The sequence below is a fragment of the Columba livia genome, chromosome 2 (assembly GCF_036013475.1).
Source record: "Columba livia isolate bColLiv1 breed racing homer chromosome 2, bColLiv1.pat.W.v2, whole genome shotgun sequence".
NCBI classification, from domain to species: Eukaryota; Metazoa; Chordata; class Aves; order Columbiformes; family Columbidae; genus Columba; species Columba livia.
This window is the reverse complement of record NC_088603.1, coordinates 41,045,952-41,189,456: the sequence shown is the minus strand read 5'-3', so window position 1 is coordinate 41,189,456 and position 143,505 is coordinate 41,045,952. Positions and strand designations below refer to the sequence as shown.

General features: G+C 43.8%; 4 protein-coding genes and 1 long non-coding RNA gene across 19 annotated transcripts; 2 read left to right on the top strand and 3 right to left on the bottom strand.

The window, feature by feature from the left end:
* Positions 1 to 15,552: 15,552 nt before the first annotated feature.
* NR1D2 (nuclear receptor subfamily 1 group D member 2) lies at positions 15,553 to 39,561 on the bottom strand. Of its 3 annotated transcripts, none has more exons than XM_065051565.1 (8): positions 39,265 to 39,561; positions 35,698 to 35,958; positions 33,667 to 33,755; positions 32,598 to 32,742; positions 30,392 to 31,008; positions 26,597 to 26,782; positions 22,542 to 22,752; positions 15,553 to 18,593 (listed from the first exon to the last, which is right to left on the bottom strand). In XM_065051565.1, exons 1-8 carry the CDS (start codon positions 39,278 to 39,280, stop codon positions 18,397 to 18,399), a joined length of 1,722 nt encoding a protein of 573 aa, XP_064907637.1. In that variant the 5' UTR covers positions 39,281 to 39,561; the 3' UTR covers positions 15,553 to 18,396. The 3 variants fall into 3 exon arrangements, with proteins under 3 accessions (XP_064907637.1, XP_064907638.1, XP_005499225.2); XM_065051566.1 differs by lacking the exon at positions 39,265 to 39,561 and adding an exon at positions 38,315 to 38,738; XM_005499168.4 differs by lacking the exon at positions 39,265 to 39,561 and adding an exon at positions 36,573 to 38,285.
* Positions 39,562 to 55,899: 16,338 nt separating this feature from the next.
* RPL15 (ribosomal protein L15) lies at positions 55,900 to 60,869 on the bottom strand. Of its 3 annotated transcripts, none has more exons than XM_065051557.1 (4): positions 60,725 to 60,869; positions 59,564 to 59,748; positions 58,409 to 58,545; positions 55,900 to 56,255 (listed from the first exon to the last, which is right to left on the bottom strand). In XM_065051557.1, exons 2-4 carry the CDS (start codon positions 59,733 to 59,735, stop codon positions 55,950 to 55,952), a joined length of 615 nt encoding a protein of 204 aa, XP_064907629.1. In that variant the 5' UTR covers positions 59,736 to 59,748; positions 60,725 to 60,869; the 3' UTR covers positions 55,900 to 55,949. The 3 variants fall into 3 exon arrangements, with proteins under 3 accessions (XP_064907629.1, XP_064907630.1, XP_064907631.1); XM_065051558.1 differs by having other exon boundaries at positions 59,564 to 59,745; positions 60,725 to 60,853; XM_065051559.1 differs by lacking the exon at positions 60,725 to 60,869 and adding an exon at positions 60,408 to 60,469.
* NKIRAS1 (NFKB inhibitor interacting Ras like 1) lies at positions 60,844 to 78,755 on the top strand. 5 transcript variants are annotated; one of them, XM_065051560.1, is made up of 5 exons: positions 60,858 to 60,973; positions 61,719 to 61,813; positions 62,459 to 62,585; positions 70,434 to 70,675; positions 73,436 to 73,793. In XM_065051560.1, exons 3-5 carry the CDS (start codon positions 62,492 to 62,494, stop codon positions 73,673 to 73,675), a joined length of 576 nt encoding a protein of 191 aa, XP_064907632.1. In that variant the 5' UTR covers positions 60,858 to 60,973; positions 61,719 to 61,813; positions 62,459 to 62,491; the 3' UTR covers positions 73,676 to 73,793. The 5 variants fall into 5 exon arrangements, with proteins under 5 accessions (XP_064907635.1, XP_064907632.1, XP_064907636.1 ...); XM_065051564.1 differs by having other exon boundaries at positions 61,719 to 62,331; XM_065051562.1 differs by having other exon boundaries at positions 60,949 to 60,973; positions 61,733 to 61,813.
* Positions 77,645 to 123,748, bottom strand: LOC102094573 (ubiquitin-conjugating enzyme E2 E1). Of its 7 annotated transcripts, XM_065051556.1 has the most exons (8): positions 123,506 to 123,704; positions 123,363 to 123,389; positions 122,719 to 122,783; positions 121,174 to 121,352; positions 118,979 to 119,029; positions 85,551 to 85,683; positions 79,926 to 80,073; positions 77,645 to 78,538 (listed from the first exon to the last, which is right to left on the bottom strand). In XM_065051556.1, exons 1-8 carry the CDS (start codon positions 123,687 to 123,689, stop codon positions 78,441 to 78,443), a joined length of 885 nt encoding a protein of 294 aa, XP_064907628.1. In that variant the 5' UTR covers positions 123,690 to 123,704; the 3' UTR covers positions 77,645 to 78,440. The 7 variants fall into 7 exon arrangements, with proteins under 7 accessions (XP_064907628.1, XP_064907626.1, XP_064907621.1 ...); XM_065051554.1 differs by lacking the exons at positions 123,363 to 123,389; positions 123,506 to 123,704 and adding an exon at positions 121,432 to 121,545 and having other exon boundaries at positions 121,174 to 121,262; positions 122,719 to 122,838; XM_065051549.1 differs by lacking the exons at positions 122,719 to 122,783; positions 123,363 to 123,389 and having other exon boundaries at positions 123,510 to 123,748.
* Positions 123,749 to 127,500: 3,752 nt separating this feature from the next.
* On the top strand, positions 127,501 to 131,755 carry LOC110364623 (uncharacterized). The gene is made up of 2 exons (XR_002423529.2): positions 127,501 to 128,707; positions 131,199 to 131,755. It is a non-coding gene; the product is annotated as an uncharacterized LOC110364623 (long non-coding RNA).
* Positions 131,756 to 143,505: the final 11,750 nt, after the last annotated feature.

The following is a 143,505-nucleotide window of genomic DNA, read 5'->3' as shown; positions in this document are numbered from 1 at the left end:
AGTAGCTTTTGTCACAGGCATACCAATGTATGATGCAGGGAACCGTTTATCATCTAGAATCTCCGTGCTGAGCAGTACAGCCTGGCTGCAAATCCTGATGCACCTGGGTTCCTGTCAGAGCTTCTGTAAGGTCCAGGATGATTTTAGTCTGATTCTTTCCAGACTTCCTCATATAATTCTGTGGTTCTTGCAGCACACAGCTGGTGTGGACATCAGGGGCTGCCTGAAAATCATGTAGTATTTTTTAAGGCTGCAGGCAGATGACTATGCCCTGACCTGCCTTTGAGCTAACTGAACGGGACAAAAGAAACGGCTGGGCATGACATGAGCAGTTGCCAAACATGACAGCTACCAATGTGAGAAGCCAACAAAAGTTAAATATAGTGCTGTGGGGAATGGATGGATTTCACAAACAGTTAAAAGTGAATTGTGTGAGGAATAACCAGACTTCACAGATAACTCTAAGAGAGGGTTTGGGACCTTCTGGGTGGTGGAACCTTGCAAGGCCTACAGTGTCTGTGAAGAGTACCAGCAATGTCATATAAGGTCAAAATTATCTATGTATCATTATCAGAAATACAGAATTTGGGTATGGATGTAGCCAAATTTGAATTGAGGGGGAAAAGGTAACTAGGGGTAGCTTGTTTATCTAGGGTGGAAAAAGGAGGATTGAAACATGGGAAAAAAGCTAATAGATGTGAATTACTTAGTCACAGCTGTCCATGGATACCTGCCCTTTATCACTACAGCCTGGAGTAGGACAATTAGCCAAACCTGTTGTTCTGATCATATGACGCACGTCTAACTTGTTGCCAGAGTCAGGAGGCCCAGGGTTATGTGCAGTTGCCAGCAAGAGAACACCCAGGATGGACAAATCGGGGATCCCAGCATCATCATGTCGGTATCTGTTCCAGACCTGATGGTATCAACAACTCCCTGTCAGCCTAACATCAGTATTCATGATACAAATGTTGATTACATACTTCATTACAGGTTGATTGCTCTGATTAAAAATGCTTTGTGTGTATTACTGACTCATCTTGGAAAGTTTCTTGTTACTGAGCCAAGATATAATGGGGAGAGCAATGACAGTCTCCTGACAGGTGGTGTAAAATGCAACCTACAGTTGTCTCTTTGAGGACTCCAGACACAAAAATGCACTGAGAAGCTTGAATGGTTTTTACATCATTTCCTTTGGATCCTCATTTGTGACTCCAGCTAATCTAAACTGTACCAAACCCCCGGACAATGAGAGTGACAGACTATATGATGAACAAGGATTCCGAAATTACCTGCTCACATTTACCCTTCTGATGGGAATGCAGGAGTGTAGTCCAGCGAGAGATTCCTTGAATAAGTTTCTTCACATGTTTTTCATTCAACTCCTGAGCCTCCACCAGCCCAAAATAATCCTGTTCCCAGAGTTCCAGCTTCTCTGCCTGCAGTTCTTCAGGTTCACCAGGAGGTGAAGTCTGTACCAGCTCTTACCCACTTGTCCTTTGTCTTCCTTTGAGTTCTGGCCTGGGCTGTGTGGTGCACTATGGTTCCTGTTTGGGTATAGATCCCGTTCAGCATTAATTGAGACTGAGATAAAAAAGGGGTTGCTGATGACGAGAACTGGAGTTCAGGAGGTCCAAAGCACATTCCCACCTTAGCCAGGGTTTTCTTCTGCAATCTTGGGCATGGACTTTACGCTAAACTGCAAACCTGAGGTAACATATGCCTGCCTTCCTGGAACACTGATGATATAGAAATAGCACAATAATGAGAGTCATATTTACACCTTTAAGAGCAATGTTGGATAGTCTGGACTCTTCCTTATGTGTCACATTAAATGTCACCCTTTTAATACAAAATTGCTAGCAAAACTCCCTGCAATCATCTGAGTCAGCTTTGCTTGTTTGAATGAATTCCTCTGGATGGTGGATTAAATACAGCTCATTTTATCAGGCTTTCATAGGCTTTCTGACAGGGTAGTTAATAGCAGCATACACAAAGCATTAGTAGGTTTTTCATGACTCTCTTTGTGCACAATTGTAATGATGAAACATTTTCATTTGAAGACCTGAGGACTGAGTCTGTTAGATGCTAATAAAATTAATTGAACAGGGTAAATAAAATCTCAGGGAGGGCAAGACCTTTCCTTCTGGCAAGTACAGGTATTCTGCAAGTGAGATGTGCTGTTCTGACAGAGAAACGGGAGCAATGGAGTGAAAAAGGCTGTTATTTTCCAGGCAGAGAACGGTCCGGTCCTTGTTCTCCAGCCACTTTGTCATATCTGCAGCAGACAGAAGTGTCTTGAAGAGTCTCCCGTCTCAGTATGCTCCAGTCTTACTGGCATGTCTTACTGCCAGGAACGAGCCATGTGGAACAGAAAGTTCACTCCTGCCTCTGCTACACTTGGTGTTTTTCTTTCACAGGTCAAGTAACATAAATTCCACAGATATTTTTGCTGTGATTTCTTGGGCTGTTGCATTAATGAGCATGTATTAATGCTGAGGAAGAAATGCTTATAGTATGAGCTTTAGGTTCAGGATGTACTTCTCGTTACAGTAATTGATGGCTGACAATGCCGGCAGGGTAAGTTCTACAGTCCAGTCTCACAATGAGTTCATTATTCTGCCATTCAGGATATTGGATAAATTGTTGTCACCATTTTTAGCTCAGGAAAAGATTAGCCTCCTCAAGAGTCTGGCACCTTCATACCTGATGTGAGACATGGAGTTGGAGGAATGCAAAAATATGACAGGTCAGTGTTGATGGGAATTGAATGTGTGGCAGGATGGAGCAGATCTCTGATCTCTACTAATGTCCTGCAAAGGACAGCAAAATTATTTCTGCCACGCAAGTACCAGGAAGATGGCAGAAGCACAGGCATCATGAATAAATGAACAAAGGAAATGTAACACACAGGAATGAAAAAAAAAAAATTTATTACTTTAAATCCTAGTTTCTTAAGAAGCCTGCAGTCATGCACTCTCACTCGTTCTATCTCTGATTTTGTGTACCTCTGTTGATTTTACCCTTCCATCCCATCAATAGCTTTTAACTCTTGGTCTTTTCTAGAGGAGATGAGATCTCAAGAGTGCCTGTCAAGAGTCCTCAAGGTAAAGGAGAGGCCCTGTTCCCCTTATTACAGTAAAAGACGACCTCAGTGCTTATTCAACAGAAAGGTTTCCACGTGGGAGGGAGATAAAAAAGGACAGAGTGGATGAATGCCCAGATTGTGGAAGTGCTTCAGTTAACGATTGCATGAAGTCACAGCTAATTATTATCAACATGCTTAACACTTTTTGCAGCCCATGCTATCTTCTTATTAGCAAGCATGGAATATATTCTTTAGCAGCAATTAATAAGATCAGATAATACATACATAATTTAATTCTAAGGCTGTTGGATTAACAAGATGAAGGTATAAGCTTCTGGAGGGGGAAAGGATGAGAAGAGGAAAAGGAGTGTAGGCCTCATATTAAATTTGTTATTTACATTCTTGCTTGATAAGAATGATAAGAGTTGTTTACATTACTTAGGGGTGCCACACCCCAGCGTTACAAGGGCTGCCAGGAAGATTTAGAAGGAGAGTGCTTCATGGATGAACTGCACCTCCAAAGGTTCAAACTGTTAGCTGGAGGGTATGCTAAGGGGTATGTGATCTATGGGTCCGTGCAGCTGTGTAGTGGTTTTGAGGGATGTGTGGCATCCAAGTGGTTGACTTTGTAGTCTGAAGAGGGATTTGGATGCTTTTGAACTGCATCTAAATATTATTTCTGCACGGATGTGTGGTTTCAGAAAGTTCAGAGAAGCAGTTTACCTTTGAAGAGCTTTAAAACCAAACTGTCAGGTGTACTTTTTCCATAACTTACCCATGTCCTCAAAGTGTTCTAGATATTCTGCAGATAGGTAAGAGGACCAGGGGGATGATTCAGCAATCTTCATTCACATTAGCAGCCTCAACAGTAAGGCTTACTCTTCTCTGAGGGTTTTATGATCTTCTTAGAGAAGGGACAGCTAAAGAAAGGAATACAACAAAGTGGTGCTGCAGGAAAGCTTAGTAGCATCTCCCTCAGTCAACATCTTCTGGTTTGATCTCACTTTGCTGTTAATTTTTATATTTATATTTGGCATCTTTCTGAAGTGCTTCTTGTCACAATGGAAGCACAAATCATGTTAATTAATGAGAGGAGCTCTTGAAAAACTTGTCCTTGATGTTGTTTTGGCTGAACAAAAATTATGTGCATAATCACTATTAGACTTGATGATTGACTTGATCTTTCTATCACACCAATGAAAACTACATGGCAGAAAATCTTAGCCTTGTACAACTGTATTGCCACATACACATACTGCTAAGCAGCCGAGCATCATCTCCTTGACTTGGCCGTCTGTCATTGAGCGCATTGAAATATCTTAGGTAGCCCACAATAGATTCAGCATGATGGACAAAAAAACCCTTCCTGTTGATGTAGAATCTCTGTCAGGCACAGAATTAGGGTATGAAGCTGTGAATCACCACAGCACAGCTGGAGAACCCGTGTGTTCAAAACCTCTGGTGACTTCTCATACTCATCTGCAACCATCCAATAAGCACAAATTTAAATAGCCCTCTTTCTAACCTCAGATAACAACTCATGCTGCTCATGGTGGGATGCTGTGCCCCTGGCCACACACCAGCTCCCAGGTTCCAAGAGACCGTGAGTCTTCTTCAGTCACGAGTAGACACCAGTGTGGCATGTAGATGCTCAGCAGAGACCTGAGCAACTAGCAAAGCTCTCAATGAAGGCTGCCCTGTGTTTCATTAAATTCATAACCTACCAGTCATTCACTGGTTGCTTCCCAACCCCCCCATATCAGCCAAACAATTTATTGTAGGTCCAGATCTGACAGTGAAAGAGAAATAGAAAATTTACCACCAAAGTTTATTCAGTTTGTTCTCCATCTTCAGCTGAAATTATGGAAATGTTGCATCTGGCTCACTCACCAACAGAAGCAAAGCAATACAACTGGCTTACCAGGGACACATAGTTATCCTAAGAATAAGATTATTCCTATAGCTTCTGAATAAACCACCTCTTGCATGGGTGTGGGGTGATTATGACAATTTAGACTAAACTAGGTAAGTATTAACTTTTCAAATCTTTGCAAATGCTCTTGAAGCTTTCGAATCATCTTCATATGCAGTCAGAAATTGCCCTCTGAATGCCCAAGGGTGGGAAGGTTGGGGATCTTCTTGATCTTCTGATATACATGCCAAAAAACTTTGAGTTGCCAAGAGCCACAAGAGATGTACCAGAGAGTGCCAGAAGTAGGGGGAGATGGCAAGCACATGTCTGTATGAGTGGAGGTGGGCAGAAAGTATGGCAGTCTCAGAGAGACTCTTGGCTTACTTTCTTTTCCAGCTAAAGAAAAGGCTGTGGTTATCCAGCAGCATCAGCACAGTCCTGTGATGGACACATGGTATATTGCCCTGGAAGCCATTTCTGAACTGCTAATCAGGGGCCTATCCACTACTGCTATTCATCTCAAAGCTAAATTGGGATTATATGTAAACAAGGAAGAAAGTGAACTGGGGTTTCCCAGCAGCAAAAGATCAATGTAGCCTGAAGATTTTAAATGCAAGATTGGTCCTGAAGAAACACTTACAAACTTTCTTTAAAAGTTTGCCATCGTTCAGAGCTGCTGTTTTGGCATGAGTTACATGAGCAAAACTGGGTTCTTGCCCTCCCGCCTGAACAGATGATCTCAGAGATCTCTAGTACAGTAAGTCTGGTGTTGGGTCAATAGGTAGAGAAACCAAGATACTTAAATGGTTAACTTGGTTTAAACAGCCTAAAAGCTGTACCTGAAACAGCTGAACCCATGGCATTCCAGAGCTGTGAGTCATACGTACTGTGCAGTTCTTCATACACCATTTTTCTTGATCTTGTCATAAGTCAGCCCTTGATTCTTTTCCCCTCCTTGATCTCTTTGTCTTTAATAAAATACTGTCAGTTGCTATTGGGCTTCCCAGACACAAGATGGACTCTCAGCATAAACACAAGACTTGCCTGTGTTGCTGACTCTTGCTGGGGTGGTGGGATGGGAGAGGCTGCAGGGCAATGCATTCATTAAGGAAGGTGAAGCGAAGCTGATTGGCAACAAGCAGGCAACTGCGAGCAGGAGGAAGAAAGCTCCAACAGTTCCAAATCAGGCAACGTGAACTGAAGAAGGTGGGCAGACAAGCAGGACACAATGGGATGGAGGGGCTGAAGCTGGCTGCACACCTGCCAGCTGGATGCTAGATGTTTTTTGGCAGGTAGGGGAAGAGGGAACTGTGTGGAGATGCTTGGGGATAGAGTGGGTAGATGATCAGAGGCACTGGAAGATCAGAGCAGAGGTTGACCAGCAAGAGGGTAGAGCAGGAACCAAGTAAGCTGTAGAAGACACAATGCAAACGTAGTTACCAGATTCAGCAAGGATGAGAGGTATTGCTGGATGTGGGACTGCATAGCAGGGACTTCAGGGCAGGCACAGTGCAGCTGAATTCCTCCTTTCTCTCAGCTAAAGCCCAACCACAGAAGACTCCAGAAGCACCCTCTGGAGATGGAGCCTGGCATAAGAACCTTAACAGCTGCCGTTCATGGGAGCAGCAAAAATAAAACAGGGGGTTGGTTCCACAGCTCCAATCAGTCACACACAAAACTCAGTTTATATCTTCCTACACAACCAAATGAGCTGTGTATAAAAAACACAGGTCATTTCTAGCATTGCAGACTAGACTTGCTGTTAATTAAAACAGGGGGATGGAGAGGAAATAAAATGTTATCCAGCTCCCCCCAGTGCCTCTTCTCTGTCTTTGCTTTATTCTCTCTTGCTGACAGTCTTCATGCCCTGTCTCCCAGCAGTGATGGAAAGGCTATATGATTCTATTAGGACTGGTTCGTCTTACAGGACAAAAATAATTTCCTGGGAAACTTAGGAGTTGCTATCACTGCAAGTTCATGCCTTCATTCCCATAGCTGATGGTCTCCATCAAGGCCCAGGTGCTAGAACCATGACAGAGAATGTTTGTGTGTGTGTCTAAGCGTGCACGTACGTGTGCATGTGCAGGTGTGTGTGCATGCTCACACAGTATCTGGGTAGGAGATAAGGAATCTCTGTGTTTAAACATGAAAAATTCAATTGTGAGCCCTCCTGGTTTGGGAAGAAGTAAAAAAAAAAAAAAAAAAAGAAACTCAGGAAAAGATTGATCCTAATACACAGCTAAAAAAAAAGGAAAAAAAGGAGGAGGAAAATTAAGTGTGTCTGCTATTATTATTATCAGGCCCCAGACTGAGAGGAAGCATAGAGGTTGCTCTTGAGCCCCATTCTGTAAAGAACTGCTTGCTCTTAAGGCTCATGCCCTCATCGTGCTCTCGCTGGAAGATACTGTGGCTGTGAGGTGAGATGTGGGGCAGGAGCAGCGGGTGGCAGCAGGACTGCACAGGGAAATCGCTGGGATACGCAGGCTCTAAAGCTGCAGCATCCCCTCACTGTCAAGTGTCCAGCCCCAAGAGGGGTTCACCAGACTATGCTGTAGTCCTGATTATCCTCAGCAGTGATTTAGGCTTCTCTTTTAATTCCCTCCTGCTCCCTTGCCGGGCCTGTGCTGTGAGCATGGTGCCTGTTTGCAGGGCTGATGCCCTCCCCAGCTCCGAGGCAGAGGCTGCGGTGAGAAATGGCTGTGCATCGCTGAGCAGCTGGAAGCAGTTATTAACTGAATTTGGCATCCGAGCTGAACTCTGAATGCATCTGGGTGGCTTGAATTGTTCTTAATTATATTTTTGTTTTATTGTTTTCATTTCAAGCTGCACTCTACCGCTACTCTCTGTATATCTCTGTGCTGTACATTTTCTTTGCTTCCAGCTTGGGGTAATTGCTCCTTGTCGTGCTGTGTTTGCCGTTTTAATTTTTTATCATCTCGGTTACTTCCTTTTCTTTTCCCCTTTTGATTATTTGGTTATGTCATTCCCATTTGCCCTGACATTTCAATAAATTCACTGCTACATTATCTCCGTCCCTAGAGCTACAGTTTATCCTTCTCTTCTAATGCCTCTGTCTCAAAGCTGGATATAAACTGTTTATTTTTTCCTAACAGCTTCCCTTTTGGGCTGAGGAGCAAACAGCGGCAGCTGTGCTGCAATCCTGGTGCCAGAGTGCCCCCTTCCAGAAATACTCAGCAATAACACGGCTCCTTCTTCCATAGAGGAGGAGGAAAAACCAAGCAGGTCTCAGCTCACTGGCTGTATTTTAACATCCAGCTACTTAGAGGAAACTAGCTGAAAGGCTGCTGGTGCAAATGGTGCGTAAGGAAATTGGGGTTTTTTTTGACTCTACTTTTCCAGGTTAAGGGAATGCCCTTTATCTGCTGGATTTTGCACTTTGCTCTTTCGCCAAGGTGCTTGCACTTCCTTCCCTCTGTCACACTCACTTTTTGACCAGGACATCTAATAGCTCACAGGGAAAGGATACCCTGGGCATCGAGCCTGCTGGTGGGCTGGGGAAATGGGTTCTCCTCCTGCTGCGCATGGGGAGATGGTCCTCCTGAGGGAAAACACTTTTTCCCTTTACAATGTCTTATTCCACCCTAAGCAGCTAGTTTCTGTTTGGTCAAGACTTTGGGCTTTGGCAGGCACCAAACAATCTTGCTCTGTGGGTAAAGACTGCTCTGAGCTGGCCAGGCTCATGGAGGGAAAGGCCTCTCAGGCAGTGCCAGCAGGGTGGCAGGAGTGGAAGGGCCCATGGGCCTCAGCTTCAGCTGGTGCAGAGCAGTGCCCAGCAGTTTAGTTTAAAGGAGGTGGATGATGATGGGTTTGGCTGAGTTGCTGGCTGTTGTGCAGAGGAAGGGGAGGCAGCGCCAGGTGCTGGAGCCCAGTCTCTCTGCTACAGGGGGAGCAACATCTGGGGGAGATGCAGGATGGAGAGATGCTGGGTGGGGAGGGGAGCAGGACAGAGGAGTATGATGCTCTGTCTTTTTGGGGGCCAAGTAGTGCTTACCTTGCCAGCACTCTCTGAAGCAAGGTCCTCACAAATGGTTTGGTTTCTGTACCAAAAAAAAAAAGACTAAAAACTTGAGCTATGGTTTCATGTGTGAATTCACTCTGGCAGCACTGTGTGTACAGCCCTATCTAAAGAGCTCGCATTGGAGACATTGCCCATTCAAACCCAGAACATGGACACTGAGTCAGACCTTTGTCTTGAAACTATTCTCAGCACAGGGGAGGCTGTGGTTGTACCAAGAGAAAGCATGAAGGAAACACACTGTCCATGGTTCATTCAAGGGAGGTATGAACCCATACCGTTCATTTGCAGCTGTAACACTAGGTTTAAGGTGAGGTTAACAACATTACACAATCCTTTTAAAATGTTGTTCTTACTGTTATTAGACTTTATCCATACATGAGAAACACCATTTTCCTTCAAGGCACTGCTTTTAGACGTTATTGAAGTTCTAGTGTATTAACAACTTGAGCCACTAGAACCTTGGTCTCTCTTAAGTCTTTTAAGACCCTCCACAGGAGAGAAAACTCACCCTGGTAGACACTTGTTTATAAGTCCCAGTGCAGGAAGGTCCCTTGCTAATACGTGGCTGCTCTTCGGCACTTGGGGCAACACAAAGCTCTTGCCAACGCTCTCCCAGCAGCCAGCTGACATTGTTGAACGAAAGCCCATGGTGTTGACACACGGTAAACGCTGTGTTATGCAGCAAGGGAAACTCAGACAGAGCAAGGGTATGTGATATGTCCAAAAGCACACAGCAAGTGAAGGACAAGACTAGAAACCAAAACCCAGCCGATCCTCTCTAGGATCGGCTTTACTAGAGCAGTTTATCATTTGAAGCCACAGCTGCAACAGCATTGGGAATGTGACCCATGGCCATGTGGTTGGCCACCCCTGTTCAGGTCTTTCCATGGCAAGCCTGGCCAGCCAGGGCAGCACGGCAGGTCCTGTGACACTGGTGCTGCTGCCTCAGGTGGCGATGGACATTCCAAAGTCACTGTCCCATCCCCAAGCCACCTGTGGGACTGCCCAGCCTAAGTATACCCAAATGCACACGTGAGATCAGCCCATGGAAACATGGCTGCACCCCAGCAGGATGGGGCTAAAGCTCACCTCTCCTCTGCGGAAAGTTCAGCACTTGGTAGACATCAGGTGGTTTGTAAGGTGAAAAGCATTGTGGTTAGGTGACTGGGCTGGCTGAGCTAGGAACTGAGCCTAAGTTACACCAGTCACCAAGCCAAGAGGCAGTTGCTACTTAAATACAGGCTGTTGAGGGTACATATGGATGGCTGCAGACACATTTGAACAGATAGGCAAAGCTGTGCCCTGGGTCTGAGGGTCCTCTAGTTTTATTTATTTATTTTATTTCCAGTGAATGCCAGGACTGAAAAAAGAAAGTGTTGTGGCACTGAAGTGAACTTAGTTCTGTCCTAACTCCTACAGCACTGTTTCTGGCCATCTGGGGGATAAGCTGGGTAAAGAGTCAAAGCACATACCATAGCAGCCATCTGGGGTTTGTGCCAAGCATGTTTGAAGGCCAAGCCATGGCTGGAGAGCCACACCACGAACCAGTACAGCAAGGACATCAGAGCATGGGAGCACTTAGCTTTTCAGCTCCAGAACTATTTTTAAAGATCCTAACCTGTTTGTTGACCTGCAGAAACCTGACAGGTGGAAAGGTGCAAACACAGGGACCTTCTCCATGATTTGGACATAATTACTAGCTGTGGATGTAGTTACCTAGCCTTATTATCCCCACCCATCACGTGTTTGTCTTCTCCTCCAACCCTCCGAACCTGACGTTCTCTTGTCTCAGCCCCAGTACATCAGGAGGCTTTTCAGGGCCAGACATATGATGTGAGGGTGGCTCGGGAGCTGCAGTGCTATGGGGCAGCCGGGGGAGGCTGATGCAGCAGGACCCTGCGGCCTGCTTCTTTATGCCAAAGAATTTTTAGCTGCAGATGCCAGGTAATTCCTGGTATCGCTGGCAGGCGATCCTCCGGGCCATTCACAGCAGTGCTTTAATTCAGCCCACCCATGTTCATGCAAGGCTCCTATGCAAGAACAACCCCGTGCTGGGCTAACATGAAGCTAGCTACCCAGAAAGTGTTGCTTTCAGTGAAGTTTAAAAGTGACACCCCACCTTGTCTTAGAAAGCAATGGAAGAACCTCTCCTATGGTGAAGCACCTATAAGAAAAATGGCACTTTTATGCCCAGGTTTATCACAGTATTCACTGTGTGCAGACAAATGAAAACAGCCATTCAGTGACAGAACTGGGTTTCCCAATACATCGTTATTTTAGCATAGCTCCTCTGCTAGGTACATGGCAAACGGCTGTAAATAATTATGACTGAATTCCCCTTGTGAAGTATAAGAACCAGCATTTGTGTACTGATGCATTAACCTGGCAGTTTTGCTTATACTCTTTTAAAGGGACCAACAGGACAGATGCTCCCCTGCAGATGTCAGGGGGGTCAGTTTGGCCCCGTGCCAAACTGGCAACAAGGGAAGCCTGTGCATGGGCATGCAGACAGCAAATGCACACTGCACAGTAGCAAATAGGGCTGCCAAACCACACACACCATTAAGCAGCACGAGAGGAGGCCAGAGGGGTTGCTATTGGGCAAGGATCATAGAACCATAGAATGTCCTAAGTTGGAAGGGACCCACAAGGATCATCGATCCAATTCCTGTCCCTGTATAAGACAACCCCAAAATTCATACCATGTGTCTGAGGGTGTTCAAATGCTTCTTGAACAGTGTCAGGCTTGGGGCTGTGACTGCCTCTCTGGAGAGCCTGTTCCAGTGCTCCAGCACCCACTGGGTGAAGAACCTTTTCCTAATGTCCAACCTAAACCTCCCTTGGCACATCTTCCTGCCATTCCCTCAGGTTCTGTCACTGGTCACCAGAGAGAAGAGATCAGCTCCTGCCCCTCCTCCTCCCCTTGTGAGGAAGCTGTAGCCGCCATGAGTTAGTTCTCCCCTCAGTCTCCTCCAGGCTGAACAAACCAAGTGACTTCAGCTGCTTCTCATACAGCTTCCCCTCCAAACCCTTCACCAAGTTTGTGGCCTCCTCTGGACACTCTCCAGTAGCTTTATATCCTTTTTATCCTGTGTTGCCCAGAACTGCACACAGTGCTCCAGGTGAGGCCGCACCAGCGCAGAGCAGAGCGGGACAATCACCTCCCTCGCTCGGCTGGCAATGCTGGGCTTGATGCACCCATGACACGGTTGCCCCTCTTGGCTACCAGGACACACTGTTGGCTCATGTTCAACTTGCCATTGACCAGAATCCCCAGATCCCTCCCCATGGAGCTGCTCTCCAGCACCTTGTCCCCCAGTCTGTATGTATAGCCAGGGTTGCCGTGTCCCAGGTGCAGAATCCAGCACTTGCTCTTGTTGAACTTCATGTGGTTGGTGACTGCCCAGTTCTCCAATTGGTCCAGATTCCTCTGCATGGCCTCTCTGTCCTCGACAGTGTCAACAGCTCTCCCCAATTTTATGTCATTAGTGAACTTACTTAGCATTCCACCAAGTTCTGCATTCAAGTCGTTTATAAGGACCAGTTTGAAGAGTGCTGGCCCCAAGACAGATCCCTATGGAACCCCACTAGTTACTGGTTGCCAGCCTGACATAACCCTGTTTACTAGAACCCTTTGAGCCCGGCCCATCAGCCAATTGCTCACCCACTGCTTCATGTCTTTACCCAGCTGTGTGCTGGACGTTTTGTCCAGGAGGATACTGTGAGAGATAGTACCAAACGTTTTACTGACATCCAAAAAGATCACATCAACTGGCTTCCCTTGGTCAACTATGTGGACAACCTTGTTATAGAAAGAAATTAAGTTTGATAAGCAGGACTTTCCCCTCATGAACCTGTGCTGGCTGGCAGCAACGACGGTGTTGTTTTTCAGGTGTTTTTCAATAACTAAAGGATAAAAAGGTGAAAAGAAAGAAATCCTCCCTGCAGCAGGGACCGATCTTTGCACTGTAAGCCAGCCTAAGAGGTACTAGTTTAGACACGGAAATGCAGCATTGTTAAATAATTTGTGTCATCTGCCACTGGGGACTTGGGCACATGTTAGGTGTCCATTTGTCCATGTGTTTTCTCTATCCCGGAGTGTTGTGCAGAAGAGAAGTCAGGGTTCAGGATGTCACACCTGTGCACAGACCTGGGTTGCTTCCCAGGGTTTCTGTACCTCCATTTGGGCCAAAGGTGAAGAGGGAAAGAGACCAAGGGGCACCTGAAGTTCTCCTTGAGATCCTCCTGTATTCTGGAACTATGCAGAAACCAAGTCAGTCTCCAGCCTAGATCAGAGGCAATCTTCAGCTGTGTGCTGGTGACCGAACCTGCCGAAGTGGCATAAAAAGGGGCATTAGTGTCAGCCTTGTTTTTTCAGCATCACCACTGCTTATTCATCACACAGCGGTATCTGAATTAAGCAAATGAAAACAAAGGCAGCAATTATCTAGCCTTGCAGCTAATGGAGGGCTGCCTGCATGAGCTCTGTGGAGCATCACACTTGACGGAGAAGAGCTGCTGTACAGTAGTAACCCAGCACGCCTCTCTAGGTGTGCTTCATTTCAAGCTGCAACTTCTGGGCTAGATGGGCTTTTAATACCTCTTATTTGCCTCTTTGTACTACCTTATAAGTAGCACTTGCTGTTGCGTGAAATAATTTGAGCAACAATCTTCTTAAGCTGCAGTATTGGGAGGTAGGCAGAGAGAAGGACCCTTTGAGAAAATACTACCCCCAGTTTTAAGCATGTAACTTTACAAGTAAGCCCTTGAGCGTCCTCCTCCAGCCAGAGGCAAAGGCTCTCCTGGAGAGCAAGGCACAGGAGAAACCATCCTGGACAACCTGCCTGCCTTGGGGACTCAGGCCACGCAGGAGCTATTTGTTTCTATAGCTATAGGAGACAACAGAGTTTGGCCCCCATCACTGCAAGCTCTGCCTTACAACAGAAGTGCTAGGGTGTTACATCTGCACCAAGTATAAACTGCCCCATGAAGGGGCCTGACACAGCAGAGCAGTGTCTGCATGGATGGAAGCTTTGTTGGTGTGGATGGACCTGTTTGTTCCTGACACCCAAGAACATGCAGCCTCCACGCACACCTGCCCAGCTCCTCTCTCTCACTGGCAATGCGTCTGTGTCCTTGACCAACTTTCCTGCCTCTGACGAACAGCCTCCACAGTGTTTTTTCCAAGCTGTCCATTGCAGCTTAGGCGGCTGTCACGGGTGGGTGTCTCCAGGCTCTCCTCATACTTGGATGTTCTTCCCTTCCCTGCTATAATCTTCAACCTTAAAAAAGAAAAAAAAAAGCTTTTGCTGATGAAGGCTCTGACAGCTCCTCACTGTACTCATCTAAGAAAAGGAAGTGCCATTTATTTCCTTGTATGCACTGTTTCTGTAATCAAAGTGCTCTGCGGTTTAGTTCAAATGCTGATTCCCTCCCACCCAACACGCAGCCATGGGTCACGAGCCAGGGCAGGAGGGAGCTGGCTGCCCACACCCTCATCAGTTCATACTTTCACACAGCAACACTCGTACACCTTTGTTTTCCTTGTGACATTCACCGTTTCCCCATGAAGCGAGCACAGAGATGGCTCGGGCTGCTGCAGGCACGTTCACTGAAGCACACGTGGTTCATGTCCCCATCCCCCGAACACCTTGCCAAAATGGGAGTGGAACCGTGCTTTTACTGGGAAGCATCCCTCTCATCCTCCCCATTTGTTGTGGTAAGGCTCTTGCAGCCAAACAGGGAAAAATCACTCATTGCTCATCCAGAGCATCCTGCTGAAAGCTCGAAAGAACTTCTCCCAAGGTTCTCCTGGCCCTGGGACCTCTGTGGCTCATGGCCCTGCTCACAGGGGCTCAGGTTTGGTGGCAACAAGGGAAGCGTTATGCAAACATGCCACCAGAGAACACACGCCAAGAAAAAAGCAAGCACTTTTGTGTTATTTTTTCCAGTGCTGGCAGTCGTAGTTTTGTTTCTGTTTTAATTTTGGGTTTTGGGGTGGTTTTTTTTTTTAAACACCGATAGAGACAACATTTCCTGGAGCAGCTTTTCTTATCTTCTGGAACAGTAAACACTTCAAACTAGGAAAGCAAGCTGGAAAAATCAAACAGATCTTTGCCCTTCATATGCCATTTTCCATCTACCTCTCTTACAACCTAGCTTTAAGCCTGTCTTTACCAAAAAACTAAACCATACCCTTTTTTCAGTTAGAAAGTTATATTCCTGAAAGCAATGAAGGTGTTTAAAATAACTACCTGTTTCAATGACACTACCCAAAAACATCCATTAACTGTAGGAAACGAAGCCCATCAGAAAAGCCCATCCAACCACCTGGCAAGACAGACCAGTATCACAGGCTGGCCCAGATGCAGCTCCCAGCCACCCTGCACCAGAGCAGCCCCCGGGACCTTCCAGCAGCTCATGTTCTCATCCACCACTTCTGCTTTGCTCATCTCCATGTGCTGTCCTCCCTTCTACATTTCATCCAGGAAAACAAAGAACACAGACACACAGTTTAGCTTGCTGACATAATGCCCATATTTAATCTTTTAAAACAAGAACAAAATCAAGAATAAAATCAAGAATAAAAATTTCATTTTAAGTCATACAGTACATTAATCTCTCAGCAATGACCCAATCTACAGTACTCAAATGCCTGGCATGAAGTCTATTATCTCAGCGTTTAACAAGTGTATAACCAGTGACACAGTAAAAGAAGAGCTCACAATACACAGCTAACACGATGAGTTTAGATTTTCTTCTAAGAATCCAGCTAAGGTTTGTAATATGTGGGTCACTTTCGAACCATAATCAACTTTTTTCTTCTGTCAATCTGTTTGGGACTATTTTTTCTGTTAGATGAGTTTTTCCATTATGTACAGGAAGATTATTTCAAGTGAAATTGCACAAGTTAGAATACTCTATCTATAGGCATACATGGTCCATCTAACTAAAAATTTAATAAGCGGTAATTACTCAGTCCTGGTTATACATTCCTAAAGGCTTAATAATACAGTTTTAAGAAAAAAAAAAAAAAAACTAAACAGAACACAACAAAAGACAGCTGTAGGGTGGCAATCTCTGTAAGAAACCTCCTTCCCTCCCAAAAGAACCAAGGATTAACTGTATTTTCCACATTTGAAATGGGGTCTACAAAAGTCATTTCAGCTCCTAAATAATACAAAACATCTGATTGTGTCCTTTCTAAAGGCCGGATGGTTCAATGCATAATTCAGTGAAGCTCTCAAACAAATAATACTGGTAGGATGCAGACTATTAACAGAAATTAGGACAACATGCCCCAATAGCACATTTGGATAGAAAAACCTGTATGTATTAAGGGGCCATTATCCAGTGGTTAAAGTAGCGTGAAGCATGAGGACAGCTCTCCCTGCGGCAGCTACAGAGCAGGGAAAGGGTGGGTGCTCCTGCTCCTCTGCTGGGGCTAAAACCAAATTTTCCCCAGATCTTACTCAAGCACCTGCCCCCTCCTGCTCTCGGCCCCAGGACAGCACTCCTCACCACCTACCCAGGGGAAAACCCCAGCCCACAGGTGACCCGGGGCCGTGGTGGGGTGCAACCTTCTCCTCCTCTGCTCCAGCTCCGCAGCAGGGATCAGGGCTCCCATCAATGCACTGCTGGGTGAGAGCTGCTCCTGCGCAGGGAGAAGCTCTGCAGCCTGGTGGTTTTCTGGCTCCTGGCCTCACCCACCATGTACATCTAGACAGTGTCTCTTCCTCTGCAGAGTAGTGTTACCAAACACCAGAGACCCAGAGTGCTAAGGTAAGTTAAATCAACACAAGGGCAATGGAGAAACTTCTTCCCACATTAGCAAAACATAAACATAACTAATTAACACAACTGCTTTGACTTTTTTTAATCTCTCTTTTCTGGTGCCAGGACCTGCTACAAATGGAGAAAACCCACAGAGAGCTGCTTTCCTAGATGGAAAAGCAGCAGAAGCTTAAGCCTTGAGGATCTGCTTTGTTATTTGCTACTGGCATAAACAAATAAAGTCCCATTTGTTTGTTTTTTGTGGTTTTTTTTTAAGAAAAAAATCCAGACCATCCAGTGCACCTTCTCTGCACGCATACACACACACACACACACACATATCAATGGAGAGCTCCAGAAGAACAGGCATGGGAACCACAAAGCCCACATCGTGAAAAGACATGGGGAATCTCATTTAGCAATGAAGCAGCAAAATGATGTATTGCAAGAAATAAATGGTCACAGAACACACATACACCCAAACGCAACCATGGATATATTTTTTCCCATTTTTTTTTCTTACAGATGCTGTTACTCATCCGATAGTTTCTTTCTGGCTGTGCTTAAGTTTCTGAAGAGCATCTGGTGCTTCTTTAACCTTTATCAGAATGCAAGAACCTCAGTGGCAATGGACAATCAATCTCATTACTGCCATAACTAACCGTCTCCACTTGAGATACTCTACAAACCTATTCTGGAAGTTGAAGCTGACTCTGTCCCCTTGGTGCCACTCAGTTGTGATTATTTTTGTTGGTTTTTGTTTTTTAAATTAACAAACACAGCATATTAATGCAAATTTGATGTTTTCTAAAAATTAGAAATGCTCAGATAATTAGTTCAGCAATATGCAAAGTGCATCTATTTGGTTCTTTCCATAGATCACCTTCTGTTGTAAGTTTAAATTCCTTCACAGTTTAAAATATTGTGAAGAAATTATATGTATACTTTATGTATAGAACTATTTATATACATACACATATATACACACAACTCTGTACTTTATATAGCCATAAACACTCATTACTTAACTATTTATATTATATATACACATGGCATGAACACACGCTCAGTGAAGAGTTGGTGCAGGCTGAAATCATTCCATCGGGTTTAATGGAATAACAACAGTGAAACCATGAGTGACTTATCAAGAGACACAGACATACATCTACTAGATACGTGAAAGACCAATTAAATCAGCTCTTCCATTTTCCTATCAGCGCAGGATTGTTCCCATCCCATTCCATGCTCCGTATGCGCATATACAGCTACTCTGCATTCAGTTTACGTAAGAGGGCAGTCGTGGGTCTTTTCTTTAAGCAACAGAACCGTCCATATTTACTCAGGTTGATCGCAACCTCTTCTGCAGAAGTGAAGCACAGCTGGGGCTGATGTCTTGGAGGACTCTGGATGCTGTGCTGCCGTTAGCTGAAAGCACCTGCTGAAGCGTTATTGCATGGGTATGGGACAGCTATCAACTGCTCAGTCTGTGAACCCTCCAATAAGTGGTACAACTGTATAAATATGTATTTTAGCACAAAACAGTTTAACACGAGGCAAGTCCAAGTACAAATGAGACCTAAAGGCCTATGGGTGAACTTTAAAGGCCAACAGTTCTTCAGAGTGCATGTTGTTTAAGGAACGCAAATCAGGTAATTTCAAAAGAAGTTTCGTGAAAATAGAGGCTTCATTTGGGTGATTTTTCATTATTAAGGTCCTTAATGCACGGATTAGAGTTTCCTGAAGTGCCTCCACAGAATTGACATTTTCTATTCCGGAGCGATCTAAAGAGAAGGGGGATGGGGAGGGGACAGAAGGGGGGCAGAGGGGAGAGAGAGAGAAAGAGGAGAAAAAAAAAAACAGGAAAAAAAGAAAAGAGAGATTGAGCAGACGTAGTTTGCAACATAAAGCCACTGCAAGAATCACTCACTACATTAACCAGCACAACAAAAATTAAATACTTATGCCATAACTTTCAAACCCATATACTAAAAGTCTCTCAAATGTTATTTATCATCAGTGTTGCAAAGTATTAATCTCACACTGAAGTGACAGCACTTAAACACGGATTGAAGCACGTGCTTGAAGATTTTGCTGAATCACAACTTTCAACACAAGGAAAGCAAGGGCACGCTGTAGTAAAAATCTCAAACATTTCTCAAAGCTGGATAGGAGGGTCACATTTGAGAAGAAAACCCCACTGAGGACAAGTCACACTCGTATCTGCACAATGGGATCCCCAGGGACAAAGAGAATAGAAGCCTTGACACAACTGGGCACTATTTCTGAGTGCGTTCAGAAAAACTTACAAAACGAAACATGACGCACCCAAAAATTCCCAGCTGAGGAAGAAAAGCATCAATGTCAAGAAAATTATTATGCTTTCACACACTGCACTCACCCCACACCCAAGTATCTCTTTCAAGAGAGCTGTATTTGAGAACATGCCTGCTGTCCTTAGGTGGAACTTAAGTAAGCAGCTAAAAAGGATGAATTTTTAAGCAAAACATCTCACCTAGTAGCTGTTTTTTCCAAGCTGCAGCCTCTCTTCTTAAACACTACGTAAATTCAGCAAGGTGCATACATACACAAGTGACAGACATGAGCAGAAATGTGCTTTGATGTGTACATGCATTTCAGCACTTTGCAGAACTAGGACACAGAATGACAACAGCTTTCTTGAGTAGCACTGAGTCAGACCATACAGTCAGAGTGGGAATCCCTTCCTTATGCTGTCAGTGCCAATTCAGTTGGATTTCTCAGGTGAACAGAATCTAGGAAGTCCTGGACTAGTCACTGCAGTTCCCCACTGCTACAGAAAAAAATGTTATATAAACCACTTAAGGGTCCATCTTGAAGCACTTAATGTTTTCTTGTTCCTTTAGAAAGATAGTTCCAGAACATTTGACTCTTAACAATTATGAACTTCAATATCAAACTGCACATTAGCACACATTCCAGTCTTCTGTGAATACTGTCCATTAGGTTTGACAGCTGCTCCCCAAGACAGCACTAGTGAAGAGAAGCCTCTCCACCTTCCTTTGCTACGCTAACTATCCCACTCACCCCACACTTTGCAAAAACCTTTAGGTGTGCTCTGTCCTGAGCAGGGAGGATGGCATTTGCACAGTGTGTGCCAGACGAGGTTTCTCAACAGCTCTGTATAGTGGCAGGGGTACCGCCTTGCCCCCAAAGGCAGAAGACTGCAGTACAGGCTTTGCAGGTGCCTTGGGTGAGTTACTGTAGCCTCTCCTCTTCAATCAGTCCAAGTCTTTCTTCTACATGTCAGTCTACTCACAGTGGCCAGCAGAAGTTTTTTTGGTCCAGTTACACACATTCTTTGGCTGCTGCTTCTGCATGTTCTAAATATCCATCCTAAGAGTGGTTATTCACACAGTGGTATGCAGAGATACTTCTGACAAGAGTTTTTCCCCTTAGCACTGTTTAGAGATTTATGAACATTTCTTTTTTTCCATGTGCACTTTTACAAAAAAAACTGAACAACTGAAAGTCTTCTAAAAACGTTTTAAAATAGTGCAGCATGGTATTTTATATTTTGGATCACTTCACCAGGATATAAGTCACACACTCTGCTTCTGCAACTGATGTGAATCTTGACTATTCTACTATCTTCCTTTCAATCTTCTGAGTAATTTTCATTCTAAAATGAAGAAGTCCTAATGGCATTATTCTTCCACCTTCAGTTCTTCTTCCAGTTACAGCATCTTTTGCCTCTGCCTACACCTCCACATCATCCTCCCTCTTCCTCCTTCTTTAATTGACTTCCACCTCCACCTTATGGGAAGTGACTCTCTAGGTCATACTCCTCATTGTCTTTCAATATTTGTTTAATCAACAGATGCCCACAACCCTTCAGTTCTACAGGCACCTTCTCCTCCTGGAAGGCCCTTGCAGTGAGAGCATCTTCCCTAGGAGCTCTGTCAGAGGCACTTCTGGTCTTCTTAGGTACCTGCTCAAGCATGAAGCTTGCTCACTCACTTGTGCAAATAACAACTGCGGCATTTCAATTCAGTTGCAAGGTACAGAGTGAAGGTGATTCAACAACTGCTGAACTCACAGTGACCATCATGGTTACTACTGTGTCTGGAATATGGTACAAATGCAGGTTTGGGCCCAAATGCTAGAAGACTAATGAAGTTAAGCCTTATAAAACTCCTGAGTATTTTGTGAGGATGTCCAGGAAGGTTGCAATCAGACTGCACATCGGATCACAAGACAGAAATAATGTCCAAAGCCATGATCTGAAAAATCCTCTACAGCTGCGAGAAGCCTCAACACCTCTTCTTGTCCTGTTGAATGGCTCTGACACCATGTGCTATACACATTATGTACCACCCCTAAGCTAAGCTCTATAAGGAGCTATCAACAACTGACTCTGTGCTAGAAGCACATTTTACAGAACAGATACAGCCACTTAGATTCAAAACAGGTGGCACAGAGACTCAAATTCTAGGGGCCAGCAGCTGAGCAAGCAAGAAGAGCAGCTGTAGCCTAGTTATGACACTGCACAGGTAGAGAAGAGGCCTGTCTCTCAGTCCTTAGAGGTTGTCTTCAGTTCTCATCAATTTATTTTTTGAAAGATAAAACTTGTAAAGCAGAGTCTGGAAAAGCAACTAAACCCTCATATTTCTCTCTACTACCTGAACATTTTCACTAATAGACTACAGAGCCATAGTTCCTTCATGCTGCCAATCCTTCTGGCTTTTGAAGCCTGCAAACTCTGTACCACCCTCTGCTCGTTACCATTACTTACAAACTGAAGAGGCTAGAGCTGCTCCTTCCTGTGCTATCACATTTCAGTTAGGCCATGCACAAAGCTATTAGACTGAACTGTGCTACCTTGTAAGAAGCTTCATGTGCATGCAGCACCACGCCTGGGGTGCCCCTCCCTGATGGCAAAGATGTGGGTCTACACCACTCCTGGAAGAGATGCACTTATTAAGGAAATGAGTGGCCCCCAAATGCCGCCTTGTTGTATAAGAAGTGGGCACTACCAGCATTCCTGCTAGCTACCTCTAAATTGCTCCTTCCCCAGCAAGCAGGGATTCTGCATCTTGTATTCCAGGCATTATATGCAGAGCTAATGTGCCTAATTTGAGGCTTTAGATAATACTACAGAAGTAGGTGCTTAATCCTTCTTTGAATCTGAGCCAGGGTGTTCTGTATATCCAGGGACTGAAACAAGATACGAGGCTGGTGAAGATGTTAGTGGATTGGCAGACCTTCAGTGGTAAGAAGTCACGATGCAGATGAATAGGGTTTTCTTGCTGACATAAGCAGAGATCAAACTGTTGGATTTAGGCTTAAGTAAGATACACAATAGACTTCAATGACGATACTTGGAAGTAAAAATACCACCTTATCCCGGGACTTAGGCTGTGCAAGTCAGGAGTAATTTCACTGATGCTGTCTTGTGAAACTCAGATGAGTCAGGCAAATAGTTTCTGAACAGCCAGCAGGTAGCTAGGAGATGTATGTTTGCATTCTATAGAAAGTAGCAGGAAAATATAAACCCATTGCAACATGTTTTCAAAAGGCAAATATTAGAAAGAGCAGGTATGTAAAAAAGTACATTACAGGTTGCTAGTAGCTTAAAACCCACTAAATTGCACTTAGATATGAAATAACAAGATACACATTTTATAGAAATCTTTTGATAGAGAACCATATTCAAAATTTCACAAAGGTGTAAGTTAACTTGCTCTCCTTACCAGCAGATACCAGGACAACCGCAGTAAACAAACTCATTTCCTCATCACTAAGTTGCAGGGCATTTAGTTTCTCGCTGAATTCAAACATTGAGTTGAGCAGATCACCAGCTCCCATTGAATGCAAGTCATCCACACTATATTTCTTTCCACTAAGGAAGGTGACGGTACGTTCCTTTGCATCAAACAAAGATGCAAACCGTACCATTAAAACCTGGTGAAAGAAAAAAAAAAAAAAGAATGAAACCAGATAAATACAGGTGGATTTCTAGAAAAGCCAGAGAAAAAAATTAAACCTTTTAACATCATTGCAAACTGTCTCATTAACCACTGTACAAGCATTCTATACAGAAACTGTCAGCATGCTACTGAGCTACAGAAAACAGTGCAAGCTCTGGCCCAGTAGTCAGAGAGAAACAAACAAGTGAAAAAATTAGCAATTGGATGCTGGGAAGGGGCTATAGCACATGAAAAGGAAGAAAATTAAAATTTAAGCCTCAGACAGCCTGAGCCACAAAGACAATGCCATTCATAAATATGCCAGTAGGACAACTTGCTTAAGCCGCTGAACAGCCAAAGGCATACAGAGCAGTAAAAGAAATGTTTTCTTGGCCACACTTATGAAGAGCAAAGTGAAGGTATTGAACCAGATTCTTGCTTGGCATAAACTAAAGTAGCTCCATTGAAACAATGCTGATTTACAGCACCTGATGATCTGGCCCACTAGGCATTCTTTGGGAAAGTACCATGCCGCATTGATGCTCCCACAGGAATGCTAATGAGCTCTGGCAGAAAAGGAGCCACATGTACAGTCTTCAAAAGGCTGGGGAAGCAGGGCTTGACAGGGCACCTGGTCTGTAGCTGCAGCTGGGAATACCCCTTTGGTACAAGCACCTGGGCTGGAGCAGTTGACATACACTGAACTTACCCCTCTGGGCTGAAATTTCTCTTGTGGTTTTCTCAGTCGTATTGTGAAATATTTTCCTCTGGAATGGCTTGTAAAGTTTCATTTGCTCATGTTCAACAACCTTATTTACATTTTCAAGGTTTAAGTTGCACACAACCTTCTTATTTGGAGAGAATGAACCAACTGGCACTGGTTATAACTTCAGACTTCCTGTAATCTCTTGATGTGACAGTCGTGTCTTCTCACTTACCCTACATAACTGCATTAATTTAATGTTTACTACAGATGAGAGTAGCACCAGGTTTTCAGCAAAGACTAGTGCCTTTGACAAGCTTAAAAAAATGAGGGTTCAAAAAAACTGAAAATGTTTGAGAATTCATGCACATTACATGACCTGCTCCTAAATTTCAACAGCCAAATGACATGCAGCAATTCTGATGGACACATGACCACTATATATTATTCAGCTTTATCACATAAGCTATATGTCCTTTGATGACATCAACTACAGAATGCAGAAACCTAGGCAGAAACATAAGTGCAGAAGTCCTCAGAATACAAAAGAAGACAAAAAGCAGATGGCCAAAGATGAATTTGTGCATTAGCAGGGACCCACCAGGTACTCAACAACTCTCCAGTTCAAAATGGCAGTCCCATTACAGAATTGGGCTTTAGAAACAAGAACTTTAAATAATGAGCAACCACTATGAATGCTGGTATTCAAAACTGAAGCCCATGAAGCTGTGTTGATTTATATTAAGGCAACAACCTCGCCCATAGGTTTCAATGTCATCATCCTAACCCAAAGAGGAACAGTTTAGACCATGGTATAGCACATGACCGATTCATCCTGTTTCACTTCAAGCCAGACTCCTATTTGTGCATGCTGAAGATATAGCTCACCAATCCTATCACCTGACCATAGCAATATAAGCACTCAAAAAACACCACCCATGTAAGTGCCAGAATTCCCCATCACCTGCACACAAATCAGCAAGTTTGTGAGTCTGTGGAGAGATTGAGTCACTACCTCAATGGATACAAGGGGCTTTTTGCTCCACCATCAACTACATTTGGAGTGGGGGCTTATGGAGATAGGGGAGGACCTATCCAAATCCAGTTGAGTTCCTTATTTTAGGCTCACTGCTGTTTCTGAGGTGGTTCCCATACAAAGCCATGTAAATGCCACCACAATACACTGAGCCTTCCAGTACTCCCAATTCAAAGAGGGCTTTTTAGCTTATATATGTATGAATATAAATAGCCATGTTGCTTCTGCACCAACATTGTCTCCATGCATCTTCTTACCCCAAACAAACAAGCACTTCTTGTGTACAAGCTGCTGGTAAACACAGTGCCAAGACAGGCGCACACTGGTGCCCAAGGCAGCCAAAACAGGCTTGGAGGCAGCACTTTTACTCAGGTCATCTATTAAACATGCAGATGTTGGAATATCCTAGTTCAGTTACTCAGAAGACAAAAATGACCTTGTATGCACCAGGCTTTCAAGATGCTTTTGCCTTTATTGCAATGGTTTAATTTCACTAATCCCACAGTGGTTTCTGTTGTTGTTGGTTAGTTGGTGGTTCCCCCTCACCCCAGCCGTTGCTAAGATGCTTCATAGCCCCTTAACTACAGGTACCAGCTCACTAACAGAAACCATTAATGTTTCTTATAAACAAGTGAATAGGGATAAGCATGCAGTCACACATTATTACTATTTCCTCTGGACATAGATACTTTATCAGCAGTGCTTTTAAATGGCAAAAAGGCATACGAATGAGGCTTGAGAAAAGCCTGAGGTGAAGAAAGGCCAAGACAAAATGTTTTACTTGCAAAGCATGAAGGTTTGGCTTTATGTCAGAGGAACAGTTCAAGTCTGAGTTTCCACCCTCCTTGAGGGCTCTGGTCAGTATACTACTTTGCAGAGGAAGGAACCAACATTTTTGTGTAATGTGAACAGCAAGACTAGGAGGCTGTAGCTGAAGAAGTGAAAACACAGCCCTTAACTATAGGAGTTGTAGATTAATATTAAATGGTCAAGAGTAAGTGTAACAGCAAAAAACATATGACAGCAAGATGGAAGAAACAAATAAACTAACATGCTCCAGGCACCAAGTCTTCCAGTATAACTTGTACCTTCCAACACAACAATTATCCATTTTAGAACTGGGCTGTATGAATGCAGATAAAAGACCCAACATATTAAACCAGAAACACCTCCAGTTCAGATAAGTACAAAATCTAGCTTCCCTCTTTGAAAGAGTAAACCAAGTAAACAAGAACAAAAGTGCCACCAAACCTGACCCCCCCACCCCCCGCCCCCAGCAAAACATGGTAACACTGCATACTTGGGATTTCAGGTCCTCTGCCCCTCTATGTTTAAACTTTACATTAGAATACTTACGAAATGTGCATAGTCTCCAGCAGACACAAGAGTCTGCAAGAGCAACTAAAACCTTAAGTAAAGGTCCCATGGTGAAGGTCACTAATTAATAAAACAGCACCAAGCTCTCTGATGTAATTCCCAACTTAACACCACTAAGTGGGTGAAATTAAGCACAAGGACCTGGTGGGATTAGTCAGGCTGAAGCTGGTACGTGGTATCTACAGAGCTGCAGCAGAATAACCAGTTATCAGTGTTACTGCTTTGGAGATGGAGGCTTCAGCAACCACCAGTTGCCAGCAGGATGGATGCTCTGGCTTTTGCAGGGAGCACAGAGGCAGAACAAAAGACATAAAGAGTGATCAACACATTCCTCTACAAAACTGCTAAGTCAATAGCTGGCTTTCCAGACTAACCACCCTTTCAGATGCAGCCTACTTCTCTCCAGGCTAAGTAAAGGTAGCTATCAAAGTAACTACTGCTATACAAAACCAAGAAACTCCTCATGAGTCATTTATTAACGCTCGGGTAAGAGGAAAGGGTAAGAGGGCTGAGCACTTCTGAGCTACTTGGAAGAGGGCCAGCTTACTACGATATGACTGAACAGAAGCACTCAACACCATCAGTGTAAGGAAAGCTCAGAGCCAGCATCCACAAACAAGCTGGTTTTGCCCAATATAACCCAGTTCTATTTATTTTTGTTCTTAAGGGGGTCAGACTGATGCACAGTTTGTCAGGTCTGCACTATACACACAGTGGTCTCACCTCAAAGGTCCCCGCCTTCAGAAGATTAACTTGGTCATGCTGGGAGAGGTCTCGGAAACCTGGGATGCGCTTGGCAAACTCCACCACTTCCTTCACCGCAGGGGTAAAACTCAGGGAAAACTCTTCCCAGACTTCATGGCCAGACTTGTTTGGGTCCACGTGGGGAGTCTTACTCATTGGGCAGACCTGATGTTTACAAGACACACACACACACAGAAAACAACTCTTAAAGATAAAATTCCAAATACTGGCAAATACTTGACAGAGGCAGGTTTACTCTTCAAGAAAACTTTGCAGTAGAGAAAAATACCAGTTTTCCTCAGTCAGCTCTCAAAGCTACCAGATTTCTGCCCCTCCCTTTAAAAGAAGCGAACAATAAAAACCCCATAGCTACCCATTAGCAGCCTGTTTCTAAATTTGCTGACCTTGGAAATGCCAACATCACTTACAGCAAAAGACTTGAGAAAACCCAGGTTATGCTATTCTTCCCTGGTGTCACTCATGCCTGGCATCTGTATTTCTTTCTTCTATTATCCCTGTAATCTCACAATTAATCATGATTTCACAATCAATCGATTGTAATCTCACAGCCACTATTACATTCATTCTCATATATCTTTCTTGTTTTGCAGGCAACTAAAGTGACTGAGTCAAGGTGACAAAGATGTCAACACCAGAGCAAAGAAATGAGCCTTGGTTTCCTGAGTCACAAGGTTTACACCCTCATTACCAGGACAACCTTCCTCTCATACGTGTTTGCGCTTATCTGTATCACTGAAGGAGGACCAAGAAACTTGTGTTCCGATTTTGCTCAGAGCATTTTGTCATCTTGCGACTTTCTTTTATACAAACATTCAGATTTTTTTGTAGCAAAGTCTGAATCCATTACAATGAGATCAGACGTATCAGTCAAGGCTGACTGCCAATAAATTCCCTCTATAAAAACCCAACCAGACCCTCTGAGATATTTCCAGTTCTGCTTTCTAAAATTAACATATTTTAATGAAGTTTACACCTTTTAATATTCATTCCACCTGTCATCAATCAAGGATGAGAATTCCTTTAAGTATTCCTCACAAGTATACTAAACAGTGTGCAACCCTACATAATGTCAGCAAAACAAATAGGAAACAGTAAAACAGATTAGTAATTCCTCAGACCAATGATGCTTTTGCAGGGCATCTCGAATCTGGTAATTGTCTAGCAGTTCTTTACATAGACGGTGTCAAGATTCATTACTAAGATCCATTACAAGAATATATTCAACAAGTACATAAGTTAATGTGTGTATTTGGCAACAGCTAGGGAAAACAAGATGGATATAGACAGATATACATTTTTGGTTTGGGTCTTTTTCCCAAATATCAGTTACTAATCAGGCAGTTAACATGCAGAAAGCTCTCACCAAAAGACAAGAATTACAGATTTCTTGGTTCAGCTCTGAATCACAACATCGTTTGTGTGTCTGAGGTCAACACCCAAAACCAAATGATTACTTGTGGGGTAGAGGAGGACCTTTTCCACAAACTAAAAATCATAAAATATTTTCGCAAAAGTAAAGGTCTAGGCACACACGCTGAAATATGGCAGAAACTAACCACTGCTCTGTCCATGATACTGCAATGGTTCACACAGCTATTGTTCAAAATACAGCACTCTCTTAAAATAAGGAATGTCTGCTTCAGCATTCAGCTCTGCACTGGACACAAAAAGCACTTCTGTTTCTCATCTCACCATAGTCTACCCTAGCTCCCAGGCACTCAGTCCTGAGGGGAAACTGCACTTTCCACACCTGTGCACTATGTCTAAGCTCTCTTGAGAGACCTCTACCCAGGAGTCCTTCCTATGGGAGAAGTTGTCAGCTTGTGTAGTCACCACTTCTCTTCAAAGAAACCTCTTCAGGAACGACCTGTTTTGCTTTTCTGGTTGTGAGGGTATTGAAAAACAAAAACAACCCAAAAAAACCTGAACATGTGTCTCTATACTGGTTCAGAGCCTAATGACACTCCCTTACAGCTACTGACTCATTTGGTCAGATCCTGCTCTCATTGAGTTCTCTGGCAAAACCCTCATTTGTTTCAGGGACATGGCAGGGCAAGGCAGGGGGGAAAGGAGGGGGCTGCAGTTCTCTGTTGGATTTGGGTTTGTTTTCTTATTGTTGGCTGTGTTAGACCTCCCTGCAGCTGCCCTGCACAAGTCAAACTGACTGGTTGGGCCTCTGCAGGCAGCACCACTCCCTGCCTGCCCATATGGACAGGTTTAACCTCTGCTTCTTGGGAGTGCCAATAATGCTGCTGCAGTGACTCCACATACTTTCCCTGCAAGGAAGAAAGGCTGGGAATGACTACTATTTGCCATGGTGTAGTGCCCAGAGTCTGCAATTAAGCTCAGAGCCTGCTATGGATAGCATGGTCCACATATGCAGTAGCCAAACCGCACCCCCCTAAAGAAACAACAAAAACCACCCCCCCCCCCTCCCCCCGCCCAAAAACCCCAAACACACATACAAAACCCCCACCAAACACAAAACCAAAAAATCCCACAAACAAACAAGAAAATAAAAAAAAAAAAATAAAAAAAAAAAAAACAAACAAAAACAGCCAAGAAAGGAAAAAAAAACAATAAAAAAGGAAATTCAGCATCAAAACCAACAGCCTTCACTGTGTGGACACTTTCAGGGACCTTCGAGAACCTATGAAGAATCTTTACAAACTAGGAGGACGAAAAACACCAGCAGCTTGAGTTACTTCAGAAAGGTCAGGGGCTTGTGTTTCTCAACAGAAGTGCAGGATGAGAATGAGGATGTTGTGTTCCCTCATCCCAGTCATTTCCAGCAAGAAAGAGAAGGACAATCTATTTTAAGGGGCTTACAGAACCAGTTGCTTGAATGGCAGAGAAACAGCAGGTGCAAAGCAAATGGGAAGGACCTATTAGGGGAAAAAAAAAAGCAAACCAAAACAAAAAAACAAACCAAAAAAACCCGAACACAACAGTAACAAAAAAATCCCACAAAAAAGATACAGAAAAAAATGGGAAGCATCCTTGTTAAGGATTCAGTGAGAAAACACTCTAGCAAAGTCAGCTAAGGTACCCAGAAGTGTGTTCAGAAACTCTTCTAAAGCAATTTAGCTGCACATCTTCCTCCTGCCTCGGTTCAGATTGGAAGATGTTCTGGGGAAAAAGGATGCATAGCCTCCAAGTCCCACTGACACTCTATTTTACAATGCCTGTAATGGAATAAACCTATCCCCATAAAAACAAAACAAAACCAAACAAACAAAAAGCCAAGCTTACCCAGCAAGAGAGATTTCAGAACACAACAGCAAGGCTTAAAATCCTAGCCCTGAGGTTTCACCCCAGAAATCTACTCTGAACACCTTTAAGGAAAATACAGCGTATCTGAGTGTGCACATTATTTAAAAGTGAAGTCTGCAAGAGGATTGAATGAAGAAGGGAATTTATAAACTCCTAACATCCATCTTCACTTTTAAGTCAAGCCAGTTAAAAAAACCCGTTAGCCTTCTTCAACCAATGCTCTTTGACATTAAGTCTACTTTCAGTCAGCTAAGAGCTGAGCCAAGAAACTCCCATCACTTGTATGGATTTCAAATCCTCCACACAACTTGAGCCACTATTCTCCATCACAATTTGCACTAGCAAACTTTTGTCACTATTTCTATGTTTCAGCAGCTGTGCCAATTGTGTGCAGCTTCACTGACTAAAGAGGCACAGCTGGATCACACCCATCACTAAGCCTTTTCTCTATGTCAAATTGAACATTTGATATCAATATACCAGATGCATTCTTCCTCCAGTGCTGCAAGAGTAAGTGGTATTCTTGTTTGAAGAAAAGCCATCTTCCGGGATCCTATCACACACTCGCTGAGTATAACCACTGGTGAAGTTCATACAGTGGCCATTTGTAAAACACATGGCGTGTCCGCTTGGATAATGCATTGTGCTTCTCCCTTTGTACTGTCCACCAAGGTGCTGCTCGCCTTCAGGGTACTGAGGGCCACCAAACCCACTAACACAGTGCTCGCCACTCAAGATGTACTGCTCAGTGTTATTTGCCATTCTCTCCCCGCTCTGGGACTGCATCATTTCTGATGGGTTTTGAGACTGTTCTTGGTTGTACATGAAAGTGTCTTTGTGGGCCCTAGTGACCATACCAATCACTTCTTCCTTAGCCATGTCAGTGCCAGGAAGGGGAGAAGGGCTTTTGATGGTTTCCTGCTCTTGTTTGGGCTTGGAGGAAAGGTCTTCTTGAGGTGCTTGCTCTTGATGTTCTGTTAATGCTTCATTGGGTAAGTGACCGCTGAACTGACTGTTCATCATGGTTTTCATGGCACTCTGCATTTCAATCAGCATCCTCTGTTTTTCACGTTTGGGAATACGGCCAAATCGAACAGCTTCCAAGGTGGAGAAACCAAAGTGGTGGGAGGGAAAAGAAAAGAAAAAAGAAAAGTCAATCCTGAAAGTGTTAGAACGCATGCACACAAAATACACACCCCAACCAAAAATCTTGCCCTTTAAGGGAAGACTTTAGCTGCTCTCACCAATACTACAGCAGGACTATTAACACTGAAGTAAAGGAGGTTCCTGGGCACAGGACAGGTGTGAGATATGACATGTATGCTGCTGTTTACATACAAAGAGAAAGCAGCTCTAAAGCACACAATCTCTAAAGCCTTTTCCCCTTTTGCTACAAAACCTGGTTACGGCATATACACACAGTTACATTAGTTAAATAAGTGTCAGGCTTTAAGATCAGATCAATTAAATCAGTAGAAGTCTGTGAGCCGACAATTAGCTAACCATAAACACAATTCAAACCATATTTGAATATAAGTCCTACAAGACAGCTCCTCATGGACCAATTATACAACTTGCTAAAAGTTAAGAGAATCAATGCTGAATGAAGCTTACCTTGGCAGATTTTCCTGATACTTTTGCCTTGACAAGGGACATTTTCTGCTGGCAAGGGGATGGGCATCATTGTGGCTGCAGAATTTTTGACCCTGTCCTAGGGAATCTAGAACTGCCTCTAGCATTCTGTCCAACCACAGCCTTACAAGGGCTTATAAGTAGTTTCGACTGATGTAATTATGTTCATGCAGTAGTCCATCATTAATGTAACTAGATCTCTCTCATTAAAGCAGGTGCAACCTTATGCGCAAACAAGCGCCTAGGGGATGAAATAACTCCTATGTACGACAAGAACTCGGAACAATTATTTTAAATAAGTTTTAACACTCCACCCACTAAATTATTAACAGCCCAAGATTCCTAGTTGTTGTGAAATAAACATCCAGAGAAAATTAAAAAGTGAAACAGAAGGAAGACTTCTGGTTTGTGACAGTAAGTTGTAGCTGACTAATGAACTACACTTTCAGTATTATATTTTTTAAAAAGTCACAGTGAGGAGACAGCCAGCAAGGTGGTCAGAGGCACAGCTCAACATTATCCTTTCTTGCCTTCCCCCTCCCTCCAAGAAAAGAAAAGGAAAGAAAAAAAAAACAGAAGGAGCAGATATATGCTCATCCCATACACCCAAACCTAACTCTTTAGGCTCTGTAATGATTACTCTAAGGCTATCAGCTTGGGCAGAATTCCCTTTCATTGAAAAAGCAACAGTAACACAACAAAATTAACCAAAAAAAAAAAAAAAAAAAAAAAAAGAGAGAGAGAAGAGTATTGTTCACATGTTCAGATTCAGGCAGGATACACCTCTAAATATTAACTCATTAAAACAAATTGAGAAATTGAGACTCTTCTTGCAACAGACCACTGCAGCTCATCCCACTGCATTAGCCTCCGGAGACAGGACAGCAGGTCTGCAGCCAGCATTATATTACCAGTTCAGGAGACTCATGGAAGAAGCTGACGTAAACACTTTTGGACAGGGAAACTGTCCCAGACAACAGGGCTGGCTGTGCTTTCTGCCATTAAGACCCTTAGATTGCCTCTCAGAGGATCACTCCTCAGTAGAGGAACGTACCATCTCTTGACATCCCAACAGACAGGCATTTTTTGAAACGACACTGCTGGCACCGGTTCCTATTCATTCTCATTATAGAGCAGTTGTTATTCTTCAAGCACTTCTTATACTGGATGTTTTGCTGAATGCTTCTTCTGAAAAAACCCTGTAAACAGAGAAACAAAAAAACCCCACAACTATTATTATAGCACACATCGAATACTCCTGCCAAGAGTCACCTCTCTGCAGGCACAAAAAAACCTCACTGCATCTCATGAGCTGCTTCAGAGCCAGCAGCCCCAAGTGATTTTACAGAACTTGCTACTCCTCATGACTTACTTCCCCTTCATGCGTATCTGTGTATAATGCAAACTAGTACTGATTTCTAATTACAGAAGATTTAAGTTGTTCCTGCATAGTCAGCGGCTCAGAGCAAAGTATCTCCAGCACTATATCACTGTATTGACAGTTTAGAAAACGTGCCCTCAATCTCCTATGACACCAAGTACAAAGACGAAATTCAAAATCAGATCTTTTGACTTCAGTCAAAACCATCCTGTTGCACCAAATGACCTTCAAAGATGGTTCTTTCACATAACCCTTAAGCTGATAAACTTCTCCACAGAACATTTGCAGTGTTACAGTATCAGAAAATACAAATCTACTGATCTGTGAACATGGAAGCACCCAGGGGCTTTCCCCATGGTAAGGAACTACTTTTCCAAAGCTGTTTTGTTCTGTGTCCCAGCCCAGGTAACACCACACACCCACTATCTCTTAATGCAATTAACATTCACATGTCTTGCGTGACATGGTCCTTACCACCTCTCTCTCCTGTTCTTCCTCCCTGCCGTGCACTCCAGGTCAGGCAGGACTGGACAAGCAGCAAGAACAGCAAGTACTGCAGAGTTTGGAAAATGCTGTGTATTGCCAAGTGTTTGCCTTTTCCTACAACTTAATGCACTGTTTGAAATTTCTCAGACTTAACAGAGAAGAATACCAATACTTTTTCAGCAGTATCACCCCTTTTCCCCTATGGGGAGAACTTGAGCATTTCACCAGAATAAAGGTGAGCAGAAACATAGCTCACCTTGCAGCCCTCACAGGCATGAACACCATAATGAAATCCTGAAGCGACATCTCCACAGACTTTGCAAAGAAGAACCATGCCATTAAACTCTAGAATCAGAACAGAACAGTCAAGGATATAGAAAACTAATGCCAAATGCAGGAGTATCTTTCCAGCTTTTAAAACCTGGACTAAAAGCAACATACGTCAGATCAGTTCAACATAAAACAAAAAAACTACAGCAGAGGATCAGACAACAAGAATGTACAAAAACCCTAACAGTTCAGAAGGTACCAGCATAAGGGAGGGGGAAAAAAGACAAACAGGAAGCACTCAACAGAACAGGGAGAAAGCACGTATTCACTGGACTTTCAGTAACAGTAGCATTGTACTCAACTGTAGAAAAATAAAGTCTGCTTACATTTATGTACTTTTAAAAGGACCATTTAGTTAACTAGGCCACCACAGTTTGGGCTCAATCTGTTTTTCCATTGGGACAAGTAAGCCCATATAAAGGCTACAGTTCCCTCAACAGAGAACAAACATCATTTCTTAAAAATAGAAGTATTAAAGGACACTTCATTTTATTATATATTGTAAACAGGCCATACACTCTACCTATTTGATAAAAATTTAGAACTGGCAACTCTTCCACATCTACAAATATAAAGACTACTCATTAGACTGCACATACAGAATGGCATGCTTGCACACTTGAACTTGAAAATGCCTTTTCAGCCCTGTAAATATGCTCATGGTTTGGGTTTTCTAAGTTTTTCCCCATCTATTTTATTTCAGCTTGTCAATGAAGATTCTCTTTTCAAGTCGTAAGTGCTGGTCTAACAGCGGTTTCACTGAAGCCAATGGGAATTTTACCAGCAACTTCAGTAACCATGAAGTTACCTTAACAGTGAGCAACAGAGACAGCTGGAAACACTCCCACAGAACAATATTCTACCAGAAAAGTAATTTGACATTGGGGTTTCATTTGTAAAAAGGAACTTTTTTTTAAGATTTTGAAATAGAACCAAACTACATTTTTTTAAAAGCATAGCTAGTACTGAGCTAAAATTGTTATCTATTTATCTACACATCTCAACAATTTACAACAGGCTTCATTTTCAGAAACCTCTGCCCTGACATCAAAAACCTAGTTGCTAGCTTTAAGAGGAAGCAAAGGTTCTTAGTAAGAACTTACGAGTAGGAACACTTAAAAAAAATACTTTTAAGGTAGAACTGTTAGCTACTTATTTTAGCTTCATAACAATTCAAAATCATAAAACAATTCTGCCAATAATTCAGGCTTCAAAAGACTAGTCTAAATTCCACCTGGGCATTTGTTGAAACACTCATTCCAGTACTCAGTTTGATTCCTGCCCTTCCAAAACGGTTCAAATATAATTCTTCGTCCTTGATCTTCCCTGATTACCAAAAAATTGTGAAGCAAATAGCTGGAGCTAGGTTGTCACATGCATTTTAAAAGGCTATCCTTTAGTTCCAGCTTTGAGCACTTCGTTTCTTTCACATCCACAAATTAAGACTTGGAATAAAAAAGATAAAGGTCTCAGATGTAGCTATGCAAATATAATATAATGTTTGGTAATTTATTTATTTTGCTCCCCAAAGAAACTTGGGAGGAGGGAAGGTGAAGAAGCAGGAGTATGAAAAAACAGATTAACCAGATTTGCAAAACAGCTCCGTAAATACTCCTGCAACCAATTTCTGATTAGTTTTAACTTTTCTTCATTGAATCTTTTTAACCAAGTGTTTGATTTTTATTAAGATCAGTTTTCGCTAGAGAAAATCTGAAGCTGGACTGTACTTATGGACTGTACTTTTGGATTGTTTCAAGTCAGCAGCAATGGGATCTCCATCTGTTAGCATTTGTATGGTAATACCATATGTATTACCATACATATAACGCAAAAAGATAAAACTGAAGGCTTTGTTATGTGCCTTCACAGTAAGCCACACAGAGGATCTAGTTGTAACGTAACAGGTTGTAATATATAAGGCGAAAAACATGGTTTCAGGTCCCGGCACCAAACATACTTGTGACTCCATTATGGCCTTTTGTCAAACCAGCAACACTCGATTGGTTTGTTTTAATTGTCTCCTCCAGCCGATCACTCTTTGGTGCCCCATCAGAGCCCTCGTTGCTCCGTCCATTGCAGCTGCTTTCCGAGGAGGAGCTGTTCGGAGAAGATGGTACAGGCGAAGAGGATGACTGGAAACCGCTGTCTGAGCTCTCGCTGTGACATGAGGCTGGGCTAGATGCCGAGCTTGAAGAGCTGATGTAAGCTATCACACCCCCTAAGGCAAGAAAAAAAAAAAGGCAGCACGTAGTGACATAACAAGCAGACATGCACCGCTGCCATGTGAGCCATGCCGTGACCCAGCACCACCAGACCCAGCCATCACGTGTCCCTGGGCGCACTCCTTTCTCTCCCTCCCGCTTGCTTTTCTCCATTTGTTTTCAACAGCTGACCTCCCAATCTGCGCTATCCCCTTCTCCTGTCTTATCAACCTCCTCCGATCTAAACCAAGATGAAATGTCAGAACCAGAAGATGGAGCAACAAGCCATGCTACTGGCAGGATGGGACAGCAGGGAGAGGACACAGGGCAGCCCAGGGAGGGTTTCCCTGGCCGCTCTCTAAGCAGAGTTTGTCTGGAGCCAGAGCTAAGACAGGATCTTACAGTGCTGTGAAGATGGAATGCAAACAAGCGAGGTTAGGGACCGAAATAGGGCAGAGAGAAAGACTTCATGCAGGCTACGTGCCAGAGACACAGAAAGGAAGGGCTGGGAGGTGCCCATGATGCAGAAGGGAAGAGGGCAAGGGAAAGAAATAGCGCTGCAGCCTGGTTAGCCTACTGAATGCCATTTGTCTCACTGCAAGCCTTTGTAGCGTTTCTAGCAGAAGCTAACCTCCATCCACCAGGCTGTGGCGTGCAAACAGTCTCTGTCCTGCCATGTCTCACAATCTGACACACTTGAGAATCCTTCAGATGAAACAGCTTTTTGTCCTTCAGCAGACCTGGGAACAGTCCTGGCTTTTCACAGGCTGCTTTTTCTTGCTTGTAGGCAAGAGAAATTGTTTTCACTTTATTTGAGTTTGTCTCCAAGACTCAGCACTTCAAAAGTCAATATAAAAACATCTGATATTTCACACAAAAATTTCAATAGCGAAAGCCATGCAACTGTTTAAAAAAATTACACTCAGCATCTTCTCTGTTTTAGGCTGTATTGCTCTGTAGAGTCTCTTCACAGACAACTCAGGCCATTGCAGCAAGGAACTCCACACAACAGCAAGAATTAGGAACTTTAAAATGGCCATGCACTGGCTTCCTTTGGAGAAAAAAAGCATTGGTGTCTGCAGAGTCCTTGACCAACTGATTTGGAATGACAGGTTGAGGCTGCAGCCCCTTACATCAGCCATCATCTCCTCACAGATAAAGGATGCTACACCTATTGGGCAGTGGTGATATACAACTCCGGAAATATCACTTCTTGCAGGTACAAATTCTTACTTATACGTTTTCATTACATTTGTAAGTTGTAATGGTCCTCTTGGCACTTTTGCAGCAGCTTTACTAGCCCGTTTCCTCTTTAACATTTAATTTTTTCTACTGAGGAAACCACCACCAACACCCTGAAGAGAGTGTAGCTGAGGAGACCCCAGCAGAGCCAAAGCCAGACCAGTCACGCAATGCATGTTCTACACAGACTGCTTCTCATATTACGGGGCACTGGTGCCCCTATAACCCATCAGAGCAGTCATTCCTGCACAGATCTTTTTTTCCTGGTAAATCCTCCACGCAGTGTAGCACACATCCAGGATCAGGTTTTTGGAGAAAGGAGGGTTGCAATGGACACATAGTCCTGCAACGACATGAGAAAAAGATGCTGCTGAACACCCGTGCCCGTGTAGGACACCACCTATCTGACCAAGGTCCCGCTGTTCCCTGGCACTCCACGTGCCTCTGCCAGGTGCCAGGTCAAAGCTCGCAGTCCACCTGCTCCAAGGGAAGCACTGGGTTTCTCAGCAGGCGCCATCCTTATCTGCAAGGGGCAGGGCAGGGCATGTAAACAGCCACTGCAGAGAACTCCATGGTCCTCCATACCACCACCTCACCTGCTATCTTCAGACCCTGCCTCATAAAAAGACATGTTCTTTTCCCTCAAGGGTAACACCAATGTCATAGGGGAGCACCGCAGGAGTATGGGGCTTTTTTAACCCATATAGGGTTTTTCTACACCCTGTGTTTTGAAAACCTGAGAAAACCCAGATTGTTGGGCTGCGCCCACACCCTAGAGAGCTTGGTAGCCTTGTCCATGTTGCAGTCATCTTTCCAAATATTTTTGTTATTTTAGAAATTACATTTTCCTTATAAACAGTGGTTTTGTTTGATCAGCAGCTAGAAGTTGAATCCAACACACTGCACAGGGCAACAACTCGAAACAGAGAGCACGGACACAGCGATCCCTGCATGCACACTGGTACCCCGATCGAGAGGGCAGCCCTGCACCTAACAACTAAAGGGGTTTTGCTCCAGGAACCCGGTATGGGGTAGCAGAATGAGTCCTTCTGGCTACACCGAGCTGCTGCAGAGACACGTCAGGCAGCCAGAGGCGCGACGTTCCCGAGGTCCTATCTGATGGGGATTTACCTAAGCGGGGGCCACCGGGGCTGCCCTGCCACCTGCGGCTGTTTCATTTGCACGGGGACGCGTAAAGTTGTAACGATGCAGATGCGCGGAGGAGGCGACCTGGGGGAGCCGTTAACCGTTTCGCCTGGTACGGACGGTGCAGCAGGGGCTCCCCGCGGCCGGCACCCCCGCCGCCATTTATCCTCTTCGTTAACAAAGCAGGAAAGCCGGTCGCCCGGCGGGGCCGGGGCCGCGGCCGCTTCGCCTTTCCCCGCCGTCACGCGGCGCGGGGCCCTGCCCGGCCCTGCCCCCGCCGCCGCCTCCGTTACACAACGCCGCCCCCGCGCACCGGGCCGGTCCACGTGCGGGGCGCGCGGGCAGCAACCGCCGCAGCCGCACACGGCCGTGCGCGTGCGGGCCCCGCGCCCCCGCCGCAGCGCCACCCCCCCCAAGCACCGCTCCAACGACCGCCCGCTCCCCCCGCGCTCCACCGCGGACTCGCACGGCAGGGGCGGGGCCGGGCCGGGCGCCGCGGGGGCGGAGCCGCCGGCGCCGCAGCGGCGCCCGGCCCCACGTATCCCCGGCGCGCCCCTCCGCCGCCGCCCCGAATGTAGGTCACCAAAACAGCGGCCGCCCGCCCGCCTCACGTGTCCGCGCCGCCAGCCGCCCCGCGCCGCCGCCCCAGCACTATTATGCAATCCGCGCGTCACCGCCCCGCGCGGCCAATGAGCGGGCACGCCGCGCGGAACGTAAACACAGGGCGCACATGGCTCGCCCGGCGGGTCCATGTGAGGCAGCGCGCGGCCGTCCCGGCCACCAGCGGGGTCGGAGCCGCGCGGCGCCACCGCCCGCCGCGCTCCCCCGCCCCACCGCGCCCCGGCTGGTCCCCGCCTGTGACCCCCCGGCCCGCCCGCCCCGCCGGGACGACCCCGCAGAGCCCCCCGACCCGCAACTGCTGCCCCTTTACTTACCCGCGCTGACTTCCATGGCGGCCTCCGCCCGTAGGGGCAGGGGCGGCGGCGCCGCGCTGGGCTCCGCCGGGCCCGGCACGGCTGGGCTCGGTACGGCTCCGGTCGGTCAGTCGGTGTCTCCCCAGCTCCGTCCCCCGCCGCAGCCTTACATGCAGCCGGCGGGCGGGAGGCGACCGCGCTGTCGCCTGTCAGAGGAGCGGCTGCCCGTCCCCGCCGCGGCGCCCTCCCCTTTACAACAAAAGCGATCGGTGAGCCGCGCAGAGTGCGGCACCGCCGGCCGCCCGCCCCGCCCCGCCCCGCCGGGCCGCCCCGCCCCCGCCCGCCCCCCTCACCCAGTGACACACTTTCCGCGCCGCCCGGGCCGCGGGCGGCAGCGCTCACGTGCGGCGGGCGCGTGCGGGCGGGCGGCGGGGGCACTGCGGCGGCGGGGATGGCCGCGGCCGGGGCACTGCGGCGGGGACGAGGCTTGCACCGGGCGGGCAGGGGCGGCGGGACCTGCATGCGATGGGAGGGGTGCGCGGAGACCCCCCCCCCCTCACCACCACCCCCCCGCCGCGGCGTCGCCCCCGTTGCGGAGCGGGGAGCCCCGCTGAAGTCTTCTGCACCAGCCGGGCTGCGCCGCTGCTGCAGTCGGCGCGGCCCTCGCCCACCGCGCTGCAGTGCAAGTACGCGGCCGCGGGGCACGGTGACGGCCGGCGGTGTCAGCATCCGCCGGCGGGCTGCTCCGCAGCCCAGCACCGGCAGGAAATGCCACTGCTCTGATTGCGGCAGCTAATGAGCTCTCTCCTATCCCGACCGCAGCGTCTGACAGTTCCCAGCACAAGTGTTGCTTCCCCTGCCAGCCGCCCGTTTTCTCACTGCAAGGGAAAAGGAAAAGCCGGGAGAGAACCCTTCGCTAGCGTGCACACACCACTGCAGCCTAGATAAATGCAGTTGAAGACTCCGGGCACAGCCTGTACCGCCACCCCCCTTCTCTCCCCTTCACCATGAGGAATGCGTCCCCAAATGACCTCCTGCACTCGGGTGGTGACGCAGGGATGTCCCCACCGCGGGAGGGGGGGGGGTCGCACCCTCCCCCATCTCCAGCCCCTAGGGGTGAACCCACAAAGAAAACCCACCACAGCAATAAAGAGCGTGGGTAAAGGTTCTCCATGAAGTGAACGCAGAACCCCAAGTCAAGCTCTGTCCTTCCTCGGCCCCCGGGAAGCAGAGCGAGATGCGTCACTTCATGGTGTATTTTGACCTCCAGACTGAGAGGGAGGCAGCGGGGTTAAATGAGGTTAACAAGCAGAGGTTAAACGCAGCTAAATGTAGTTTACCACCTCCTAATTTGGGTGAGTTTCCTCTCTTCTTGAATGAGGTAAACAGGTCAGTTTGAGCAAGCTTCCTGACTTCTCAAATAAGGTAAATGAGTGAATTTTCCTGTTTTTCTGCCTGCGGCCAAGCAGCCAGGAGGCATCCAGCTTTCTTCTGGGTGCACACACAGCACCCACCACTGTCTCCAGGCCCTCTGCCCCCCAGCCCTGATTTCCTTCAGCAAAAGCTTCTTGTTCTCATATTCAAAGTTCTTCTCCTCATAGCAGCTCCAAACTATGTTTCCTAAGCCCTGCCACGCTGCCCTCTGGCAGCCCCTGCCTGCTCGGCTGGCCCCCATGCCGTGCTGCCTGCCATGGGCACAGCCGGGTATGGGGCACCACGTCGCAACCACCCTTCCCATGCTGAGGGCACCTGGCTGGGACTCTGTCTCACTCCACTGCCTGGCTGCTGCTCTTCATGGGCCAAGCACAAATTTGTTGTGTTTGAGATTAACCCATCCTGCCATGTCAAACCTCTCAGCAGTTGAAACTGGCCAACAATCTCAAAGGACAAGATAGTGTATAAAACAAATTATCTTAGGAAACCAAGCTGAACATCAGAAACAACAGCAGAGCAAATACTCTCTGCCCACGCATTCTGTGTCTCTGGGATTTTTTTGTTATTTTTTGATTTTAGCAAAGCAGGTGTTTCTTTAATGTTTACTAATCAATGAGTTACCAACCCTAGATGTTCACTGAGACTGCAAAATACTTACAGCACTCGAGCTCTTGCTGTTGGATGAGGCAGGAGGCTTCAATTTGCAGGTAGTGTTGGAAGCACTCAGAGATGAGTACGCAGGCATTGGCACTCTGACCAAAGGTCCACCTGACCTGCAGGCAGTCTGTGGTGCTCAAGGGAAGCTCCAGGTTTTTCAGGTCTCCATTCCTGAGAGCAGCCAACAAAGGGAAGGACTGCTCCCCCACTTCCTTTGTGGGCAAGGACAAATGCTGCTGCTCCTGCCTGGCGGGACAAATGGGAAAGGCAACGTACACAGCTTTGTGGGATGCCTTAGGGAGAGGACGTCACACTATTCCCAATCTCAGTCTCTCTTATTTACTGCCAGGACACAACTATGTCCCTCCCAGTGGGATTCCAGCCTCTTGTATCTTCTACCATCTGCTTTTGAGACTTTCGGTGATCATTATAGCAGTTTCAGCCTGCTCTTGCCTCTGGTGCTGCCCTTTGCAGCCCTGGAGCCACCCCCCACCCATCTTCAGGAATGCCTTTATTTTGCTTCTCATATCTCAGATCAGCTCCTTCCTCAATGACCTTGTGTTGCTCCCTATGCTCCCATACTTCATTTTCTCTGATTCCTTCCCTGAGGTGACTCTCCACACACACAAGAGCCAAGCACTTGCCTTAGGGCTGGAATATGGCAAAAGCAAGTAATGGGCCTAACACCTAGCCTTCCACTCAGGATCCTTGTCCACAACATCAGAGGAAGCCAAAAGGGATGTTTCCTGAGGTCCAGCAGGTCCAGAAGGTCCAGCAGGTAAAGCTGGCTGTAGGTAGCCACGAGATGATGCAACCAGTGTAACTCCCATCCTGGGGTTACTAATGGAGTTCTCAGAAATGGGCCTGTCCACTCTTATGCTATAGGTCTGCTGGTCAGCACAAAGATATGAATGGACTGCCACAGTAGTCCATGGGGGGTACTTCTGTGTTTGGAGGAGAAAACTGTCTTAGAATCAAGGTTTTTATTCTGCCTGTAACCTGGGGGAATACAACACAAGGGGTTGTAATACGGGAGCAGGATTTTTCTTGGAGCCTCTTTCAACCTACTTCTTCCAAACCTCAGACAAAAAGCACCTGGAATGATAACCTGTGGCTCTGGGTGCTGATGGAATCATGGTGCCTGTGCTTCTCGAGAGGCTTTTCTTTGCATGGCTGCTAAAGCTCTGCTGTTACTTGCTGAGCTGCAAGTGACATTGCCTTCAAGATGTGGCACTCTGTAGGTATTCCCTGATTCCAGTGAAGACATGTCATTCCCTCCATGTGGTTCACCCCTCCGTGAAGAACAAAACAAATCCTGGCATTATGGAGATGCCATGTACTGCTGGCATTCACAGTGGCGTGGCACTTCTCCAACCTGAAAGCCTGGTGGGCACTAGGACAACCACCTGAAAAGCAATTGGGAATCCATGTGTTTGGTCCATCCTCTGAATCCTTCAGCCTCTGTTTGCTGAGGGTGCTGCTCTCTGCAGAAGACCTGTGGTTCTAGCAAGAGACTGAAGTGAGACATTGACACGTGAAGGGGTGGAATAGGGGGCAAAAGCACAGAAAGTGAAACAGAAAGCTTCTACAAACCCCCTCCCTGCCCCTGCGAAGGAACACAAACATTTCTCCTGCTTTCCTCCCACCCCACACATGTGCATCAGCTAAAACTGCATGTTTAACTGCATTATCCAGAGGTTGCAGAGTGACTCCCACCTGTGCTACAGACTCTCCCACCTCTGGATGAGACACTGCACAACAGTGTCACACCAGCTAATGCTGACTTAACTGTCAAGTCTAGTTGATAGCTGTATGGTGGGACAGGATGCACTTTGGCCAGCTCACCAGAGGTATGTGGAGGCTGATGACTCCTTTTCCTCAGGCCTGAAATGCTGGTGGTTGCTCAGGTCAAGAAGGAATGCCTACATCTTTCTGTCCCTGTGGAGAGGCCCTCCTAATCCTGGTAAACATCCACACACCAGCCAGGAACGTAGGAGTTTCCATCAGCAGGCATTTGTCTGCTTTTGGATGAGTTGGATTTCTTCAATGCCTGGCACATTTTCAATAATATTAATTTGATCCCCAAATGTACACTTTGCAAAGAGAAAGAACTTGTTTACATGAAGAGTGCCAAGGAGCAGCGTATTTTCGTGCCCCAACAGCTCCTGATGTTTTCTGTTTCTTTGTTCCTCAGGAAAAAATTCCTAACCTCTTATTTGTCTTTTTGACTGATGCTCAGAACAACGCTGACATTTGCACAGATCTACAGTGAGTCCAAGTTCTCTTCCCTGGTCATTTACAGCTTATGATGGTTCACATATAAGGAAGGCTATTTTCTGCTATATAAAATAGTTTGCCACTGTGTTTCTATCTAGTCAGTCTGTTTGACATGATCCTTCTGAAATCCTTCGTAATCTGTCTGTCCTGAATAATTTGTGCTCCACAGCTGGAACTACAGGTTGTTTCAAAAAGATGGACCCAGTTTGAAATCACTACTGCTTTGAAACTGGGTCCATCTTTTTAAAACACCGTGTCGTTCAAACAACTACATTTCTCTTAGGTGAGGTAACATAGCAAACCTATCCTTCCATTTTCAGCCTCTTTAAAGCAAAGACTTACTAGCTACCTTCAGTTACTAGCTTAAATATTGCCCTCTAAAAGTCATTATAATGACAGCTATAACTCTGACTTCTTTCCTACATTAAATGATATAAATAGCAATAACTCATCTAACTAATCTCAGCCTCTGGAAGCCAGTGGAAATTTTTCTATTGATTAGAGTCAGCTTGGGTCAAGCCCTACACAGTGTTTTCTGACCCCTTGCCCTACTTATTCTCCATTTCTATTTCGCATATGTATCTAACTCTTCAGATTGTTGCACTTTTAAAATTTATTCTCTGTTGAAGAGAAATCCTGATAAGAAGGTCCCAGAGGTCTTTAGCTTGTCATTGCATCCCTTCATAGCCTGAAATGTGTGCAGAATGCTTTAGGAAGAAGCAAAAGCTAAATATAGAACGATTTAAAGCCTACCCATTAAGGGCATGCCTACATGACATGAATGCAACTAGCTTAGGTAGCAGGAGCAGTGTAGTCACAGAGCTAAGTATAACCAAAACAGAGGAACTGGCTCACAAACTGTTCCCCTGTGCTCTCATCGTGTCTCTCAGTGCCAAGTCTCAGAGCCTTGGAGGAAGACATAAAAGCTCATAATAGACAGCTATATACTAACTTGCCCACAGGGTAACTTTCTTCCTGATTCAGCTCTTTAGCAGTCAGTTTATGGCCCGAAGCATGTAACACTTCTGCTTTTCTCTTTTACCTAGTGTTATTGCAGGTGTGCTTTTTATTCACATAAATTGGTAATACAAGTGGCCTTCTAGGCTGGTCAAAATGATGGGAAATAACCTCATGTGATAGTGACATATTACAACCAGCCTCAGCTGTGCCTGCAGATTTTAATGGAAGGTGTGGACTTGGACCTTTAGTCCAGAAAGACAAAGCATTAATTTTGCATTAATTAAGCCTACATTATATGGCAGTAACATCACTTCCCACCTTTTCCTTTTGTGCTGTAAGTTACTTAATCTGCTGGTGCATCTTCTATTTATCCAGAAATAAAGTTGTCAGCTAATGAAACAAAGGTGAGAATATTTATTACTTGATTGGGCCAATCATGATTTTTGGGAGAGAAGCAGAATGGATTGTGCAAAAGACCCAGAAAAAGCTACCTTTTACTTTCACTGAAACACCAAGACTTGCATGACTTGACTACAGGTGATTTCTAAGGACACATTGTACTGTCTCGAAGAAGACACCAGCAGTGTTGTATTGAAGACAGTCAGCAGACAACTGCTGCCTTTCACCCTGACAGCTGCCAGTCCCTTCTGCCCCACCACCCAATCCTCTCCAGGGACAAAAGCATTTCTCCCTCTGGTGTCTTTTGTAATAAACATCCTTATAAGACTAGATTTCCTTCTGCCTTTTTCAAACTCACTTATATCACAGTGGCCTAAGCTGCAAGCTGCCAGCCATCATGCTGGCATTGTGTGACACTGGCAGGGTGCTGGCCAGGACATCCCCGGTGTGGAAGCAGTGCTGTCACTGGATCAAAACCATTGCTTCTGAAGTCATGTAGCTCAGCTCCACCGTTCTCCTTCTGAACCCTCTAGGCCACCAAACCATAAATCCAGTTCACTTTTTCTCTTTGTAAACTGTGTTGGTCCTTGGAGGGATGTAGTGTAACACAAACACTTCTCCTCATCTTGGAAAAACTCTGCAGGTTCTACAGAGGGGATGCAAAGTTGGGAATGCCACCCACAGCTCATGCAAGCTTTTGCTTACCACTCTTGCTTCTTTCCCCTGGAGCAGCGCAAGTTTATTGTGTTTACTGGCATATTTTACAAGGAAAATCCCAGAGAAAGCTCAGCTCAGTCACAAAGAGAGGCAAATGCCACCCACATCTGAGCCCTAAATAGCTCAAGGTTGAGCAGCCTTTGATTGCAGGTGCTATTGGTCCCGGTGCATCGGCCCAGGGAAAGAAGACTGCTTTTTTATAGCCAGACAAAATAAGGCAGCTATATTCATATCAGTAAAATTTCTCTGGGCAGTAAACCAAAACATGTTTTGGCCCAAAGAGTTATTACCTGCAACTACCAGGATAGCTGGCAGTTTAAGGGCCAGGACAGCTTCAGAGTTTCAGCAGCTGTATATAGCACAGTGGTTTTTCTCCAGTCATTGTCTCACACTGGCTAATTTGGAGGTCAAATGATGATTTAAGGCCTAATGCTTCAAGGTGCTGAGTTGTATCAGAAGATGACACACAGAACATGGTATCAGAACTTATGTTCTCCTCGATTAGGCCCAACTGGTCCAATTCTAGTTCCGAAATGCTGGCTTCTCTATTCTGCTAGGAGCCTGAAGAGTTAAAGTTATTAACTGGCTTCAGAATAAAATGCATTAGGAATAAATATGCTTTAGGATAAACCTATTAAATGGATAAAAATGCCATTACCAGTGGTGAAATATGATTGTGTGACCTTTTAAATAAATAAGCCTGCTATGCACCAAATTATGTCAGATAATAAGCTTTATACATGATAAAGTCATGCAGTAGGTCTCAATCTTCAGGCATTCAATGAAATATTGCTAGCCATAAAGGGTTTCTGAAATGTTACACTAAAGAAAATTGCTTCCAGCTATAAAAACGTAACTGTTAAAACAAATGTAATTTCTCTCATAAAATCCTATGCAAGACATTGGTAGCAAGAGGGAAAGTCTACTAGAAACAAACCTGAGGTATTCAAACTATTTTGCAAATACACAATGCTTCTTAAAATAACTCAGATTCCAGGTAAATCTGGAATAACTTTGTTGAAAGCAAAAGGGTTATAATCCTGCAACATCAGTGTAAGATTCAAATTATGTTCACAGGGTCTCAGAAATATGTTTGTGGGCTATCTCTGGATGCAAACATTGCTTTGGATGCAAATTAATTTACACTTGTAATTTTGGCCCTTGTACAAGCAGTAGAAATACTGACCTCTGGCTGTCCTGAATCTTGGGTCTGTCTGTGTTATACCTCAGCAACTTCCCCAGATTACTCCTGACACAAGGATATTCATGTTAAGGGACCATTCATATTTGATGTGATGGAAACAGAGCTGGATATTATCAGCACTATGAATAAAGACAGACTTGCATTTCTTCAAATGCAGCTACCAGCTTTGTGTGCGGCAAAACTGTTTCTCTGCAGTAAGTCAGAGTTTTCTGCTCCAAACTGTTATGAATAAGAGTGAATGAAGCAAATGCTCTCATTCCTTCTAGGGATCATGGGTGAACCAACAACACCTCTTGGTGAGGCACTTACAGTTTTATTAAAATCATCATGGTCACTTCATCTATTGTTACGTGAACATCAGCAAATACACACGATTCCCAACTAGGGTCTCAAACACAGCTCCAAGTACTGAAAATACTCTCAGAATTCCCTGCCACAATCAATTATCTTCTCCAAAAGGTGATATCGAACATCAGACATGAACAAAAAGCAGCATTCCTGGGGTTTTTGTTTTTGTTTTGTTTTGATTTTTCTCAACCAGGAGAATGCACGCACTTTTTTCAAGGATAGAAAGGATCTTATTGACCTCCAGCTACAGACACTGGCAATTTTCATCAATGCTCAATCCAGTACAAACTTTTCCAGGAGGGGCAGTGGAAGAGACGTAGCAAACTTGAAGCACACAGAAGAAGCCAGCTCTTGCTATGGCTCCCAGCAAGCAAAGAGTTCACTCTCTGAACCTTAGCCATTTTAGCTGCCAAGAAACAGGGACATTCTCCACAACCAGCTTTAGTGCTTTTACTAAATAGACCAAGTTACGCCATGCTAAACACAAATTAAATGGGACCACTGCAAAGGAATGGGTGGCATCATGAGACTAGTAGTGAAAATTTATCTTCTCTTTCTGAATAACTGTAGCATAACATCCAGAAACAAATAACAGGTCTGTTCCAGGCAGGAGCTCAGCTGCATCCTGAAAATGTCTCCAGGTACTTGCCATTTGGTTTTATTGCAGTTCCTCAGAACTGGTCAATTGTAAACATAAATCTTGCAGAGAAGGCACATTACCAGTGGTGAAGGACGACTGCTTGTTACATCATCCTGCCAAATTCCTGATACAGCAGTTCTTGGCGAACAACCATCTTGCTCTGAGTCACCTGGAAAGCCTCTGGTTCAGTGAGCTTCCAGGAGCAGACCACCGAAACAGGTTATATTTCCACTTCCCATTTCAAATTACAGGAGGCACCTATGAGTCAAGGCAATTTTCTCTTTATCTGCCTTCAGATGCCATCCAGCATATGGATCCAGCCTGCTCTCCTGCTGAGCCAGAAGCTCCATGGGAGTTCCCAGCGAGCTCCAGATGTCCCAGCTTGCAGCTGCCCTGGGTGGCTGGTGGCACGCAGGTCCCACTGCAGCCCCTGAGCTGGACAGTCCAAGGGCAACCATGGTGCGAGGAAATCATCACCCTGCTCTTCAGAGAACCCGAGATGCTACAGGTGGGGCTGGACTTGCTCCATGCTCACCAACCTTTCTCCAAGTACCCACTGCAAGCCCCCATCAAAAGCTGTGCCCATTAGACCTCTAGGCTGGACCTCCACAGCCATTCAGGAGGCAGGAAGCCAGGTGCTGCCGAACGCCATATCCCAGCTCCTGTTACCAAAGCCAGGGGTTTGATTAGCTCCCACTTTTATTTTTCTCCTTGGAGGCAATGCCAAGACTTAATCTGGTCCTGGGTCATGGATCTCAGCGGGACACATTACACTGGGTCAGTCTTTGAGTTAGGAAGTCTCCCACCTCAGAGCTGGCTAGCTTGGACCTACTGCTCTCCCCCTTCTTCTCCCCATCGTTCCTGATAGAGAGCTGGAGTCAGTTCTTCTGACAACACTGTTGGCACACAAAGCTGAGAAGCTCATTTCTTACAAATGCAAACAGCGAAGGGCCTGGAGCACGTCTGATGAGGAGCGGTTGAGGGAACTGGAGCTCTTTAGCCTGGAGAAAAAGAGGCTGAGGGGAGACCTTATTGGTCTCTGCAACTACCTGAAAGGAAGTTGTAGCATGGAGGGTGTTGGTCTCTTCTGCCAAGTAGCAAGTGATAGGATGAGAGAAGATGGCCCCAAGTTGCACCAGGAGAGGTTTAGATTGCATACAAGTAAAAATTTCTTCACAGAAAGGGTTATCAAGCACTGGAACAGGATGCCAAGGAAACAGTTGAGTCACCATCCCTAGAGGTGTTTAAAAGTTGCATAGATGAGGTTCTTAACGACGTGGTTTAGTGCCTGAGTTAGGTTAATGGTGGGACTATGATCTTGAGGGTCTCTTCCAACAAAAATGATGCTATGATACTATGACTGCAACTTTGGCAATCTCACTGATATCGAACAACAACAACAACTAAAACAACCGAGTCAGCACTGCCCTGTTGCACAGGGCTGTAATAAACCCAGAAGAAATGAGATAGGTCAGGTTGGGTTGGCTCATGGGTGCTGAAAGAGCTGGTCCAGGGTTGCCACCTCAGGGGCCGAAGTGGGGAAAGATGGAAGGTAATTGCTTCCCTAGTTCTCCATCTCACACCTCTGCATATAACAAAATTACTTCAACCTTTACTGCTATTACAGAGCTCCTATGAAAGGACCATACAATTCAATATTCAAACTGTAGTGGAATTAATGTGATTTTAGGACAATTTACAAAATCTGCAAAAAACATCAGTTTCAGCGTTCATTATGATCTAGACAAAATTCCAGTTCTGCAGTTCATTTCCATACCCTCATAATTTGGTTTAAATAATTATTGAGGTTCTTACCTCCTTATTTTAAAATTATTTTTCTTAAAGTAAATTAAAACTTCAGAGTGTTGCCAGAATGGCAAGATCATCTATTAGAGTGGTATTTTAAGGTTTGCAGTCCTAAATGGATGGGACTATCACTGGAGAAAATAGAACTCATGTATGCTGTGTTTTTTCCATAGTTTTACGAATCTTGTATTTTTATTAAACTAGCCAATGAAAATAATAATTATAGCAGAGTTTTTCATTTAGCCCCAGGAGTCAGAACAGTGATTCAATTGTTTTCAGTGGGTTATTTTATCTTCTTTTTCTTCTCAGCAACATAAATCATAGATCTAAGAATTAGGTTTCCAGTGTAACTCATCATATTTTAGTAATTAATTTATTCTGTGTTTGCCATGAATATAGTATAACCGTTGCTTTAAAATTGCTGTTTGGGTAAAACAGGGTCCAAAACCCAAGCAGGAAGTATAATCCAAAATGTGTATCACACATAAAGGGCAGATGTTTTCTTCCCAGTACAAATCACTGGCCCTAACATGAAAAAATTAGTGTCTCACTATCAGTTCATATGGGTTTTTAACCTCTGCCTATTAAGAACGGACAACCAGGTATCCATCAGGAATAAAAATACCTACATTAAGATTGGGAACTAGATTCTCCAGATTCAATAGAAGCAATTGAATAATGTATTTTGTGTAAACAATGTATACATAAATGTATTAGAAACAACAACAATAACAAGAAAGTTCGTTTTATTTCCACCTCTTTTCCTAAATTCATAAATATTAACTGGTTTATATCTGTCCATGATTTTTATTATATAGCTGAATCTTACCTTGTGTCTTCTTCTGTAAAATAGATGATAACCAGATGTTCTCCATCAACACCTGTAACAATAACTCATAAACAAAGTGAAAATACAAAATTTTCTATTTTACTTAAAAGCTTTAATGTAACTTTTTTAAACTGTGCATTGACAAAACTGTTATCTAAGTACTTGCAAACAACATAGCGACTTATAAGACATCATTTTTATATATAGCTCTGAACAAATTGAAAACACAAACCTCAAAACATATTCTTTATAAAGGTTGCATAACTTGCTATCTGAACTCATCTGACTAATCACGAAACCTGTGAGAGAGGCAGGTGCATCATGACAGCAGATGAGTTGAAGGGCCGCGATTCTCAAATAGTTGAGTTCAAATAATTGCTTGTTAGTCACAGAAAAACAACGCTGGAAGAAAAGCGTATGAATAAATAAACGAGGGAACACCGGACTAATGAGCTACTTCCTCCACTTGGCGTATGATCTCTCTGGGGATGTCGACTCATTTTTGTTACATGTGTGAACACAACACAGAGTGTCACAGGGTCTCGGTTTCTGTCTGCTCTTCTGGCTATTGGCACACAGCCTGGCGACAAGGCCTGGACAATGGAGGGCTTGAGCGTTGGACATAGAGATGTCGTGCCTTTCACAGCTTATGGTTCTCATCACCAGCCAAGGACCATCCTTCTGCACTGGGTTCTGTGAAGTGCAGCTGCTGGCTGGTCTGTCAGAGTTGCAAATTAACACCAGAGACACAGGGACCCTGAGCTATTTCTGTGCTGAGACTTGGGTCCAGCCGGGTTTATACCCTGGGGACGGCACCACACAAATGCAGCTGGTGAGCCTTGCTAGATCCTGGCTCCTCTGCAACATGTTCCTCTCACCGGGCAGCACCAGGGCACCGATGAGCCCAGCTGGAAGACAGCTAACTTAAGAGCCTATAGTGACAGGACAAGGGGTAACGGCTTTAAACTGAAACAGAGTAGATTTAGATTAGATGTAAGGAAGAAATTATTCACCATGAGGGTGGTGAGGCACTGGAACACGCTGCCCAGAGAAGCTGTGGATGCCCCATCCCTGGAAGTGTTCAAGGCCAGGCTGGATGGGGCTTGGAGCAACCTGGTCTGGGGAGAGGTGTCCCTGCCCATGGCAGAGGCTTTGGACTAGATGATCTTCAAGGCACCTTCCAGTCCAAACCATTCTATGATTCTTTTTTATTCTGCTTTTCTTTTTTTCCTCCAACGTGCCTCTTGATTCTTGTGTTTCCAAGGGAACTTATCAGCTTGTATGTGGACAGTCAGCTTGGATCCAGAGGCCTCTACCACCATTTTGCAACAAGATCCAGGCTGTGTAACCCCTAAAGAGCCACCTCTGGTCCAGCATATGAACTACCAAGGGCTTTTCTAAAGCCTGGTATCAGGAAGGCAACACAAGGAGAGCCCAGCAGGCTCGTGAGGAGGATTCATTGCATCTGACATAGTGTTCTCCGCCAGCATTGATCTTAACAGAGACAGGCTTAATTTAATCACTCATCTGCTCCCACTGAGCTCCCTGATCTCCAGGATACCCCAGCTCTCCATTTCCCTGAATGATGGAGAGCTGACAGTAGTTAATGAGATTAAATGTCATCTCCATTACATAAGAGCCTTTAATTATAGGTTATCATCGAACATCATTTGATACCGAAGAAAAGCATGCTCTCTTAAATTTCAGGTAGTGACAAGGTGCCCAGAAGAACTGGGTTCCAGCCTTGGTTTTGCCAGAAGCCTCTTCTGGCACATTAGGTAAGAGCAGGATAGCCACGAATTAAAGGTTGAGTAAGCAGTGTAGCTCAGGTGCTTCCTAACTTCAGGGAGTTAGACTTTGCACCCTAAACACTCTGAATATAACTATTAAATTGAGGCTGATACAGAACCTTGACACATGAAGAGAAGAACAACCCACAGGCTCTCCATCCTTTCGTACAGCTTTACATTTCAAGCAATGTCTTGCTCAAAGTCCCAGAAAACTGTCAAATTTCAAATCCAAATTGCCTTTTTTTTGCTTTTTGTGGCTGAAGCAGTGTTTCCATCACTCTGGTTATTTTGGCTTGATGCTCTCAGAACTCGACCTGTGTGTGCTGCAAAAGAAAAGAAACATAGAAGGGCAAAAAAGATGTTTTTTTCCAATTTTGCAGAGTGAATAGATACAAGAGTAGCAATCAGGCTACTCTATTTTTAGAGTCTAGCTTTTTAATTCATTAGCTGGATGGGACTGTTCACAGGCAGTCACTTTTCTCACTGGGTCAAGGCTGGTGAACAATTGCCGCATTACAAGGACAGAGATAAGTGAGCAAGAGCAGCTATTGCTTTCCTCCATTGCTAATTACTTCATTCTAAGATCCCCACAAAGTCACCCAGTGACATTTAATGACCTTCTGCTGCAAGGAAGGAGCCAAGCATACCTTCCATCAGCATCTGTGCCCTCCACAGGCGTCCCTCACCTGACAGAACACAGCTGCCTTGCAGAGACTCCCAATGCTTTGGAGACAATGTAAGGAAACAATTAACACTCGCTGTTGATTAGCGAGTCTGGACTTTTCAGCTTAGCTAGTGCTGCCAAGAAATGAGGCCTTCTATTAGCTACATGGAAGGGAGTTTACTACTTGCTTATTTAAAGAACATGCCAAATCACACAATCTGTTTTTACCTGTTCCACCCTTCAAGAGGACAGAATTTGTTTCTAACAGAGCCTGAGTTACTTGCCAGGCCCTCACTTTCTACCAAAGTCTACACAAAAGTGAAATCCAACCTCATAAAAGCTTACAGCCAACTATTTTCAAATGCACCTGATATCAAGCTGAAATAGGCTGGTACTATACAGCTGCATTTCTCTGCAGTTTAATTGTGATGCTCATTTTGTCTTGCCTACAAACCAGACAGCTCTTTTAATTACACCTGTTCAGACTGAGAAATAAGCAGTCCCACAAACAGAGCCGTGTAGATGGCTTAGAAACCGATTACTGGATTCCTCCATGTCTTAATAAATCTCACCAGTGAAACTCCTGATGCCTCCTCTTCCCTCCCCTTGACCCCTTCAGCTACAGCTCAGTATCAGTGTTTTTTAGGCAGACTCAGGGTCCTCCCCAGATGCCAGCCATAGTCAAAGAAGGACCGAGATCCTCGTGATCTACCACCTTTATATGACGTATGATGTGGATGGGATGGAATACTTTGTTGGTCAGTTTTTGTCACCTGTTCAGTTGGCTCCTCCTTGCAAATGGGTGACATGCATTCTTATTGGCGATGCTGCATTCCATTGCTATGGCTACCAAGACATGTATCTAACTTCAGAAAAGCGCAGTTACTAAGAACTTAGCTGAAAGAAAAATTCAGTAAAAGAGAAAATGGTCTTGTTTTTAACAAAATCAGGACACCTCGTTTCCCAAGATAACAACCCCAACCAAAGTTTTTTTTCTCAATGTTTTGCCTTTTAAAAATACAGATTTCAATAAGGAAAATGAGAACTTGTCTTTCCTCTTTACACAAATAACTGCACTGCAATTTCTCCTCCTTCCAACCCAAACCACTGTTTAACAGAGCACCAGACACCTCCAGTGCTGAGGAGACTCTAAGGTGATCCGATTTCCTGAAGACTTGGGATGAGCCACACATACCCAGAGCTCCCGCTGAAGACAATACCATCTGTTTCCAATTCCTTAGCTCTTCCGATGAATACCATACATTTATCAATAACTTTCGATAAACTTCGGAGAGGTTAGTTTTCCACCTCCTCCCTATTTTAAGATCCAAAAGCTACAAGACCGCAAGGGGAAACCTCAGGCCAATGACCTGCTGTCACCTTCCCCCATCCATGAGAAGCGTTCTTAACAGCTTATCAAGCCCTAGTGCAGTAGCATGAGACTCAAAGTTGTTACCTTAAAAAAAGAAACAACAAAAACCAAACACATTGGGTATACAGGCACTACCTTAAACCCTTTAATCTCCAAAAGGGAAGATCAGCCACATCTTCCTCTATGAGTGGCAAACTGATAACAAACAATCCCAGAGAAGGCTGAGGTATTCAACGTTTTTGCCTTGGTCTTCAGCGGCAATCTCTCCTCCCACACTTCCCAGAGGGTAGTGGTCAGAGGCTCCATGTCCAGATGGAGACCGGTCACAAGTGGTGTCCCTCAGGGGTCCATATTGGGACCAATACTGTTTAGCATCTCCAACAACGACACAGAAAATGGGATCAAGGGCACCCTCAGCAGCTTTGCAGATGACACCGAGCTGAGTGAAAGTTGACACAGCTGAGGGATGGGATGCCATCCAGGAGCTAATTTACCAGAAATTGCAGTTATTCTCCTCTCAGTGCTTATGTGCAAGTTGATTTCATGCTGAAAGGTCACACTGTAATTTCATAAAATGTAGCCCAAAATACATCAATCTATGATTATAACTGTCACCCAAATGTAATTATTCCTACCACCTAACCATGCAGAGTTCATCAGATGCAGCTCCAACACCAGAGAATTGTTATCTGTTCTGGTATCAAAAGACAGATCTAAGAAACACTGTCTCCACTGTAAAATGAACTGCCCAGAATCTTGCATAAATGAAGTTATTCCTACTCAGCATTGATTGGAAGGAGTCCTTGCTCTGCCCAGGTTTTGTCCTGCGTTACTTTGGCTGTACCACAGCTGCATGTGCTTGAATAAGCAAGATAACGTAGTTTGTACTGTCATTAGAAAACAGTTACTGGTCAGTGAAAGAAACTTGGCAAAAGTGGCCATCCATCTGTAGCTTGAGCAAATCACTGAAACTGGCCCATTGTATTACTTCCGTCAGCATTGTTTTACTCAACCTAAACCATTGTATAGTTCTTTGTGAAGTGTCCATATTTAAAATACTGCGCACTTTAGTGATCACAGCAAAGCTTATCTTTCTGTTCTGCACTTAGTTGATTTAGCCAATGTTTGCAGACAATGAAGGCTCAAGAGCTGCTTTCACACTGAAGACATACAAAAAAACAGAACTTGAAAAATAAAATTGCCATTAGCATTTAATCACCTATAAAAATAATAAACTAGCACTTTCAGTTTACATGTCATTGCACAAGATGAAAGCTGGCCTTCAGTCTGAGCACAGGACAGACCTACAGACAGTGAAGAAGTCTACTCAGGCCAACAGAAAAAAGAACATGGACTGGCTGACAGGCTTTCAGTTCACGCTGCACATGTCTTTTCAGTCTTATCAAAAGCGAAACCCATCACAGAACTGTATGCTCGGGGCCTACAATCTTCACAAATATCAAATTACATTTTCAAAAACCTTTCAAAACACAAACAACTGAACTCACGGAGAATTCTACACTTCTCCACGTATACCAAAAAGCAGCAGAAGCACTTGATAAATTCAACAACCCACATCAGCTTTATTAGATCATTACGTTTACAAAAATTAGCGGTAACGGTGCAGCTGCAGGGTATTGCGTCTTCTCCAGGCAGCACGACGTGAGCCACCAATGGTGTGGTGGAATTTGTGGCCCTTGCCAAGACCACGACTCTTCCGCCCAGCCGATGTCAGCCCACGCATCTCCCTGTGCTTGTGGACGGGCTTGGTGATCCATTGGGTGTCAGGGTTGCGCCTGATGGTCTTATGGAAGGGATCAATCAGGATCACTTCGAAAAACTTGTAAGTGGAATCTTCACCCACCCAATACGAGTTCAAGACTCTCAGAGCCCCACAGTGACGGCCAGCACGTTCCTAGAGGAAAAAAACAAAAGCAAAAGGCTGTAAAATCACGGATGCAGGGCACTCTTCATGCAGAAAGGTACGAATAACTCAAACCTAAAATTTTCTAGGTGCTAGAAATTTCACTTTGCTCTGAGACACTCTCTCTTCCTAAAAGAACTGTCCCCCTTCCAGTTGCTAAGATGCAAGAAAAAGTGATAGCTGAAAGGAATGCTGTATTAAAAAAAAACAAAAACAAAAACAGGCCGCTTGAATTCCTACAGGAAACAGGTTTTAAAGAATGTAAGGAGGAAGGTGCTTGGTTAACAAAAGAAAGAACTACTTTGTGCACAGAAGTACCCAATAAGTATATATACAGAGTTAAAAACAACTTCTAACGTGTAGATGAAGAACACAAACTGCACTTGGGGCCACAGAATAATCTTTTGTGGGAAGTTATGAAATACTGATCAGTTTGCGCATCCAAAGCTACGGGGGAGAAAGACATTTCTGCAGAGAATAAGCTTATACTGATAGAAGAAAAGGAAGAGCTGATGTAACAAGTCTTTGTTCCACTGCTGGTGTGTTAGTGCTTACTATTCCTATCTTCAGTCGTGGTTGGAAATAAACAGTCTTAGTTTAGAAAACAAAACAAAGCAGAAAATATCAATTATGCAACTCTATCTGCCTCTTCTGTGAAGAATGCTCCTTATTTAAAACACTAAAAGTGTGTTTAATCCTGGGAGTTCATATCACTGTGGGCAAGTATGCACCAACTGAGCCCACCCATCTTCTATGCCAATCTATTACTACAGTCTTCCACTACACAGCACTTGACTATTTTCTGCATATGTAATAAAATTCCTTCAAGTCCATGTTTTACTCTAGCATGTGAGAGTAACACACATATTAAACATTAAAACATCAACTGCCCTCAAACAGCTTCTATGTGGCAATGATAGCTAAAATGGAGGTTTTATATTTCTGTAATATTTATATCTGAAAAATGTTAAGCCTTCCAGGAAGGAGCGTGCCAGAAAATTCTGAACTAAAACTGAGGGCAAATAACCTCTTCCATGAGCTGTCACCATGAGTGAGCATGTGATTTGCCATCAGTTGTCTGGTAAGAGCATGTATGAAGAGCATGCCATGAGCACCAAAACCACAAGACTCCATTTTAATTTAAAGTCATAATCTGTGTTTCCCTTAAATTAGCATGCCCCATTTAGGAGTGGTGTGGGGTGGTTTTTTTTGTTGGTTTGGTTTTTGTTTGTTTTTCCCCTTTTACAAAAACCCGCCATATTCAACTTACTTAAGTCACTTACAAACATTTTAAGAGTCCTGGGAACAGAACAGTCTTGCACTTCAAGATGGGAAGGCAATGAGCAGTTTATGTTCTTTCACAATGTCTCTTTTTTGAGAGTGCAGACTAGCACTAATTCCAACTGAAAAGAGTTTTTTCTAAAGGTGAGAACTACGTCTCTTCAACACTGCTACTGTGCCATGAAACCTGAAGATGTCATTGAATGGAAGTTTTCGAGTATTTCAGCAGGTAACATCATCTCACCTAAAAACAAGTTAACCACCAATCTTGTGCTGGTGAGGTACCAAAGCTCTTTATAAAGAACCAGAAGGTCTCTGGCATGCTGCTTTCAGACCCTATGATACAGCTAAGCACACTGTGTGGCACTCCTGCTACAAAAACAGGTGCAACAGACTTTAAGACAGGAACTCATCTGTACTTTGTGGAAGGAACATTACCTAAAGCTGGTTACACATACAACATGGCAGTGAACACAGATGTGGGATTTAGTGATGAGTGAAGTCTGACACCTTAGTGTATCTGAATTTTTATTTCTCATGCCTAATCCTTATTTTACTAGTTGTAGGTCTATTTTTTGTAACAAATATTGTGGCATACTTTACAAGTATATGCTGTGAACTTCAATAAACCACCTAAGTAATGCTTCCCCCAGACCACATTTGTAAAGCCTGCATAATTTTTTCATTTGTCTCAATGCAGCTTTTCAAGACACTCTGGTGCTTTCCTGCCTTCCATGTCCATGGTCTTTTACCCAACACATTAGCAAAACAGTCATTTGGGGTTTTGTTTGTCTCTGAGTATTTTCAGCTTTTACAAAGACGTTCCTACCACCACGTTTCTAAGCAATAACCAAAATAGTCACCTCTGCAACAGACTGAAGGCTCCGGGCAAACTTCAGCTGGTTAACACCATGATGCACAGGTTTACCATAGGTTGCACCTTTCGGGACTGGGCGTTTACGACCACCACGGCGAACACGGACACGGTAGATAACATAACCTAAAAGAAACAATGATTTAGAAGAATTCTGTAGTGTAGAAAATGCAGATCACAGCAAAACAGTTCTGATGCCCATACTGCATCTCCAATCCCAAAAACTCCATATGAAATGCTGCAAAATTAGGTCACTACACCAGTCTCCACCAAAACCTAAAACCGGAGATGGCTGGCACAGGATAGTTTTGTTATTTACATTACAACCGAGTAAGAGAAATGATGGCCCGTTGTGACTATTTTTCAGTTCCAAACCAGACCTTATGGCACATTTCCACTGTGTGGTTCCAAATATACTAAGAACACCTACAGCTACCTTGTAACACAAAAAAACACCCAAACCCAAACCTAGAATCTCACATTCTGATAGTATCTTTCATAAAGCACTGAAGCACAAGCCATCCACAAACCCTGCTAAAATCTGATCACTGAAAAATGAGGCAACTAGACAAACTTCACAAACAGCAACAGAAGCTCTTAAACTTTACATTTTCATAATGAACAAGCACAGTTTCAGTGATTTGCTCAAGCTACAGATGGATGGCCACTTTTGCCAAGTTTCTTTCACTGACCAGTAACTGTTTCCTAATGACAGTACAAAACTACGTTATCTTGCTTATTCAAGCACATGCAGCTGTGGTACAGCCAAAGTAATGCAGGACAAAACCCGGGCAGAGCAAGGACGCCTCCCAAACCCAGGATACTAAAAGCACTGCTCAACGCTGCAGCAGTAATGCAGCAAAAGAATCAAAGCCAAAGCGCACTTCATCTCCATCTGCCAAAATGGCCACCAAAGGCATAAACTCAAAGTTACATGAAATAAGGTTTTGGGCTATGTGTGTCGCTACCAATTTAACACATTTATAACATTAAGTTCATTTCACGCAGGACACTTCAGGGTCCTGGGGAATATTTAGCCTTCAGATTTTGTTATTCTACTATCAGTTAATAACAGAAGGAAGCTGATGTAAAACTTGGTCACTCCATCACAACGCACGCAGACTTCACCTCTACATGTCGTTACCTTGCTTGGCCTTGTATCCCAGCCTGCGAGCTTTGTCCGGTCGGGTCGGCCGGGGAGCCCGGTGCAAGGCGGAGAGCTGGCGATACTGCCAACAGCGGACACGGAGGAGGAATCGCATCACATCCGACTGCTTTTTCCGCCATAGCTCCTGGATGTACTTGTAGGCACCCATGCCTGTCTACCTGCTGAATCGAGAGGTCAATGAAAAAACAGTGCACCCAAACGGATTCCAGATTTGAACAGCTTCCAACAGAGACACTGCATCAAACCACACACGTAACACCACTAACACAAGGGATGCTCTCAAGCTTCTTTACACCACTGGCACACCTGGTAACACGGCTCACGCATGGCGGACTCCAGCAAGACACATGGCAGTTACCATTATCAGCAATTTCCTCCCTTTTTATATGTTCCTAAGTGTTCAACTCCTCAGCTGTGAATTTTTCAGATGTGTACGTTAGATGCTACCAAAATTGACAGTTACCATCTGAATCAAGTTGTAAATATTAATCTATAAAAGAAGTATGTGACTGTGAGTTGTGTTGTCTTTAGTCTTCATGTGTTTTAATTACCTCTGAGCTCCCACACGCTTGCAGCAATTAGCAGATATAGGTGAACTCCATCAAGCCACCACCCAAACCACCATCAGAAAAACACAGCATTTTACTTGCACGGAATAAAACCCGTTGGTGTGCGATTTTCCACACCCCTCTCTGCCCAGCCATGGCACAGCTCTTGCCACCCCAAGCTCCCCCCTTCTTTACGACTGCATTATGGCATTAAACACCACAAGCTAACTACAAACCCAGCATCGAAACAAGCCGCGCGGCCTGTAACCAACCTGCACCCGCTACGCTGCGATGTGCGGCCTGCAACCCGGGGCCCGGCTGAGTGTCCCCACCCCATCCACTCCCTGCCGCACACCCCAGGCAGCCGGGCTGCCCTGACGAGCCGCAGCCCACGGGCTCTCCAATGGCCTCCCTCAGGGCCCGCCCGCCCCCGCTCCCGCTCCCCGCAGATCCCCGCGCCGCAGGAGCAGCCCCGTCCCACCCCGCCAGGGTGGCGGCGGGCGGGAGCGGCAGCGGGGCGGGCAGATGGCCGCCCGGGCCCGGGATGGCACCGGATTACGGGAAAGGCCAAACGCTGACGGCCCCTCACCTGATGGCGCCCAGCACCGGAAAGGAAGAGGCCTGCTTCCCACAACCCCTTGCGGCAGCACCGCGCTTCCGGCGGCGGCAGCAGCGCCTCATGGGTACTGCAGTCCTTAGGGAGACAGGCGCCGCTCTCCTCGCCCCGCCCCTCCGCGGCCCGGCCCCCGCGCCCGCCAATGGGCGGCAGGGGGCGGGGCTTGACCCGCCGCCGCGGCGCTGAGCGGCTCGATGGGGCGCAGCGCGAAGCTCGGGACAGGTGCGCGCTCGCGCTTTGGCGGGGGGTGCCGAGGGGGCGGTCCCGGGGGCGCGCGGGGCTGCAGGCGGGGGCGCGCCCCGGGGCACGGCGGGGCCGGGGCTGCGGGTTGGGGGGCGGCCGTGGGGCATCCTCTGAAACACCCCCCCGCCCATGAGAGCCCTGAACTGGCTAGGGGTTGGGGCGGGGCTTAAAAAAAGTACTTTAAAAGAACCCTGTAAAAAAATCCTAAAAGAAAAATAATTAATAACGTCATAAAATAAAATCATAAATTCTAAGGGGGAAAAAAGCCCTAAGAACTGTTCGGTACGGGGGTGGGGAGAGCAGTGCAGTGCCCGTGGCTGATGCCGGTGCCCCCCGGTGCTGCGGGCCTGGGGGGGCTCCCCGGAGGGGGCTCCCTGCCGAGGTGCTGGGGCCGAGGCCCGGGCTTTGCCCCTTGCTGTTGTCGGTGCCGGCGGGTCCCCAGTGTGGCGTGCTCACGTTCCTCCATGCATAAGCACTGCAGGGGCGCAGTGTTCCTGTGCCCCCCCTGCACACCTCCTCCCTGCCCTGCGCCCAAAGAGGAGAACTGGCAGGAGCAAGCTCACCCCCTGGTGCTCAGGGGGCTTTTATCACCCCCCAGCCCCAGCAGCATCCCCAGTGTGCTGCTGTCAGGTGTTGGGCCCTGCTGGGGAACCAAAATGGGAATTAGGCTTTCCCTGCCTGAAAGTCCCCCCTCCCGCTGTGGGGTGACCTTTCCTTTTTTCAGCATATGCTTTGCAGAGCACCCTGGCTGGTGAAGCGTTACCCAGTTAAACTGCAATCAAAGTGGGACAAGGCCAGCCCCCTCCTGGTGCGAAAAAGGTACATTTCTGCTTTCTCTGCGATGAACTGCTCCAAACAGCGACCTGAGGGTGAGGGCCTGCCCTGCCATGGCTTCTGGAAGCCTCCTGCTAAAACCAACCTCTGCCCCATCCAAAGCAATTTAAAAACGGCTTTTGCAGTTGCTTTCCTGTGCTTCTGCCTTTAACACTCCTATTTTCTAGCTCCTAATGTGTAAGAGGTAGAAACTTTCCCTGCATGAAGTAGAAGGGGAGGAACCCTTGATCCTGTTTCTGGAAGCCATCCTGATACCAACAGATGCCATCAGTCCCGCAGCAAAAACATGAAGCCCGATAACCCAAATCTTGCAGCCTTGCCCACACGCCAACAAGCACAAGCAGTCCCTGCCCCAGAGGGCTGGCACAAGTCAGCAAACAGCCCCCCCAGCCCGATGGCACAAGCGTCAAGCCTGCGAGCAAGCACCAGCACCCGCAGCAGCCGCCAAAAACCTTGAAAAATGGTGTAGGAGGAAACCTTGGTCCTAAAAATATCAGTCACTGGTGAGCGCCTGGGAGGGAGCTGCGCCTCTGATTCACCGCTGCTTCGCGTTTTGGCTCTCGCCTCTCGGTGGACTTTGCTTGGGTCTGGGGGCAGCACGCCGGGCTAAAGACTCTTGTGTCCGCACAGGGCTCACCTGCTGACCCTGCCCTCGGGAGGAGCATGGGGAAGGGCTACAAGGTGGTGGTTTGTGGAATGGCCTCGGTGGGAAAGACTGCGATTTTGGAACAACTTCTCTATGGAAAGCATACTGTTGGTGAGATATTTTTACTTTTTTTGGGGGTGGGGGCCTTATTTGCTTTTCCAGAATCTGGTCTGTGTGGGCTGTCAAAGAGCAGTAACTGAGGACTGTGAACTGCTCTGAGGTGAGGGAGGAAATCAATGTGGTTTTGTTGCATCTCTGGGCAGTTCTTGAAATTCATAGTCCTTTGCCTACCAGTTATTAAAATAGGCTTGGAGGAGAACCCTTTCCATGATGTTCCCAGTTATAACATACATAAATGTTTAAAAAGAAACAAACACAGAAAGTAGGCCATGTGCTTGCTGCCTGTTTATATAAGAAATATCTTGTTCCATGAAAGATGCTGTACATACTTGAAAAAAGAAATACATATAGTGTGATGGGTGGAGAAAATGTTAGATTTTCATTCCATCTTCTTAATGCTTTATTTTGCTTGGTTTTGGCTAATATTTAATCAAAGAGCTGGAAAGTAAAATGGCTCTGCTTTTGGTCCCATATTCTGTGCTGAACTTCAAGGGCCAAGTTTCTCGGCTCTCAAGTAAACCCTCCTGTGGAAAACAGACTTGAGACAGGAGTGTGGGACGTCGTATATTTGCTGTCCACAAAAGAAAGGGCACGAAGGCAAAGCCGGCTTGTTTCCCTCTGTTTCCACATGACTTTGGCTTTGATAGGAAGGGCAAATGATGAGGCTGATAAATCACTCCTGCCTCACCCAGAAATAGGGGGTGGCACAAGGGGTGAGTCTCAGGGCTCAGGCAGTGGATATCTAGTCCATTTGTATCTTTTCCTCCAGCCAATAAATTAAACATTGGGGTAAATTATTGGATAAACACCAGGATTTCTAGCATGGTGCTTTGCAGGCACTGCGACTTTAAAATGTGTGGATGGGAGGAATCTGCTGGCAAAGCGTGATGCAGAACTGCCTGCTAATACCCTTATTTAAAAGGAGGATTTCCTTCAATGTTGCAGCAACATCTGTTTCCAGCATCCTACTGAGACCTGCGCACGTAGCCTCATGTAGCTTTCAGTGTGAAGGCTGCAAAACCTGCAAGCTGAAGGTTTTTGCCTTTGCTACAGACCTTCCTCTCCTCAGGAAGGTCTCTGGGCAATCGTCAGAGACACCCGAGCAGCATGAGCTGGGCTGCTTTGCTTAAATCGTATTGCCTTACACTGCTTCCTGCCCCCAGCTCCTATTAGCAACCCAGGCAGGAAGGATATTCGGGTGTTGCTGATCGGAGGAGCTATTTATGGAGCCAGCCATGTACACGATTATACAATGTCATGGATACTGGCTGACATAATCGGAGTGAGGCCTCGTGCCCATGGTCTAGCTGCTGGTGTCCTTCTGTCTCTCCTGAATGCCCCGCTCCAGCTCAGGCATTGAGCAATGCAGACTTTTCCCCTGCTCCTTAGAAAGATCCGTTTTCCTTTCCCACAGCTCTGCTCTGCGGAGCGGGAGTGCAAGGGCAGAAAGAAGATTTTTTTTTATTTTTTTTAAGGATTTTGGTCAAAATTTCTATCCAAAACATTGGGAGAAAGAGGCCGAATTGCAGAATCTAGGTCAGAGTATGGAGAGGGCTCATACGGAACCACTGCAGCCCCAGGAGATGAGTGGCCATGGCCCAGAGTTATCGATACCACCTGTGAGTGCCATCAGGCACATTTTGGGGGGTGCACTGAATATGTTGGTGTTCCTGGCAGTCCCACCGGGTCATCACCATCCTCCCTACATCCCCCACGGGCAGTTCTGGCAGAGGGTGCCTGGAGTATGGGCTGGTGAAAATGATTCCCAGAAGATCTTTAGCTACTGCTCAAATCTGCGTTGATTTAACCCTCAAACTGCAGAGGCAGGACACCACTGTGCGGGTCACACAGGGCAAGGACAGAGTTTGAGGACTGGACAGTGTTTGCTTGCTCCTCACCTGAGCAGCTTTAAACTGCACAAACCTGCTGCTGGTGCCACCATTGCAGGGGTGGCCCCTCCACGCTCAAAACAGGATTACTAAAGCTCAGCCCTCATTTCCTAAAGCTTGTGAGCTCCAGAAAGCTGACACGTACATTTTGGCTGCTGGCCTTTTTGGCAGGAGGCGAAAAGGACTAGTGTGTTTGTTGAAAGCCTGTCTGTTCAGAGCCAATGAGTGAGGCAGCTCTCCCTGTACGGCAACATGGACACAAGCTGTTTGGAAACCTGTGCTTCCTGACTGACGGCAGGAGCAGCTCTGTGGCCGGTCCCGGGGCCGGGGATCCATGAGGAGGACCACTGAGCCCATGCATGGGGTGTTTCCGTTTCTGACAGCATCCCCATCCTCCTCCCAGTAACAAGGATTATGCTTGAACTTGCTTTTAGGCTCAGAGCACAAGGTTCAGTGCCATCCTCTGAGGTGTCCCAGCCACTGACATGGGGGTCTCCTCCTGGCTGTAGATCAGCCAAGAGTCTATGCCAGTGCTCACGTGCCTCCTGTTGACTTTCCTGTAAAAAGGAGTAGTGGCACAGCTGCTGTCAGGGAAGTGATTAGTGTCCTTGGAGGTTTCATGCTTCTATGTAGAGCACTCGGCTTTAAGCCCATGCTCCTGGCTGTGTGCTTGGTGATAGTGCTGTGAACTCAGTTGCACTGTGTTTCTTTTCTCAGAAAACACGTGCACCTTCAGCTCTCCTGGGCTCGTCATGGATGAAGTTCCTAAGTGCTGCCATTGCTTACATGGTCAGCAGCAAAGGCAGGAAGGTTGCTTGAGGTCAAAGAGAAAAAAGTACTCAGGAGAGAGGAATACTCCCCAAATAGGAATATCTGTAGACCTGGAGCCTGTGAGCAACAACGTGTGGTACTGGGCTTTGTGCTGGGCTTTAAAACTTGCCTGGGGCCCTAGGATGATAGAGGAGAGGGCAAAAGGATGAGAGACACTGTCAGAGCCACGTAAAGTAATGTATGTATTGCATGGCAGCCTCTCTGGCTAAACTGTTTCAAGGAATCAGACAAAACCTGAAAGATGTTTGAAATGGGGACAGATTTAGCTTTGAGTCATGTAGGCAATATATTGCCATAGGTCAGGCCAAATAGTTGTTAAGGCTTGAACATATGTATATGGTCGCCTGATACCTGGGATCATCTCCCTTTTCATGGCTTCAGAGTTGTGTTTGTCCCGATCCTCCACCTTCTTTTGCACTCCTGAAGATAGAGGGGCCAGTCTTTTCTTCTTGGTCATGACCTGGGTCCTTGACTGGCCATAGAAGATTGTCCCACTAAATAGTTGTGGTAGCTGACACTGCTTGGCCTGAGCTCTCTTGAGAGGGCTAACAGGAGAGTTGCTGGCTTAACTTTGGCATGAGACATGTCTGTAAAGAGGATAGGTTTTTTCCTTAAACAGTGTCCCTGTTCAGTGATGTTGCAGAATGGAGTCTTCCTTCTGCTTTTAAAATATCTCTGGCCCCTTGACCTATGGTCAAGCTTATTAGATCAACCGGAAAAGATGAGAACTCTTCATGTAAAAACCACGATGTTCCTTGTCTCTGCCTCCTGGCTGTATAAATAGCTGGTATGGTCAGGTTATTCATAAGCAACTACTTTAAATCATCTTACTGGGTGGGAATAAAAGCACCATCTATTACTGTGGTAGAACCCATAACAAGAAAATTTGCCTCACTTGCTCTCAGCTGGAGGTATTTGAGGTTTTGGCTTTCACAGCTCTGAAGATGTGGAGGCTAATTAACCAAATTATGCATTCTCACATCTTTGTTTCTTAAATCAAAACTACCTAAAATGCAGCTTTGCATTTTAGAAATAGATAAAAATGGAGCTGCATGTATGCCAGTGAGGGTCACAACTGTGGTTACTGGTTGGTGGGACCAGTACTTAACTAGCAGCTAAATCTAAAGAGACCAGCTCCTGTTAAGGCCTGTCCAGCTCTTCTCTGAGTCAGGGATCCTCTGCTGTGCTGTCATTTGAGATCCAAGCGAGCAAAACCTGTTTGTTATCCAGCAGTTTACAAACATGAGGAATAGCAGGCTTTAGGAGCTCTTTGTTAAATTCTTGCTGGACAGAGGGAAGGAGAGATTACATAGGCGATCTTCGAAAGTACTCAAGAAGATGTAAAGTTCCCACTGCATTTATGTTTGAGAGTCATTTGGGAACTTCTGCAGTTCCACCTGTCTTGAAATTTTACTTCATTTTGGTATTCACAGTATCTCTGCCTTGTCTAGCCTGAGTGTGCAGTATTAGTCAGTATATTGAGCCTTTTCTTTTCCTCAGTGGGAAACCACCCGAGGTTGAAATACCACCCAATTTATGACTGAGGCTTCCCCTTGCAGTTCCTCTGTGGCAGCAGTCAGTAACATAAACTAAGACCTTTCTGCTTCTCCCAAGACTTAGAGCAGTTAAGTAGGGGCTTGAGCACTGCATCAGTCATAGAATCATAGAATCATTCTGGTTGGAAGACATCCTCAAGATCATTGAGTCCAACCATTAACCTAATTCTAGCACTAAACCATGTCCCTAAGTACCTTGTCAACACACCATGTAAGGACCTCCAGGGATGGTGACTCCACCACTTCCCTGGGCAGCCTGTTCCGATGCCTGACAACCCCTTCTTTGAAGAATTTTTTCCTAATATCTAATCTGAACCTCTCCTGGCACAACTTGGGGCCATTTCCTCTTGTCCTATCACTTGTTACTTTGGAAAAGAGACCAACACCCTCCATGCTACAACCTCCTCTCAGGTAGTTGTAGACAGTGATAAGGTCTCCCCTCAGCCTCCTTTTCTCCAGGCTAAACAGCCCCAGTTCCCTCAGCCGCTCCTCATCAGACTTGTGCTCCAGGCCCCTCACCAGCTTTGTTACCCTTCTCTGAACTCCGTGCAGCACCTCAATGACTTTCCTGTAGTGAGGGGCCCAAAACTGAACACAGGATTCAAGATGGGGTCTCACCAGCACAGAGTACAGTGGAAATCTCCTGGTTATTCCTCCTTTCCCTCCCTATTTTTTTTTTTTTTAATCTTTAGTTTCCAAAGAAACCACAAGATGGTTCACTGTCTTGTTGGTTCCTCTTTCCCCCATAGCTTCTGAACCTGAGAGCTGGTTCCATCTGCCTGTTCATCTGTGTCGCAGCAGTAGGTATCTCAAAATATGTTTCTGTAAATTTAGAAAAAGGAGAGAAAAGGCCCATGATAATGTTCTCCTCTGAGAAAAGCCGACTGGAGCTGGCAGTGGTCTGCAGGGCAGTAACTCCGCGGTACAAGCTCCCCTTGCCCACCAATTAGTGAGGGTGGGAGGACACCTGGGGATTGCCAGGGAAGGGAAGGAGAACCATGGTCCTTGTGATGGGGAGGACGGGATGGTGACAGACACCTTCCAAGAACACTGGGCTTTCCTGACTAGTTCTGCCACTCGAACAGCAACTCACATGGCCCGTGTTTGGATGGAGACTGGGAAAGTGCGTGGATGGGATGGTACTAGCAAAAAAGTACAAACATCATTGCCAGCAATATGTGGCTGGCACATGATCTGGGCTTTGGAAGCAGGGCCTAGAATAAGGTGACACAGATATTTCTAAAAATTATCTGTGTTTGCTTAGCAATCTACCTTCCAACACTCCCTCCCCCGATGCATATAAGGTGAAATTTCACCTCTAGAACCTGATACTGGTGCATAAATTCCAGTTCCCTTTGAAGTGCCCCCTCCATTTCACGTCAAAATTTGTGGCTCTATTCTGCTGACTTAACTCCCAGATCTTAATTTTTCTTCCTGATTTTCAAGTAGAATGTTAAAGGACATAATTTTCTCTGCTCCTTTTAATGCCATTAGGAAGAAACTGTCATAGGAGAATGTAGATATATTAAAGACTGTTGAATTACAGTGCAGCATTTAGATGATAAAACCCTCCACAACATTATTCATTGCTTCCTAAAAAGAAAACTGAGGTACTTATGGTTCATTCCTTCTTGCCAAGGTAGTATTTATTGATGCTAGATATTTCCTTGACCTGTCTGTACAATGCAGTGAGGCAGAGCAAGAAAAAATACAGTGCTATATCCAGAAAGGGCTGTTACTTACTTCACTCTTTAAAAATAACCTTCTAACACGTTCCCCAACCACGCAGAATGTGTTCGTGTTTCTTCTTTTTATTAACCTTTGTTTTGTTTTTCTGCTCTTAGTTTTGCTCCTGCACCTTAGCATGGCTATATTTGGAAGCGAGATAAATTAATTTGTTGCAAACCTGATAAGAGTTTGGTCTATGAAGAGTGCAGGGAGAGGGGTGAAAAGAACAGCTTGTGCCACTTTCCCGCACAGGAATGCTGCATACATCGTGGGAAGCCATCGGCGTGGGTGGAAAGCTTTAGCTTGTTTGTCAAAGTGAAGTATTTTGAATAGTGTCATTCAAAGCACTGAGCAAAATCCTTATTTTCACAGGCTAGATAATCCCTCGTGTTTTCTTAAACAATGCACTAATATGGTCCCTTTTTGGCAGACAAAGAGAATTATGCAGGACTCGTTATGCTATGCCTGCAACAGCAAACAATTCATGTACATAGGAATGCAGTGGAGGCAAAAACGTGGGTTGCAGAGAGTTTATATGAATACTTAAACCGACTCTGAAAGTGGCCCAGCTACGCTATACATAGTTTGTTGGGACCTGTAACCTTATGCACTTGCATCCAGGGGGAACACAAAGCTAAGGTGATCTATGTGTTTTCAGGTTTGGCTTGGAAAAAAAGTCTTTTTAATTGTTTCGAAGTAAAGTTGCCTTGAATTACCTCACATTTACCATGGGGAGAGGAAGGAAGGAGAGCCAGTATGCAGATAGTTACCATGGAGCAGGTGATAGATACACATATGAAAGCTTGTTACCTTGTGCATGCCATTACCTTGCAGTAAATGAGCTTGCTCCTATTAGCAAATCTGAGTCATTTTAAATCCCTAAGGGGTAGAAAAAGCTCACTGTGTATTTGAGTAAATATAGAATTCAGCTTTGCTTGCATGCAAACATCCCTTTCCCTTTCTGGCTTGATTTCACTTGTTGGTTAACTGTACCACCAATACACATTCATTTCCACAATTATAGAATCATAGAATCATTTTGGTTGGAAGAGACCGTCAGGATCATCGAGTCCAACCATAACCTAACTCTAGCACTAAACCATGTCCCTGTGAACCTCGTCCATAGGCCTTTTAAACACCACCTGGGATGTTGACTCCACAGCTTCCCTGGGCAGCCTGTTCCAATGCCTGACAATGCTTTCCGTGAAGAAATTTTTTCCTAATATCCAATCTAAACCTCCCCTGGTGCAACTTGAGGCCATTTCCTCTCATCCTATCACTTGCTTCTGGGGAGAAGAGACCAACCCCCTCCATGCTACAGCCACCTTTCAGGTAGTTGTAGATAGCAGCTTTGGCTCCTGCTACTACTGTATGATCCAGCTCAGTGTGAAGCAAAGAAGTCTGCTCAAGATGTTAGTACTTGACTATTTGGTGTTCTTGGCTGTTCTTCTGAAAGGGTTTCTTTGGGCAGGCCCATTTGCAGCGTCGTTTGGCACAGAACTGGTGCACTGGGTGGCTGTAGTTTTGGAAACCTGAGGGAAGAGCCATACACCCTATCCTATCCTGAACATGCGTGCTGTATAGATTAATTTTACAGGCATGATCATGTATTGGATGTTGCATTTACATAGTGTCGCTGTTGTAAATAGCTGGTGCGGTGATCTGTGAATACAGCTCCTTATGGGGATGTCAGGCAAGGTCAAGTCCAGGACAAGTCACTCTGGAAAACACACGCTGAAAGCTATTGTGGAGTAAAATTCTGTCGTATTGCAAATAATTCTTATAGCGGTGCCATACATAACACCAGTTGAATTTTTCTGCTTGTTCTAAAACAGGCTTAGAAGAGGGTGCCACGATGGAAGATGTGTATTTGGCGTCAGTGGAGACAGACCGAGGTGTGAAGGAACAATTACGGCTTTATGACACCAGGGGTCTGCAGGAGGGCGTGGAATTGCCAAAGCACTATTTCTCTGTTGCTGATGGCTTCATTCTCGTCTATGCCGTGACCAGCCTCGAAGCTTTCCAAAGAGTCGAACTGCTCAAAAAGGAGATTGATGTCTTTAGAGACAAAAAGGAGGTAAATGCACGGTGCCTTAACTGCTTGGCTTATCGCCATATCAGTGATAGGAAGTTAAGTTGCAGAGCACACATTTTGTTTCTGTAAAACTTGCATAGAAAGGAAAACGAATGTACCCACAGCCTTGGGCAATCCAGCAAAAGGAAGATTTCACATGCTGGGGAAGCCTAATTCACATGCCATGCAGGTCATGCAAAAGAATGTGTTGTTTTTTTGCCTCACTTCCTCTACTACAGCTAAAATTCAGTTAGCTGAATGCACCAGCCAGGACACTTATGACTAATAAAACATATGGTCTACAGCAGTGCAGTTCATATGTGTTTTTAGATATTGTGCACCGGAGCTCAAGTGCGCAGAATAATATAACGAAGGGCATTATCTTTGTTTGTTTTGTATTCATGTACTTGATGACTTACAAACTAGTGCCGTTGACAATGGGTCTCCCAGACATTAGTCAATTGGCAAAGCAGCTTTAATGTATTTTAACAACCATATTGAATCAATTCAATTGTGTGAAATGACTGCTCTATTTTCCCTTAGAAAGCAGCTAGTGTTTTCAGCTGACAGTGTTCCAGCTTAGCTAAACAAATATAACTTGCATGTAGCATTAGCATTATGGCTTTTCCTACAGTATCTTTATATTCTCGTGTAGTTTTCCTTGTTAAATGTCTTTAGCCTACAGCTTTTCGAACGTCTGCTTTGTGCTGTTAAAAAAAAATAAAAATGCATGAAGAATTAATTGGATAATGGTAGGGAGAGACTTTCAAAAATGTAACTTGTTTGGTGCTGACAGCACACAGGGTGGGGGAAGGCAGGCCTCAAGTTTGACAGCAGCCGAAGGTGTCCTAACAGGAGAGGTATGTTGGCTGGTAGGGCTGGTGTGAGCTGCAGATTGTCACGTAGATGAGGGATACAGGATTCAATCATCACTCTCCTGCAGGGCAAAGACAGGCGGACGAACAGGAAATTTTTCCCAGGCGCTGTGTTTTGTGAAGGCCCCAGTTTGTTACTTTACAGCATGTTGTAATGCGGCCCAAACAGGATCTGTGTCCCTCTCTTCTGTGTGACTTCTCAGAGCTCTTCTCTCTCATTGCATGCAGGTATTTTAGAAAACAGCCAGTTTGCTTATCTCCTCTGGGAGAGCTTAAACTTATGGTCTTGACTGAGGATAACATAGTTGAAAGAGTGGTGCCCACAATAAGCTGGATAAATTAGTTTTATTCCTGTGGTTTCTAGTCCATATAAAACAGGCTTTGAAGTGTAGGTGAGATTGGGAGTTCTGCCTTAAGATAACATCAGTGGACTTAAAGTTTGGGCTCTGCTAGAAAGCATCCTTAACAGAATTAGGGTGTATCTCCACACGTGATGCTTCTGAGCTGGAAGAACCTCATCGAGTGGCACAGTCCCCTGTTGTGTGGCAGATGACAGAAAGCACTGCTGGCTCATTCCTTGCCTCTGCTGGCAGTGGAGGCTCTCCAGCATGCACTCCAAAGCCTGGCCAGATTTTATACTAAATAGAGGTTGTGTTCTTTCATACTGACAGAGATTAACCATAGCAAAAATTCAGTTGGAGCATGTGGTAAATACATATGAAGATTGTATCTTCTTTTGAAACCTTCACAGAGGGGAAAAATGTTTTTCTAAACACTCTGGGCTGCTATAGAAAAGGAAGGAATGCTCAGACCTCACAGGAACAGGACAAACATCTCTAGCAGTAGAAAAACAGAAGACATCCTGGAGTTAGCCTGATGAACAGGAAAGAGTGTGCAGGTGTGGCCATAGCAAAAACCCCAAATCATCAGCAAGAGGGGACTTTATCACTTGATCTTTGTCAAACCACTAGTGCAGAGATGAGACCAGAGTTTGCTGTGACTATAGGCATGTTTTCCCCTAATTGCTGATGCTGGTAAAATATTTTTAGAAAACGGTTAACTCAAAATAAGCAGGAGCAGTAACTTTAGGTGGCCAGCACTATTTTCAGCACATCCTACAACTGAAGTACCGGGCAAGCCACTGAGCTCAGCCACACTGTTCTGTCTTGGTGACACAGGAGCCACTTGATGGATCCTTGCAACTTGATACAGCTGTGCTGTTCCAGTTCGCTAACCAGCTGCTCTTGAAACTGCTTCTGAGAGGATGGTGCTGGTGTTGATCTGATCTTCCAGCAATGGGAGACCGGCTTACCCTGGCTTACCTTGCCTGTGGGAGTGGGCAGCCGGCTGGGCTGGGAGAGGGGCTTAACAGCTAAACCTGCCCAGCAGCCACCCCTGGGGCAGGCTTGGCTTTATTTATATTGTGGGCTGGGGTTTAGGGAAAAACAAGCTGTGCAAAATCCACAGCTGTGGGGTCCACACTTTCTCTGCTGCCGTGTGTGCTGTTTATCTCTCAAGCATCCCCTGCTCTGTCTTACTCAGATATCGTGCTCTTATCATTTGTCTAGGGCACCTTAATTGCAGAATAAATGGAGAATAGGGCTGTTTAACTTCGGCTCTCTTGGGTATTGTTTCCCTTTAAGCAACTGGGGTGGGGGGAAGGGGGAAGTCCTGCATATTCCATTATTAAAACCAGCTCCCTGTCCACAAGCAGATAAGGCTGATTCAAATCCCAGACCCTGCTCTTCCAAACTACACACAGCTTACCTTGTGCCAGCACTAAGTTAAAGAACAAGTCTGAACTGCATTGCCATGTGCCAGCTGTTCAAAAGCACTGGGAGTGGTGGATGCTTTTTGTATAAAGCTCATCCTTTTGTTTTGTTTGTAGGTAACAGTTATTGTCTTGGGAAACAAAACTGACCTCCTGGAGCAAAGGCAAGTGGAAACAGAAGCAGCACAGCAATGGGCAAGGGCTGAGAAAGTGAGACTGTGGGAAGTGACTGTGACAGATCGGAAAACGCTGCTTGAGCCCTTCACCTTCCTAGCTAGCAAACTCTCCCAGTCTCAGAACAAATCAACATTTCCCTTGCCTGGTAGGAAGAGCAAAGGGAATAACTCTGATAACTAAGCTACCTTAGTGTTGTCTGCTGCTGCCAGCTCACAGCCCAAGTCCCTTCTCTGCCATTTGCTTCTCGTGATTTCACCTAAAGCAATAATCTCATTCAGCAATAAAATCAGCAAGCTTATGGCTGACAGGTATCTTTCCTTGGCTTGAAAACATCACTGGTGGCAAAAGCCTTAAAAAACTCTTCATGAGAGGAGCTGTCTTGCAACAAGCGTTATGGAGGAGGGAGGGAGGGAGAGACAGGTGAAGGCCTCTGTAGCAGGGGCTTTGGCTATGCCTGGACACAGCTGTGTTGAGGAAAAAATCAACAAGCTTTTCATTAAGCCATCCCCCTGCAGATCTATAGCCTCTAGTTACAAATAGTACTAGCTGCAATAAAACATTTAATTGGGAGAGAGGGTATGTTTGAAATGGCAACAGTCCTTTTACCTTGACCTTAAACAGGGCCACAGGGATTTTTTGGTGCTGTAGGAGGCTGAGGTCAGTGTCTTGTTGCAGAAGGGGTTGGGGTAGGAGAACCAACTACCAGCAGATTTAGCCACTAAAGTCCTGCTAGTGTCTGGAAGAAAAAAAAAAAAAGGTCTTGTAGGAGATACTAGAACAGATCTACCCGGACATGGAGTTTGTCAGCAAAGTCTGGCAAGTAGTGCTTTCAGCTCAGGAATTTATTTGCACAAACCAGAAAAGCTCTCGGAGCACTTGTTAATTTCACCATGACCTGAAGGACAACATAGCTGTATGTGGTTCTGTTCCAGCACATCCAGTGCAAATGAGCCACATTCACATAGGTGATAATTTTAACTGAGAAATTATAGGGAACGATTTTGTATGCAGGAGGGACTGCCTGGGCTCTGCTTAGCGCATTGGGTAATTCTCTTGTGCAGCTGTACCACCAAGCTGCGGTGATCCGCCCTTGGTATGGAGCTACGGCCCAGATAGCAACTGGCACAAAGTGCTGTTCGATGTCAGAGGGGGCCAGGGAGCTCAGGAGGATGCTTTTTGGGAACATCCCCATGACAAATGCCCAGACATACCCGTAAAAATGGCCTTGGTCTCCATACACCATGCACTGTCCAGCTTCAGGAACACAACTCTATGTGCCATATTTGACCCTCCATGCTGGTAAACCTGTGCTGCGGAAATCTGCTGCCTGCCAGTAAACTAAACAACGTTGGATATAGAGGGAAAGAATGAGCAACCATTCCCAGAGAGAGTGGCCAGCTTTTGGCCTCCCACAACCTCTTGTTGTAATTGAGATGAGCTTTTCTTTGTAGTTGAAGAGCGGGGAGAGGGAGTAAAGTACCCAGTTCCCACATTTTCCACTAAATTAATGTTGTTTTGAACAAATATTGAGAATGTCACTGTGAGTCAGCAAAGCCACAAGCAATACTTGCACTGTCATATCATAACTGCTAAATAGTTAGTGTGCTTAATGATCACAATTAAGCTGTGTGCTTACAGCATTGCTCTTCCTGAATACTGACAAAGTCCGTCAGCATTACTGATGTCAGAGCAGCCATACAAATCACTAAAAATTAAGCAGGTATTCCTACCTTTGTAATGAGGGTAGATGAAACTGTTTATGTGCTTTGCTCAATATAGTTTGGATTGCTGTGGCCAAGGAGTAAGATAAAAGAGCAATTATGAATGAGCAAGCTCTTGTGATGCCCTGCTAGCTAGAAACATACAATTGTTTTCCATTGCACCACCGCAGCTGAGTAAGCACTGGAGCATGGCCTCCCCCAGCCTGGCTAGTAACAGTCATTGTCGCCAACGATGCTGCAGAACAACACTCCCTCCCCACTCATTTCCGACGAAACACACGTGTAACTCAGGGCTTCTCCCTGCCCAGAAGGCTCCGCATCTGCCTGTGCGCTTGGGATGTGAGGGTGACTTCAGAGCAGCTGTGGTTCACCTTCTTGCTGCAACCTCTCACCAAGGAATTGGTTGTGTTCCTCCTCTTCAGTTCTGCAGAACCCTTCTTGATTCAGCTTTGGATTGATCAAAATAAGTAAAGACCTCTGCTAACCACACCATCGTCACTGATGCTGACCCATGAGCCAAGGGAGTGCAAGTTGACAAGTCAGAATTAGCTTAAAATCTGTGGAGATGGAAGGAATGGAGATGGTGGGTTCCTGTCTGGTTCTGCGCCCTGCAAACTCAATGCCAACTCCACCGCCAAGGCTGATGTCACCCATACGCTGCCAGAGCTGTGTCGTGCGAGATCAGCTTGCTCACTCGCTCCACCAGACACTCAGGACTTGACAATGTTTTAAGAAAGGCAAGAGAAAAGGGATCTTCTGAATGACTAAGTCAATTTTTCCAAACAGGTTACGTAAAGGCAAACATGTTATCTTTGACTTGGTTAAACTTGTTTCTAGAATCATTTTGGGCATCCACATAAACAACCACCACCCACTGTTTTCTTTCATAAGCTTTTTCTGGTGCTTTTTAAGCACACAGATTAATTGCTCTTCCTAAATACCTTAGTATTTTATTGACAAGTGATGGAAAATGTAGTGTCTCCTCTGCAGATAATCTACACACAGTGGCTGCTACCCAGTCAAAATGAAACTCGCTGTAGTACAGTTCTACACAGGGTTAATAAGTAAAGTACAGAGTATAATGTAGTAGCTAAAGGACAGAACTCCTATTTTGTTCTTACTATTCTGCTGACTCAAAACCTGTCCTCGGTCACTGGGATCACTTACCTACTACAAAAACTAGACAGTCCCTTCACAAGATGATGGAAAAATTATATTAAAAAAATAAATTAGTAAATTAACCATCTTTGTTCCTCTTAAAATTCTGTCTTGCTGAATAAACACTGTGCAGATCAGTCCTCCCAAACCAGCTCCCTCCCCCCAAACCAGCTTCAATGGTTAATTTTGCACATGCTGGTGGCATGAAAGCAAGGAGCCAACACAAACCTACTGAGATGAAGCCATTTACCTCCTCACTCAGTAGAGACAAGGAGGAAGCAATTACCAGAGATGCTCTTGGTGTGATGTAGCCACACACTAATAATTTTCCTTAGCTGAGCCAAACAGCTGAGGGAGCTCATGCACCAAAGCATGTATTGTGTTAAAAGAAGGCAGTTCAGCAGGTGAGGATAAAGTACTACTGCCCACAGCCACCCAGCAAAAGAAGGGTACCTCTGGTTAAAAGATTATTTTGCACCAAGTTAGATTTGATCTATATGCAGGTAGAAAGATAAGTATATAAATAAAATACACAGAGAATTTATTTTGAAGTACCAAAGCACATCCAAGAGCGCAGATGACCACGTGTCACTCAGAAGAATGTCGCAAGGTGAAGTACTTGCTGTGTGAAAATGAATCTGTGCTTCCGGCCTTTACCTTAAGGGAGTGGCCAAAAATGCCATATCCACAACTAACTGCTCTGTTGCTACATGCCTCAACGTAAACGCCATGTCTCTAGGAGATAATCTTTGTAGGCAGTTAAAGGATCCACAAATTGAGACTCCTTTACTCTCCTTTAAGGAATCTTCTGCCAGCTTAGCAGGACACAATTCCTTCCCCTCTTCCAAGTGGGAATGGACTGCTCCCAGCAGAAAACCATGAAGATACTCTCTTCTTCCTTTTACCTCCTGCCTGTTTCCCCTTCCAGATCTCTTACACTTTTCCAGTTGTACCGTCAAATAATGTGCCAGTCCTGAAAAGCCAATGCCATGAGAACTGAAGTTAAAAGGTAGCCAGCGTGGACTCAGCGGCAGGTTGCCTCCCCAGGGGTCCTGCCAGCCCGCCTGACACACAGTAAACGGCTCAAAAAGTCTTTGCTGTCAATCACCAGAGCTTGTCTAGAAGTGTGTCCCCAACACAGAAGCAGCCAGTGCACTCATCTGCAGAACTCCCTGTCCATATCCAGACTGTGATCCTCAAGGTGTGCTGGGAGACACTGTTCTGGCAAAATGATAAAGCAAGGCACTATGCAGAAATCTTTCCTCCTCCCTTTTTTCTTTTTTTAAACATCTTTTTATTAGCACAGTAACAAATGCAGACTTAAGTAGCCCACAACATACAACCAATCCACTGAGTGACTCCTATTCCACGCCTTACAGTTAAACAGCTTAAGGTATTTCACTACAGGTTGCCGTAAGTCCTGATTAAACCCTTTATTCTTTTCACAAAGATAGATTGGCTTATAAAATAATACATTAAACTACTTCTCATTTCGTATGTGAGGCCATATATCCACCTCTCCATATCACAGATCACGAGATGACAGTCTTTAAAAAGGATTTGTTAAATACCAATGTGCCCTCCGCAGGGGAAAACAATCCCGACAGCTTTTTTAAAAAAAACAAACCCAACCCAGAACACAAAATAAACTCCCAAAACCCAAAACAAAAAGCAAAAAACAGTGTGTAGAGTCTTGAAAAGACTTTTACATAAATGTCAACATATGTACCTGTACAAAATTAAGCTGTTTTAATCTTTTACATATTGCAAGCAAACTGAAAACCAAAGAAGTCTAAGTAGTTTACATTCTTCTCGGTACTATATGTGAGCTAATATTGCTGAACTAATTACAGTCTTAAAATACGCTATTCCCAATCCTAGCTGTCTACTGTAGCAAGATACCTTAAGTTACAACAACAAAATCTTAGGAAATAAAAGACTGAATAAAATCTGTTATAGAAATACCCTACTCTTTACCAGCACCCTCCCTCCCCCCACCCCTTCAAAATCATAAGCAGCTCTTTCCATCACAGACAAATAATGTAAGAGTTTGATGAAAATCCAACTTATGTAGCGTATCTTTTGGTCCACTGTCTGGCCATTCTGTCGTGCTCTGCTCTGTTAGTCATGTACTGAGTGGCAATACTTCCAACCAGGGGGTCAGCTGAAAAGAAAAGAAAGCAAACTGCTTCAGACAAGCTACTGCATAAAATAAAAATAAAGTGGAAGTGTGAATTTAATACAACGGAATCACACAGGTAAGGTACATTGCAACAACCTAAATATACTGAATTGATGGTCTGTATCTTTACTGATTTGTATTTATAGTGACATACTAATGTATTATCTAATAAAGAGTGAAATGCCGGTTAAAGTTTTAAGGAGTTTAAATGACAATCTAATATTGTCATATTTTGCATTACTGAGAATTTCCACTGATTCACATATTTCAGGTTTATTTTACCCCTTCTGAAAGTGCCTGGGACACTCATTGCTAAGTGTACTTGTACCAATATAAATCTGCTTTCTAGGACAGATCAGATCACAAGGAAAGGTTTCATTTTTCCAACAAGTTTATTTTTATCATATGTAATATAGCATGAACTCTGGCGTTTCTCTCATATTTTACGGACACGTATAGAAACACAACCTGTAAAATTGACTTTGCAAACCAAGGCGTATTCCCCTTAACTGGTGTGGATAATGGTGGGTTAGAGACGCAGTGAGGACTGCTTGTGGCATAGTTGATCACCAGCTTTAAATAGACGGTGGGAAGTAAAAGGTGAGTCCCCTCATTTTCAGAATTGCGTTTGTGGCTCTTTTAGCTCCATTACTGAGTGACTACAGCCCTACAGACCAGAGAAGAGTGTTTAACCCTTACCCCAAACCTGAGCGGGTTTGGAAGGGGAAGGCAATTCTACGTGCCAGTAGAAGGACTGCCGCACAGCGGGCAGGTGGGGTGCATCACCTCCACCACCTCACGCCCTGCTCCGGAGAGGGAAACCTGCTGTGCTGGAGGCCAGAGCCACCCTGGCTGAAGCCAGGGGGATGAGATTATGACAATTATGCAGGAAGGCATCGAAGTGGGTTTTGACTGTCTCCAGAGTAGGAAACTCCACATTCCCCTGGGCATCCTGTTCCAGTGTCTGTCACCCTCACTGAGAAGAAGTTTCTTCTCATATTTAAGTGGAACATCCTGTGTTCCACTTTGTATCTATTGCCCCTTGTCTTACCATTGGTTGTCACTGAGAAGAGCCTGGCTCCATCCTCGTGACACTCACCCTTTATATATTTGTAAACATTAATGAGGTCACCCCTCAGTCTCCTCCAAGCTAAAGAGCCCCAGCTCCCTCAGCCTTTCCTCATAAGGGAGATGCTCCACTCCCTTAATCATCTTTGTTGCCCTACGCTGGACTCTCTCCAGCAGTTCCCTGTCCTTCTGGAACTGAGGGGCCCAGAACTGGACACAATATTCCAGGTGTGGTCTCACCAGGGCAGAGTAGAGGGGAAGAAGAACCTCTCTCGACCTGCTAACCACCCCCCTGACTTACCCGGGTTGCAGTCTGTGAGGAGGGAGCAGATGGAGAGGAGAACTTTAGAAATAGTTAATGCTGGGCTCCAGTTGTCTTTTAAAATGTCCAGGCAGATGACGCCTTGGCTGTTAATATTACAGTGGTAGATTCTCGTCCGGAACGTTACCTGCAAGAAACAGCTAATTAATGTTAGCCGGCGTGCCGGGGTACCACACCGACCTGGCAGGCGTGAGGAGAAGGCCTTTTGGGCCCGGGGTGCCGGGTTCACACCGCGCCGGGCGGGCTCCCCGGGCCGCCGCCGCCCTCTGGCGGCCGCTGTCGGGGGCGCAGCCGGGCCCCGCCGCCTCACAGGCCGCCCCGCTGCGAACGGCCGGGCTGCCCGGGGGGGGTCCCCGACAGCCCCACTTGTTGTCTTTTTGCTCACATCAGCAAAGGGGCCCGCGGCTTTAACGCCAGCATTTTGCTCCTGCCGGGCTGCGGAGGACACGGAAAATCCCCCAGACAGGCCGGGGCACTCGTAACCATGGCTCCCGTCACTTTTAAGAGCTCAGCCATAGGGGGGAATTGGTTGGATTTTATTATTTTGAGATTTGGGAGATGTGAATGAGCAGGGCAGCTCACCACAGAAGTTATCGGAAAGGGAAACAAAAGCACCACGAGCCGTTTTCAGGATAATACAATGCAACCTGCAGAAGGGCCTTACCCTGACCCGCTGGATGAACAGCAGCAGCCTGAATTAGGACTAACTGCGTGAATAAAGGTTGGTGGGTTCATGCCCTAAATCCTCAGAATTTGTCAGCTATCCACACCCACAAACTTTATTGTCTGTTTATAGGTCACGGGGGTATTTGCAAAACACACTTGGTAAGCATGTGGTACAAAGAACACACTAGTGCTTTCTCTGGAGATTAGACCAGCCCACGTGTAAAACTTGCCGGCCTACCCTCATTTTTCTTACTGTCTTTCTGATGCAAAACTTTTGCCTATGACCCTCCCTCTTGTAGGCTCGGGGTGGGGTGACACAGCCACAAAGCCCTGGTGCCTAGTGTGTCCCTTTGCACCGCATCCCTGCAGCGTTCCCAGTAATGCTCCTGATGTACAGAGCGCGCTGGCCATCTTTGGACTTGCTTTAAAAGCAGTTACTTGTTACACAGGAGACACACACACTGCATGCCTGGGGAGACTTTTCTACTTTGTTCCTTGTAAACTGCTTGGATTTTAGATTAAAATAGGAAGCAAACAAACAAAAAACCCCGAATCCTACACTTTCACACACTATGGGTGGGAATAGCAAAATGCCTGCAAGAGAGCAGAGATGTGTGTTCCCCTCCCACACCTTCTGCAACAAGCTGCAAGTCCGAAACCAAGACCCCCCGCTGCTCTCTACCTGGGAGGCACAACAGGTGAGAAACCAAAACGATGTTTGTTTCCTGGATCATCCAGCCCTCAGAAGAAGCACGGCAATGACTTTCTGCATTCCACGCACACCAGCCTGAGCAGAGGGCAGACTTGACTGCCGTACCTGCCCCAACCCCAGGCAAAACAGAGAAGTTTGTGGCATTTGCAGTCGCTGGCAGTGGCTCTGCTTTCGATTCCTGAGCAGCCCTCAGCCCAGCACACTGCTTGCTCAGTGTTTCTCTATTTGACCTGCAGCTTTGGTCTCTTGCCAAGGCTTCTTAAGGGTAGGCGAGGTAATAATTTTAACAGATTAAACACTTCCAGAAGGGGAAGTGTGGAGTATTTCCAAGTTGATACAATAAGGACCAAATTAACAGAGAGGTCAAGAGTTCTAATTTGTAAAGACAGAAAGTTGTTAATACTGATGCTGAGCACAAAAGCTAACTACTCAATGCTGCAGAAATCAACCTCTGTAGGCAGTTTCTCAGTCCGGTTGACTAATAACTGATAACAAAGCACAAATCATGTTTGCCCCTAAAAATTAGACTCACTTTTTAGTTATTACTTGGGAAGGAAGTGAAAAGAGAGAAAGAAGACTCCCATGTATTTTCAGAATAGCCCGTTTCTTTAACAAGCCTTAAGATACAATCCTTGAGGGTTATACCCATGGCACCAAAAGTAGTTTTCTCCAACTAGAGCAGCTCTATCTAACCAAATCACTGTGAGAAAAATCTAGATTTGTTTTCACTTAAGCAGCAAGTCAGAACTGGGATGGTGTTAGACACATGTAGTCCAGCTGTTTGCCATTTGCAGTTTTTGCTGATGGTACAAAAGCAAGTCATGCAGGGAACCCAAATGAAGGTGGGAGAGGGGAAGGGATTGCAGACCCACTTGAAAACAAAAATATTTAAAGGAAATGTTCACTACACCTTAAAGAGAATAAATAAATAAATAAAGCTAGCAGATTCAGACCAAAATCAAGAGAAACTTAGTTACTTGGAAGGTAGAATAATGTATTCAGGGTCAAGAGAACAGCATGAGGAATAGCAGAAAAATATACTGTAACTGAACAATCCTTTGGAAATGTATCACCTGAGATTACATTAATGCAGTAACTACACAGAGTTAAGCATGGCTTTTGAAAAGACATAAAAGAAGCTAATCTCAACCTTACCCTGAAGTGATAGCAGAGGTTAATTTACACAAGCAGCAAAATGGGAATGGGGGGAAGGAAGTGGTTAAAGGTTATTAATACAAATGATCAAAGTACACACCAGGTCAACACAAGCTACTGTTTTGACCTCAATAAATGAAATCTAACTTAACTATAACACAACTCTTGGGAAAACGTCCATTGTTATACTACAAAAGAATAGCAATCATCTGGAGGAGTAAGTACTGAACTCTTACATTGTAATTATATTTGTTTATTGGATTCTCCTGAATTCAGGCCCACCCAGCATGTGCCTGACTCGATTGCTATCTGAAACAAAGGCAAAAGCAGAATACCACACAAAATGAGAAAACATAAAAGCAGAGAACAGATGAGCACTACTATCTTCAAAGTGTTGTACAGAATGCTCAATAAATGCAAAAGGACTCCATTACACATATTGAGGACAGGAGAGAGTATCTGCCCCTGTATCAGATTTCTCCTACTATAGTTCCTTGTACTGTGCAATGCATTTCCAAGTGAAATTTTAAGACCTTTAATTTCTTCAGCCTCAAGTACTGTAGTGCCGTCCCTCTTTACACCCTCCCAGGAATCCATTAATACCACTTCCAGCCCAGCCCTCTGGCTCTCCTATAGCAACATCCTCCCCCAAAAAGTTTGCTCCAACACACTGAATCAAACCCTCATCTGGAGCCAGACCGACTCCTCAAAGGCTTCACCTCTATGTCCTTCATCACAGATCTCCAGGACACTCGTCAACCACATGGCATCTGTCAATAGTGGCTGTGCCTCAACGTCTTCTCTCACACATATTCCCAAGGGCTTGGAAACCAGCCAGGATGACCAGTTTCACCACTTTATTTAAGAAGGTAAATCCTTTAATGACATTTCATTTTCAGCTTATGAAATGTGTACTGCTATAGGCACTTCACCACGGGAGAGCCCACAGCAGGGACTGTCCTTGTGAGAATTACAGAGGACTCAAAGAGGCAGTTGAGGATTTCTTCCACCACTCTTGCAAGGCTTACCAAGGAAGGTTCAAGGGAAACTAGTCCCTTTGCTCTAGACAGCTTAATCTTTTCAGAGGTCAAGGCTTTTGAAACAGCCTTCAACCATTCTGCTGTTCTACTACCGCTTATCATCAAGATGACACACCAAGTTTTGTTTCAACTAGCTGTTTCTTTATTTCTTGCCCTAAAAGACAAATACAGGAAGGCTATGATAATTACATTAGCCCTACCACTTCTAGATGACCCACAAACAATATTTATCAGTCACTGCAAGCAGTTGGGTAATCCAAAATAAACAAATTAGCAGGAATAAAGCAGGAGCAATGTAATTATCTTTCCCACACTATCACTGATTAACACTAGCATAGGTGTTAACACAGGAGATGCTATAAGAGTCTTTGGTTCTCAACAAAAGAGAGGTTATTCATTTCAACCTGAAGTACCCAGTCAGCACAAGTTCTATTAGATCACTGCTGTGCTTTCTCCTATTTCCCATCTTAATGCGATTGAAGCTACATGTATTTTGTTTCCATACATAGATGTGGTTTGTAAACCAACTTGGACTCTGCTAGATGAAAGACTCCGTTTAAATGCAACTCTGCCACAATACACTGAACCTCCACTAAACTAGTCTTTTAAGACCTCACTAAGTGGTGCCTGTTTTTCTTAATCCCACCCCTCTTTTCATCTGGGTCAGGGTTTAGATCCAATGACAAAGAAACCCTGTCAGAAGTGCAGAATGGAAAGCACGGCTGAGCTGGAACAAAAAAACCTGTATCTTCGGTTTTGTGTCACAGAACTTGGCATATTGGGCTGTCTCAATACCACTGGTAGTTATTATATGGTCTTATAAGGCACCAGGTTGGATAAATCTGGAATGATAAATGCTTCTGACCTGCAGCACAGAACACAAAGGTGTAGCAAAGCACACACCAGAAGGTGAAAGCTCCCTCTTCAAATGCTTATTTGGCTTATTGCATGAGATACTGCACATAGTCAGTAGGACAATAAATTGTCCAATGCAAACTAATTAAACCAAAATAATGAAAAACTATTCTGAAGTGAATGAAATTTTAACACAAGACATATGAGAAGCATCTATGCTGCCAAAGAAGGATGGACGGACGCCAGCAGGAAATCACTAGAGATGTCCCAAGGTAGACCATGGTGCTTGTGAATTGGAGCCCTAGTTCAGGGGTAGTATTTAAGGTCCTGTTGATACTACCAGAAAGCCTGCAGTTATGCTAGCAAGAACAGTCAAACAGTTTCCTTAATGTGGGAAGCTTGTATTAATTTGTCTCATGTGACCAGGTAGCACTGCCTCCGATGAGATGGATTGATGGCCTGAACTATGGCAGCAAGTCATTTCTCCTGCAGACTAGCCCAAAGTCTGAAGATGGGTCAGTCATTGGCATTTATTTCATCAACGCGATGACTTGAAGTATGAAGTTAAACAGGCACATCAATGCTTTCAGATACAAGCAAAACATGAAATGTATATGCAACCACCTCTTCTTGTAAGCCAACACTCTTCCTCTGGCCAAGTATGTGAACCACAAGATAACATTCACTTGCGCTGATATTTGCCTTGTAGCATTGGAACGCAACAACAAGGGAATACAAGAGCTTCACAAATAAAACACACCTACAAAAACTTTTTGTTAGTGTACAAGTAGGTGAACAACACAAGTACCCAACAAAACTGAAAAATTAAATACTAGTTTAGTGGCCAAAACACACAGAACTGTTATGCTTATGGTAACTGAGTGGTTTGAGAAACAAGTTATTTGTATCCTTTCTCTTCTCCCCAAGTTTATTTACTTTTCAGTTTCCAAGCCCTGTCTGGATGCTCACAGTAATTGCTTAGGACCTCTTATAAATAGAAGCAGGGTAAAAGAAAACAAGCTGTAAAATAGCAAGCAGGAGGACTGGAAAAGCTGTAAACATTAGCTAATAGAAACTAATGTTATGTCTGAAAGGAGTCCAAGCTTGTTCTTAAAGGGAATGGCTTTCAAATGGGCTGTGTTCCATAATTTAAGACATCAACTATAGGTCTCTTACCTTTGGAGGCTTGAAAGGATATTCTGGTGTAAATGTGATGTCAAGGAAGAAAACGCCTCCCTCATAGACTGAACCTGGAGGTCCTAGAATGGTTGATCTCCATTCATAGATGTTATCACCTTTGGGGCCAGCGCTAAGAGAGAAAAAAAAATTGGTTTAGGAATATTACCACAGTTGAAATAAATATGACTTATTAGCTTCTTCAAGTATGATATGGAAGAAAGTTTTCAGTGTTACACTTCATACACCACCTGAAGTAAAGACAGAGATTAAAAATAGATTGAATGCTTCCAAAAATCTCAGCGATCTTACCTCGTTTTATCCGTGTTACAGACTGCTTAGCAAAGCTGAGAAACTAGAGGTGGGGTAAGGTTTTCAGCTTCTCTCTGCTGGCATTTATAAGAGCAGCATTGCCCAGAACTGCTCCTGAGCATGTTACACAATCTCAACACAACAGAAAATATAAGTTTCAAAGAACAAATTCCTACTGTATTTCAGAAGTGGTTCTTCTAGCTCAGCCTTACTAACACTATGCCATGCCAAAGACCATACTAAATAAATTAAGGACTTATGTTGATTTTATTAACCTTGTGTGTTCTTTAAATATAAAATATATTCCCGTATTATTGCTAAATCGAGGTTCATGGTGTAATTGAAGGAAAACAAATACATGACGACACTCTTAAATATCAAAACTTCCTACACTTTTATAATTTTTATAAAATGAATCCACATGAACTAAACCCATTGATATAATTTGCACTGTGGAACTGCTTTTTTTAAGGGGAATTAAAATCACTGTGTCAAATTAAAGCAGTGCCTTCTCAAACCAGCTTTGTTTAATTCTAGATTCTCCCTAACCTGCCAGTAGCTGACCAAGAGCAGTACAAACTAAAGGTGCTGCAGAACACAAATGTCTGCTTGTTGAAAATTAGTTTTGCTGAGATCCTCAGACACTTGTATTCTGCAGCGTGCCATATGTCACTGAGTATTTCTAAGTACAGCTCAACGTATAAAGCCATTAAGGTTTTAGGACTCCATTGCTACCTCTTTCTGTGCTGCTATGGTAGTATTTTATCTGCAAGATGCCAGAGCTGAAAACTCCTTTTGCATAAAGGGAGGTGCTGACACAGCTTTTTCCATCATGGATGTGCTATGACTTTGGCAATCTCTTCTCCCCTTGCTCTGAAAGGGGCTGGGTTTTTACATCCCTAATACAATGAAAAGCAGCCTTGCTCTTTTTCCCCTCCTTCTCTTAACAAGGCTAATATAAGGCAGAAGTATTAAAAAAGGTTCTTTTCATATTATAACAATCATGGAGCAGTATTACTTGAGAAGGAAGGCAACCCAATAAATTCAATATATCCATGACAATATGAATTTGATTAACGTGAAGGGAACCAGGGTGATTGTTAGGTGTTAGTAACAGTGTTACAAACAGAAATACAGTTACAAATATATAAATTCTCCATGTAACAACAGAGTTCAGAGACATGTTTTTTTTCCTGTGCTCTTTGTAGTACTGGTGAATGTATTCTTGACAGCAGGGGAATCAGGGGAGAGAAAGGGAGCTAGTTTTGTTATTAAATGTAAAATTTTATTTTCAGATTAAACTAAAAATAAAAATTCACAGCATGTTGGTGCTAAATAGTTCAACAATAGTGAAGCTATACCTAAAGGCACGCTCCTGGGGAAGCAAAGCATGTAAGAAGGTAGTAAAGGGAGATGGGTTCTCTGCAAAGCGAGGAACCAGCCACCAGGGAAAGATTTCTCTCCTCAGAACCCAAAACCCCATGCAGCTCAGAATCGGCACTAAATTAAAGTAAAAGCCATTCCATCCTGAGCGCTCCTGGCATCCCGCTCCCACTTAACGACTTGTCCCTGTCCTGTGCAGGTCTATATATTTGGGCACTCAGTGCTCTCCAGCTACCACTTGTGCACTAAACTGGAAGAGCGCTATATTTCAACTGGAAGCTCTACTTCCTGAAAGACATCAGCTTAACTGTGAAAACTTTCTGCAAAGGACTCTCTGGGGCACCCTTAGTCACCACTCCAAAGAATCGCCTCTTTATGTAGGTATTAGCAACCTACTGACACACTGTCATTGCTGTAAGTTGCGCTGTGATCATCTTCCCCTCCCTCCCCCAAAGATGGAGCTACTGAACGGAACAGGTACTTGAGCTTTGTTAGCACCGATTTACTGTTGGAATTTATATCACAAGTACTGCCAACTGGGAGCACTTCAGCACTCAAGAAATGTGATGTGCAATTAGCACTGAATACAGCCCTCTGAACCAACGAGAAATATTTCAACATTTTGCATCTTATTTCCAGCTTCAACCCAAAGGACTATCAATAAAAAAAATCCCACAGACTTAAAAAATAATGTATTATTATTTGTAATAGTCTTAGAAATCTCCTGTATCCTATTAGATTTCCAATTAGAGCTGTCATTGCATGCAAGTAATAAACTGCTAGACCTCTGTGTTAAAAAAGTGCAACATCTTTGCAAGACATCAGTAGGCTTTAACAGTGATGTACTAAGCTTACCTTTGAAGCTTTTCATAATTCAACTAACAGAGTGAAATAGCTGTAGATGACCAATTTTTACATATTAATATTGATTACTTATAAAGGAAACACTGAAAGAGGAAGACAGCAAGTCAGCTTCTGAGTGCAATATTGCTCAGATTTAAATTAGGATCAGGTAGTATATCAAGCAGCTCAAGAAAATCTAGTGCCTAACAGAAAAGTGCTGGTACTGGACCACAGCATCAGTGCAGCAGCATTAACTTTGGGTGGAGATATGAAAATTGTCAAAGGTTAAAGATTACATTCTTTGTTTAAAAATTCTTGCAATTATCTGCTTTGAAAAGAAATTCACTGATGCGTAGATACCAGGCTCACAAGCACAGCTGCCACTTTACCCGATGTGTGCCACCACTGCTCAAATGAGGTGTCTAGATCTGCTAATGCAACATTTTGAAGCTGTCCAACATGACCACTGGGAAGACAATTTTAACCAATTACCTGGAAATTGTTTCCACTGCAAGACAAGAATATGAGAGCAACGGCATTCTGTATTGAACTCAATAGCCCACAACCTCTTCACTTCCAAAGAAAGAAATGAAAGACTGGTAATGCAGACTAAAAGATGACATCCAAAAGAAAACTGAAAAAGTCCCAACCCATCATTATCAGACTGGGTAGCATGTGTCTTACAAGAGTGCAACTGAGATCTCTCTTCCCTGGAAAAACAGTGATATACTCAGTGAAGATGCACTGCACCCACTGTAACAACTGCTTCTGATCATTCCCAAGTTGCTCCTGGCTTATCCTTGGGAGGATGTTATGACAATAATGCCCAGCGCCAGGGTAATTTATGTTTGAGAACTATCTACCTTTCCTTGCCTGCTAGTACAGGCAAGGCAGAAAGAAAGTCTTGGCACGGGTGAGACCTAGCTCAAAGTTCTGCCTCGGCCAAGTCCCAACCAGCCTTGTGTTGCTTTGGAAGAACCTCATCTTGCTCTGGCTCCCTTTGCTGGCAGGTGCTGTGTTCTTTCTCAATTTAAACCAAATTAGAAATGCCCGCAGAAGAGGCTGGGGAGCAGAGCGATGCCTAAGTAAATTGGTTGCACACTCAGATGCCCTGCAATACTGAGCAATTGTAAACACAGGACTCTGTCCCAGAGATAAAGTGTTCACAGAGAAGAGACACAAACACACACTTTTTCATGTCTTGAAAAAGCTGAAATGACAGATAGTCTGCAAGAACAGTCAGCCTGTGGCTTTTTTCATATTAAGCCAGCCAGATACCACCTCCACCACACCCCTGCATTACGTGATACCACTCTGATATTTTGCAGACACAAGCTCAGCTCCCTCCTCTGCCTGGGCACCCTGGGGCAAATCACTCAAAGGATGTCTATGCCATTGAGGGAAGGAAGGATTTTTTGGTGTCCATCACATAAGAAAATCTCTGGGATTTCCAGGAGAATGACTCAGAAAAAGCTCACTGTTTACGTCAACTTGCTAGTACATTTGGAAACTACCTGGTCCTTTCTAGGAGTTGACCAAATAATAATGTAAGCCAGTGATGGTACAGCCTGGTGAATGCTTTAGTTCCTCTTCTTTGAAACATAGAAAACACGCAACAGCAGATCACAGTAGTGAAAAATGTATCAAAAATTAGTTGATGCTACAGACATTAGGTTAATAACCTGATATACCAAAGAAGAGCAACTTCCTTTTAAAAGCTAACTAATTCGGCAGAGTGGTTTAAAAATACCAGAGACAGCTATCTGTCAGGGTGGTGAGAAGAAGGGCAATTTCATGATAAGCTGAAATAAATAATACCTCGTGAAAAACTACATGTTTCAGTCAAAACCACAAGTAACAAAACCACAAACTCATACTCCGGCTGTTCTATATCCCTAGATACTATTTTTGAGGCTATTTTGTCCTGAACAGGAAGAGTCTGATGCAAGTAGCTAAGCTGCTTTGAAACTGCACACTTGTGGAAAATAAATAAAATTTCCAAAAACACCACAGACACGACCTTTGCCAAGGGACATAACTCAAATGAGAAAGCAAACAACATACTAATGACACCTGGGAATTCCAAGGTGGCAGAGAATCTAATCATCTCCAACAAAAAGCTCTGCCATTACAAACGGATAACAACATCCCATTTTTTGTTGTTTTATTTTGTACTACAAAACAGTGAATGACTGAACACGGAATTGCATCTTGGTCACATACACATCACCTTACTACACAGCTTTAAGAACTATTGAACTGACTGCTAAAAGGTCTTTTTTTTTAACCCTTTCTTTTCTCCTCACCCCCTGTCCCCCTCCCCCCCTCCTCCTTTTTGATTACACGCAAAAAATGCATTAGAAATTTTGACTGGGTAGCTGACAGGGAGGCAGTATGTCCTTTGGCCACAATATCACTTCAAAAACTTCATATTAATGCATAGCTCTAATTTTAGAAATAAATTGTCACTTTTTACACATCCTTTAGCTACTAAAATATATTATTTTTATTGCTATAGCACTGAGACACTCCGTTCACAGGCAGGATCCCACTATGTTAAGCAAGCTGCGATGCAATGCAAAGACTCATGTACAAGACTTACACAGGTTTTTCAATTATAAAATAAGCATTAAAACATTACAGAGTTATTAGGAAGAAATTCGACCAGGCAAAACAGAAGTAGTTAAAAGGATACCCTGGGCTACCCATACAGTTGCCACTTTATCCCCACTTGGAGATGAAATATTTTGCCTCCAATTTTTAGTCAAAGCATGGAAACAAAAGGAAAAGAAAGAAAAACAAAAAATCAAAACACAACACAACCCCTCCTGGGCAACTGTGGAGATTTAAAGGTAACATACTGAATTACCACATTACGTGAATCAGACTGATATTTTTGCCCACTGTCCTTATACACAGCCAAGGTGCTCCTCTATGTTAATGTTAGCTAAAAATGATGGATTTGGCATAGGTGAAATGCCTGAGAACTCAACCAGAGACAGAGGGAAAAGACAGCAAGGGGAAGGAATTGCAGCTGGTTTTAATTAAAACGTAAGAAAGAGGCATAGGGAGGAAATGAGAGGTGAGCAAAGATGGAACGTTATATATTGCTACAGCAATCCGAACTATAAAATTGTGAAAACCAAACTTAATTCTCCATCTAATGCATGTTCAGGGACATGGTTTTCCAGCACAAAGTGGTAAATACTATTATTTTTCTTGTAACTCATTGAAGATACTGTATTTTCTGTCTTAACTTTAAAATGGCAGTCACAATATTATTGCATGTGGGTAAGTACCTTACAAATCCCACCACATTTCTAACAAAGAAGAGCACACACAAAATTTCTGGTTTAGCATCTACCAAATCTTTTCCCTTAAGTATCAGACTAATATAAAATTGGGGAGGGAAGGTTTGAAAATCGCACATAAATTGCACAAAGCTTAAACTAGAGGATAAACAGTGCAGCAAATTACATTCTTACGAGGTTAAAAAAGGAACTAAATAACTAAACAGCTCTGATAATGGAGCTGATAAGGTGTTAGGCAGGGATTTATGAGACTTCAGGGGGATTTCTTTGTGGGAGAAAAAAAAAAAAAAAGAAGACTAGGCTTTCCAGTTTATATAAAAAATACTTGGCAACAACATCACACAACAACTAAAAATGCCTGATGCTTGCCAAGATCTCACTCTTTTCAATTACAAAAGGAAGAGGAATGCTCAGGAGTACTTGCAAATTTAGGACCTTCACCTGAAATATTTCAGTCTCTACAAAATATTACTGTGAAGTTACTACTAAACTACTTGGTGAAAAGGCCAACGCTCGTGAATAGTTCCACTGCAGTGTCTGATATTTAAACCAGGCTTCAAAGATTTAAAATAAAATCTCAGTTAACAGGGAGGTCAGGAGACTTACGGTATTCTCAGGAGTGTGCTGCAGCTCTATTCAGTTTAACAATAATCACTTCCATTTAGGAGTGAGGCCTCATAAAAGGGTTCAAGAGAAATTAATCAATTTAGCAGTGGTTCCAAAACTGAAAACAAACCCAGCCTGCTCAGCTCTCAAGGGCTTCCATTTTTCTTTGCATTGGCTTCTTCCTACTCTCTTCCACCTCAGAGCACTGCACTTTTGTCCTACTACAAGTAGGAACATTTTCAGTGTCCAACATGACAGCAGAGAGGCTGTTTCTGCAAGTCTATGCAAATACAGAAAATGCCAAACTAAGCAGTCAATGACATTATTTTCACTGTATACAAATCTGCTTTCCTTTTCTCCTCATAGTTGTAGCTTGACACTGTGTCCAAAAATTAAATAAATTAAAATGTGCCGGCTTATATTTGACCTTGCATCTCCCATTAAATACTACTCTGCACAGGAAAAAATAAAACAAACTGGGAAAGAGTAGAAGAGAATCTGACTTGCCTAACAAGTAGCAGCAGTGTATTTAAAATGACAAGAAGATGTGATGGTAGAAATTGTGTTCTGCCAACTTAACCTTGTGTTACTCCTACATCAGTTTCCTTCCTGCCATGTGTCAACTGGACTATTAGCTGCCAACATGGGGACAGGAATTTCTTCACATCATTAGACCTCATTTCCAAATTTATTATTTAGGGCATAGATGCGCAACTTACAATTGGTAAGCTAAAGTAAGCAGTTTCACAAATGCAGCATTTTTGCAACTACATTTGCTTGGAGCCTCCTTACATTCCAGCAGGTTTTTGGAAGTTGTTATAGAAATATAACTAGTAAATCTACTTGTTACTGTAATTTCAATGTTTTTATACAGCAAACATACTCTGAAAGTGGTTGCCCAGCATCAAATCGCCAGTCTTGTATTTAAGGACAATAAAAGAGAATCAATACTATTAATAAATATAAGAATTCTTGTGTTACTGATCTCAAATGTGGTGTACCGCTCAAGACATAAAACAAAAGCTTTACTTCCCTTTGGTTCGTACATATTGGAACAAGGTAGTTTCTTATATACGTAGAAAAGAAACCACCCTCTCTGACAACAAAAGGGTTCAATAATGTCCCCTAAGCAGCCTGAACGGTGCTACGTTAAAATTATCAGAGTGCTCTCCCCTAAATAACATGTTTTATTCCCTAGAGAAAATGGAAATCCCCCACAACTAACTTGCCATTCCAGAATCAAGCTGGGACCGACAGTTGTGTTTCAGTCCTCCACACCCATCTGCTCTCCTATCCGCACCAGTGTGGGAATATGAAAGGTGGTCTTGATAAATGGATAAAAAAAGCCCTGCACACCATAAATATTTAGGCGCCCTGTAGACGTGAATTGTAAAGCTGCTAAGATTGTGCTGATGTGTTCTGGATATTTCTGTCTCTTCAAAAGTCCACATTTAGGAAAAGAAGAAGAAATAAAAAAGGATCCCACCTATGTCGTAAGACTACCTGTCTGAGATAACATACTGGACTGGTTATGTTGCACTTGATTATCATCAGTTTGCCCTATTGATTTCATCATAACTGGTAATTCTGTAGATCATAAAATGCATATGCTAAATAACTTAGATCAAAAGGGCAACAGCAGCTACAAACCAGCTTGGAAAAACTGGCCCCAGAAAGTGAAAAATTATGTGTAACACTTGGCAAGAAGCCCCTGCTATGCTGAAAATTGAAAGCAGACAAGACTCTCCAACTTCCTCAGACTCATAAGGACACAGTTCTTGTGGCTTCATCGAACTGTCTTCTCGAGGTACTTCCATGGGGAGGAAAAGGGCTATTTTAAAGAGGGCAGACAATGCATTGCCAGGCTAGAGATTCACTGCCATCTTTCTTGCACTGAACTACAGAAATTCTGTTTAAAGTCCGTACTCAGAACAGATGATCCAGTATTTTGAGATTGCTGGTTTATAGGCAACTAAGTTTTCAAGAGAACATGACCTAAAGAAAAAAATCTGCTCATGTACCTCATGCTCCGAAACTGATCCATCTGCCTGCCCCACCACATAGCAGCCAACTCACCCTAAAACCATGATACAAATTAAAACAAATCCATCGGGCAATCAACACCAACAGTCTCTCTTTCCCCATTAGATCAAGGATAGGTAGAGTCAACATTACTTGAGAAGCAGGTCATCCCATTATCTTGGCTTCACATCTTTCTATTGCTTCCCATCAGCATACCAACGCTGATACTGATTAAATTATGTTGCTAATCTAAATATATTAAGATACATCATTCAAAACATAATGACACATGAAACCTAAAAAGAAAAAAAAATCTGGATGTCTTCCTTCCCCTTCTCCTTTATCTATGTTAAACTCTTTACATTAAATTCCTTTCCTTGACATTCACTGAACAAATCAAGATCACTGCATTTGAATTAACCTATTTCACTGCAGAAGATAACAGCAAAATTGAACAAACCATCAAATATCAAAACAAAATCTGGTTACTCAAAACAACAAAATATTATCAGTTATGCTGTACCACCCAAAGCATCTCTTTAATAGTTTTCACAATTCTAAACTATCAAAGCTGCCTAGCGGAAAAGTTATTTGAAAACACTACCTTTGAGTTTTGAAGCTTCAACATGCACAGACTAGAAATTTTACCTGAGATGTGAGCTCAGTATTTTTTAAGTAAAACAAGATTTCTTAAACTTTAATACAGCACAGCTGCCAGCCAACTACATAGCAGTCACTAAAAATTGTTTACATACTACTGCAAGTTGTTCTCCTTAATAATAGTTGCAAACATGAGCCAGTCACAATAGCTAACCAGCATTTATTGTAGCATTTTCTTACCTAACTATTGTTCTGAAGCTGACATGAAGACAAAAGCTCAGGGGAAACAAAACCAGAAAACAAACTTTCAAGGGATTTAAAAGCAAAAATAGGCTTTTGATTTCTTGATGGCAATTTCACATGCACAAGGATAGCCTGAACAGGAATTTGTGGTGGCCTTGTAAAGCTGTGTAAGGTTTTGTTTGTTTATTTACATAGTATTAGAAACATTAAATTTAATTCACATTAGGAACCACAAGAAGACTAAGCAGTGCTCTTAAATAGTATATACAGTTTTGAGGCCAACTTACATGCACTAACTTCTAGGGGCAGATACAGTCCTCCACAAATTATCCTTTTTCTCTAGAAAGCTATTTGGCAATTCACATTAAGTAACTTCCCCCCAAAGCAAAAAAAAATGTGCATCATTGACTTTCAAACTTCCCAATACCTTCACTTCACGACATTTTTGTTTGGAAGTATCTCCTGAATGTAAGGAAACATTAAAGACAATGAAGTGCCAAGCAATAAGTTTCAGCTTTGGCCATTATATCACTTACACCTTTTATAATGTGGCGCGCCACATTTCCACACACAAAAGCCAGCACCCGCGTCTGCTCCTCCCCCATTTCCACCAAAAAGAAAAGACTTTGCAACAATTTAATCAGCTGGAAAGATGACACCCATGGGTGGCTGTTCACTTCTGTGGACAGAGGCCCATGGCAGGGAGGTAGGAAGGAACAGCCACAGAGCACAAAGTGGTCCAGGCATCCACCTCATAACTGCTCCTGGTCCCACACAGCTTGGAAACCTCGCTCCTTCAGCTGACCACTGACATTCTTAAGTTAAACTAGGTTTCAAACTTCCACTTTCATGAAAAAAAAGAAAGAAAAAAAAAAAATCATGCTAAGTTTACACTGTAATTAGTTGAAAGGTACATTCCCATGTTCCCTAGGATTTTCTAGTTCCAACAAAAAAAGACATATTTTTCCTCATAAACTCCCCACGCAATCCATGACATTCACAGAGAAAGATCTTTAGTGGCATTTAGTAAAAATTTGCACTGCTTTATTGTATAGTGTTAATAATTTAACTGGCTGTAATGCTAGCGTGACATTTTCTGTTATATTTCATTGAGACAGAAGGAGGAAAGCGCACCTCACAGACACATGCCAGAGTTTTAGGGACAGCACTTGACATTTTCTAACCTTTTAACCCAAGCATTGCTACAAGTAACACCTTAAAGCAAGAGTGACAAAATTAAAGTAGAGTTCCTGGGTGTGTTTTGAGAGTTTTGCACCAGCACAACTGTAATAGCAACAGATACTAAGAGATATGCCTAGAAAACTTTAAAACTGACACAAAGACAGATGTACAGGTCCCACCTAATTTTACACCATGAATTTTTTGAAGAAAAATTGAACATGTTACTTACAATTAGGCACAAATGTGAAACTGGCATAATAGTATACAGTAGTATGGCAAAACACCTGGAAGAACTGACAGGCCTGGTGTAATTTTACATACACATCAACATAAGAAGAGAAATAAATCTATCGTTAGCAATCTATCGCAGGGATTTTGGGTATGAAGGCAGGGAAAAGTACAGGAAGAACAAATTAAAAATATTTGTTTCCAGTCAGTACAGCTTCAGTCTCTTTGATTTTCTCACAAAAAGGCATTTCAAATATTCCCTTTAGTGAAATAAAGATGGTCAAACAGCAATACATTTACAATGTAAATATATTTAGACTATGTTAGAAAATTCCTCAGCCAGTCTAGGCAACCCCGCTTGAACTTTTGAGACAAGATAATTAAGAGATATTTCTCCATTTGAGTTTCTATGTCAAGATGATCTCAGTTCAGAAAGGTCAGTAAATAAAACCTCTGGCATACACACAAATAGTCTTCTTAATAAATCAGTAAGAAGAGACAAATTCCAAAGGCAGATGACACATCGTTACACCAGACTTTTAATATATTTTTGTTTTATATTTGATTCTTAATAAAATGTAATTAAAAGTTATGAGAAGACAACTCTCTTTTTTCAATTAAGGCAAACTAACTGAAAATAGTTCTTTTCTGCTGAGCTTGTCTTGTTACAGAAGAGTAAAACAGATCACACAAAAAACCCCATCCCAATAGTAGTATCACTAACAGAGTTGCAAACTAACCAATACTAAAACTATTTTTTTAATTCACTCTGTATAAATCTATGTAAAACTACAAGTCAAGTCACACACCTAACTTTCAAGACACGAGTTAACAATACCACAAACTTGAAATTCGATCAGGCAAAGTCAACCTTAAATACCCAAGTAAGACAATGAAGTATGTATGCACTCATTTTCAGCTTTAACCCTCAATTCTCTGAGACAGGTATTGACAAAAATACTTTGGGAAATTACTCTTAAAGATACAAATATATATATATGTGACAAAAGTATTTCATAACGTACAAAACCTTTTATAACACTACTTAAAAATATTTTTTCTAAACACAGTTTCCTTTTGTAAAACAATGTTAAAATACAGTTCTGTCCACCCATCAGTATAACAGAAGTAGTATTAACAGGAAGACTTTGATCACAGGTCAAACGCAAATTTTGTCACAGAACTTTGTTCCTCTACTAGCTTATCACAGGAAATATAGGAAATCAGCAGGCTGGATGTGATCTAAAGTCCATTTATTCCAATGCCCTGTCTTTGGCTGGTTTCCAGTATCAAATGGGGCAGAGAAGAGCACTGGAAGGCTCCTTCCAATTCTTTTGCTTTCCCCTACCTTAACATCATCCCCAGCAGTAACTGACTGAGCCTCAAAACCAGGCATCCATGTTTCCCTTCTGAAATTGGTATTACCAATAAGCTGCAGTAATTCTGACTGTGTTTGCCCTCCATAGAAGCCTGAGCCTTTTTGAAGCTTGCTAAATTCCTGGCTTCAGCAATGTAATACAGCATGGAATCCCTGTGTCTAATTTAATTCTTTAAAATACATTAGATTTCTCTATCTTTTAATCTCAATTCCATAAGCCTTTGTTCTTGTATTAAAATACAGAGGAAAATAAACTTCTCATTTGTTGTCTCTAGAGAATAAAAATAAAGAAAATTCAGTCTGTTTTCTGAAAGGAAACAACCCCTGTATCTTCATATAAGCACTCCTCCAGTTGTCATTTTTTTTTTTTTTTTTAAATAATTTCCATCTTTCTTTGCCAAAATCCACCTACTTCTCCAATATTCTTTTTAAGAGTGTCTGGGTTTATTGTTGCCCTGCAACAAATGAAGATAGAAAGTGGACATCATTACACAAAAGCTGATGGACATTACTTTGTACTTATCTGTTAAGTCTTTTTCTCTTTCACGTGCCAGAAAAACCTACCCCCTTCCTTTTTCAAGATGGGAAGACTCATCACCATCGGTATGCCCTGAATGAGCACTAGGCCAGTAAACAGTAAGTATCTTCCCTACTCATTAAGTAAGACATTTGCAGCAGACTATGTGTTGTTAAAGTTCTGTCCTGTTAGCAAATACATTTGTCAAGTGTCTTTCTAGAAACCAGTACTTCTGTATCTGTCTGGGATAGTTCAAGTCAATGACAAAACAACCACCAAATTCAGCAGAACAAATTCATATGCACAGCAGGATAGAGAAATATCTTTTGGGAACCCAGAAAAAACCAGCAGCGACTGCAAAAGCCAGATTGCTGCAAAGCACTTTGATTGGGGGCTTGCTTCATCATGCTTAGCCCAATCAGTAATTAAGGCATTCCTCACTCTCACTTACTGTCAGCAAGGAAAGCTTTTGAAAGCATCCTTGTTGCTTCCACATCCTTGTAAAAAGACAAAATATAGTATTCTTTATGGAAGAATAAGCTCTAAGCATTTGTTTGAATCAGTGCTACTCCTGAGCATCTTAGAAACAAGCAACAAACTTTGCATCTGCCGTTAATCTGACTGTAGTTTTCAGATAAGTACAGAAGAACAGAACCTTACAAAGGAACTCGCACCGCTCTGCAGAGAGCTGAACTCCTCTACAGGAGACATTTTAAGGTTCTTTCCTTCAAAGCCACATGATTTATTCAAGTTGCCTTTCCTATACTCTCAATAAGAGAACGTGAAGACCTCAAATATTTTGGCTAATGCGCAGGGATTTCTAGTTGTTGTTTCTATTATGCTTCTGCTTAACTACTTTTTTTTTTCCTTTCCGATACTACAGATGTGGGTTTTTGTTCTTTGGTTGTGTGGTTTTTGTTTGTTTTAAAAAAAACAACTTTAGCATATCAAGAAGATTTCTACTCCCCAGCCCCAGTGTGTAAGCACTGTCTGGTTTAAAACCCTGCCAAGATTTGCAGGCATAAATGTCAAATACAATAGTCAAACCTTTTAACATATTTATTACTCCACTCCTGATATTTTTCCACTCAGTGGAATTAATTCCATAGCTTGAAGTGCCACTTATTAAAAAGCCAAGACATGGTGAAGAGCCTGCTACCATCATCACTTCCTTTACAGAAATATAGTGATTTTGCTCATCACAGCATACTCAAGTTTAATCAACGTTGTGGCTCTTGCTCCATGTAGGTATTAATCATTCATAAGTCCTTGGATTCTATTGCTCACTTTGTAGGTCATTTCTGTAGGCATTCCCATGCAACCTGATCAGACGTGATTAGTAACGGTCATTCCTGGGGTGAGCTGATAGGGAAAGGGATGCAAAAAAGGGATACAGAAAGGGACAAAGAAAGTATGTAAGGATGCTATCCAGCCCCAAAGAGATACAAGATAGGCGTGTATGTGGAAGAAGGGAGGGAGGAAAAAATACTTACATACGTACAAGCTGGGACTGGACAACAAGATTTTCACACAATGCTCAGAATTTAAGTAAATTTTAGTCCATAGGCAAGTTTAATTTGAAAGACTTCAAAAAGCATGCTCCTCACAGAATCACAGAATGGTTGGGGTTGGAAGGGACCTCTGGAGATCATCTAGTCCAACCCACCTGCTAAAGCAGGTTCATCTAGAACAGATCACACAGGAATGGGTTGAGACAGGTTTTGAATGTCTCCAGAGAAGGAGACTCCACAACCTCTCTGGCCAGCCTGTTCCAGTGCTCTGGCCACCCTTAGAGTAAAGAAGTTTCTCCTCATATTCAGACAGATCCTCCTTTGCTTCAGTCTGTGCCCATTGCCTCTCATCCTATCATTGGGCACCACTGAAAGGAGTCTTGACACCCATCCTTGAGATACTTATAAACATTGCTAGATCCCCTCTCAGCCTTCTCTTCTCCAGGCTGAACAGACCCAGCTCTCTCAGTCTCTCCTTGTAAGAAAGATGCTCTAGGTCCCTAATCAACTTTGTAGCCTGTCGCTGCACTCCCTCCAGTACTTCCTTATCCTTCTTAGAATGGGGAGCCCAGAACTGGACATAGTACTCCAGATGTGGCCTCACCAGGGCAGAGTAGAGGGGGAGGACAACCTCCCTCAACCTGCTGGTCACACTCTTGTTAATGCACCCCAGGTACCATTGGCCTTCTTGGCTAAAAGGGCACATTGCTGACTCAGGGTCAACCTGGTTTTGACCAGAACTAACAAGTCCTTCCCTGCAGTGCTACTTTCCAGCAGGTCCACCCCTAAACTGTACTGGTGCCTGGGGTTATTCCTCCCCCGGTGCAGGACCCTACACCTGCCCATGTTAAACTTCATAAGGTTCTTCTCTGCCCAGTCCTCCATCAGTCCTCTTCTGATACAACATCTCAAGATAAATTTGCTTAAGCCTAGGAGCATGGGTTTAATACTGCTCCAAAATCACCACTATTAGTAAGACTAACTTTGAGCATTCATGATACCCACATGTCTGCCCAATTTTGTTTCAAATCCTGTTATGTTCTTGGCCCCAACATTTCCTGTGATAGTAAGTTCCATAGCCTAATTTTATGTATTGAAGACACATATAATACCTTCCTTTTATTACTCTTATATTTGTCACCTTTAATTTCAATAGAACATATCTCTTGTTCTTCTGTTATGAGAAAATGAAAGCAGATGTTTCCAATTTATTTTGTTCTTTCTGCACTAGTGTTCAGTGCAGCATGAAGCTAACAGTTAAATAAATGACTGAAGTATTTAATCCTGGCTATTTTCTTCTAGACAGAGTAAACTTGCCTGTCTACTAGGAGCAACAGAGTGAGATGAACAAGTAAAGGAAGTAAAGAAACTCAAACTTTATGAACTCTGAGCAAGAAGCTTGTGGGAGAACATGAGAACAAATACTACAAGTGTTAAAAAATGGTCTCCTATACAACACACACACATATATTTGAAGAAAAAACCCTCTAACAAACAAACAAACCCTAACCAAATCAAATACTGCACGTATAGCTGAAGACACTAGTGAGACAATAAAAAAGCTAAAGAAAAAACATATCACGTAATGTCACCCAAACCTCTGATATCACACATATTCCGCACACTATTTTAAACTTCCCTGTAGAAGCGGTTACAGTCAACAGTTCCAACTTACTTTGTGAACATCAGCAAGTTCTCAGGTGCCGCCACCAGTGTCATGGATAAATGGCCTAAAAGGGATCAATGCAATGACATTTTTGGGCACTTGGAGGAAGGGTGTACCCCTGTATTTGTATTTAACTGCCACTGTCTTGGTGAAAGCTGCACTGAACACAAGCATGACTTCAACCAAAACATTTCATAAAATAGGGGTCTCTTTGCAGAGGCATTAGATTTATAAAAGCAGTGGAAGTAGATTCCAGAGGGACTTCACTGGATTACAGACTGATGACATTGGTGTTACAGTTTCAGTGGAAACCTTGCTTGATTTAGTTACTGCAGGACAGAAAAGGACAATCCAGAGAAACTACTGAGCTTTTCCATTACCTCAGCTGTAGGACTGATCCCTAAACACAAAGGTTACCTGGGGGGTGATCCAGTACCAGTGTGTTGCATGGCTTACTGAACACAATTCCAACTTCCCTCACATTCCAGTGCCTGAGACCCTGATGCAGTTAGCTGCACACAAACTAGCATCAAATCATCCAAATAAAACCACAGAATACAGGAAAAATGGGCTTCAAACATCTGGCAGTTTCTGTATGAAATCTTAGCCACCTGTCTAGTATGCATAGAGCAGGCTTGAAAGCCATTTCCATTACTTTGGCTGAACCTCTCTCCCAGGCTAGGATACTGAAAATCATGACAAGACAGTAATTCAGAAGGACAAATACAAAACTAACAATCTGAGGAGTCCAAGATCATAGTCCTTGTCCATGTTATGCTACTTAAATGAGGGCTACAGTCTCTTCATTTTGAATAATCTGGTTGTTCTTATGTCTAAGGGAAACAAGACTACTGGAGGAAGAAATATGCTTACGTTGCAATGCTTCATTTTGCAGTATCATGAGATCCTTGATCTTTACACCAGCACCATTAATATACATTATTTTACACACGAAAGGCATCAGCTATATGTGAACAGCTTTCAGGACTTGAACACAAATTTCTGGAGCATAGAAAATCTTTTGGATTCGTGTAATTTGGATTATTTTTTTTAAAGATATATTTTCAACAATGAAACTGTTTATGAAACAAATTAAATGTTCTTACATGGTTAAATTGTTCATTTTTCCAAGTCAAAACTCTGCAAAGACCAAGGGAAACCCACCAGTCTGCCATGATTAGCCAAGTGCACAAGAGCACAATTAGTTCTTGCTTGCTGACACAGAAGGACTGGATGGAAAAAGGAAACCCAGGCGGGTGAAATACAAAATGAGGTGTCCTAATTGAGTGTGATGACATTCAGATCAAGTTTTCTAAAAATGTCATACATCTGTTAACAAACTTGGGTGATAATGGTACAGTTATATCTAGTTCTGATCATACCCACGCTATTTCATATGTAAAATCTAAGTACATATGCATGTGCATATAAACATACAGATGTGTATCCACATACACAATATCTGTATTCCTCCACAGGTGTGCTACCTCAGTCCAGTGGAAGCTGCAATGAACAGCTACTGCTACCATAGTAACACTGTAGAAGTGCAGAAAGACCACCTAGGACGGATAAAAGAGAATGAGCCCACTTCAACTCCTTTGCTTAGATCCTTGTTCAGGTCACACACACTCATACAGCCTTCCATAAGAGCAGATCCAGAATTATACTACCACTTTGTAGCAAATTATTTTTGCTACAAAATGATGACAAGAATATACAATACTGCAGCACTGATCCCAGCTAACACCTTTCGCTCTCAGTCAGGACAAGAAATTTGGCCTTACCCTTTATAGCACTGGGCTTAACTGTGGCAAGTCAGCGTTATCCTTGGAGTCTGTTTTGACTTTCCCATGTGTGCTTCTTCTGGGTGGTGCAATGTTCAGAGTTTAGGAAAAATATGTATTCTGTCAACTTCTGCAAGTCAAGTTAAACGCTGAAGAAAGGGAAAGTTGATTGCACAATCATTCTTTTCCATGCAGCTATTTTTGCAGATATGGGGGGATGGAACGATGGGGAAAGTAAACAGAAAACTACCCTTTACTTTCTCAGACATACAACTGCACTCTGGTAAGTGAATGCAAAAGGGGTGTTTGCACACACATGTATGCTCTAAACACCACTGACAAAAAGCCGATCTGATGCAACACTGTTCCCTTAGAGCTGTTCTGCAGAGAATATCTAGCATTTTTTACATTTGTAAATTATTATTCATTACCTCATAATTTGCAAAATGAAACAGTGTGCAAAATAAAAAACAAGCTAAAATCTACTTCATTTATTTCAAACTTGAAGTCTGGCAGCCATATTATATTCTAATTCTTCTTGAGCAATTGACCTACTGCAAAACACATATTGAGAGGTGGCATTTAGAGCCTTCCTTACTGTACAGGATTTACCTTGAACTGCTGGCAAAATCGCTCCTGAGCATCTCTATAGTTAGTTTCTGTTCCTTCATCCAAGCCAAGCAGACCCCCAACAAGTACATGTGCCTCCCCAGCACAGGCTACAGAAAGAAGGCAGCTCTGGCTCAGTGGCAACTGACTTAGGGATCTTTCAGAATGGAGCAGAAAGCAGGATCTAAGCCATGCAAGCCCCAATTAAAGCAGCAAAACAGCTTAAGCTAAGAGAAATCCATCTACCTATTAAAAACATCTTAGCAGCTGTGACCAGCGTGGATGAAAAGTTGTGAGAGAGGCTGCCCAGTGGCTGTTGTGCTGGTTTTACACACTTTTCCCACTAGGGCCAAGAATGATCAAGAGACTCATCATCTCAACAAGTACTCTTACTGTAAACAGCTAGTGCTGAAAGTCAGACCCTTAATAAATAGATGGATTTAATAATTTTACTCCTGAGACATGCATATCTACTACATACCAGAAAAGGCAGAGAAAGAATCAAAAATATAGGCCAATTTAAGACCTTGTTTTCTTCAGTAAAGAGAAACTTGAATACATAAAATAAATCACCTTTCATAATCCTGTGAGGGTCCTAAGGATGTACACAGGATCGATTCCCTGCAGGCATGCAAGTATTTAAAAAGAAAAAAAAAGCAAAGCAAAGAAAACCCAACAAACCACAAAACAACAAAACAAGCCCCAATTCAACAGACCTCCCCTTACCTAGATCAATATCTTACTGCACATGCATTTATTTTTTTCCTTTCTTTGTTTGCTATATGTTCACTTGCTCTAAAATTGTTGAAGTTTCTTAAAATCACAGGACTGTTAACAGTCAAATCAATGCACAGAGAAGACAAAAAAGCCCAATCCTCCACTAAAAAAAAACCCAACCCAGCACAGCATGCCCTAGCATTTCTTATACTGTGGAACAGGATAATAAATATGAATAAGGAAGCAATAAGAATCTGTGCATAGCATTATTATTATTATTATTTTTAAACAAACAGTCTATATGTTTGCTTTTCATTAGCTCCCTGTGGTGGCAAAACTATAAACGTAAAAGTTAGAGACATAAAGGGAAAAAATGAAGTAGCCAATAGCAAAGATTTCAAATATACTTACACAACCACACTGTTTGTTTTACAGCTCCTTTACATAACAATAAAAATGTAATATACTGTGGGGTTTTGGCAGTGTGTAGAGAGACAGCATCGAATGGCAATAACAGAGTAAGCACAAATGATCTCTTTGGAACAATTAAGCAATTTTAGAAGCACCGCTATGTCCAACAGCTAATGGGTCCACAGAGACAGAAAGGTCAAAAGTGTGAGTTTCTCCCTACTAACCGGAGATCACATATATGACCCTTGTGAAGAGAGAATAACTTCATGATCACATTATATAATCCCTGCTAGAGAATAACCCTATATAATCCCCAGCACACTAAACAAAAATAAACAAAAAAAGAGAGATCCTTCCTTCAGAAGCCAAAAGATGCTCTTTTCCATCCAGCTGCCTCAGCAGACTTAATAAATAAAAAATGGAAGAAAAAAAAAGTGCTTACCCTCTTTTTGTATAATGATCTGAGAAAAAGAAAATCACTGGCTATATATAAACCAGTATGGTGCTCACTTAGTTCAGTAGAGTTTGGCACTTTTTAAGAAAGAATGGGTAAGCAATACATATTGTGCATTAAAATCCGCATCTCTTTTAGTGACCTTAAACTCTAGGAATATGAACAGGGACATACAAAACCACTTCTTTCTGGATACAGTTCATTCACTGTCTACAGCAAGGACTGAAATTTAGCACTTGACCTAGTGTGTCATTAAGGAAATGACACATTATGTTCCAGGAAAGCCAATCTAAGCAAACATCACAGTTCCATTACTATTTTAATATCCAGAAAAGAAGATCCTCCCTCTGAAAAGAAACCATTTGCTAAAACAGCAACTAGATGACTTTACAGATTTGTCATTTTATGCGTACATGACAGAAAGATTAGTAAAAATACTGATAAAAGAAGCTTGTGTTTGCCTAGCGTACAGCTGTCTGCTGTGTAAACGCTCACACAGGCTCACCTACTGCACATGTCAAATGTCCTCATAACCCCAAGTGAAAATTAGATGCATCCTCTTGACTAGAAACCTTTCAAGATAATAAAATACACTTTTCTAATGACCAAAGAGTACAACATAAAGAAAGATGACCCATATCAACTCTCATGTTGCCTTGCACTCAGGATTATCACAACTGACCATTGAAGTACTTTAAAAACACTTTCCTGTTTCCCTTTTGTCAAGCTCCTCTGATTTGTAATCCAAATACTTAAGCAATTAAAAAAAATTAAGACGTCTATATACACATTCAATAGTTTAGTTGATCATTGATACTTCATTTGCAAGTAAATTAATGTGACAATAAAGGTTTTGCCTGTTTATTTTTTAATTCCTTGTAAGCATTTTCTTCCTGTCAATGGGAGAGCCTTGCCTCTTCAGCTCCCTGCAGGCACAGACTGCAGACCCCATCAGTGGCAATGGTTCACTGCTGAAGGGTTGGCGCAGACATCAGGAAAGAGAAGGGGCCAGAACGTGCTCAGCTCAGCAGGATAAGGAGGCAGAAGACATCAGCAGCGCTCCTTACAAGCCTGAGATGGTTTGCAGAAAGAGGCTCAGCTCCGAGGCCAGAACAGGCACATTAGCTCTCTTTTGCAGAACTTAATGCCATACTGGTGACTTGGGACACACTGGACTGTAACGAAGAGCTGAGGAAAGAAGCACAGAGTGAGCTGAGAATCTGTGCAAGAGACCGGCCAGTTTACTAATGGAAAGGGATCTAGCAAAATGTGTTTTTTTCCTCCCTGTTGTTCCTTGCTTTTAAGGGTCACGTCTAACCTCGCTCCATTTTCCACTCTTTTCCTACTGTCGTAGTTCAGCCACCCACTCTAGCTCCGTTCTTTTTTCCCCCCATTCATTCTGAATTGATGAAGATCACTGCAAACAGAATAGGCTTTACCAGGTAACAAGCAAGTCTCCTTCCCAGATCCAGACCCCAATCTGCACTCCCTCCTTCTCTCTCTTTAAGCCCAGCTGTGAATCGCTAACTGTTCCCATCCAGCTGTTCAGCCATCCCTGAGAGGTCACAGCACATCCCCATGTACCCTCAGCCCTTCACTCTGCTGCTACTGCTTACAGCTGGACCCTGAAAGCTCATCGCATCCCCACTGCAAAGTGTTACCGTACAAAGGCTCCGCTGCCCAGTCCCTGTTCTTCAGCCTTTCCTGACAAAATCCAGCGCTAGCTAGTAAAAATGCCCTAAATAGCTGGTTCTGTGGTAACTAGCACTGCAGTGGAACATGTACTCGACCAAACTCAATGCTAAATTATTTGTCTGAACTTTACATCTCCCTCATAAATAAGACTCCACTACAAAGAGCAGAGCAAAAATCCGTGTAAAGCAATGTAGCAAGTACAGCACACAGTGTCTACGGGTTAGAAAAATTTGCATTTTATGTATAAAAAACAATGTATAAGACATACCTGATACATTACAAAACCTCAAATGTAACATAATATTTACAGTCATTATTAGTTAAGTGCACACACTGAATACTAAGTACTTTAAATTGGAATGTCTCGGCACATGTAATAGCTCTGCAATTTAACTAATATTTCCCTAACAAATACTTACAGTCCTCCTAGTTATTGAGGTGGAAGGTGAAGTAGGAGCACAAAGACAGCAAAGAGATTAGCTGTTGGACACCTTTATTATTTCTCTGCCACTGTCCAAGGAGAAAAAATACAAAAAAACAACCAAACAAAAAAACCCACCAACAAACCAACAACCCAACACTAATATATCTCAAAGCACATTATCCTATTACATTGTGGTAGTATCACAAAGTAACAGCTGTGATAACCTTGATGCGCATAAAACCGGAAAATAACCAAGTCACATATTCGAGATAATACAATAGCTGCTGAATTAAACAACTCCCTTATTTACCTCAATCAGATAAGGAAAAAAAAAGTGCTATGTCACAACATAAGCAGAACTTATTTTTTTGGGGAAGGGGGAATAAGGAGACACCTACAAGCCCAAGGACTAAACCTACTTTATTATTAAAAAACATTTAAACGTAGCTGGAAATTTACATATCACTTTGCAAACACAGACACAAATGAAAGAAGCCCTTTGCACTGAAAATCTTACAGTCTAAATTCAGCAAGACAAATGCATGAAGGTTAACCCTTCACAAAAGCCAGGAGAAATGGCTGAGTGACAGGAAATGAGGGCTTGCTTTATGCTGCAAAGCATAAAAACAAGAGGGGCAGGAACTGTTCCATAAAGGGCAGAAGTCGAACACTACGTAGCTAAAAGCAACATCAAGTGGAACAAGGAAACAGAAAAAGAGACTGAAGTCAGTGGACTAGAATGAGGGACAATAGGGCGGGGGAAGGAGTCATTCTGTGGGTACTCCATGTAGAATGTAAAAAGATCATTTGGGGTCACCTAATTCAGTACCCTAATCCTGAAAGTAGCAAGAGCAGATGCTCCTCCGAACAGGTGATTGTGGTCACTATCTGCAGTCCATCCCCCTTGCACTCCTACCACAGCCACAGCCGCTGGATTAGGGATGCTCAAATCCCTGACTTTCCTCTTTGTGTCTGTTTATGGACCTGCTGCCCACGAATTTGTTCAGCCCATTTATGAGTGTGCTGATTCTATCCACCTCCACGACCTCCTGCAGGAACAGCTTCCAGAACCCCACTGCCTACTGGGTACAACAACTTAATCTGTTCTAAAACGACCTCCTAACAAGTGTCAGTGTTTCTAGTACTAGAGAACTTACTGAGTAACAGTTCTTGTCATGTTTCTCCTCCAGTTGCTACAAAAGAAAGGTGTGCTCTTTTAGGAGATACAGGTTCACAAGGCCTTCAACAAATTAAATTTGCAACTTCTTATCTTTAATACTAGTCTAATTTATTTGGATTGACTGAGTTTCAAGGGATTTTTTAACTCTCCTACCCTTTTCTGCTTGCTTACTTGTTTCTCTCTCCCGTTCTGCACCCTCCCTTTCTATCACTGCCCTTCTCTCCCTCTGATCCTTTCTTGCTATCGCTTCCCCAATTTGCTTCTCCTGCTCCTCACATCTTGCTCATGCACTTCCTAAGACACAGGTGGACAACCCACGGATCAAGAGTCACATGCAGCTCATGCAGCAGTTCAAGGAGGCCTACAAAAATACAGCTGGGCACCTGTAATATGTATTCGTCAAGGTATAGTAGGGTGTGCCTTCTTGATTTACAGAGCATTGTAAAGAGTGTAAGACTGTGTAAACATGTTGAATTTATTGCTGTATCAATGCTTCACCTCCCAGGTGGGGTTATGCCACAAGCAGCACAGCAAAAACTACTGTTGCAACCTGCGTGCTTGCCTATTTTAAAAATACATTCATGCCCATGAGGCTGGCCCATGGACGGCTCTCCCCTTTCATTCAAGATGAGGATGCCCAGCCACCCCAATGGGACATCTCCCTCTGCTGCCCCCTACATTCACCATTAATGCCTTGTACAGTCTTGCTGTCCATAGGAACGTAACATTCTTCTGCCTCGAGGGGTTTTATGTCCTTTTCCATTCCTCACCTGCAACTCATTCATTCTCGTAGTCTTACCATAGCCTGCAATCTGATTAACCTCATAAGAAGAGTGAAGGAATGGAAAAAAAATGGAAAAATTCTATTCTAAATTAAGTATTAAAATCTCACTAGAAACTTCAGTCCTGGGATGCAACTAGAAAACAAGCAGCAGGGCAGCTGAAGGCCTTACATCAGTTACATCCAAAACCTAGATCTCCTAGGTCACTATTGTCACTACTATGTATCTTCTTGCCGAGTTTCCTAGATCACAAGGGTGCTGTTGAAGTTCAGTTTGAAGTAGGAAAAAAATATATCCACAGCTAACGCAATGGAGAACTCCAGTCAGATTCATGATATTTTGAGATTTTATCTGGCACAGCTATTTAAAGCCTTCAATCTTTTCCCTCTCCCTGACAGACCCCCAAATTAGTATGCCCAGCAGTGTGCCCAGGTGGCCAAGAAGGCCAACAGCATCCTGACTTGTATCAGCAATAGTGTGGCCAGCAGGACTAGAGAAGCAATGGTGGTCTTGTTCTCATCCCTGGGGAGGCCCCACCTCAAATCCTGTGTTCAGTTTTGGGCCCCTGACAACAAGAAAGACATTGAGGTTCTGAAGCGAGTTCAGAGAAGGGCGATGAAGCTGGTGAGGGGTCTGGAGCACAAGTCTGACGAGGGAACTGGGGCTGTTCAGTCTGGAGAAAAGGAGGCTGAGGGGAGACCTTATCGCTGTCTACAACTACCTGAAAGGAGGTTGTAGCATAGAGGGTGTTGGTCTCTTCTCCCAAGTCCCAAGTGATAGGACAAGGGGAAATGGCCTCAAGTTGTGCTGGGAAGGTTTAGATTGGATATTAGGAAAAATTTATTCACAGAAAGGGTTGTCAGTTATTGGAACAGGCTGCCCAGGGAAGTGGTTGAGTCACTGTCCCTGGGGGTATTTAAAAGACATATAGATGTGGTGCTTCGGGATATGGTTTAGCAGAGGACTTGGCAGTGTTAGGCTAATGGGTGGACTCTATGATCTTAAAGGTCTTTTCCAACCTAAACAATTCTATGATTCTATGATAACTGTAAGCTGGCACAAGTCCTTTCATCAGAAGCCATCAAACTACAAAATACAAAATTCCCAAATTGAGGATTACCTCATCAAAAACAAAACTAGACAATTCTTATTGATAAACTACTTACAAGGAAGTCAAGGAGGACACCAACTATAAATGCTTGTATGCATCACCTAATTTATCTCCTTTAAAAAGGTTACGAAGTCATACAGGAAATAATATGCAAATATAGAATTACAACAATTGATTGATCAGAAACTTCTGATGAAATGACCTTTTGTGGTATACTACAGTATTGATATAATTGCTTTAAGATTATGTTACTACAACAGTGTGCATTTTAGCAATCTCTCAAAACCACCTGCAACAGTTAAACACTGCTTTAATTAAATATATTGCACTTTCTCCACCATTTATAGGCCACTTCTCAGGCAGTCTACACTTGTTCAGAATACAAAATAACACATTGAAACTTTCTAGAAGTTGTCCACTTGAAAATTTCAAACATGACGGTCATCACCTAAATCAGCACCTTAAAATTTCAGTGAAGATATTAAAGCCGCACGTAAAACCTTTGAGACAGTTATGCTGGCAGGCTGCCTTGTATAGCAATAGCTACTGCCCTGAAGCTTTGCCGTTGTCTCCAAAAACTCTGACAAAGCTTTGTGTCCACACTAGAAGTATTTTTCTTCTTTTCATCAATTCATCTATCATGAAAAGACACCTTTGACTACAGAATTTTTAGTGTTTGTGGGCCTTTTCCATTCCTGTGTGCAACTCTCTGTGGGATCCAAGGCATTGAAAGAAAGAAAGAAAACACCTCAAGACCCCCTCTCCTGGTTTCTCCTTAACAGACACTGGAATTAGCTTCAATTGCAAAAATTTATTGCTCAGACAACCACAGCAGAAATAGCATTAAGTATTAGCAGTCCACCTGCCCCGGGAAGCACCTCGCCTCTAGTCCACAGAATTTACTACTGCCTTTACAATTCTCAGTACCAGTTCAAGATTCTCTGGGTTTCCAGTGAGTCCAGCAGCTCCAGAGCGAATGATGAGAAATTCAACTCTGATCTCTCAAATAATCATTTACAACAGTAGAAAGAAAGTGCAAAATCCATCTAACTAACATGCTGATTTGGTTTACACTCACTCTTGACTCTCAAAGTTGAAGCCCCTGGAGGAATCAAGCCCTGAATTCTTCACCGATTCACAGAAATACAGAAGCAAATAAATTTAACAGGACTCTACATCATTACTCATACAGCTTCTTTAATCCAATTACTTTGTATTTTCTCTTAAACAAATGAATTGCCAAAATTGGCCTAGACCCAGTTCTCAAAACAGCTCAACTTCATCTCACCTGATCTCTATTTTCAGTCGAGAATCACAGAAGAGATTGGAGGGAGCATAAGGAATCAAACATCCCACCTGCCCTGAGCTGCAATCTGCATGCCCCACTCTCCTTTTCTCCCCCCCGCTTCCCTCCCACGGAGTCCAGCTTAATAAAGAAAAGAATACTACATTTTAGAAGTTGCAGTTAAGCATATAGATGGGTGATATATTCTCCTGGTAATGTCAATTAGTCCCTCATACATAGAAAAATTGTATTAAATGCACCATAGTAACCATTATACTTCCCACAAATGCCTTGGAAGACCAATTGCATATTGCTGAAATCTGCAAATTGGCAAGAGAAACAAGAAAACCCCTCTGAATTCCAGAGTGTACAGTGTTTATTTTGACAGTTGTAGTTTATTTATAGTACCTGACAATACACGTTCTCTAGTTCATCTTGTAAAATGATGAAGTCAGTATTTAGACCTCCACTGTTAAGCCTCAGAGGGAAAAATAGGTATAAACTTATTTCATTCAAATAAATGTACAGATTGGCAAGATTCTACTATAATGACTAAATTACACCATTAATTTAACTTAGTTTAAAGCACTTTCTTCGGTGGAGAAAGCACAGCCCTTAACTTTGTATGTGGCATGCAAGTCTGCACAAATACGCCATAATCTCTTAACCCACTCACACAAAATGATATCTTATTTTTGTTTGGTATGTTAAATACTTTCAGAGAAGTGCTGTATGGAAGGTTGGTCTTTCATGTGTGATTACAGAAGAGCACAGGCAGAGGCTGCAGAAGTTTTGCTACACACTGAAACTCATCAATAACCTTAAAAGTATAAATAGCCTTCAAAGTATAAATACTCCAAATGCTGTGCTTCCCATTTAAGTCCATAAAGTACCATATACATATCACGAATATTTCTTAAAACAAAACCAGACATGTAACTGGCTGCTACACACATATCCAACATAAAAACGTAGACAGAGCTGGAATACATGCTAAATTAAAGACCGCATAACCAAGAGGAAATATTACAATTTGTCAGATAAAACATATACGTAGCGTCATAAACACAGTTGCACAGTGCCCTCCAAGGGCAGCTAAGCTGAAAGTCAAATAATAAAATTAAGTGGTATACAAAAGTCTGCACAGAAGGGATTCCAATCCTCTTTGTTCTTAGTCATGATACAATTTCACAGCCGCTCTCAAGATCCATCGTTCTGATGTTTGGTATGTAAGAGCACAGAATGCAGTTCATCTGGGAGTTACTGAGCTGGGATGCACCAAACAAAATCTACCACAGCATCAGCCAGCCCCTGCCACAGTGTCTGAACAGCCTGGCCATCAAAACGTTTCTGATTTTTAAAGAGAGCCAAGAAATAAAAACAGGAATATCTTCCGCAAAGTGAATTCCTGTAATATTAACTAATTAATCCACAGTAAAGAAGCAGCTCCTGGGCAGCTATTGTCTGAGTACATCAGGCAGAGGACTCGGCTTGCAGGAGCTGCTACCTACACGTACTTCAAATTCACCGAGTGTAAAAATGGTATTATTTTTAGTGTTTGCAAGCTCGACCATACACAGCTGCAGAGGATCTCTAAATTAGTTAATACACCATTTCAAAAGGAAGAGTTATTTCTCCAGGGACTATGTACCAAACAAAGAGGGAAGGGAATGCCGAACCGCTGGTAGCTTATATGACAAAACATATTTTTCAGCTACACACAGCACTAATTATGAAGGTCCTTCCTATTCAACAGCTGGAAACCTCTCACAGAAAACACTCTCACTTCAGAGAAACAATACAAGGGGAAACAAAACAAAATGAACAAAGTGATAAAACCACTTTTGCAAGCTGATAGTTGTCATTAAATATGATCTGCATTTTTTATTTCTACAAGGAAGTAAAAATGCAGCATTTATGTCATCCTTGCTCTAATAATTTAAATGTTCATCTAAAAAAAAAAAGTCTTACTGAAATTAAGATTTTTAGTTACAAAATCTAAGACCAGAAAGTTTATGCTAGAAGATGGCTATGTTCACCAAGGACTATTCCAAGCATGAAAATAATAAAACTAACACTGATATTATAGTTTAACAGTGACAGCCTTAGTCTTATCCTTAGATAATGCACTAGATTTAAAAGCAAAAGCACGTAAAGCATCATTGGAGTTGGAGGTATCAAGAAAATAAAGTTGCAAAAAATTACAAGCACCATAAAAACAAATGTAATCAAAACAAATACCAGACTTTCATGGTATGTAGATTAAATGAAAGTACTGAGTTCAAAACAGCCTTTGAGCCACACATTTTCTGCAAACTTCTCTCTAGCCAAAAAATCTTAATTCCACATTGCAAAGTTTTGAAAACTATGAACATTCCATACAGTATAGCAGAGAGCACATCTCCTCACCATCTCTACTGAGATATATATTTATTAAGTGCTGACAGTTAACTTTCACGAGACTCTTAGAGAGATCTGGTCCTTATTCTGTGAATTTACAAAAGCCGAACTGAAGAAGCCAGGAAACACAACTGTATTTTATTATTATTTAAATAAAGAATTTCTGATAGCATTTAACTCTGAAGGGATTGTAATCCTTGCAGGCAAATGCCCTCTTCAGTGAAGATTTGCAAATTATCTTTGTTTAAATAACAGCTGGTCTTGTCTTAAATGAGCCATGTGGAGACAAACTTGTTTCAGTTTGGTCGAGAAATTAATTCTAGTTAACATCCATTTTGGTCCCTCTACACAGATGGGAAAAATAACATTAAACTACCATGCTTACATACAGTCAATATCAGACACCCAATAAAGCCCAGATTCAAAGCCCTGCTCGTAATGCAACCAGTGCAGACAGTTTCAGGAGAAAAGCTCAGCTGCAAGTTAGCCTGAAACAGAGGAGATTTACATTCATTGCTCTACTTTGCCACAGACTTCCTGCCTGACCTTGGACGAGTCACTTGGTTTCTGTGTGCTGCAACTCCCCATCCCTAAAATGGGGAAAAACATTTCTTTCATAACCTCATGGCAATTAGCAGATTTACTATCAGGAGATGCGTAGATATGGAGGTCAAATAAATGACATAAAGAGAATAAACAGTACTTAAAGCTTTAATTAACTTCTGTGAAATCTTTGGAAACCTCATCACACTGACAGAAGCAAAGCTTTGGCACAGAACTTACAAGTGCTATCTACAAAGAAAGATCACGTCTGCCTACGTAGCAACAAGATGGAACCGTATTTTGACATCTGCAGACAATCACAGATGCAGACTTCCATGATCCAATGCAAAGACACAACCTACTTCTGTATCACCAACATATACAGAAGACCAAAAGTCTCTAGGTACCTTCTTTGAGTCCTAAAAGGAGTAAAAACTTTCTGATATAATGGGAAGTCCAATAAAAAAATCATCAGTTACCCTCTTAAAATATTTAAAATACTTTAGGTCCAAACAATTATTCTCCAATTCATATTAACCACTAACCACTAACTTTTGAACTTGAAAGCCACATTTAACTTTCGTAACTCAGTATTAATATCAGAAGTCAAATCACCTTGAGGACAACAGAAAGTTAAAGACTTCTAGAGCAGCAGCCTACTGAAACCAACGAAGAGTGTAAGAACCATTCAGAAGTAGCCAAACACTACACATACACTACAGCAGGACTCTCTTGAGGACAGCATTGCCTCCATCAGGAATCCACAAATCCGCAAAATGTATTAAATACGTCTTTTTAGAAATTGTCTTCAAGTAAAAAAATCTATTTTATACAAACAAGCCAAACATCTACTGTGTTTCCATGCACATAACCTACACCTCTGTAGAAGGAAAGTACTAAACTGTGTAAAACCAAATTCGCAGCCTAGGGAAGGAAATATGAAGGGCAAAGGGGCTACAGGGGATGATGGAGGAGACAGAGGTGAGCACAGGTAAGCATTTGGGGGACACAGACAAGCTGTGGAAAACCAGAAGCCAAGAAACTACTAAGGGGAGAGGAAGTTCTGGGACAAACTTCCCCTCATATTACTCATATATGTATAAAACCCACATAGCTGCTCAATCACAGGGTTTGGGGCTTAACAAACAAAACCAAAAACAATAAAACAAAAGAAACAAAAAGCAAAACCCAACAAAAAGGATGATCTGTGGGTTACACACATAAAAATACGGTCACTGCAAGCTGCAAAAATAAAAATGAAACTAATTTGTTTTTAAGCTATTTTGTTTGAAATATCAAATGGCTTTCATTATTTGTAATTGCATCTTATATGTGGTGTTTTATAAGAAGAAAAATGAAACAGTTCTTATTAAAAATCATTTACAACCTAAAGCTTTTTCTTTCAATATGCAGAGCTGCTCTGGGATGTGTTAAATATCGTGAACTCCCATTACTGCAATAAGACTGGAAGAAGAACAGCACTTTGCAATGAGGCCAAAAATTAAAGCACAGCCAACAATTAAGTGCTATCAAACAGCAGGCACAGCACAGAACAGGGGAAAATACAAAGACGGTGGTGAGGGCTATAAGAGCGTCCAGTAGAAAAAAAGGAATATGACATTTCCAACGTAACACAGGATACAGTTTCAGACGCACATTTTCAAACGTGACTTCTGAAGCTGACAGTAGAATAGGTAGTGCCTCATATCATATATAGCTCCCCAAATACGTAAGTTTTGAGATTAGTCTTGCAGGAGAGAGTGAGATGCCTAAAAGGATGCCTCCCACCCTCCCTTTCCTCCCAGAGACGCCTGAAAAAAGCCTGCAGAGGCACAAGGGCAGCAGAGAGATGAGGGGCTGGAGGTCAGAGGAAAGGTGAGGATAACCAAAGTCATGAAGGCAGGAAATTGAAACTAAGTTCTGGAACTATGTATTTAATACTTCCCTCACAGCATGCTAATAATGTTCATATGAAGGAAAAAAAGAAAACAAAGCAGTTAAACTGTTAGCAGGCTTTCCCAGAGCAAATTTTGGCAACCTTAAACATCATGCAGCAACCAGAATCTCTCACTTGCTTAATCTCCTCACACTCTCGAATTGACTATTTCTATTTCTTTTTCCACAAGAGGTGAACTTTCCCCATAACTGCAATAGCTGAAGCTCATTTCACTGCTGTGGCAATCGGCTGTGCCACACCACAGCACCTGCCCACCCTTTTACAAACCAGCTGCTAGAGAAGCAGCAAACTCTCAGTGCCTGACTGTGCAAGTGGAACCTCGTTAGCCATCAGCAGAGCTGTTCTCCTTCACTCTCAGCACCATCTTTACTGAAGCAGGATGACTTCACCCAAAGCTGAGCAATACCAAAACTCCTTCGGTCACACACACACTCCCCTCCATTCACGTTTTCCTTCCTATCAACACACTAAAAGACAGTAACAATTAACACCAGTTTCATGTGTTATTCGCAAGAATTGCTAGCCTTCGCTGTCACTCATTTGAAGGTCAGAAGGAATGCAGAATACTTGTAATTGCATTATGGGCAAAAATTAATAATCACTACTTATACTAAGTAAATTTTATAATGAGAAATATTTACAAAGGCCGAAAAAAACACAAACTTACTATGTGGGCCTTGAAGTGCATTACCCTCAGTCATCTATGTAATTAAAAAAAAAAAAAAATCACAACCATATTCTACATAGACACGTTATCTGCTAGCTTGTGAATGACGGCAATAGAAACAAGGAAAAATTAGGGTTCTAATATTATTTACACAAATCTCTGCATGAAGCTTGTGATCTGACATATACTATCAGAACTTTTGGATAGATTTACAAAGCTCAGACTGCAGTCGCAGCACCTTGATCATCTAGACTCAGTTACCTACAGAGCAAGCCACAGTGCCTTTCTGAGCTGTGCTTCTGCGTTTCTTTCCCGTGAAAATCAGGATACGGTGAGAGGAGGAGGGGAAAGCATGTGGACTTCATCCTGACACTGAGCCAGGATGCAGGCAGGACAGACATCTCCAGACTGAGAGCTGGAAGCTTTTGTAATATTCACGTAGTCATTACTGACACTAAAACAACGTTGTAATGGCTAAAGATTTCAGAGCTCATCAGTTATCTTCCAAACAGCACAAAAATCTTAATTATGATCCTTGGGACTGGTACTGAGAGAGTGGCTCTGGAGCTGTCAGGCTAACTCTTGTGGTAATACCTCCCTGCAGACTAACAGTGGCAAAAAGCTTCAATAAAAAGGTTCATGTTCATTTGTGGGTGACAACTCAATACTAAAAAGACCAACCTAAATACACATAAACAGAATTTTCTCTGTTTTCTGCTATTACCAACACCAAAAGGCCTCAAACCTCAGCCACAGCAAGAAGATTGGAACAGAGTTGTGCTTTGGCAACTACAGCAAAGACAGACCAGAACGAAAGCAACTTTCCTCTCCAATGAACAAGCACAACCAAAGATGTTACACCGCTACTGTCTCCTCTTCAAATGCAAAGAGGCTCGGGCCACCAGGCAATGAACCAAATCAACCTGCTAGATGTTTCAAACAAACAATACAAGTTTCTAAAACATACTTAAAAACAAGCTGCTCTGTAAAGGGCAACAGAATATCCCTGCTTGTTATTTCCTGAGCTAACGTGTGTGCTCCTGTTGGGCACCCAGAGAGTGAGAAAATGCTTGTCTTCCACTGTAAGCCACTGTTCACAACAGAACTCTCTGAGCTAAAAAGCTCATAGCATTTTACTATTCTCTGCTTCCTTGGCAGGACTCTTATTTATATAAGATTAGTGCAGTCAGGCATTAGATTTATAAACCAGAAAAAAAAAAAGGAGAAAGTTTTCACACTTCTTTATAGGCCAGTTTTGGAAACATACACACAAAGCAATATAACAGATTGAAAAGCAATTGTTAACAACAACAAACAAACAAACCAAACCACAAAAAAAAAAAACCCAAACCAAAACACAAAAAACCCAAACCAAAACAACCCCAAACACAAACAGAACCCCCATATCAAAACACATATAATCTCTGGAGTCCCCTCCACCTGAAAACTATTTAATGTCATCCAAGCATTCACAAAAGTACTGTCAACCACCTAAACAGCCATTCCTTCGCTCTATCCAGAGCCTCTGAGGACAGCTAGGACACACACAACCACACTTCAGCCCCTCACCTTCCCCGACCCTCCTCAGGGAAGGAATCAACACCAACCTGCAGTTGGGAGGTGGATCTAAGGTGATGTCAGCCAATTCCTTCTGAATCCTGTGGCAATAAAAGCAAGAAAGAACAAAGGTAAGTCACTGTGTGGGACAGCAGTTAACACATACGCCTTACAGACATACTGTCACTGCGAGTTTGCAATGCTATGTAAGAGAGGCACTCTCAGCTGCAGCCTCCCACCCATCCAAATGCACAAAGCAGGACAGACACCCTGTTACAGAGATGGACAGAAAAGCAGACAGGCACCACAGGCTGAACCCAGACAGGCACACACTTGTACACTCTCATAAAGATGCCAACCACACAGGGCAGTGGAAAAGACTGTCTGCTTTACTCTGCCAACCAGCCTGTAAACGAGGGAAAACCTCTGCAAATGTGATGGACCAGGTGCTAGGAGGAAACGGCAGCCTGAAAAGGAATTCTGTCTTGCTGGATCAAGAGAAATAGCCATTGCCAAATTAGCTCCCCCTCACCTCCCTCCTAGCTTCCCATCACTATCCTAAGAGAAAACACCAGCCCCAGGGGAGTGAATAACTGCACCATTCCCAAGGACACTTAAAGGAAAGCGAATATCTATTTCCAATGCTCCTGCACATTCCTGCCACCTTCAATTCTCCCCTCTCCTTTCCCCCAAGAGCCACACAACATCCCCACGTCCCCTCCCTCAGGACTCCAGATGCTCCCTTCTCTTCACCACGTTCAGACAACACCCTGTCCTCCCTGCCCAAACTATTCTGGGCTCATGCTGCTTTGCCACAAAACGCCCAACCAGCTATCATCTCCTTCCCTGGAGTCCCATTACTGTCACTCAGGCTTCCCCTCCAGATTTCCCCACCCAGCACTCAGTCTGCATCTCATCTCCTCTAAACTCAGCCAGCATCTTCTGCCTCTCTTCCACTTGTCATAGATGAGAACCACAGCCTTTTCATATTAGGCAGTTTACAATCTTCTTTTTAAAATAGTTAAGGGCATGACATGTAAACACCACTTGCCACTATCCATGTCAGTTTGCCATGGAAACCTGCTGAGTGGAGATCTGGAATAACCAAACTGCCTAAATGCTACAAAGCCACAGAGAACTGAGTTGCAATGACAGGGCATTTGCATAAAACCCCAGTCACTTTTGACACCTACAAATACAACCTCCCTGTGCTGCTTGGCAAAGCTTCTTCAGTGAGATGGTTTATTATGCTTACTGAACTACTGCAAGTTCGCTTGAAAACTTCTATTTGCCAGCTTAGCTCCCTGGAGCAGGATGGTACTGAATTCAGGTGAAACACAGAATAAACAAGGAAGAGTAACTTTTATTTTTTTTAACTGAGTGGCTCCAAGAGTATGTCTGGGTGAAGAAAAGTGACTGACGTAGCTGTCACGGAATTACTATTCTGTGCAGGCATCTCTCCCGCATGTAGCCATTATTCTGGAATAAAAATTATTCCAGTCTCAAAAAAACTCCAACAACCCACTCTGGGCTGTAAGCAAAAACTGTTTAGGAGTAGAATGTCCACAAGTGGACATGCTGTGGATTATTTATTCTAGTCAACACCCAGCCATTTACAGAAAATTCAATATAAGTGATGAGCAGACAGAAAAACAGTAACATATTTGGTGGAAAAGACCTGGGGCTATATTACACTGCTTGCACTGGAGTGTACTCTCCCAGTGCAAGCAAACTCAAAACTCTTAATAAACATTAACTAATCACCAAAGCAGTCCTGGAAAGAATAAAGCCACTCTAGATCCATCCCAGCCTACAGAGAGGGAAACTGACACTGAAACGCAATGCCCTACCCAGGCCATTCAGCTTCCAGTAGCAGAGAAGGAATTAAGGTCCTACATGCCAAACCTACACATTCCCTATAACTGATGCTAATAAGGAAAAAGGAAAAGACAGCAGAAATACTTGAGGGCAGAGCAGCAGCCCAGAGGAAAAAAAGGCAGGAAAGTATTCGGGATGGAACAGAGGATGAAGCAGGAAGAGAGAGCAGAGAGCACTGAAATTGGGCAGACACTGCACAGAGATGCTGAAAAAAGTGAGACAATGGTAGCTTTGTGTGGAAAGGTTGAGTGTAAGGGCTAGAGATGAAGAACAGGAGTAAGAGGGGAGCAGCAGAGAACAGATCAAAATAAAATGAGGAAGGAGAGAAGATGCAGCGAATCGGTAAGAAAACTGACTGCAGCCTCACCTCTTGGCACTGGTAGATAGCAGCTTAGAGTTTTTACTCATGCTGACTTTGCTTTCCTTCTTCTTAGGCGTGCTTGTCTCTTTCTCTGTCTGTTGGTTGGAGGATGAAGATGAGGAGGAGCTGGTGCTGGCCCTCGAATCGTCATCCGACATAGCGACCCCCCCACCACACACCCCAACCTGGAGAGGAGACACCATGGGGTGTGGGGAACAAACAGTGAACACAAAACACACAGAGAAAGGCTGCTGATGATCTCACTCTGTGTTTGGGTCACGCTCCTTTTAAAGGGTCCTCGTGTCTCTCTCTCTCTTAAGGCCCTACAGTTGAACCAGGAGCAGCAGCAGCGTCCCCTGCACTAGTAACACCGAGGAGCTGAGGAAAAGAGACTTTCAAAGCTTCCTCTCAGAAAGCAAGTGTGAAAGGAGAGGAGAAGAGGAGACTGGAATGAGGACGGCTGCGAGGATCAGGGAAGCTCAAAGCAATTCCTTCTAATCTCCCCCAAACTGCACACACACAAGAGCCATCACCACCCACGACTATCCAGCCTAGGGGTGTAGGTGATAAAAATGGAACAGCTCCGGTCCCTCGGGTTCCCGGGAGGCACGTGGGGGAGGTGGGAAGGGATGGGGCTGGGGGGGGTACCATCACTAGCGCTAAAATGGAAATGGGGCATCCCCAGCAACAGGGGGGAGACCCCGAAGGCGCTGGGGAAACCCCTGCAAGCTGGATCACCCTTGCCTGCTGGATGGGCTGTTGGGCACAGTGGGGGCAAGAGGGGGGGGATTGCAGGGGAACAGCTGAGCAGGGAGTGGGGTGCACAGAGGGGACCCGCTGAGGCCCACTGCACCCAGGGTGATGCCAGCAAAGGGGGAAGGGACAAGAGGGTCTGTGCTGAGGGGGTGCGGGAGTGGGGGATTGGAAACGAAGGGCCAGGGCCTACGAGGGGGGAGAGTAGAGGGCCTGGGGAGGCCGGGGCAGCGAGGGGGGGAGCAGGGTGCTGGGGGGAGGCAACCCAGCTTCGAGCGGGCACCTCGGGGACACAGGGGAGGAGGGCAAACACGGTGGGCTACCGAGGGCACGTCTGCACCCCAGAGGGGCGAGAAGCCGTCGGGAGGGATGTGGGGGCTGGTAGGGCGCCCCGGGAGAGTTCGGGTGGGAGCGAGGGGAGCAGCCGCAGGCCCGGGGGGAGCGGCGAAGGGGCAGCCAGCGGGCCGGGGGGCCGGCAACACGGCCGCCTCCCTCCCAGCGCCACCGGCCCCCGGGGGAGCTCCCCTGTCCCCGTCGGGCCGCCCCCGCTGCCACCCCTCCGCCTGGCGAAAGCCGGGGGCAGGGGGGCCCGGCCGAGCTCCCCCGGCCGCGGGCCCACAGGGCCGGGCGGCGAGGGGCCGGGGGGACAGCGGTACCTGACAGCCCCGGGCGCGATCCCCCCTGCCCCGCCGGCTCCACCGCCTCTCGCCCCATCGCCGGGCCGCGGCCGAGACCTGCCCCTCGCCCTTGCCCCCGGGGCCGGCGGGGAGGGCGGCGGGGGGTGCCCCGTCCCCCTACCTCTCCCTTTGTGTCTGGCTGCTCCTCCTCGGTGCGGCTGGGCCTGGCCACTCGTGTCTCTCTCGCTGGGAGAGAAGCGGAAGTGCTGCAACAGCAACTATTAAACAGGCAATGGCTTCCCTAGCTGCCTCCCCCACCGCCGAGCGGGGCTGGGGGGCGGCGGGGCCGGGTCGCCACACGCGTGGAGCGGGGCCCGGGGAGGCGCGGGGGGGGGCAGGCAGGCGGAGGAGCCCCCGCTCCGGGGCTGGAGGGGGGATCCCGGCGGCCACAGTCCCCCCGTCCTGGGTCGTTCTCCCCCTCCAGCGGGTGCTGGGGAAGGAAGAAAGGGACGCTCGGGCGGGGGGACCTGAGTTTTTAATGGAGACCCTCTGGAAAGTAATCTGCAGCGGTGCCAAGAGGGGGAGGGATAAACACCCTCCCTGGCTGCGCTTCTGCTTCCGTGCGAGAGCCCTACAGGGACGCGGTCGAGGCAGGTGGCTGGGAGAGGGCGAAAGCTCCCGGGACTGCTTTTTTTTTTGTGTTTTTTGTTTTTTTATTTTTTTTTTTTTTTAAGGCTGAGAGGGGGTTGTTACGTTTGGCGGGGTCGCTGCTTTTTCTCCTATTCTTACAACTGTTTCAACCCCAAAGCTGCTCCCGTGCCTCACCTGCTTTGTCCCTCCGGCAGCAGTAAGCAACTTCTCACCTGTCTCAGTTGGAAAGCAGTAAGAAAAAAAAAAAGAAAATAGCCCAGCCCAAACCCCCCACCGCAAGCAAGCCAAAAGGGATCCCCCGGCAGCTTTCCCGTCTCTCACCTGTTTCAGCCCTGAAGCAGCAGCTGTGTCTTCCCTTCCCTCCCCCGGCTCAGCCCTGAACCAGCAGCAGGAGCAGCCACTTCCCACTCGCCCTCGCACGGAGTTCAGGATTCCATTGTCCCCCACACTGCACTTGGTGACATCACTGACACACAAAGAAGGGGCACTTCGTGATGTCATCAACGCATGCTGGGAGAGAAAACAAAATCCTGGGCTCGGGGCTTGGCAGCGACAGCACAAGTCCGTCCTCTCTCCCTGCCGCCCCCTCCTCCCCTCCCCTCCCCGCTTCAATTTTCCAAAGGTAAAAGTATTAGGGATTTTTTTTCTCTCCTTTTTTTTTTTCCTTTCCCCCAAGTCCCCTGATGCAGAGCCCATCTGTAGGAAAGGCGCAGCGGCGTTCAGCCTGGGCTGCTAGCGTGTTGTATTTCTGAGGGGTTTTACTCTTCTCGAAATCTTTGCTGTCGGTCTCTCTCTCGCTGTCCACCCAACGAAGAAACGTGGTTTGGCTGGAGCGACCCGCCAACCCCAGCCCACGCGTGGGCGCAGAGAGCAGCCCGCCTTCCCCACGGGCCGCCCCGGTGGGCTGCCGCAGCTCTTCCCGGAGGTGTCGCACCCACTCGTGAAGGGACAATAGGGACCAGCATTCCCACCGACCTCACCCGGGGCAAATTTGGCTCGGTGCCGCCGGTTTCCACAGCCTATCGTGGGATCGCGTATCGAATTACTTGGTACCTCCAGTGGCCGAAAATACAATGACTGTCACCACCGTGCATCGTGATAACGAACGGGACTTTGCATTTTCATCCTTCCTCCCGCGGGAAGACCTCGAGGTGACCCGCAGGCACGCTGGGCTGCTACCTCGACAGAGCGCTGTTGCGACATGACGCCTTGGGAGTGCCGGGGGTTCCATTACGAAGCTGAGCCCGCCGGAGCGGCGGGGGACGGAGGGGCGACACGGCCCAGCGCCCCGGCGGGACATCGCGGGGCTGGACATCTCCACTTCATAGCGACTGGAGGCGCGGGTGGAGGTTGGGGGCTGGGCAGCCGAGGCTGGCTCCTTCTGAAGGCTGGGCTTCCCGCCGGGTTTTGGGCGCCCTGAGGGGCTCAGCTGTCGGAGGGCCCGGGTCCAGCCGGGGGAAGCGTTGCCGAGCCTCCAGGGAGCTTTGCCTGAGTTCTGCCTTCGGGCTCCTGTGGGACCTGGCTCTCTGCCCAGCGGTGAGGCAGGTGGTGTGAAGCTGTCTCTCAGCAGAACCTCTCTCAGAGGACCCTGTCCCTTAGCATGGGTGCAGACTTGAGTGAGGACAAAAACCTGAAGGCTGGGTCAAGTAATGGGGACACCTGGGACGTGAAGAAAACAGGTGTTTGGGACAGAGGATGCTGAGCCTCTCCTTCACGGGACAGCAGCTTCACACTTTTGTTGCTCATCACAAAGATCTGGTTGTCACACTGATCTTTCACTGTTTATATCCAGTAGTCCTTGAGCTAGAGGTACCAAGGGAGGGGAAACGTGTGCAGGGACAGTCTTTCCCTTTGTCACCCCCACCTCTATTTCCTTGGACCCCTGCATCTGCTGCTTCTCTCTCCTCATCCTCTCTTTCTCCTTCCTCCCCCATTTTCTGCACACAGCTCAGCATCACCTAATTTCACCCAAAACTACCTATACTGTGCACAGCTTTGCTGCCTGGTCTCCCATGTGGTTGAGCAGTGCAGTATGTTAGATAACCTAGAGACATGGAGAGTCACTCTGACAAAAGAAAGAATTCCACCACAGTGTCACACTTCCTAGTCTTTGGGTGGTTTTTTTGTTTGTTTGTTCTGGAGGCTTTTTTTCTAACCCTTCTATTCAGTCTTCATTACCTGTGGTACCACATACTAGGCCTTGCTGAATTGTTCTCCAAAAGCAGCTTGCCAGCCCATCTGGTTTGACCCATAGGAATGACACTGGAGAAGTCATGGTCATCCTTCCCTCCCGTAACTGTGGAGCTTTGGCATCTCCATCATTGGCAATGGCCTTGAAGGCACATAATTTATTTCATGAAAACTGACAGTTAGCTAAGGGCAGGTGATCTGATCATGCCCTTAATCGACAAAAGGGGGGCAGAATTCAGCTCTTATACACTTAACAGCAGCCAGGCACTCTGTCAGCATTCTCCTAACTAACCCGGGGGGCTGTGGAGGATGAGGCTGGTGGTGTGTGCTGGGTGACAAATGCAGGAGATGAGAGGACACAAAGCAAGGTGACCAGGCTTCACAAATATCACTGCTTATGGAACAACTTTTTTAAACCAGAAAATCTTCACTTTCACTACAGACAAACCTCCAGCCCTTTCCTGTCATCACAGGAAACCTGCACCAAAGTCAAATGAGACAACTGACATTAATAATGAAAGCCCTCCACTTTTGTGACAAGGGGCAGGGAAACCATAAAGATTGTTACAAAATCACACATGCACTTTTCCTTTATTATGTTAATAACCTTGGTAGGGGGTCATCTGTAGACTAACCTTTTCTGCAGCACACAATCATTGGTAACCCCATTCAAAGTAATAACATGATAACCAGCAGCAGCGGTTATTTACTTTGAAGCCTACCTAAAAATGCATTTGCTGAAAGCACCTACTAATGTCGCCGCTCCAGCAGCTGTTACAGTGGCAACTCCCACTTTATGACTCACCTCCCAGGTCATGGCTAGGACCAGGCAATGGGCTCTTCTCCTCTGCTAGCCATGCCATACCCACAGCCCCAGAGAGGGGGCCAAGAAGTCCACTTCTGTGCCTAGAAACGTTTTTACAGCTTGCCTTGCTCCCACCTCTGATTGTCCTCTCAACCCTGCACAGACACCAAAGAAGTGGAAACAAGTATAGAATATGATTCTTTTCCCAGCAAACAGGAGAACTAGCTCCTCTAATCCAATATCTTCCCATCTTGGGAATTCTGACAAATCCTCACTGATGCAATTCTATTTCTTTTCTATAAAGCATGTGCACCTTATTGGGTGAGCTTTCCTTCTTATCAGTGCATCCTCTCTGTCTCCTAACTTTTTTTTCTTTTTTTTTTTTCTTTTTTTTTTTTTCCAAGTTGTGCAAAGGATTTGCAGGGGAAAACTGACCCAGATTATTCATTTTCCCCATGCCCCAAGCTTTTTTAATCGATGGCATTAGCTCAGTGTAGCAACTGAATAGGATTAGTCACTTTTCCCTCTGGATTGAGTTTGGAGGAGGCTGCAAAGCTAGATGACTAGAACTGAGTTGCCTTTGGGGCTTTGAGCTTAATTCACAACAGAAGCTAGCCAATTCAAATCACTCTGAGCCTCCTGCTAAAGGAAGGTGACTGGGATTAGCCCCTTTGTACCATCTCAGCTCCAGATAAATTTTCAGCATTATTCCTGGCTGGTCTGTTTGAGTCTGAGCCAAAGCCCTTATATTTCCACCAGTTCCTGTGAGTTTTGCATCAGGCCTTTTATGGGGAGCAGAAAATAAATGATCATCTGTTTGGTTTTCCTAATGTCAGCTCACTGCTAATTTCACACTTGCAAGTGACAGTGGCAAAGCCAGAAACATGCTGATATCTCAGGCAGTCCTGTGATGACACACTGTCCTTTTTGTGTGACCCTGTGATACAAGGTGAGGTGGCAAGGAAAAAGTACAATAAGCTCAGGACTACAACACAGCTGTTTGAATAAAGCTAGGCAGAAACTCTGAATTGGGCCAAAAGAGGAAGGAACTGCATTCAAATGAGAGAAAGCGTAACAGAGAAAACACAAGTGGCTCATTGATGTCACGTAAGGGCAGGGAATTTACAGGCTCAGTCTTCAGTTTCCTGCTCGCAACTATCTTGCCGTAACTTAATGATGCAGTCCAACTTCCCTTGCTGTAGTTTTCTCACACAATACGACTCTTAATCCTTAGAGCTATATCTTTTTCAGTTCCTTACAGAAGAATGAAAGGGTCTACAAGCAGAAAAAGACTTGTTTCCTCTCCTTTTATTCCAGTGCCAAAGAGGACATGGTTGTGGAAGGAAAAGTTCAGGTCTCGTCGTCAGACCCCTGCTATTTGCCACTTGGTTTTGGTTGTGCTTGAGACTAGTCCTGGAAGCTCCATGAAGGCCTTGCTGGGAGACTGTTGTGTGGGCAGAAAGACTTGAGAACTGTTCCATTTTTTGGACTTATTAAAATCCTGGTCAGACTCCCACAGACATGAAGAGTATCTGGCAATTGATTCCAAAAGCTTAAGCAGGGAAGTATCACTGCATACAACTGTATGTATCTAGTACCTATACTGTGATTCTTTTATGCCTTTTCTGGTTTTCATAACTGAAAAACTGAAGATGCTTAGATCAATTCAGTTTCACAGCATCATAAAAAGTTTCATGACATATATTTCCAGGGGTTTCTTCCTTGCTTCCAGGTGATGAGCTTGAGCCTTAAAATTGCTTTACCTTGAAGATATGATGTTTCACCAGTTTCTCACTTTGCCATAGTACTTAGTGACCAGGACTGAGAGATACCTGATGCTTTCCTTGTCCATGTCTCTAGAAGTGATTCCATATTTTTGATCCTCATTTTCCCTCCTGCAAAAGAAGAGAATGATGTTAATCAGGAGTTAGACTGAAAGTGTAAATAGAGGTGCACGTACAGACTTCACCCCTAGCCACTCATTAGACTTTTCTGTCTCTTCCTTTTTGTGCCTGATGGATCTGTTTTTCTGCAGAATGCTGCCTCCCCAGTGGTCTCTGTGCTTCCTTCGGGCTTTGCAGTAGCTGGCTCTGCTTTTCTTCTCTGTCTCTGCAGCACACAGGCTCCCTGCATCGCAGTATTCCAGACTCCTTGACTTTTTCTCTTCTGGCACTGCATGCTCCACCAGTTCAGATGGTTTTCCTGTTTATGCCTCTTTTTCAGTTTACAGAAACTGCTGCTTTATTGATTATCATGAGCTCTCTGTTTCTACATACCACTTTGCCTTGGCAGCAGTACTCAGGCCCTGAAGAATCTCAGGAAGAGGAACGATCACACTAGATTAAGCAGTAGATGGACTATCATCAATTGAAAGCTCCCAGGGCAATGGCATTCATGTTGGCAAGAGCCCTGGGAGAAGTGAAAGGCGTTGGCCAGCATGACCTAGACAAAGGACTCCTGCAGGCAATGGGTCAAACAGCAGCAAATGTCCTATTTTTGCCAGTCTTCTCCAGCTAACTTGCAGGTAATTTCAACTTGACATTTAAACTTGTGTTTGCTTTTTATTTGTCACCACTAAATGGCCAATGGTAATGGCCACTGCTGGACCAAATCTACAGTTGAAGATTTCCACTACAGTCATCTTGTGACATTCCTATGCTGGCAGAATGCGTATAGCCCAGGAAAAGCCCATCTCAAAGACTGTTTCGCCAGCACAAACTGCACCTCCCCATGTTGGGTTTTGCCTGTACAACTGTTTTGCCTACACAGCTATCCCAAGAGATCTTTTTATGCCTTAAGCTTAACCTCAGAGTGTCTGTCTTTGCGACAGAATAGTCAGAGAGAAAAACCGCTGGGAATGGCTCATTAATAGTGTACGCTCACAGTTTATGCCTCTACCTTTGTAGAGTGCTTTGATAAATTCAGAAGAAAAGGACGGTATTTTTCATACAGTCACCAAAATGTTACAGGCTGACTGTAGTCTCCAAAGATGTATCCTGAAAAATCACTCATTGTGAAGATGTGGATCTGCAATAAGACACATAAAATGTCAGTCAACTGTACTGCATGGGCTATTTAAGAACTCAGCAATAAGTGGACAAAGCAATTTTTTCTAGTACCTGAGACAAAAGGGTTTTTCACCATATAAATAATACTCACACCTACAGTCCTTTCTTTCTGCCCTTTCAAATATTTCTCAGTGTCACAGTATGTGTCACTCTGGCTCAGATGGGCTAGTACAAGAAAATCTGCTTTGCTTGCTCGAATGCTGAATTAGTAATATTCTTATTCTAGTTTATTCTTTCTACTAAAAAGAAAAAAAAAAGAAAAAAAAAAAGAGTGATTCCCCGTCTGCTCAAATTCTGTGGACTTGTAAATCCATGTGGGGAAAAATCCACATGTCCTAACTTCTCAGAAAATGTATTTAGTGAGGATTTCAATTGAGTCTTTCAACCTCTGCCTCCTCATCTAACAAAGGTTCTTCTCAACAGAGAAGGATCAGGAGAGGTGTTCAGGGCTCAGTAATTTCACTCTGTGGCTTGACTACAGTTCAAGACTTCAATGGTCTTCAACTGCAATTTTTCTCCCTAGGCCTCCTTATTATTAGAGCCCTTCAAAAGGAAGCAATAGAATCACTCAGACTTTTACAGATCCCTGATGCTGCATTCTTGAGAAACCAGTGTATAGCACTTCTTTTCTTCTTTTTTGTCTGACCAGCGCATGGAAGCAAAGAATAGAACATGTATTTGACTGTTAACTATTACTTATATTTAACACTTGAATCATATATTTTTCAAATTTATTGAGGGATGAAGTATTCTTCATTTCCCAGGTAAAGTCCATAGTTAAAACAAAAAGGTGTGTGCTGTTAAAAACTTCAGCATTAGGGAGTCCTTCATTTCAAGATTTCTTAAACACCATTTTCTAGTTTCTTCTTCCTGATATAGGCCATGGTAACTCTCAGATTATGCCAAAGGTTATAGAAGAGTTCACAGCATGGACTGAAACTTCACACACAATGTTTTCTCATTATCTCCTCTCACAATCCTGTGAGCATCTTCAGCAATTGCTTACGTGGAAGTATAAGCTTAGGAAACCTAAACGCTCGTGAATGCTTGTAAAACAGGGTTTTTTTTGTTGCTGTTAAATAACCTTGTGTTGTTCTGCTCTGTTCCCATACGATCTACGATCATAAAAGATGTCTTTGGAAAGTGTCTTCTTGCTAAGCTAAAGAATGTCATGTCTATGGCCTGAAGGACAGCTAGATATTTCAGGCTTTGTCCACACAGGCACATTTCCCCCTTCATACCAATACAAATATACAGATATAGTTAAACAAGCATAACCCTACCCATGAACCCCTGTACCAACTTAAAAATACTGTCTCCAGTTCAACTAAAACCCTTTCCAGAGCTGGAAAAAGATTCACTTCTAGAGCGTTCACACAAGGAGCTACAGCTGTATAATTATGTAACGTTACATAATATAATAACCTCTTTTGTTGCACAGACATGCTTTGGGAAACTTTATCCATGGTGTAATGAAGTGGCTCTGCCAATCTTTTCATTCAACATTCCCATTGAGTTAGAACTGGAACAGGAGGACCTTGCTTTGGTGCTGTGTTTGCAATCCTTTCTCAAATAATTCATTATACCTTTTTCCCCTCTTTGGCTTTTTATTTTATTTCCATCTCCCCATAAACTGAAGCACTGTCTTTCTCCACATTTGGCTATGATTCTCTGCTTCTTTTTAACCTTTTCTACCTTTTTTTCTCTACACCCTGCCATGTTCATGGCTTTTCTTAACCTCCTGCAAGTGATTCCCTGAATTTTGGCCACTGTGTCCAGTCAGCCAAGTTTGTGTTTGTTTTTTTTTTTTTTTTCCTCCCATCTTCTTCAAGTGTTCAAAATGGATGATTAGTTCCTTCTTCCCCTTCCTTCCAGGTGGTATGGTGGCTACTTCTCCAGCAAATGCCACTACATTAATTACTTCTCCTTATTTCCTTCTTCTTCCAGGCTTCCAGGCTGCTCCTTGAAGTGCCTTGCAAATGCCCATGGAAGACACTTCCTCTCAATGGACCAATAACACAGCAAATGCTCCCCAGCCTCACTGGTCAGCAGTGGCCATAGTCTGAGAGCCTCTTGCATCAGCTGCTGTGGTAAAAACAGGAGCCCTCTAGACAGAAACTTTTTCTTTTAACAGCGTAACTGAACTGGCCTTTAGGTATTACCAGTGTATGGACAGGAGACAAAAGCATAACTGCAGAAATTCAATTCCCATTTCATGAGTTTTAAATTCTTTTTTTGAGCAAAACCCCAAGTCAGATTTATTTATTTATTTATTTATTACATATACTAAGACACCTACCAGCCTAGACAAACATGGCTGGTAAAAATCCAGTCATGTATATGCTTAAAGCAAATCAGGAAGACACGCCTCTGATACAGAATATGATGTTCAAGGTGTCAGTAAAACTGCACAGCTCTGTGGCACTTTGGGTGGCTAAATGTACCACACCCGAGAAGGGTTTGTTTGCAAAACTGAGGTTGAAAATAAAGGACACTGAACAACAGATGTCAAGAGTGCTTCCTCTACCAGGCATAGTCAGGAAGACAGAGAAAAATCTTTTCAGTTGCTCTTTGAAGATTTGCACATAAATTGCTAGGTCCCCAAAAATGAGATTTGCATTTCAAACCTCAGAATTTATGTATTGAAACCGCAAACTACAGGCAGACGTTATAGGGTAGCTTGATATGAAAGGCATATTCATATGATTTTTTAGAAACAGCTAATAATGTAATGGAATATTGCCATCTTTTTTTCTAGGAATTTGTTGGCAAGGAAACTGGAGATTTTTCAAATAACAGAGAGAGGACTAACACCTTTCCAATGCCACTTCTAAATTCTGCCATTATTTTTGTTTTAAACACTTACCCTTTTAAATTTACAATGTCACACAGGACAAACAATGCAGTACAATCATCTGCAGCCTGGGAAACTGTGGGTTCATTTATCATGACAGTATTACACCAGTTTACCTTTTATTTAAACTCTTTAGGCCTCATGCACTGACTGATAAAGTCAATAAGGTTCTTTTCACTAGTTTAATCGGTTTCAAACCAAGCCATTGGATAGGAGCAGATTTTTGGAAGGAACTCATTAGTGGAGATGCTGCTGCTTTCTGCAACTTCAAGATTGCCATTGGGAGAATCCTTCAGCTGCCTTAAAGTCTCCACTGCAGACATGTGTTGTGTTGTGTTGTGGCCCTGTTACCCAGGTATTGTGGATTTCTTTAATTTAGCTGCCTTGATCTCCATTCAGTTATGTTTCTTCCCCTACTGTGAAATAATATTTTCCCGTCTTCTAGTTCCTATCCTGTTGGCAGCCCTCTCTTTCTGCTTATCAGAAAAGCAAGAGAGAGGACAGTGTCACACTTGAATGATTTCTTATAAGGTTGGGATATACTGTAGGTTTCACAATAAGATAGCCTGGCCACAGGAGTTTGTATATATAGATTTTTCAGTTTTGTTGCAGCTATGGGATTAGCTAGCATAGTAAAAGAAAAAAGGCAAAAAGGAGGATTCTAATTTTACCATGGCATAACTCTATTGAATTCAGCAGCCTTACTCCAGATTTATGCTGGGAGTTCGGAGTCAAGCCCAATTGATCAGTTTATGGTGGTTTTGGAGGTGTCAGTTTACCCAGTCACTTGGAAAATATTACTCCTTTACTGCCAAAGATCTGGGATAATTCACAGTTCTAATATATTTGGGGGTCTGCTCTGTGGTGTGTAGATGTGTTTGCTTAACAGAATTAGGAATCTGTAAGGTAAACTTTATACATCAAGCCCTGCCCTCTCTTGTGCTCGAGCGCAAAGTAGAGAATAAGATGCACAGGGAATTTCCTGCCCTTGTACAAAGACAAAAAGCTCATGAGTGCTGGCCTGTAGTAGATCTGGATACATCTGTTCAGCCAGCAATGGCTTTCACAGCCCTCAGAAGCAAATTCTAGCTGGGTACAGATCTGAGTGATCTCCTTCACATGGAGAAGGGTGCCAAGAGCCTGCTGTGAGGAGTCCTGTCCTGGCTGACAGGGTTCTCATAGCAGAGCCTGTGCTGAGCAGCACCTTCGTTCCCCTTCCTCACACAGATGGGATTCTGGTCCTGCTATTAAAGGGCTTAATGTACTGCCCTTGTTCTGTAATGAGACAGGCTTAAGCAAGCTTGTCAGTGTGGGGAAAAAGGCTGTTTTCTTCCTCATCAGTGGCAATTGCATGAAGTAAGCTTATCAACTTTGCCCGCACACTACTACCATAATTTTTATTTAAAGAAAAAGGACTCTGTGGTAATAAAAGTAGATAAATGTTTCTGTTTGGAGGTTTGTTGACTTTTTTTTTTTTTTTTTTTTGTGCTCACCAAGGTGTGAAATCACACTTGGCAAAAAGCATCTAAACACTAGAACGTGTCATTTAGTGCCCTAAGTGTTTACAATCCAAACCCCTGCCACTGATGACAGAACACGCTGCAAGAACAAAAGTCAGTTGGCTGGAATCTGAACCGGTTTCCTAATTCTCACCAGTGTATTGGCAGAGAAGCAGCCATCAATCACAGACTCACATGCATCCTGGGTAGGGTGCTTTAGGCAGGGCTTAAAATATTTCTGAGAGTGCTGATGGGAGGGATGGGGTAAGAAAAAACAGTATAAAAAAAGTAAGAAACAAGAGGTAATAGAATTACAGGAAACAGGACTGGAAGGGATGTTAGGAGGCTGGATTGACCATACTTGTGTAATTCCTGACAGACGCGATTAAAAAAATCTCTTTGAAACGCATTACGGCCACAGAGCCACAGATACAATTTGTTAGAAACAAATCACTCTCTACATCCACTAAATCTTAAAGCACCATTGCAGAGTGGTAGACAGCAGTTTGAATCACTGTACAAAGGTTCCTGTATCTTGTTTTGTTTGGTTATGTATAAGGTATCTATATAAAATATTTATCTACAGAATGGAAAAGTATATATATGTACGATTTTAGTAACACTCTGCCAGAAAATGAAGTTTTGCTAGAGTAAGACTTGTGTAACATGCTTGAAATTGGGCTCATGACCAGCTTGTACAGCTTTCAGTTTTATGGGTGGATTTTGTGTTTAAGAAGCAGAAGTAAATAGAAAAGGAGAAAAAAACAGCATTAACTCCTGTGCTGCTAAATCGTCTTTAGAAAAGTATCAAGGCCAGGTCTCCTCATTAGTTTCTTTCTTCATTAGCAGTGGAAGAACAAAGAACAGCATTTACTTTATATTCTAAAGATTAATTGGAGTGGGGGATGAAACACTGAAATTGAATTAGTAAATTATTAACCAATTTCTAAGTAATAAGAAATAATCTATTACAGAGTCTATCCCTCCATCTAGAGATTTGTCTTAAGCATTTGTCTTTAGGAGAGAAGGTGGAAGGAATAAGGAGGCAGAGACTAGAAACAATCCATCAAGTCAGCTACTGGAACATTAATAATGGAGACCTTTGAACTTGGCAAATCTTCCAGATATCTCTCTCTTAACTGTGACTTACAGCCTGTCCCAGGGTTGCTGCTTAATCTAATGGCCTCTTTTTAATTTCTGCCCCCCTCTATGATATTAAAAATGCTCCTGTTACAGTTTCAGCAGCTCACACTGAAAGCAACAGTTAACAAAGCCTGAACCTGGCAGTGTCAGCTCAGGAACTCCCTCCAGCCTGCAAATACATCTCCACCTACTCACAATTTCAGGAGAGGAGCTTGGTGCCAAGGCAGTGCTGATGAAGGTGGTGACTGGGGAAGTGGAGATTCTGGCTTCTTCGATTGCTGAGGCTGCCTGTGAACAACTAGGTTCTTTCTTCCTTTTTGAGTCAAACCTCGCTTTGGCAGCTGGAAGGTTTCCCCATCACTTATTTCTAAGATTAAAACTCTGATTTACTCTTAGAAACCATAATAAATAACACGAGCATCCAAATGAAACCAACTGAAACCAACAAACTTACCTCATGTAGAGTTCTGACTAAGAGGAACGGTCTGGTTGTCACTGTGAATACTTCCCAATAGCCTTGTGGCATAAAGGTGTTTTGAAGCAGTTCATAGGGGTGAGATTTTAATCTGTCATTCCATCCTGGCCCCCAGCATATGGGATGTGCTTGCTGCATGCATAGAAAGGTTGGGGAAGGGGAAGGGAGAAGAAGTATGGGGTGCTCCCAAGGACCTCCATGCACAACAACTGCCCAATGGAGGTTATGGCTGTTCTAAACTGCGCCACTCAGTCCTCCAGTCTGGGAAGGGTTAAAGCTTTCACACCAGTGTAAAGTGCCATTCCTCTCTGCTTGTATGGTGGTGTCCTTCTGCTCTGCTTCATATATCCATATGTATGTCAGCTCAGAGCTCCAGCCCACAATACTTTGCATCCAGACGCACATACACAGTCTCTGCTCAGAAGAACAAATGTGTTTTGTCCTATGATCTGTGGTACACAGTCTACAAAGCCCTGTGAATAGCCTTGATGTTTTTTTAGAGATGTGAGGGAAGAGGACAGAAGCAGGATTTTTTGGAAAACATCTACCCTGCGATAGCTGAGCTGTGCCAGATTTGCCTGGCTGGACTGCAAACGGTGCACACACACATTGCTCTCTCTTAGACTTTTGCTTAGGCTTTGGCAAAAGCCCACAAGTAATGTACTAAATTTTACTCCCACCTCCAGTCTTAAATGAATAGCCTCTTGACTCATTGTACCCCATGCACAGCTTTAATGAATGACTTCAGCTCCAAGGGTGAGCCTCTCTCTCCAGCCTCCTTTCTTGCGTGTCAACACCCCTGTCTTCTCCTCACTATCACCCAATAGCTTAGACTGACCTCCAGGCACTTCCAGGGCCTGCCGGGAGTGGGAAGTGGCAGAAGGACATAGGTGACATTGTCCTATGCCTGGCTTCACTTTCACCCTACATGATGCTCCTCTTCCATTTTAGCGATAGCTGTCAGCCAACATTCAAAGGAGGCCTCAATCCAATTACCCCCTTTTTTCCCCCCTCCCTTCAAATGAGTTTTGGCTCTGATTTGTAAATAAGGGAACAGCTACACACCTTGAGCCGCTGGTTCACTGTTGCTCCAGAGTACACTTTGCCTCTGACAAAGAACAAGAGGAAACTCCTCAACTTGTTCTGCTCAGCTTCACTGTGTCATCAGGCTCTAAAACACATCAGACCCAAGGGCAGACCTACAGTGATTACGTGTTGTCCGACAACACTGGCTGGTGACAATTTCTCAGCAGAGTTTTCACCTGAAAGACCTCATTCCATCTTAAAATGCTCTCCAGACACTGTGCCTGAAAATATGCTTCAGCAGCACCCACAGTAAACGCACTTCTGGATCTGGCTTTCCCATTCCGCATGCCTGGAGAACACTATGCAGGCTTCTGCCCATCCTCCTGCTCTATGAATACATGCTGCATCTATAAAACATAGATGGAGAGAGCCTGAACAAAATTGTTCTGACTACAATGCATGTGGTGCCCTCTCTCAACACTACTCTGTATTCATTTTTTCCTCTCTGCCTCAGGGACAGGCTTACAGTCTCTGAAAAATTCTGTTTTCTCCTTCCTAGATCCCAAGCCCTTTGAGTTAAACCATTACAAGGGAAGATACAGAGATAGCAAAGGAACAAGGGATTTTCTTGTAATTTTAGCATTTATGTCCTTCTTAAAGATGTGATTGTTTAAAATAAGTAATGTCCTGGCAAAGGCTAGCATTACCCCGTGCCAGACAATTTTATCATCTCAGCCCATGAAGGCTCTAGCGTACAATATAAAGCTGCTTTGCTTTCCGACGTGCATGTTTTTCTATGCCAGACCTCCCTTGGCAGTGCCTTATTCCTCTCCGGAGTTTTCTGCTTTCAAAATTAACCCCACTCTCAGCATCCTTCTGCCCTCCTGCAGGTACCATCGGTGCTGAGCCGGAGTCTCAAGACTCGGCTCGGGGTGACTGGGCTCCGGCTCGGCGACAGGAGGGGGAGCTCGTCGGCTTTAATCGGGGACTTAATTTAGCAACGCTGCAAAATCACCACTGCTGCGGCGGTGCCCGTAGGACCTTTCTCAAGTCCCCCACAAAGGAAAAAGGTCGCGGGAGGTGGGGGGAGGAGGTGTGTGTGTGTTATTTTGGGGTTGAGGTTAGGACGGAGAATTAAACTAAATTAAAGGGGAACTGAGAGGTGATGCGGCTGCTGGGAAATCATGGAGCAGGTGGATCTTAAATATGTATTTATGGCACCAGCAGCAATGAATAAGATGCTTACAGTAATAAATAACACCTTTGGTCTAAAATACCAGGGCAGATTCAGTGCTGGTGTAGGCTCCTCAACCCAGCTGAGATATAAAAGATTGTGCCCACTTACACTAGCACTGATTTTAGCTGTATATCTGCTAGGACACCCGTGGTGGGAACAACACTGTGACAGAGGAAAAGTCTTTGTTTCCAAAAGTGAGACAGAAAAGCGTCAACTGCCAGTCTCTTAATAGAATCACAATAGTAAAGGACCGATCTCTCCAGTATAAATTGAAGGATATTCAAGACTGTGCTCTTACGTGGAGAAATAAGGGCAGAATTTGGCCTTGTGCACAAACTTTTTGCCACATCCATAGGTCCAACACAGGGCTTATCCCAAAGTAACATCAACAATCGTGAAGTTAGGACACTTTCCTGAAAATTCCTTTTGAACTGGGAAGCATTTGTTTGTTCATTTGTTTTTACTATTTTCTCATAAAAACATACAGTCCTAGGCTTCTCTGAGAAGTCAGCTGAGGGCAGAATCTGGGAAAAATTCCCAACCCATCAAAGCACCTTCCTCATTTCTCCCTAAAGATGCAAAGGAAATTGCAGCTTTCAAATTGCATTTGTCAAGACAAAACTACTATCAGTTTTTATGGAGCTGAACCACAAGGAAAACTTGTATTGGTTTCACAGCGGTGGTGAGAGCAGGTTTTCGTGACAGAATGATAAGGTCAAGTTGTGTCTACCCTTGTGCACAGACTACCGGTGCAGGACTGAAGCTGAGTTCATCTTTAAAATGGACATTATTTTTCCTAGTGCACACAGCCCTGTAGAAAACTAATCTCCTAATACTGTAGTGACCCATTTGAAAGGCACTCATTTTACAGCCCCCTAAGTGCTTGCATAATTCTCCTGTATAAATTCCACAATTTTTTCCAAATTTGAAATCCAGCAATCTTGCATGAGATAGCTTTGTAAGGTAAAATATCCTCTTCCTTATGTGTAAGCTTATGAGCCTCATCATTAGTACAAGCTTGGTCTATGGTTAGAAAAAGAGGGTCTACCACTTGAGTTGGAAAAGAAAGAATCTAGATTGGATTAAAAATATTTAGTGCCAAATTAAAGAATTTCCCAAGGACCTCTCCCAGACAGAGACTTGTGTCTTTCCTTGCCATAGAATAGGAGCAGGGTTCTCTGCAGGCACAGAGAGCTTTCTGCAGATACAGCCCTGTGATATATTTAAACAGAATGAACCTCATTCTTAAACCTATCTAAAAATGTTAGTGGAATCATGAACACTGACCTTAAAATGAAAAATGATTTGCAACCTTTGCAGAGGTGTCTTTATCATAGTGCCATAACTTAAAGTATTTTATCCACTCAGCTACATAATCTTACCATTCATTTACAGTTGTCATTTTACCTACAAAAGAGTTCACCTAATATCCCCCAAAGCAAGAGAAACCTGCCGAGTATCACAAGGAGAAAATTATTACTAATATATTATATAGAAAGGCTGTAAAGTTCAAACAGAGGGAGTTGTGTGTGCACACCATGTTTCATGCAAATTATCCTTAATAGTTTAACACTACATTATATTTTGTCTCCTGAATAAAACGCTTCTTTAGTTATTTTTCTAATAATCTATGTAACTTTGGGGAACTAATTAAGGCAAACCACTTCCAATGTGCCTGTTTAGCTGCCTAAATCAAGTGGCCTGATTTTCAAAAGTGCTGAGTACTGAAGCTATAGTAGCTTCTCTTAGCATCTTTTACTACCTGGTCTTTTTTATGTGGTCAGTACCAATTTGGGAGCCCTATGTGAGCTACCTATGTGATAATTTTGGTTTAATTATTTTTAAATGTAACTTCATAGCTCATAGCTGGAAAATCAAATCTAAGAAACATTTCTAGTAAGTTTATTTCTCCTCTCCCTTCCCCCCACCTTTCCAACTTAGCTGTAGCAAAAGATGCTGACCTGCAACGTAAAGGTGTTTCTGTAGCTGCAGGAAAATGCTAATATTGCTTCTTGATTGCAAAAGGAGCATATGATGCATAATTAATCCACATATGGATCAGGATGTCTTCCAAGACTGGAAATGGAAAACTAATCAAGAGTACACATGACACGCTGGATCCAACACACATGCTTCACCAGGGCTTCTTGGCTGCCTCACATCTGGCTGGCTTGGAGTGTAGGCAGAGCCACATGTGACTGTCTGTCCTCTTCCATGGAGATGGATGCTGAACTAAAGCCTGGCTCTGCCTGCAAGGCTTCAGTTTCATCAGCTTAGTGCCTGCTAAAGTAGGTTTATCTTGCCTGGACTAGAGTTTTGAATATATAAATTTGCTTCCAGCAAGCTAACACCATCCAATAGGAATATTTTGAATCCTAAACCTTTTGGCTTGGTCTATAGACAGGTTTTGTACTGATATAACTAACAAAAGTGCTAGCATGATCTTTTTTTAAAATCGAAGGACATCTCCCACAGAAACAAATCCCTGCTGGCAACTGACTTGAAAACCACATACTGACACCTTATTTTGCAGGGCCAAACTGGCTGCCGATACAGATGCCAAATTCCCATTGACTTTAGCAGGGTATCTGCCTTGGAAAGGATGGAGGTGTCATGTTGTATATCACTGAGTTGGCTACTGGAAGCAGCTGTGCTTTCCAGTCATATGAAGAATAACTCAGGTCTCTAAGACAGTACTGAGGTTCCCATGGCTGAGCACATCTGGAAAGGTTTAGACTTGGTTCCCCAGGAACCTTTCTTTCTCTCCTCAAAATGTAGATGAACATGATGATGAACCAATTCTACAGTGCTGGATGCCATACCATATAGAAAGATTTACAGAGCTGTATGTAGCAGGTGCTTTGGCTGTGCTGTTTAGTGCTTCAATGAGAGACTAAGCAAGATTTTTATATTCCTCTCCCATAATATTTAATGACCAATATTTATGCTCATGTCAGTGATATGCTTTGAGCCATGATTATTGGCTGCAATTTTGCAGTCTAATGTGATGTCCAAATTCAGTGCTCAGTGTTATGAGGTACCGTTATGAGGCAGTGGTCCTTGTCATCTGATCTCACAAAACACAGAGAGCAGTTACAGTTTGGGAGGCTGGAAAGGTCTGTGAATGTTAATAGTGAATTATGACACTTGGTTTTCTGTGTCCTGGATCTGAAGAGCAGCCAACCAAAGCAATATGCCTACTATATATCTATAAATACATATACACACGTATATAAATACAAACGCAGACACACACATAAACAATACAGGTTTGGAGACAAAATTTAACTCCATAAGTGTACCCTGAATTAAATACTCAAAAATAAATCATGACTACATTGTCTCAAAAGCACCCCATCAATAGAAAAGTGCTCAGACATGATTGAGCCTTCTAGGAAGGTACCAGGCACCAGATGCTCTGTAATACCTCACCTGAACTATCTGACTTCTCAGTCATGCTACCTCTACAATGGGCCAAGTGACGGGTACAATCTCCCATCTCATGGGTGGCTATTTGTTGGGCCCAATAATGCAGGCAAGAGTCCGAGCTCTCTTTCTGAGGGAAAGAGCTGATATGAGGCAAATTCAGAGAAAATACAAAGGATGAAACCCTGGTGGGGCCAAATTACTGTAAGTATAGCAAAGCTGGTGGAAACATGCAAATTTGCATTAGCTCAGGGTGAGGGCCACTGTACTTTGAGAACCCAAATACTTAGCAAAATACAAGGTCTTTTATCTTTAAATATCTGTTACTGTTACAGGTCAGATTCAATGAGCCCATCAAAATACAACCGAAGGACAAATCTTGCAAAAGTACTTCAGGCAAAGGCTTTCCCTGAATGTCTGTTTCAGTACGACTTTGTTTGAGATAGAAAACTTCCAGAGAGGTCTTTGCATAAAGGAGTTTAGTCCTTCCCATTGAAAGCAGGTAAAAGGAAAGAGTGAGCAATGCTCATGCCTGGCTTGTGAGAGGGTTGGGGAGGGATCTTGCACCAAGGAAATTGTCAAATCTGGGAAAAAAAACTGCCAAGTTTTTTACAGTAGCTTACTTGGGAGAACTGTTCTTCAAGCAAGGTCTCTTGGGCCTGTGTCACACAATTCATTAGAGAGAGTTGGTGGGTAATTTAGTGGCAATGATCTTTGGAAAAAAGTCCAGTTTCCGCTTCCCATTTTGTCATAAGCTGTCAGGATTTTTTACACAGTGTTACAAAACAGCTGTTGCCTCTCTCCTTGAAGACAGATGAAGTAATGCTGGTAGAGAGCCTTGCTCTCAGTAGCTCTCTGAAATGCGATGGAAATCCCCCTAGCCCCCACCTCTTAATACTGTGAAAACTCAGTTTCCCTGGATGGTTTTTCTTCCTGAATTCAAGAAATTCCAGTTTTGTTCCCTGGGGTGTTCCTGGGCTGGATTTTAATATTTTTCTCAGAGAGATGGGTGCTGTCACCAACAACTGCCACTTTGTATGGCTCCAGGTCTGAATGAGGAGGCAGTGGAGAAACAGGAAAGAGGATGGTGGGAAAGGAGATAGCTCTTGGACTAATGGAAGCAGTTTTTTAATAGCTGGTCCTAGCAACAACCTCTAGCATGGTTTCTTTTGGCTGCTGACAGGCAGCTGTTCCACAGTGGCATCTACACTCTGTTAGAAGACTTGAAAAGGAATTAAGGCTGTACTTTAAACCAGATCTCTTGTTGACATCCTCCTGATTGATGTCAGCATAGATGAGAAGGGGATCTAACCTTAGGGCTTATAAAAAGCCCCCGTATTTTTAAATAATATTTTTCATGTAAATAAAGCTGGCAGAGCACTGGTGCTACCTCAGAGAAAACAGAATCAGCAATGTAGCCACTTGGCTCCACATTCTTGCTTCTCCTGAGGCAGTCAAATGGCAGCGAGAGGGGGAAGGAGGAGCTGTGATGAATGTGTTGCCAAAGCACCAGAGTGCAAGAAGATGGGCGATGAGGCAAGAAATCCCCTGCTTCAAAGCACTACCCAGGGAAGACTGTGAGCTCGCACAGAGTGGTGAAGCTTTGCTGTCGGCACAGATCTGAAGGACATGGTTTGGAAGGCTATGCTGAGCTGCTCAGTACTCACGCCACTACGCACACCCAGCTGATGCTGTGATATTTGTACCTGAGATGGTTTTAGTGCTGTCATCCCACTCATGAACAGTCCTAGCCAGCAAAACAGTCCTCCCACTTAGGTTGTCCTCCCTGCAGTAGCTGAAGGACTTCTTCTTGTAGGGCACGACTAGATGTGTGTGGAATGAGTGTCTCTCACTCACTGAACATGGTTCTTGTGGTGGGAAACCGCAGTGGACTGCTGCATTCTTTAACAAACTCAGCATCTCCTGGGTTCATGTACTGTGAGGATATTGTAATGCCCGAATGCAAATATGTGTTGCTTTCCAAGAATTTACATTTAAAAGTCTCACAGTCATTAGTTTACATGAACTACCAATTCTGCATTCCAGATGCTCCCTTCATCACGCAGCTGAATAGCAGCAATTATTGGGACACTTCTACTGCTGATCCATGATGAGGATGGTCTAGCAGAGCAGCGGCCTACGCAAGCCAAGACTTGTACGAGGAAAGAACCAGGTTCACTCCCACTGCCATTGAAGACAACCTCTATTTGCACAGCATAAGGGACCAAGAGCCAGAGGGAAGAATCAAGTCTTTTCAGGCTTCTCAGAGGAATATTATAAATAAAGCAGAGTAAAAGGAAAGGTGTATAAAATGTCTTGACAGAACCTTTTAAGTGAGTCACCATGTGTTATTTTAGCCAAGTCTTTATTCATTTCTACTTAATGCTGTGTGCTAAAGGTCTCAAAGCTGCTGGCAATACTCAGTGGAATAATTTTAGAGCAACCTTAATAAAATGAGCAGAATAAAGGATTGTTCAAATACATTGTAGAAAGATAGCTTTTTAATAGAACAAGTTATCCAAAACACCAATGACTGGGGCTTGTGAATGGAAAATATCTCCCCTGTGTTTAATTACCTCAGCCTGTCTTTATTT

Coding starts and splice junctions, on each gene's coding strand:
- NR1D2 (XM_005499168.4), bottom strand. CDS start 36,618: ATGGCAGGACAGAGACTGTTTGCACGCCACAGCCTGGTGGATGGAG. Junction 31,009..32,597: donor TGTTGGGATGTCAAGAGATG/GTACGTTCCTCT, acceptor CCACCTTGGAAG/CTGTTCGATTTGGCCGTATT. Junction 18,594..22,541: donor GGTTGTCCTGGTATCTGCTG/GTAAGGAGAGCA, acceptor CCTTCTCTTTAG/ATCGCTCCGGAATAGAAAAT.
- LOC102094573 (XM_065051556.1), bottom strand. CDS start 123,689: ATGACATCACGAAGTGCCCCTTCTTTGTGTGTCAGTGATGTCACCAAG. Junction 121,353..122,718: donor AGCCAGACACAAAGGGAGAG/GTAGGGGGACGG, acceptor TCTCCTCTCCAG/GTTGGGGTGTGTGGTGGGGG. Junction 78,539..79,925: donor CCTCACAGACTGCAACCCGG/GTAAGTCAGGGG, acceptor TTTTCTTTTCAG/CTGACCCCCTGGTTGGAAGT.
- NKIRAS1 (XM_065051563.1), top strand. CDS start 62,492: ATGGGGAAGGGCTACAAGGTGGTGGTTTGTGGAATGGCCTCGGTGGGA. Junction 62,586..70,433: donor CTATGGAAAGCATACTGTTG/GTGAGATATTTT, acceptor GTTCTAAAACAG/GCTTAGAAGAGGGTGCCACG. Junction 70,676..73,435: donor TCTTTAGAGACAAAAAGGAG/GTAAATGCACGG, acceptor TTTTGTTTGTAG/GTAACAGTTATTGTCTTGGG.
- RPL15 (XM_065051557.1), bottom strand. CDS start 59,735: ATGGGTGCCTACAAGTACATCCAGGAGCTATGGCGGAAAAAGCAGTCG. Junction 58,546..59,563: donor GGGATACAAGGCCAAGCAAG/GTAACGACATGT, acceptor TGTTTCTTTTAG/GTTATGTTATCTACCGTGTC. Junction 56,256..58,408: donor GCCTTCAGTCTGTTGCAGAG/GTGACTATTTTG, acceptor TTTTTCCTCTAG/GAACGTGCTGGCCGTCACTG.